General features: G+C 43.0%; 2 protein-coding genes and 1 long non-coding RNA gene across 6 annotated transcripts; 2 read left to right on the top strand and 1 right to left on the bottom strand.

Annotated features, from left to right (window-relative positions):
- Positions 1-27,848: 27,848 nt before the first annotated feature.
- On the top strand, positions 27,849-58,999 carry Poc5 (POC5 centriolar protein). 4 transcript variants are annotated; one of them, XM_059276285.1, is made up of 13 exons: positions 27,849-28,033; positions 30,281-30,443; positions 31,836-31,931; positions 33,758-33,854; positions 36,459-36,530; positions 37,794-37,999; positions 39,892-40,068; positions 42,037-42,141; positions 44,618-44,797; positions 46,621-46,774; positions 48,720-49,003; positions 55,736-55,912; positions 58,707-58,999. In XM_059276285.1, the coding sequence occupies exons 3-13, from the start codon at positions 31,848-31,850 to the stop codon at positions 58,848-58,850; spliced, it is 1,680 nt and encodes a 559-aa protein (XP_059132268.1). In that variant the 5' UTR covers positions 27,849-28,033; positions 30,281-30,443; positions 31,836-31,847; the 3' UTR covers positions 58,851-58,999. The 4 variants fall into 4 exon arrangements, with proteins under 4 accessions (XP_059132268.1, XP_059132269.1, XP_059132270.1 ...); XM_059276286.1 differs by having other exon boundaries at positions 27,849-28,113; XM_059276287.1 differs by having other exon boundaries at positions 27,850-28,033; positions 37,905-37,999.
- Positions 59,000-60,622: 1,623 nt separating this feature from the next.
- Ankdd1b (ankyrin repeat and death domain containing 1B) lies at positions 60,623-120,114 on the bottom strand. Its single transcript, XM_059276297.1, is given in 18 exon segments — positions 60,623-62,034; positions 62,036-62,063; positions 63,464-63,595; positions 64,915-65,116; positions 69,094-69,189; positions 73,378-73,476; positions 76,680-76,778; positions 79,595-79,693; positions 85,825-85,904; positions 85,907-85,919; positions 87,311-87,409; positions 88,635-88,733; positions 100,903-101,007; positions 101,169-101,262; positions 105,927-105,985; positions 109,458-109,556; positions 113,963-114,066; positions 119,952-120,114. Coding segments are annotated over 18 exon segments (1,701 nt in total). The 3' UTR covers positions 60,623-62,003.
- On the top strand, positions 94,710-98,081 carry LOC131921902 (uncharacterized). Its single transcript, XR_009382140.1, has 3 exons — positions 94,710-95,033; positions 95,428-95,595; positions 97,872-98,081. It is a non-coding gene; the product is annotated as an uncharacterized LOC131921902 (long non-coding RNA).
- Positions 120,115-124,413: the final 4,299 nt, after the last annotated feature.

The raw sequence follows: 124,413 nt of genomic DNA, 5'->3' as shown, positions 1-124,413 counted from the left end.
AATGGGCTGGGCCCTTCCACATCAATCACTAATCAAAAAAACGCCCCACAGGCTTGCCTGACATTACGTAGGCATTTTCTCAGTTGAGGCTCCCTCCTCTTGGATGCCCCTCGTTTGCACCAAGCTGACATACAACTAGCCAGTTCCGTGGGTGAACATGAGTTTGGGTGGACATGTGCACAGGTACACTGCAGGAGGGTGGCCAAAGCTGACACTGGGTGCCTTCCTTCACCTCTTCCCTCGGTATGTATTGTGGCAGGGACTGTCCCTGAACTTGGAGCTCACCAATTACAGTAAGTCTAGACAGCCAGCTTGTCCATGGGACCCCATCTCTGCCTCCTTCGTGCTGAGGTTACAGGGATCCACCATGCCCACCAAGCTTTTGCATGAGTTCTGGGTGTCCCAAGTCCTCACACCTCCCTGGCAGTGTTTTACCAGCTGAGCCATTTCCCCAACTCCTCATTTCCTAATTAAATATTTTAAAGGCACGTGATAAAGCACTTGTGTCTTGCCTACAATTAACATTGATTTAAGTGATGTTTGGTGAGTGCTATGTTAAATGAACAATTTATGGACAGAAGGCATTTGACTTGCAATTGCCCATAGATATTTAGCATAAATATAAAGATACAAGCAAAAGCCTACAAATAATCACAGACTTTAAATATATATACATATATAACAATTTACCCAAGAGCCCAAACAGTTCATGAAAATTTATTGCCAGAGAAGAACTGAAAGCCATAGGAACTATGTGTTCTTTTTCTTCTACTTCAATTATCTTTACCCAATTCCTAATTTTGTGATGAGATGTTTTAGAATATTGATTGCTTTTTTTTTTTTTAAATTAATGGATTGACTCAGTGAATGCCAGAGGCTCTGTCAGGTGCTGAAGAATTATGTGGAAAGAGAAGTCCCAATAAATTGGTTACAAATCTTCATTTGCAAATGGAACTGTTTGCTGCAGAGTATGTCACTGTGTCCTTTGGGGGGAATCTGACAGCCTTTAAAGCAATGGTACCTAGTGTGCTACTGTTCCCTCCGAACTGAAACAGTCCCTCCTGGAGGAGAGAGAGACTCCTGAGATTCAAGGAGCTAACCAGACCCAGGAAACTCAAATGAGGCAGGAAGCTGAGGAAGCTAAAGAAGTTAACAGACTTTCCAGGCCTCTCCCCAAAGCTATAAAATCAGAGAACCGTTGTAGGGAAGAGGAAACTCCTGTGGAGCTGACAAGTCGGAGGTTCTGATGATGCAGCTTTCATGAGTCACTGTGCTGGGACGGGCCCTGCTGGGACGGGCCCTGCTGGGATGCAGCAGCCTCCGTGTTACCCGTGCTCCTGTGAGTGACCCCAGTGAACCCACTGCCTCATTTCGTGACTCCACTGAGTGTCACTTCTTTGCTTCTGGTGGAGCCATCACATTAACAATTTCTTGACCCAATAAACAATGGTAAAGTGAACAATCCTGGGTACTCCGATGGAAGCATACACTGTAGGAAGAAAGGCGTGACAGCGGTATTGGTCCTCAATACTCCACCCTCTGCAGCAAGAGCAGGAGGAGCCTTGCCCTGTACCCTCTGCTTTGAGGATCTGTTCGTGCATTCTCTTGGCCTACCAGTTCTTGCTGTATTTTGGAAGTCATTTCATTGGTCTTGTCATTGGTGTCCCCTCTGGGGTACACAGACACTTGTTCACTTCTCTCCAGAAGCTACACAACAATATCTCAGAGATACTTCACACTTGGAAAAGAGGACACTTCATCCAGGCGTCTAGAGCTAGAATTCCAAGGGTCCAGGGAGGAGAGAGGTTGTGATCCTCTCTGGACCACCTTTATGGGTATTGACTTAGAAGTTATGCATCACAACAAAAAAGCCATCTTCCCTGCAGTAACACTTAATTTTTTACTCTTATTGTCTTAGTTAAGGTTTCTGTTGCTGTGAAGAGACACCATGGCCAGGGCAACTCTTACAAAGAAAACATTTAATTGGGGTGGCTCGCTTACAGTTTCAGAGGTTCAGTCCATTATCATCATGACTGGGAGCATGATGGCGTGCAGGCAGACACAGTACTAGAGCTGAGAGTGCTACATCTTGCAGGCAACAGGAAATCGACTGAAAGTCACACTGAGGGAAGCTTGAACAAAAGAGACCTCAAAGCCTGCCCCCACAGTGACACACTTTCTCCAACAAAGCCACATCTCCTAACAATGCCACTCCCCTTGGAGGCCATTTTCTTTCAAACTACTCCAGTTATCTTCCAGAATACAGCAAGAACTGGTAGGCCAAGAGAATGCACAAACAGACCCTCAAAGCAGAGGGTGCAGGGCAAGGCTCCTCCTGCTCTTGCTGCAGAGGGTGGAGTATTGAGGATCAATACCACTCTCACGCCTTTCTTCCTACAGTGTCTGCTTCCATCAGAGTACCCAGGATTGTTCACTTTACCATTGTTCATCGGATCAAGAAACTGTTAATGTGATGGCTCCACCAGAAGCTGAGGAGTCACAAGGTTAGTGTCCCCTTGGACTCTCAGCAAAGGGTTAATGCTTCCTTCTTTGAATGGTAGTTACAGTGATAACTTTTATCACTGGATAACTTTTAAGACGTTTTAGAATCAAACATACCACTATGCAAAACCAAAATAAATAATAGCAATGACTATCATCATAGGTATTTACCAAAGAGAATTAGAACACATGCACATGAAAGATTTGTACATTGAGCAGGGTGTGGTGTTGCTCAGTTGCAATCCTAGCACTCAGAAGGCTGAGACAGAAAAATTGAAAGTTAGAGGTAAAACTGGGTTACACAGTGAAACTTTGTCTCAAAAACTCAAAACAAGGGCTGGAGGGATGGCTCAGTGGTTAAGAGCACTACCGCTCTTCCAGAGGACCTGGGTTCGATTCCCAGCACCGCCATGGCAGCTCACAACAGTCTGTAACTCCAGTTTCAGGGGACTTGACACCCATGGCAAAACACCAATACACATAAAATATTTCTTAAAAAATCAAAAACAAAGAAAAAGAGTTGTATATAAATGTCAGTAACAACAGAAACTGGAAGCCTCTGCCTATCCACAGGTGAACAGACAGATTTTTTTAAATGTTTATCCAATGGAATACCACTCAGGATAAAAAGGGAATAAAGAAGAAATGTGCACAATAAGTAGACAGTATGCTGAGCAAACGTAGCTAGGCATAGAAATAGCACATACTTTATAATTCCATTTCTATGAAATGAAATGCTGACATCATTTAAACTTATACATAGGGACTCTAAAAGAACAGACCAATGTTTTTGTTGGGATGGGAGCAGGAATACTGACTGCAAAGCAATATAAGGAACTTAGATAATAATCTTGAAGTTTTGTGTTGTTGTTTGGTTGGTTGGTTGGTTGGTTGGTTAGTTGGTTGGTTGGTTGGCTTTGAGACAAATTCTCACAATATAGCCTAGCCTACATAGACTCAAACTCCTGATTCTCCTGCCTCTACCTCTCAAGTGCTAGGATTACAGGCAAGTACTACCATGCCCAGCCTCCTTTTAGTTGAATAAACAATAGCTTGGGTTAAATTGCCCTAGCTACCATTGCCTAATCTTCTAAATGTATTGTACAAGACCACCAAGCCAGGCTAACTGGGCTGATTTCATGTTCATGACCACTAGCCTCTGGTGGATCCTAAGGACACCATCACTGTCCTGTTAACCCCTGTCCCTCCTCTCTACAGTTATTCTGAATCTTCCATTCAAATATCTCCTTCCTCATTCTCAAATGATGATTTTGCTGCTGTTGCATTCAAAAGGAGAAGAAATTAAAGAAGTTTGGAGGATGTTATTAACGTAAAAATCTAATTACATTTCTACACTCACACTCAATGTTACAATCAACAAGCTGCCTATGTTCCTAGCAATTCCCAAACCCTCACTTACTCACTAAAGCATGTACCATCTCAACTATTAAGGACATGGCTATAGTTATCATTACTGTTCTTCAATATCAGCTGCACTGCCTCTTGTAGACATTTCTAACATTATATAAATACACTCTTATATCTTATATTGTTGTTGTTGTTGTTGTTTAAAAAAAAAAAAAAAGGAGCTCCCCTTGACCTGGAATCTCACCCCATTTCCTGCTTCCCTTCATGAAGGTATTTTTCCAAAACAATTTTCTGTAACTGCTCCTCCATTGCCTTTCAACCCTTTCTCCCACCACACTCCAATCAGTATTTCTTTTCTATCATTGCACTTAAATTGTTTTTGTCCTGGTCACAGAGCCCTCCATACATCAAAACCCATGGCTCCCTCTCTTAGCTTCCAGATTTTTTTTATCTCCTTGTTCTTCTCCTCAGAGACAGCACTTCCCAGTTTCCTTTGCTCCTTTTCAAAAACATCACTTCTCAATCTCCAGGTTTGAGAGTTGTTACCAGTTCAACTCCGCAGCTTTCATCTTCCTTTTCTTTAATAATTCACTGGAGATCTCCAGCCCTGTGACCTTATAGTCTGCCTGTGCCTCAGTGGCCCTAATATTCTTCTCTAGACCATAAATACCATATTCTGTAGACAGCTGCATGAACTTCTCCTGCTCTTGACTGTCTCACAGACACACTAACATGTCTAAAAGGATATCCTGAAATCCTCTCACAAACTCACTTCTCTTCCTGTGGTCCCTTCTTTAAGCAGGAAGAAGTCCGTGGCACGAGATTCTCAGTCAAGGGCCTTGATGTTAGTTGTGTCTTAGTAGGGAACTGAGTTCAGGAAACCTGAATTACTCAAACAATTGTTTTTCTTCAGAAACTAGAAGTCCAGAATGGAATAGTTCCCGGAGTCTCTGTTGGTAGCTCAAGAACATTAGGACCAGTGACTCCAGCTCCCTTGGCCTTTCCCTGGTAGCTTCTGGACAACTAACTAGCAGGAGATGACAGAGAAAAAAACAGAAGGAGTGCAGAGGAGAAATGAGAAGAAATGTATTGGTCCCCATAATCCTCTTCTAAGGGGCTGTCCCAATGGCTGCATCTTACACGGTTCTGTAGTAGCCAATCATACCTTCATGGGAACTGGGAAATGTAGTTCTAACTTGCCAGCCCAGCAATGCCAGGGTTCTAACAGAAAGGAACACACCATGCCTCTACAGGGAACTGCCATCTCCTTGACTCCTCATTTTTTTCATGCTTCTCACTTTCGAATTTAGAGCCAAGACCCTGTCTCAAGAACCAGCTGAACAAACAGCAAAGCACCCCTCTTTTCTATAAGAGCAAAAGAAACCTCTCCATATGTGCTCAGTCAATTCCCTTCTCCACCTTGCTCTGGATTCATGGCTACAACTCATCAGAGCCACTGAGAACTCCAAACTGTCAGCAATATCCTGCTCTTGGGGAAATATAACTTTTTCTCCAAATTCCCTGCACTCAGCCAAGGACCAAGTGGTCACAGCCTTGGAGCATGTGTGTGCAGAACAGAGATATGTTCAACCACTACTGACAGTAAGTCCTGGATTATGGTCTGCCAAAGAGTGTTGATCCAGAAGTAGTTGTCTTAGTTAAAGTTCCATTGCTATGAAGAGACACCATGACCACAGCAACTCTTATAAAGGAAAACATTTCGTTGGGGCTGGCTTATGTTTCAGAGGTTTAGTCCATTATCATCATGGCAGGAAGCATGGTGGCATGCAGGCAGGCATGGCGCTAGAGAGGTATCTGAGAGTCTACAATTGGGTTGGCAGGAAGAAGAACAAGAGAATGAGCCACTGGGCCTGGCTTGGGCTTCTGAAACCTCACAGCCCACCTCTAGTGACACACTTCCTCCAACAAGGCCACACCTACTCAAGGCCACATGTCCTAATTCTTTCAAATAATGCCACTCCCTATGAGCCTATGGGGACCATTTTCATTCAAACTACCACAATATCCTAGAACATTCAAAGTCTATATCCATTATATATTTGTTCAAATCTCATACCATGTACATGCATACATCTATACTACCTTTTAAAAAGTTAGTTTTCATTTCCCTGGTAGCTAAGGGTGTTGGAGATTTCTTTAAGTGATTCTTGACTATTTAAGATTCCAGGACCCAAAAGTAGGATAGCCCAGAGAGTTGGGATAGAACCAAACACAACTGGCAAAATAAAAGTCAATGAAATTATTCTTAATGATATTCTGCTACACTCATAGATTGGTGCCTAGTCCAGTGGTCATCAGAGAGGCTTCCCCCAGCAACTGATGGAAACAGATGCAGAGGCCCATAGGCAAACATTAGGCAGAGCTCAGGAAATACTGTGGAAGAGAGGCAGGAAGGATTGTAGGAGCCAGAAGAGTCAAGGACACCACACAAAAAAAAACCATAGAATCAACTAACCTGGCCTCATAGGAGCTCACGGAGTCTGAACCAACAACTAGGGAGCCTGCACGGGACTGACCTAGGCCCTCTGCATACATGTGACAGTTGTGTAGCTTGGTCTTCTTGTGGGACTCCTAACAGTGGGAGCAGGTACTGTCTCTGACTCTGTTGCCTGTTTCTGGGACACTATTCCTCATACTGTGTTGCCTTGTCCAGCTTTAATAGGAGAGGAGTCTCACTACAACTTGATATGCCATGGCTGGTTGATATCCATGGGAGGCCTGCCCTTTTCTGAAGAGAAATGAAGGAGGAGGAGTGGATGGGGTTGAGGGAAAGAGAGGAGGTCGGGGGTAGGAACTGGGAGGAGAGAAGGGAGAGGAAACTGTGGTTGGGATGTAAAAATGAAGTCATTCATTAATTAATACAAAAAAATTGGGGATCACTATGTTACTAGGCTGGACTTGAACTTCTACACTTAAGTGATCTTCCTGCCTTAGCCTCCAGTTCAGAGTTATCTGGCTCTGGTGAGTTATAGTCAAGAATCCAGAAGTTGAAAATGTGGGTTGATTCAGAACTCATGGTACTACAGATGAATGCAGCATCTAGCCTTAACCTTAGAGAGTATCATAGTTTGTCAACTTGACATAAACCTATACATACCTGGCAAGAAGGAATCTCTATGCAGAAATTGCCTCCATGAAATTGGCCTGTGGGCATGTCTAGGAAGCATTTTTTTATTGTTAATTTATGTAGCAGGGACCCATCCCTGTAGGCAGTACCATCTCTGGGCAGGGAGGCCTGGGCAGTATAAGAAAGACTGCTGAACATGAGCCTGAGAGAAGCCAGTATGCAACGTACCCCTGAGGTTTCCCCTTCAGTTCCTGCCTCAAAGTTCCTGCTTTGAGTTCCTGCCTTGGCTTCCCTGGATAATTAATTGTATCCTGTAAGTCAAATAAACACTCCCTTCTCCCGAGTTGCTTTTGGGTAGTGTTTATGACAGCAATAGAGAAGCAAACCTGGAGGACAGATGGACACTAAGGACAGGCAACAGTATCCTCACATGGCATATCAAGCTTTCTGTTTCCACAGAAGTCTTGGGAACACTGAACCCTTGTTTTCTATGCCACTGGTACCTAAACTTGCTTTCTATGCCCACCCCAGACTCACTGTATCATACATATCTGCTCCACCACATAAGGTCAGGGTGCTTCCTTGGTATCCTGGAATCAAGTTCATGGGAGCTTGGCACAACACTGTCTTCCAAACACATTTTTTTCAGTTGCAGAACATATTTAGTGAATTAGCATTGGTAATACTGAGTGATAGGAGTGATTTATGTAAATCTGTTTTTGCACCTCACTAGGAAACATGTCTACCACACACTATCCTGGCACTTGTCAATTAACCATTTTCAACATTACTGTTCAACATGGCTTAGCAACTTAATTATTCAATAGAAGAAGATTAATAGAATGTACAAAAATGTTCACAATATATTATTTAAAAAAGAGAGCGCATTATTACACCTTGTATGCTCACAACTGTCCAAACATGAAACTGACTATGGGATTAAATAATTTTTTTCTAGGAGGTAGGCTTATGGTTGACTTATTTAACATTTCTTAGACATGTTCATGTTTTTAATATTTTCCAGTTTTTCCATATTAGACATCTATTACTTTGAAATTCAAAGAAATACACATGTACGTTATTTTTTTTCTTCTTTTTACTGAATGCACAACACAGGCATGGTAGAGAGAAAAATAATACATAAGTACTAGGGTTTTACTAGAAATGTTTACAAAGACTCGTGATTACAAGTGCTGGGAGCCAAATCAGAAAACACAGTGGAATCAGAGCTTAACAACTCTCCGAGCTCTGTCTCTCATCCCCACTCCTTCTCTTTTTGTTTGTCTCCTCATCTCTCAGCATAAACAGCTTCCTGCAAATGGCTGGACAGAGCACTCATCCTTAGAGCTTGCCATCCTAGTGGGCACTCTCACTCCCAGAGTTCATGTCTCAGGTCTCAGAGGAGGCTGATTTGTCCTGCGGAGATCATGCCCCACATGTGAACAGGAGACAGATGGGGCAGCATTCTCATCAGCCAGGGACAGGCCACCTGCCTTCTCTGGGACGGTGGAGAAAGGCAGAGTGAAGTAGCCAGTGCTAGCCCAATGCTAAGGACTCCACACAGTAAAGAAGGACTCTGGAGCTAGAAGGGAGATAGGGAACCAACCGAACTGAACAACGGTCTGTTCTGCTTTTCAAAAATAGTTAAATTTTGAATTAAAAGGTAATGTTTCACTAAGAAGGTCCTCTTCAATATCTGCTGCTTCCAAGCACAGCTCTAGTTTGGGGATTGCAGAGAACACCCCACTGACAGGCGGAAATCATGAAACTTTACTTTTCCTTAGTTGCCAGGGCTTTAACTCATTTTTTGTATCATTGATCAACTCAAAATTGCAATGATCATATTCTCCTCCTGTCCTGTTTTCATATGACAATCTCCCCAGATTAATATCACAGTTATAATTTGACAAGTTACCCATAAGTCTGTGTTTCCTCCTGGTCCCCTGTTCACATATGGGCACCAAGCAGAGCAGAGTCTCCTCTGAAGATCAGGTTGTGGACTCCAGCACTGGGAGTCTTTCATCCACCAGAACTGTAAGCTCTGAGCATAATGCAGCCTTAGAAGCTGAATTCAGGAGAAGAGAACTAGACAACACTATTCCCAGTTCAATCGGGACTTCTAGTGGCAAACGTGGTGATACATTGTGTACCCTAATAAAATTTGTCTGAAGACCAGAGAACAGAACAAGCTACTAGATTAAACATAGAAGCCATGCAGTGGTGGCACACACCTTTAATCCTAGCACTCAGGAAGCAAAGATCCATCTGGATCTCTGTGAGTTCAAAGTCACCCTGGATTACATGAGATTGACTCGGTCTAGGAGAGAAAACAGAGCCAGGCAGTGGTGGCACACACCTTTAACCCCAGTACTGGGAAGCACACACACCCTTAATCCCAGGAAGTGATGGCTGGGTAGAGAAAGGTATATAAGACGTGAGGAGATAGGAACTAAAGGCTTTTGAGCAGAAACGTCCCTTTCAGCTAGAGGCTTTTTTGGCTGGAGTCTTTCGGGTGAGGACTCAGAGGATTTCAGTCAGAGGATTCGTGGAATTGGTGAGGTGAGACGTGGCAGTGACTTGTTCCTTTGTCTCTCTGATCTTCAGGTAAATTTTATTAGGGTACACAATGTATCACCACAGGCAAACAACAAAATTAACTTTGGCTGGCTTAAACAAACAAACAAACAAAATACTCACTAAAGTCTAGCAGGAGTTCACGGACATTTGAAGACTTGAGAGCCAGACATGGATCTTGAGCAGTCAGAAACAATCTCTAATTACTCTTTACTTCATTAAAGGACCCTGCTGATACACTCACCAGCTAAACCAGGACTTGCACAGTGCTACAACTCACACAGGGATGCTCGGGACCAGATGCCGAAGACTAGCTCTGATACTCCTACAGAGCCCAACATGCCAGATAACAAACTTTCTGTCCTCTTTTCTCCCATTGCCCATTCTGAATCAAAGGTGCATACGAATCCAGGAAAGCACGTTTCCTCCTGCAAGCTGGGGAAGCACAATGCATGAACCTCGGAGATTCTCTAAGCACTAGACTCTTAAAGAATGCTGGGCATCGGAAATGTCCACAATAAGCCCTACCGGAGAGATTTTGCTCTACTAATGCCTGCTCTGTCTTTCACTTCCAACAGACACTCAGAAGCCCAACTGCAGTACTGAAGTAATGGCTCCTCCTAAACACTGCAGCACATGCTACTGCGTGGAGAAATATGTCAATACCAGAGCAGTGCAATTCGTGAACTGCTCTTATTTCTTCCCATCTCTAGCTCAGTTAACACCTAAGCTAGAATTCTGATGATAGACAATAAGGGTATGTATGTGGAAAATCATATTACACAAAGCATTCTCCTGAACCAAAATCAAGCATTTTAAAATTCCAAAAACATTGTATCTTGAATATCAGATTAGTATCTTGATTTTTTTTTAGTGGCTGGGATAATCTGGTTGTTTTTATTTCAAGGAATAATTGTGTCTTTTGCAACTACTCCTATATACACAAATAAGTATAATCATAAGAACTTTGAATATGATCAGATCTATTCTTTTATATAAATGCCAAGATGTTCCTACAGTCTTCCGGGATATGCATGTATTTCCATGTGCATATATACCCTTTCTTCACTCCACCCTGTCAGAAGCAGCACTGCAAATCATACACATCTTTGAACCCTGATTTAAATGCACAAAGCTGCACTCATATGGCCCTTTTGTGTGAAATCATTTTCAAATATTTTCTTTGCAGAATTGCTGCATTGTTTTTCTTCACAGACCTGCTCGGTGTCCTTACAGGCTCAAGTCACACTGCCACCTGGTGTGGTTGAGGCAAACTTCCTTCTACTCTGAAGCCACCAGGGCAGTGACAGCTTACTGACCGCATGTTGCTGAGTCTTTGTAGGGGAATTCACGGGACTCCTTAAACAGAGGAGAGGGGTTCTGATCCCCTGCAAACACAAATCACTTTGTAAGGAAGGGAAAACCTTAAGCAGCTGACATTGTTAATCCAGCAAATGTTTAGGGCTCGCCCACCCGTGACGCTACAGGTGGTGGGGACAAGATGGGGGTTGAGGGGATCAAGTCATGAAGATTGTCAACTGAGCTAAGCTCACGAGGGCCCTAGGGGAAAGAAGACTCCAGAAATAATGAAAAAATGAAAATAGAGCTCTTAGAGAAAGTGTTATTTGACAAAGGCCTGAAAAAAAAGATTTTGGAAGTTAGGGGTACTAGGAGGAGAACTAAGGAGAAGGAGGGGAAATACATATTGTGGCAGCTAAGGAAAAGCCCATTTTGTGATAAGCACTCGTTGACCTAAATTCCCCAAATGATTAACCAGGCAACCCTGACTGCTCGCCCCCTCCCCAGAATTGTGTGACTGTTGTAGTGATTGACTGCTTGTTCCGGCTTCTGTAAACTTGTTCATCCCTGTGTACAGGGAAAGTGAGGCAGTTCCTCATTTAGCTGTAAACGTTGCAGAAATGAACTGTGACCTTTAAATGCCCTCTCCCCACCCCTTAAGCTAGGCCTCAGTTCCAAACCCCACCACAGGAACTGAGGACAGCTGCAGATTAAATAAAAAATTCAGCTAATTACAACTCAATAGAGTTCAGGTGGTCTCTCATTGTTTTCTAACTTCATAACAATATTAAAAATAATAAACAAAAACTGAAACATCTAGTTTGCAACTCCAAGTGGCTCAAAGGCCTCAACATAAATCCAGCTACACTGAACCTGATAGAAGAGAAAGTGGGGAACAGCCTTGAACGCATTGGCACAGGAGACAACTTCCTAAATAGAACACCAGTAGCACAGACACGAAGATCAACAATTAACAAGTGGGTCCTCATGAAACTGAAAAGCTTCTGTAAGGCAAAGGACACTGCCAATAGGACAAAGTGGCAGCCCACAGAATGGGAAAATATTTTCACCATCCCCACATCTGACAGAGGGCTGATTTCCAAAATATATAAAGAACTCAAGAAACTAGACATCAGCAAACCAAATAATCCAATTAAAAAATGGGGTACAGATCTAAACAGAATTCTCAACAGAGGAAGCTCAAATGGCCGAGAAACACTTAAAGAAATGTTCACCATCTTTAGCCATCAGGGAAATGCAAATCAAAATGACTGAGATTCTTACACCTATCAGAATGGCTAAGATAAAACACAAGTGACAGCTCATGCTGGAGAGAATGTGGAGGAAGGGGAACACTCCTCCATTGCCGGTGGGAGTGCAAACTTGTACAGCCACTTTGGAAATCACTATGGTGGGTTTTCAGAAAACTGGGAATCAATCTACCTCAAGACCCAGTGATACCACTCTTGGGCATATACCCAAAGGATGCTCAATCAAACCACAAGGACACTTGCTCAACTATATTCACAGCATCTTTATTTGTAATAGTCAGAACCTGGAAGAAACCTAGATGCTCCTCAGCCAAAGAATGAATAGACAAAATGTAGTATATTTATAATGGAGTATTACTCAGCTGTTAAAAATAATGACATAAGGAAATTTAAAGGCAAATGGATGGAACTAGAAAAAAAAAGCATCCTAAGTGAGGTAACCCAGACCCAGAAAGACAAACATGGTATGTACTCACTCATAAGTGGATATTAGTTGTAAAGTAAAGGGTAATCATGCTACAATCAACAGACCTAGTGAGGCTAGGTAACAAGGAGGACTCTGAGAGGGATGCATGGATCTCCCTGGAAAGCAGAGATAGAAGAGATCTCCTCGGTGGACTGGGGTGAGTGGGAATGGAAACTTGAGGTATCAGGCTGGGAGTGTATGGAGGGGGAGAGAACTGAAAGAGATGACTGGAAAGGGGGTCATTTTGAGGTCTGGTAGAAACCTGGTGCAAGGGAAACTCCCAGGAATCTACAAGGATGACCCCAGCTAGGACTCCTAGCAATAGGGGATATGGAGCCTGAACTGGCCATCTCTTGTGATCAGACTGGTAACTACCCCAGTTGTCATTAGAGAGCTTTTATCCAATAACTGATGCAAACAGATGCAGACCCACAGCCAAACATTAGGCCAATCTTGGGAAATCCTGCTGAAGAGAGGAAGGAAGGATTTTAGGAGCCATCAGGGTCAAGGAGATTACAAGAAAACCAACAGAAACAACTAACCTGGCTCATAGGAACTCACAGAGTGTGAACCAACAACCAGGGAGCCTGCATGGGACCAAACTAGAACCTCTACTTATATGTGACAGTTGTGTAGCTTGGTCTACTTGTGAGACTCCCAACACTGGGCACAGGAGCTGTACCTAATGCTTTGGCTGGCTCTTGGGAACCTATTCCTCATACTGGATTGCCTTGCTGAGCCTTAATACAAGGGGAGATGCTTAGTCTTACTGCAACTTGATATGTCATGCTTTGTTGATATGATACTCGTGGGAGGCCTGCCCTTTCTGAAAAGAAACAGAGGAAGAGTGGATGGGGGGGTGAAAAGAGAGGAGGAAGGAGAAACTACAGTCGGGATGTAAAATAAATAAATTTTTAAAAATATCTAGTTTTTTGTGTCTTTTTTTTAATTTTATAGTTGTCACAGTCACTTCTAATTAGGATTTTCTTACTAGAACAGGGTAAGACATTTAGTTAATACTAACAGATTTTTTTGCTTTCTTTACAAAATAACTCCAAATAGTGTTTGGTAAAAACTGCTCTTAAGTTTTCTTCAAATCTTTTTTGCCAAGAAAGAGATGGGGGAAGAGCAAGGGAGGAAGAAAAGAATGGATTTTCTATCACTTTTGTTAAAATAGAGTTATGAGTATTTAAATATCTTATATATTCTTATTATTAATTTATAGTTAGTATATGTTATATGGTCCCCTAGCCATAAGTAGAATAATTTACTTTTAAAAGATTTTTAAATACTCACGTAACTGCTAGCTCTTGAAATTCAGTAAAGCAAACTTGTCTTCTCTTATTTTCATGGTTAAGAGGAATGCCTTTCCCCTCTCCATTTTTCTGTCAGCAGCACCAGCTGCAATGACAATCACATCCTTGAATACTTGGTTTATACACCTGGTCCCCAGCTGGGGATGCTGTCTGGGAAGATTGTAAACCTTCTGGAAGTGGAACCTTTGCTAGAGGAAGTGCATCCCTGGGGGTGGGCCTTGACTGTTTATAGCCTGGCCCCACTTCCTGTTGGCTCTCTGCTTCCTGAATACAGGCCCAATGTGACCAACCAGTGTCCCGTCCTTGTCACTATGCTGTCCCCTGCCTGCTACCATGGACTGTGTCCCTCTGAAACCGTAAGACAAAGTAAACCCTGTGCCCCTTAAATTGCTTTGGTCAAGGTATGCTATCACAGCAACAGAAAAGTAGCTAAGACAGCAGCTTTAACTACTTTTCTGTATCTTCACAGAAACTAAGACAGCCTAGGCATAGAAAGACTTGCCAAGGACAAAGAGACAATAAAAAAAAGAAAATTGTTTTGGGGTGTTCTGTCATTCTCTGTGACTTGTATCAAGGCTCTGAGAGGTGAAGACCTACATAACAACAAATTTAGGGAGCTGAGGAGTGACTCAGGTAACACTATCGTCCTTCCAACAGCAGTGACTTTAGCAGCTGTTCGAGAGAGCAAAAGTACATTGGGGTCTGTGGAAGGTGACAGCACTTTGAAAAGGCACCAGCAGTGTTCTGAGAGTTATCTGGGTGTGGGGGGAGACTGACTGAGACAGGGGAAATGTCAGGCTTTCCACAGTACCTGAGAAGATGTCCTTTGTGGTCATGTGCAAGTTAGCCACTATGAGTTCCAGACACAAGTGAAGACTAGGCTGTGAGGATTGATTTTATGTTGTCAATTTGGCTGAGACACAACATGCCCAGATATTGGGCTACATGGTCTCAGAGTGTTTGTAAGTGTCCTTCTGGATGAAGCTGACATTTGAACTGGTGGCCAAGTAAAACATATTTCCTTCCCCAACATGTACTGCATCCCATTGATGGTGTCCTAAATAGAACAAAAGACAAAGAACTCATTCTCACAGCCTGTTCAAGCTGAGATAGCCATCCTTTCTGGCATCGACACCAGAACCACACCACTGACTTCCCATTGTCTATAACTTGTACATAAATGATTGTGAGACTTCTCCATCTCCATAATCAAGTGAACCAGTTCTTTGTAATAATGATACGTGTGCACACATGCATGTTCTCTTTCCCTGGAAGAAAAATGGCCTTGTTCTCAGACTGTTGGGAACCCAAGAAAAGAAACAGAAATTGTAGTGAGACATTGGCATTGGTACAGGGCTACCTTCAGCTTGAACCTGTAATCTACAGACCATTTTACTGGGAAAAAAAAAGTTTAATATTTGAATTATGAAATGGTGTGTGGGAGTTATCTGAGGTTACAGATCTGGGAGGCAAAGCTATGACATGGGGGCTCTAGAGGTGACCCACCTCCAAGTTGGAGTTGCAACTAACTAAAAAGACTTCAAAGGCTCAAACCCTAGAAATTTCCAAGGTGGCCAGAAATCAGCTCCTTGGTATGAAGTCTGGAAAAGTGCCTTTGGGGGATCTGCTATGAAACTTGAATGTCTAGGGGAATATTTCATTGTGACAAGGTGGGCAAGGCTGAAGCTCAGAGCCAGGAGCTTGGACCCGAACTGATCTAAAGCAAATGGTGAACACACAAACACAAGTATTATCTGAAAGTTGGTTTGAAATGCAGATTTTTCTTGAACTGTACCCTAACTCTACCTCATAAGAAACGCCAGCAGTAGAGCTCAGGAACCTGTGTTTAGTAAGCCATCCAGGTGATTTTCATGCATCCCAGGGGCCTAAGAGGCCAGAGGATGTCAGGGGCAGTAGAGAGTGCTGTGGGAGCAACATGAGTCACATGAAGGTCTTGAAGACCCATGCTCAGACAGCAGCTCCGGTTGCTGTTCTCAAACTATCACTAAGACCTATCCATAGAATAAACTACATCAATTCCAAGCTATGTTGTCTCAGACTAGTGTTGTCTCACATCCATACTAGCCTACTTTTCCATTGCTATGTTAGAATACCCGAGACTTAGAATTTCTTTAAAGAAAATAAGTTTAGGGCTGGAGAGATGACTCCATGGTTAAGAACACTTGTTCTTCGAGAGGACCTGGGTTCAGTTCCCAGGACCTAAATGGTGACTCACAACCATCTGTAACTCCAGTTCCAAGGCATCTGACTCCCTCTTCTGACCTCTGAAGGCACGTGGTATACATACATGCAGGCAAAACATTCATCCGTACATCAATAAATAAAATAGTTTATCTCACACGAAGCATGGCACCAGGTTCTGCTCAGCCTGGTGAGGACCACATTACAATAGTGGGAGCACATACAGAAGGGATCATACAGTAAGAAAGGAAGCCAGAGTGCCACTGCCTTAGTTAGAATTGTGGTGATGAACACCCTGACCAAAGCAACCAGAGAGGAAAGGGCTTGTTTCACTTACAATTTACAGTCCATCATGGAGGGAAGTCAGGGCAGGAACTCAAGGCAGGAAGTGAAGCAGAAGTCATGGAGGAATGCTGCTTGCTGGCTTGCTCCTCATGGCTTGCTCAGCCTGCTTGATTATACGACTAAGGACCACCACCATACACAACCATGGGCTAGACCCAACCACATTTATCATTAATTGAGAAAATACCCTACAGCCTTGCTTACAGGCAATCTGGATGGAGGCATGTTTATTGGTGAAACTATTAAGGCCACTCCAAGTAGTTAAAAGGGAGATGTATTTTGTGGGGTAACTTACAAGTGAATGGATAGTTTACAGACTCTGGGAAAGGTGTAGCGCAGTCTGGTAGTGTTCTCTGGAGAACTCTGCTCAGTCTACCTCCAGCGTCCAGGGTCCAGGAACCAACAGAGCCAGTGCATCTGGATCTCCGGTCTTCAGGGTCCTCTCTTGGCCCCGCCTTGTAGGCATGACAGTTATTAAAGCCTCAATGGGGGTTGGAACTTCCAGATCAAAGCTGGAATGGCTACCCACTACACATGTTTTCAGTTGAGACACCTATTCTCAGATATGTCTAGGTTTGTGTCAAGTTGACAAAAACCAACCTGCATTACCTCAAAGGTCAAGTTTAGTCATTTATAATCACTTGCTTTCTGGAGAACCAAGACAAGCATCAATCCCTTCCAGGGGAGGGCTCCCTCCAGGGGAGTGCTCCCATGACAGAATTACCTTGAACTCAGCCCCACCTCCCAACACTGCCATACTGAGGTTCATTCTAACATATGAACCTTTGGGGGAACGTGTTCAAATCAAATCCAAAGCATAGCAACACCTAAGCCAGACAAAACAAAACAGGCTAATCCTAAAAATAAGAACTGGAGTGAGTCAGTACTTGCTACCTCAGAGATTTCAGGAAGTTGAGTATAGTAATTACTTCCAGATTGTTAAGCATTTCAGAAGCTTTTGTTGTAATGTGCACGCATAGCTTAGTTTTTATACTTCAATCTATTTATAATTTTTTAAATGTCAAAATAAAAAGAAGACCTGCTGTTCTTTATGTGGGGCTGTGAGAGGGAGAAAAGCCTAGCATACAATAGACTTCGTGGAAAGGGACTTTCTCCTAAGCAACAGAGGTCTGTGGCCCTAGAACACAGCAGCATGTTTCTTTGTTAGAGCTGAACTTAGAAACTTACTTAATAAAAGTGATGACACTTTAATTTGACTCTATTAATTTCTAATTTCTACGTGACTAAAATTCAATGATAATTCTTGATCAAAACCCTTGTATCAGAATATACTTTGTCTAAACCTTAATACCTCAAAAATTAAAGTCCTGCATAACTTATCCACAGTGTCACTGGTGTCTCTTGTCTAATTGAGGAAATTGGGGGATTAAGATGTTGCCCTGATTGGACAAGATGGCCTGCACCAAAAGGCTTTTCAGCCAAGCTACGATCAAATGTATGGTCAGATATCTGTTACAGGGCCAGCATTTCTTCCCTACTTTGAAATATACTGTGAAAGTTTACTATCACTTCTTTTTCTTAAGATTTGTTTTACTCATATGAGTGCTTTGCCTGCACATACGTCTGTGTACCACATGCATGCCTGATGCCTGAGGAAGTGGTGAGCCTGCATGTGAGTGCTGGGAATCGAACCCGGGTCCTTCACAAGAACAACAAGTGTTCTTAACCACTGAGCCAACTCTCCAGCCCTTACTATCACTTCTTATAAATACATCAGTAAAAGTTACACTACAGGGGGCTGGAGAGACAGCTCAAAGGTTGAGAGCACTGACTGCTCTTCCAGAGGTCCTGGGTTCAACTCCGAGCATCCACACAGCAGCTCTCAACTGTCTATAACTCCAGGATCCAACACCCTCACACAGACACACATGCAGGCAAAACACCAATGCACATAAAATAAAAATGAATGTTTTTTTTTAAAGTTACACTACCATATCTTTAATCTAAAAGTGTTGGTAACTAAATTGAGGAGGTTTTTATATTGTTTTGTAAGCAATCATGTTTACATTATATAATAAAAATATTGTAGACCTCCTCCATCTGTTGTAGTTTTATTCCATGTGTAGTGAGTTGAAGATTACAATAATGAGTTAATCAGCTGTCCAAATGTGAGTATTTGTAGATGTGCAATGACTTGGGAGGATTATTTTAGCAGAAATAACTAAGTTGGTGAATTTGAGCACTAACTTGCTTTCCTATGCACCTCATATGTTGAGTGTTATGGTATAGGCTTATCTACATGGAGTTTTCCCTTTTTTGTGCTATGGGTGATAGAACCTAGGGATTCACACAGGCTAGGTACACTTTGTGTCACTGAGGTCTCTCACCAGCCCTCTTGTTACTTTTGATTTTGATACAGGGTCTCACTAAACTGGCCAATCTGGCCATGAATTCACTCTGTAGTTCATCCTTGAATCACTTCTGGGTTGTTGTTTTTTTTTTTTATCTCCGTATGTTTTCTTCTAAGGAAGGTCACTTGAAGATCTTGTTAATGAAGATTCATATTTTCATTGTTCAAAATTAAAATAGCACTCAGGAGCAAGCAACCTGATGGAGATGATGAGCTGGGATCCCCAGACAACATTTCTCTGTCTTTCCACAGATTCTGAAACAGGAAACACAGGAAGACACATCTGCAGACTATTTACAGTGAGACTATGTCTCAATTCACACAACGACTTGTATGGAGTTGATGGGTGCAGACGCTCAAACGGCCTGAAGGAATGGGCAGAAGCTCAGACAACCTGAAGGAATGTACCTTAGAACATGTCTCAGTCCTACAAACACTCATGTTTCACGCTCATCTTGCCAAGTCTGCTCCTCTTCTGCCATTTCCCATCCGGTCCCTGGTCTTCAGTACATTTTCATGCCACTTCCTGTACAAGGGTATCCCCACTCCCACCATGTCATGCTTTTCAATTTCCATCAGTACACAAGATAAATAACAATAGAATTTTTTTAACTCAGTGTGTGTCTTGTTAAATTTACTAGCCTTGTTACAGTATTGTTTTCTCCATTTCTTGTGAAAGTTTCAGCAGGGTCATGGACTCATAACTGAGCTGACCTTGGAATTACAACATTCCCATTCTTCTGTAAGAAAATGCATTTCAAGCTAGAAAGAACAGATCTACAATTGAACTGTATGGTGTGCTCCTGGCAGTGTGGCTATGAACTGGTTGTCATGATCCTGCACACACATGGAGTCGGGGTAGGGGGTTGGAAAATGGTATTCACATGATCAAGGAGATAAAACAAGTTCTGAACATTTTAAGTCTTTTTACAAATACTGGATATGGTGTTTTGGGTAAGAATGGCCCCCACAGGCTCATATATTTGCATGCTTCCAGGGAGTGGAACTATTTGAGAAGTATTAGGAGGTGTGGCCTTAGGGGAGGAAGTGTGTCTTTGGGAGAGGGCTTGAGGTTTCTGAAGCCTACACCAGAACCCAGCCTCAAGTTCTCTGCCTGCTGCCTGTGAGTCAGGATGTAAAACTCTCAGCTACTGCTCCAGCACCATGCCTGTGTGCTTTCTGCCATGATGGTCATGAACTGAAACTATAATCAAATGCCCAAGTAAATGCTTTGCATTATAAAAGTTTCCTTGGTCATAGTGTCTCTTCATAGCAATAGAATGGTGACTAAGAAACTGGGTATAGCCTTTCCTCTCTTTCCTTCACTTAAAAAAAAAAAAGTAAGAGGAGAGAAAGGAGGGAATGAAAGAAGAAGAAAAGAAGAAAGCAAGTCACACAATTTAGAATTGTAGAGATTCTTATTACCAAGTCAGATAACCCTGATCTGCAAACCCACTCTCAGGAAGTCTAAAGATCCCAAACCCAGCATGTGTGGAGGACTCAAAACCTCAGTGGGACTTGGCAATCGTGTCCCCTGAGGACTAATTAATCCCGATTCTCACAGGGAGTCCGACATAGTCTTTCAGGAGAAAGAAACAACATGAGAAAGGAAGTTTTTATAGTGCTGGAAGATGTTCTCAGAACAGCTCGAGGAAAAATCTTTACAATTAGGAAGAGCAGGAGGTTGATGAGGGCCAAGCAATGAACCCCCTCTTGCTATGAAAGGTCTGGGAGCGCTGTGCAGAAAGGGTGGGATCCGACAAGCCAAACTGTTCCGAATGAATTCTAACTGGCTGAAAAGCTGTGAGCTCCTTCACATGCAGACCACCGCCCTGATGGTGTCCGCCTCTTACCCTTACTGAAGAGGCTCTGTCTGCTGTCCCTCAGTTGACAATTCATTGAGTCCATCTATCACCACAATCTGTGCACACTTTCCTGCCTGAAGATGCGTTTTACGCTTTTCTGGTGTAGAAAGTCAAAAGCATTGTTTTCAAAAGCCAGTGTTCAAAAAAGCCTTGCCTCTCTCCTCTTCAGAGAGTATGCCCACCACATCTAACCTGGAATAACAAAGCCTGGGCTGATGGTCAGTGTAAAAGGTAAACATCTTAGTTAGTGTTTCTATTGCTGCAACAGAACACCATGACCAAAAAGCAAGTTGGAGAGGAAAGGCTTACACTTCAGCATTGCTGTTCATCACTGAAGGAAGGCAGGACTGTCACTCAAACAGGGCAGGATCCTGGAGGCAGAAGCTGATGCAGAGGCCATGGAGGGGAGCTGCTTACTGGCTTGCTTCCCATGCCTTGCTCAGCCCACCTTCCTAAAGAACCCAGGACCAGCAGCCCAGGGATGGCACAATCCACCATGGGCAGGGCTCTCCCCCACTGATCATTAAATAATAAAGTGCCTTACAGCTGGATCTCATGGAGGCGTTTCCTCCAATGAGGCTCCTTCCTCTGATGACTCTAGCTTGTGTCAAGTTAACACACAAAACCAACCAGTACAGTAAATAATCTTGAGCTGATAACAATGTGAGATTAAAAAGAAGAGGAAAAAATGTGCATCTACAGTCCAGAATAAAGCATCAAGTCTGTGCAGAATCATCATGGCAGCCATTCCCTAAAATCCCCCATTCTCCCTGATTCCGCTCCTCATGAACTTCTCTTTCCTCTTACCCCCCTCTCTCCCTCTGCCCTCCACCACATTTGCAACTTCAGGAAAGTAAACACAATTTTCTTTCAATCTCATTTCCTCCACCTTTATGAAATGGATACATGAGATGACAGCTGCTATCCTAGTCAAGAGTATTCCTTGTTGAAGATCCCCAGAGTAAGGAGGGTTCCCAAAGGGTCTTAGCCCAAAAATAACAAGGTGAAGTGATGGAGGCCTTTGAGGATGGGTCAGGGATGATTTGAAAACCGAGCAGGTTTCAAGTCAGATGCCTAATCCATATCTAGAAAAACAGGGCATGCATTTGCTCTTCCCACCAAAACTACATGTCACATAAAGATGTCCCCCAGCAAGTACATCATAGCTTTATGCCTGCATCTTAGAGAAATCTAGAAAGTAGATATTATGATTGAAAATTATATGTCTTCCTGTCTGATTTGGTTGCTTCATTTTTTAAACAATAAATTTATAAGATGCTTTCACACATACTATTTTCTAACAACTTTATATGCCTATCTCTGTAGATGTAGATGTGACACTAAAGCCTGAAACAGGGCTGCGTAGTTGGCTCAGTGGTTAAGGGGGCTTGCTGCTCTTCAAGGGACCTGAGTCTGGTCCCCAGCACTGTAGGTGGGCAGCTCACAGCTGTTGATGGCTCCAGAGGATCCTGTGCTTTCTTCTGATTTCTCATGAGCATACATACACAGACTCATATGCATAGCACATAAATAAAAATAAATCTTAAAAAAAAAGGTTGGCTCCAAAATAATAACTTAAAGGGACAAAGAGATTTGTTTGTTTTCTGGTTTCAGAACTGATATGGGAGCTCTGTTCCACATGGCCATTCAGCCCATCTTGGTGAGAAAAAGGGACTGTAGAAAGCATGCTCAGCGTATTGAGTCTCATTTCAGGAAGTAGAGGATGTGAGTCCACCCACAAGTAGGCCTCACTCAAATGGAAGGGCAGGTGGAGAATGCAGTATAGCTAGACAACCACATGCTTCCCTTCAATTATTTCAGTAGGACCAGATATTGAGAGAGGTAGATAGGTAGGCAAATAAGCAAGAGATACATAAGTGGAAGGACTTAGTTTCAATTTTAGATTTTTGTACGTTCCATTATTTTTCTCAACATAGAAGATCTTATAAAGATTATACAGCTTTCCCAAAGTTTCACATTTAGTGTCAAATCGGGAGACCCCAGCAGAGGCTTTTTGGTGGGGTTAGGTTTTGGAGAGCTTTGAGTACCATGAAATACAGAAAAGACATTAGAGGAGGAAGTGGTGCGGTCCAGTGACATCACAAGACAATAGTTTGCAAATGTGATGGTCAGTGTTGTGAACGTGACAAACTCTGGAATGTCTGGAGGGGATTGTGTTGACTGCACTGATTGAGGTGGGAAGGCTCGGCCACTGTGGGGGTACCATTTCCTGACTGGGATTCTGGACTGTATCAAGGGAGAATGGGAACTGAGTAGCCTCCATGCATTCTTTGCTCCCTTCTGACACATAAGGTAACCAGCTGCTCCAAGTGCCCGCAGCCATGGCTTTCCTGCCATTATAGACTATGTCTTAACTACGAGGTAGAAGAAGCCCTCTCTCCCTTAAGTTACATTTGTCAGAGTATTTTAATCACAGCAACAAGAAAATAAATTAAGACAATGGGGAATGTAAAGAATGGAGCCCAGGGAGAAAAGAAATGAAAACAGTCAATCAAGAGACAATTCAAGTGGAATTCAGCAATGGCTTATCCCCAAGAACAGAGGGGACAAAGAGAAGGGAGACACTGGGGCAGGTGTGTAACGGTCATTTTATTAGCATTTCCTTGAAGCTGATTCTGTTTTCCTCCATCTTCTCCGTCTCTTTTATAGGCTCCTCTGTTGCCACACAGTCTCTAAGCATTACAGAACATCAGGGTTCTGTTCCGCATCCTCTTCTTGACTCACTTCCCACTGTCCCATCGTGTTGTCTCATCCAGTTCTGTGATTTAAACTGTATTCTTCAGTCCTCTTTTGTCACAGAAGTCTATGTAAGAAACCACACTAAAGCATGATGACTTTTGGCAATTAACATTTATTTGCCATGTGACTCTGCAGATGGACTGAGTAGTCCTGCTGGCACTGCTACTTAGAAAAGACAAGACAAGACTAGGTCTGTTTTTATTAAGCAAGCTGGTTTCCTGGCAGACCTCTTTAGTATCTGGGATTGCAGGAATGGACCACCATACTCAAGTGTCCTGCCATGGCTATAGGCTGGCTGAGGATAGCATTGGCTGGAATGACTGGGTCATGTAGCACATGTACCTTTGTCTTCTTCAATCATGAATAAAACAGAAGCCATACCAAATACTTCAGCATTTAAGAGCCTCTGATCTCATGTTGTAGCATGCTGTGTCAGAAATGTAGGCAAACACACTGGTGTCCCTTCACAACGTCAGCCTGTGTTGAATAAGAACAGATTCATGAGGTATGGTGGCTGTGTTGCCCACAGTTTGCCAAGTAGTCCTAATTTCCTTACCAGCCAACCTAGCTAGACAAACAGTTTCATTTGCTCCCATCTTACTGATTAAAAGTAACACTCAGGTCACATGGTAAATATATCCTTATTTATATATAGATAAATGGATGGATGGATGGATGGATATGTACATTACAGAGGCCATAACCGAATTAAGAAGTTTCATAGAGGCCTAACAGAGGCAAAGGGGGAATCTGATAGGGTGCAGAAAGACTCTCTGTTGTAGGAGGGGTCAGATAATTAATCCCACTGGAAGTCTGCTGGGGGTGCTGCTGGAGAGTCAAGGGTTGAGCTACACCTCTGGGAGTAGATCTGCAGAAGTGAGGTACAGAGTATAGACAGAGGAGAAGGGCAGGATCACATCTAGAGAGATGAACTGGCAGATGGACAGACAACTAGCTGAAGCCCTTGGGACAACAGAGAGTTCTCTATTGGTCCCTTCACACACACACACACACACACACACACACACACACACACACACACACTCTGAGTAGTCAGATGACAGGTTGGTGGCCTTCTCAGCAATGTTAAGTGTCTTCCTCTATTTGAGGTACAAATGAGGAAGTTACACCCTTTTCTCAGTCTAAAGTATCTAACAAGTTCTCAGGCCTGGTTTACCTGGAATGTTTTAATATCCTGTTTGTTCTATTGTCCCAATTTACTTGGATGAATTTATAGAGTGGCTATCCTTTCTATTTACAGGAAAAGGTTATCAGACTGTGTATCATGGATGGTGCTGGACAAGGTGCACTGTCATCCTGCTTCTGAATCAAAATGGAGCCAAACGATGTTGGTAACATGGAGTCTCTCAAAACAAGGTGGAGCCTGAAAAACCACTGTCTTACACAAGACAGAGTAGCCTAAGGTACTGCACAGCCTGATCAACACTGCATGGTGTTTGTTAGCATCCTGTGAGTCATGGATGGGAAACCACTTCAGTGTTATCAGTCAAATGGCATGGATACAGGGAAAAATGAAAAACTGAAGCCATTTTCAAAACAATCCATATCCATATGCAAAAGCTCCCAATTTAGATATATAGATGTGAGCTCCTTTCTCTGCTCTAGACATATTGTCTATTCAGTTGTTTAGGAGAACAGCCCACTTGCAAACTCCAAGCATATTTAACACAGGATTTTTATTTTCTTTCAAAAATCTTGCGTCTAATGCTTTCTTTCTCAATACAATACAATGATGCCATCCACTGTTGCTCAAGTCAGACACCTGAAAATAGTCTTTGACATTTTTCTCCCAATCAAGATCTATTAGTTCTACCTCTAAAATATCTCCTTTTAATTTTCTCTTCATCTTCTTCCAGGTTGCTTTTATCTCTCTCCTGAACACCTAAAAATATATCACTTTTAACTTTGATATAAAATCTCAAACCCTCATCAAGATTTTCAATTAAGCCTCCACCACCATGCTTTTCTTGTGCAACTTTCTCCTCACTTTTGAAATTCCTGTACCACAGGCCTTTGTTCATTATCCATTTACAGGAGCTTTCTTACCTCAAGGCCTTTGCCATGCTCCCAATAGCACATCCTGTATGATAAGAATATAGACACCACAGCTACCCTTATAGCTATGTGATCCTAAGTGAAACACGGTATCTGTAAAACGGGAATAGAATTGGCACTTGTATCTTGCAGACATCCTATGTATCCTACTATACTACACCACCCAAAACACAATAAACAACATTTGAGTTTCTTAGCCAAAATAATTCAGTGGCTAGCTCCTACTCAAACAGATATTTCCTTATTTCTCCTAACTTCAAGACAATTTGTAATGATTTATTCCCTTTTGGTTTTGGTAGTGTTCTTTGATGTCTGTTTTTTTTTCCCCATAAGACACTAAATCACATGATTTTCTAGCATCTGCCGCCTACACACCACCCGATTCCTACTATCTACAAAATAATTACATGTACAGATGTTAAATATTTGTTGAATGAATAAATAGTTGTTGTAATGGGCTCAAGCTTCCAGTTAAATTATAATCAGCCAACTGGAGTTCAAATCTCTCTTTGCCTAGAAACCTTGACAACATAGTAATTTTTAAGTTCATAACATCCAGTTCAGGTTGGTCTCTTTCTACAGTTTTATGAAAGAATAGGTATGGCTTGCCCAATTGTCTTCTGTGAAGTCTTCCCTTCTCCCTAATAAGAAACAGAGCTGTAGGGAAGGGAGATGCCTCAGTCAGTAAAGTGCTTGTCTCACAAGTATGAGGACTTCAGCTTGGATCTCCAACACTCACATAAAGAGCAGGATGTGGTGTTGTGTGCCTACAAACCTAGAAATGGGAAGCCATAGACAGGAGGGTTGTGGAGTATAGTCAGCTGGTCAAGCCAAATCAATGAGCTCCAGGTTCAGTGAGAGACTGTGTCTCAAAAAATAAGTCCGCGAGTAACTGAAGAAGACACCTGACCTCAGCCTCTGGCCTCCACACACAGTGGCACATATATAAATACGAGGAAGAAAAATCTGGGTTATAGTGGCAGGAACACACAGAAAGGATTACAGTGTGTGGGGTCACCATATAGTATTCACCTGAACAGCAGTTATTAGAACAAAGTATGAATTTGTATCTAGTGATAGGAATTTGTCCTTTAAAACAAGCATGGAGAGTGGAAGTCAACAAACCTTATGCCAAAGGAAATTTCTGATGCTCTTCGTAGTTCATTATCATATAAACGTAAGAGCCAGCGAGGGGGCTCAGTGGGTAAAAGCACTTGCCACCAACCCTGGTGACCTGCGTTCAATCCCCAGGTCACACCTGGTGGAAACAGAGAATAAACTCCTCCCTTGTCCTCTGACTTCTTCATGGGCACCACGCCCCCTACCCCCATGCACAATATAACTCTTTTTTTTTTTTTTTTTTTTTTTTTTTTTTTTTTTTGGTTTTTCGAGACAGGGTTTCTCCGTGTAGCTTTGCGCCTTTCCTGGAACTCACTTGGTAGCCCAGGCTGGCCTCGAACTCACAGATCCACCTGGCTCTGCCTCCCGAGTGCTGGGATTAAAGGCGTGCGCCACCACCGCCCGGCTATATAACTCTTAAATTAAAAAGATAATAGAAATCTAGCTCTTGAGATATGGAAGTGGGCAAGGCTTGAGTCGTGCCATTTCTGTATACAGCAAAAAGAAAATAACATTGCCTAGGTAACAAAAGGGGAAATCAAACAAATACTATTTTCTAGATTGCGGCCCACATAGCTGAATCCTTTGCCACCTGGACACTTATGTACCTCTAGTCATATCTATTGCCAATTGTTATGAAAGAGCTAGAAACTTAATATTTTTATATGTCTATGTGATAGCTATTTTAACTCATTTAATCTCCCTAGGCCGTTTAATATGGGTAGCACGGCCCACGGTGATAATACTTGGCAAAACAGAACTATAAATTGTAATTATGATCTGAGGGCCAGTCTTGCAGTTTAAGGCATTTAAGTCATTAGCAAAACCTAAGCGGGCAGTTGTTTTAAACACTGGTGTTCAGAATTACTTATTTGTTAAAATTCAGGCTCCCTAGCCCAAACCCGAAGAAATCAATAGAGGTTGTACTTTTTTTTTACTTTTAAGAGAGAAGCTGTCGAGCCAGTGATTCTGTGGCGGGCTATCTGTGCATGGAAACTAAACCTCGACTAGACTGTACCCCTTGCTGAAAATAAGCCGCACTGCAGCGTTCACAGCTTCAACGAACTCTGTCCGCAGCGCCGCCCCGTAGTCCGCAGCCCCAGGGCAGCACTGAGCACGCGCGTTGTGCCGGGAACTCGGGGACGGCCTCCCCGAGACCCCGCCCCTCTCCGGCTGGTAAATCTCCTATTTCCGGCTTCTCCGGGCTGAAGTCCCGAGGCCCCGCCCACGGCCCGCGGACCAATCAAATGCAGGATTGCTGAGGCTGTGGGCCAATGGCCAGGGCTGTCTTTCATCACTGCCCGCGGTTTGAAACTGTCAAGTGGCTGCTAGGGTAGCAGCTGTGCTGGCTGAGGTTGCGGCGGCGACGCTGGGGTCGCCGCGAGTGACGAGTCCGGGTTTGGCGGAGAAGGTGGGTACCGGCGGCGGCGGCGGCCGGCCCGGCCGGTTCCTCCCACACAGGACTCGGGCGTCATCCCTGGAGATGCCCAGGTAGAGAGGACACAAGTGACGCGAGCGTTACCAGCGTGGTTACCAGCCCCGCAGGTTCTGTTCTTTAGGACGGAGCGGGAGATGGTCAAACGTGAGGTTGTGTTTTACTAAGAAAGAATTGGATTTAAATGGGGTTGGATTGGAGGGTGGTGGAAGAAAACTTGGAGGGACCGGCGCTCCCCCTCTCTTTGCAGGCAGTTGGGACGAGGGGATGTCACCTTCCTGCCAGTGGCCCGTTGATTCGCCCTCTGTCTCTTAGGGGTTGCAATTGAACTCCTGGAGCCCGCTTTTCAGCTAAGTTGTACCTGTGGGAAAGAGGAGCCTTCAGACTATCTTGCGGTTTCTAAGGTTAGAGAATACTGAGAGTGTGATGGGATAACGTGTGTCACCCACTAAAGCAGGCATCATTCTTCTGCTTCGTTTCCAAACCCAGAGACTGTGAGGAAATGCTACTGTTGTCCATTCTCAGTTAATTGTCATGCCTGCTTGCAAAGAGCAGGGTAAATGGCAGATAACGTATTTTTCCAAAAGCACAATCGTTTTGTGTCCGCAGTATATATTTAAGAAACAACTTTTGATGTCTGATCATACCAGCTCGTTTGTTACTAAAATAATCCGCAACTCCCATCTCTGGTTGCCTACCAGGTCTGCAAACAAATCATAAAGGACAATGTAATGAAGATTAAAACGGACCAAATTACCACCATGGTTGGTTTGAAATCCGTGAAGCATTCATTCCTAGATGCAGATCCATGCTTATTTTGTCTTCCCTAAATGGCTTAATGGAAGACAGTCACAGCTGAGATTTAGTTTATTTATCTTTTGTAAACATAGCAAATACTGAATAAAACAGCAGTTCCCCTTCCAGAATCTGGCTGCAACCTGGCCTTCTATTTTGTGGCTTCCCTGTATCCCTTCCTTCTACTTCAATGTCTTTATCTCTTGTTTATTTTCTTTTTTTTCTTTTTTTTTTTGGTTTTTCGAGACAGGGTTTCCCTGTGTAGCTTTGCGCCTTTCCTGGAACTCACTTGGTAGCCCGGGCTTGCCTGGCTCTGCCTCCCGTGTGCTGGGATTAAAGGCTTGCGCCACCACCGCCCGGCTTGTTTATTTTCTTAGCAAACCGTAATTGAGGCCTGTTCCAGTAGCAACTGAAACTGTCACAAATGGCTCAACAACTTCCTGATTGGCAAGTTGAGGGCCATCCTTACCCCTTTTTGGCCCATGACCCTCAGGATGTTGCCCACATGATTCCAGTGTGTGTTCTGGCTTTCTCTCCGGTCATATGACCAAGTCTTCTTTGTGTCTTAAGAGTCAGCAACAGGCCTTTAATCTCAGCCCTTGGGAGGCAGAGGCAGGCGGATCCCTGTGGGTTCAAGGCCAGCCTGGTCTACATGGCTAGTTCTAGGACAGCCAAGAGAACCCTGTCTCAAAACACATACACACACACACACACACACACACACACACACACACACACACACTCAAAACAAAACAAAAACTTAGCAGTTGTAGATTTAACTGTCTTCTCATGGTAGCGGTCCTTAACTTTATTAGGATTATTATATCCTCTGAAATTATATTAGAAGCTAAACATCTTTCCAGAAAATACACATGTATTTATATTCTAAAAATGTGTGCAATGTGTGTGTTTGGTCTGCAGGATAATAATTCTTTACCATACCACAATGGGTGGTCCCATTCATTCCCCTTTATTTAGTAAACCCCAATAAGTCAGTGCCTCCTCAATCTAAATCTTCAGCCTATACTTGTAAGGCAGGCCTCACCTTTAGGTTGAGTTTAGGAACTTGACTTTAGGAACCATTATTATGTTCTAGCCATTATGAATTGCAGTGCTTGGAGCTGTGCACTGAGTAGTCAGTGTACCACACAACAGCTATCCCTCTGTAACCACAGTCAGCTGATTGGTTCCCAGACAACTAAGTCTGCAGGTGCTCAAGAGACTTGTATAATATGGCATAGAATTTGCGTGTAGCCTATTACGCATATCATCCTTCACACTTAAGACCATCTCCAGTTTACTTATAACCCTGATACAGTATAAATGCTAGGTAAGTAGTTGTTGTGCAGTATTTTTCAGGGGATGATGATAAGAAAAGTCTGCATGTTCAGTGCAGATGCAACTTTAAGAAATATTTTTAACCCACAGTTGACTGGATCCATGGATGTGGAAACCCAGGGACACTGAAGGCTGACTGTACGGCATGCCCACAGCTTTACCCAGTACTTCCGGGGCCACTTCGTGCCAGTATACCCGGTACTGAGCTCATCGTCCATCCTCCAAGAGTCATCTTCCTGCATTCCTCGCTCTGGTGAGTAGTATCATGGGCCATCTAGTTACTCCAGACAGGAATCTGTGTCCTTTGAAGTGGCCGTTGATTTGACCCCTCGTTTCCATTACCTCAGCACAGCTGTCTCAGAGGCACACTTCCTTCCCTTACCAGTGCTGCATTCTAGTTCAGGACCTCGTTTGTCTCCTAGGTCAGCGATGAGAAGACCCTTTGCTGCTGGATTACTACAACGGGCTCTCAATTGGCTTCTCTGTTTTAGAATCCCAGTCCTCCCTAAAGCTGTCAAGAGCAATATTTCTTTAATAAAAAAAACAAGGCTATGTTTGGAGGTGTAGCTCTGCAGTAGAGCTCTTGCCCTGACATGCATAGTTGCATATGGGTTCAATCCTTAGCACTACAAAAATGAATAAAAAACAAGGCTGATCACATCAGTTGTTTTATAGTTAATATCTTCTGGAATGAGTCAAACTTTTTTTTTTTTTCTGAGACAGGGTTTCTCTGTGTGGTGCCTGTCCTGGATCTCACTCTGTAGACCAGGATGGCCCTGAACTCACAGAGATCCGCCTGGCTCTGCCTCCCGAGTGCTGGGATTAAAGGCGTGCACCACCACCGCCTGGCATGATTCAGCCTTTTAATATGAAAGGTCATGATTGTAACTGTTCCTTTTTGTTTCATCTTTACTCTCAGACTTTGCTTCAGCCTAACCGTATGCCTGGTTATTTTTAGCATCCACGCCATGCCTCTGTATCTTGCCCTGTGCTGCTCAGTTTCATCTTTGGTCTGTCTTTCAGGGTGGACCTGCTCATCTTTCAGGTCTCAATATCTGGGCCATCTTGTCTCTCTTAGAGAGTTTGAATAGTTACTATTTGTCTTTTCAATTTTTTTTTATATATAGTTTTCTTTAGTTAAGACCTTTAGTCATTTCAATGTGTATATTTAGTATGTTGTAATGTATAAACTTAATTTCCTTAATTTTTTTACAATAATATTCCCAACATGTAAATGCCTCAGGAAGGAAATTTACACCAATTGTTGGGCTGTCTTAGTTCAACATCTCACAGGAAAGTATACAGTCTTTGAGATGTCACATAAAGCTGAAGAATGGTAACCACAAGCTCTTATCTCTAACAGACCCTGCTGGAGATTGTCCTGAAGCATTTTTCTTTAACCGTTCATGTATTTTGCTCATCTCTTTCAGTATATTATAGATATACTAATGTTTGGTGTAAGTCTTTTTTTTTGGCCTGATGATTCTTGCCTGTAAGTACTCAGTATGTTGAGTGGGTGATTTCTTCTAAATGACGTGAGAAGCGCTTGCAAGTTAAAGCATTGCTGCAACCCCTTGTAACTACTTAAAAGCTTTGGCTGAAGTATTACAGGGAACAACTAGAGGTAACTTGTGTTGTTTTATAGTGTCTGTGCAGGATGTCATCTGATGAGGATAAATATTCAGTCCATGTTGCTCACAATAACTCTGATCCTGATAGTTCTGTCTCCACAGACCTTCAGGTAGGAAGACATCTAAATTTATTATGATTTCTTTTAAAAGCGTATAAAGCCCTGTGTAATGGTGTATGTCTTTAATCCCAGCACTCAGGAGGCAGAAGCAGGGGGATCTCTGTGAGTTTAAGGACAGCATGGTCCACATAGAGAGTTCCAGGACAGTCAGGGCTACAGAGAGAGACCACCACTCAAAACAATCAGGACAGTGGTAATTTGTGGCAAAACCAGAAATACATTTTTCATTTACTTATACCATTTACAATGAAATAGTGCATTTACAGTATTTCCAAACTTAAAGAACTCTCTACTAATTTGGGGAGTATATTGTTTTAAGTTTTCAGAAAATAGCCATGAACTGTTCAAACTAAAACTCAAAGTTTCAGAAACATTTTCTGAAATGTTCTCATTTAACTACCTCTGCTGGGTGCTCTCGTTCTTAATGTAAAGTAACAGAACGTCAGCCCATCTGAAGTTCTGGAGCCCGGGATACTCCAGTGTTCTCTGCAGTGAAGTTCTGGTTCCTGTTGCCACTTTGATTGGACACTGAAAGACAAGTTAGGAGAACTGAGTAGGTAAGGGTGTCTTATTTACATGAGAGATTCAACTCCCAAAGACCATATTTCCTAACTACCTTAGCTGCAAGGTCAAACCTTTGCCCAGATCAAAAACCCTGGGACTTATTTACAGGAGTAAAGGAGAAATGGGTGCTCGTGGTCCATGGGCAAGACTACTACAGGACTCACATTTAGGCCTATAGAAACCAATGAATACCTTGTGTCTTATCCAAACTTATCAAGGTAGGGTTGTCTTGAATAACTGAAAAACTTAGGATTTCCTTTTATTTTAACAATCAGATATAATTTGCAGGTTTTTTAAACTTAAGAATATTTAAATCTTTTTAAAGAATTATAATGAATTTTTTCACCTAATGTTTAATGCATATGTGTATTAAAATAGACTCCCAAGTTGAAAGTCAAACCAACTCACTCTTTCACATTGAAATTTCACAATTTTCAAACAGAATAGTACAAACTCCTTTTACAATTTTACTTAAAATTCCAATGCTAAAACAAAGCCATAATTATACAGATTTATTTTATGAACTCAAATCCATGGCATTTTCTTCTAACAACAATAGCAAAAATAAGCAAGCTTCCCCTGTGAGTATGGACTTCAAACTAGGTGAAACAAAATGTCTGTGTTGTAGTTCATAAGCTTGAGTATCCAGTCTGCTTCTTTTGAGTTACAGAATGTCAAGACAATTCTGGTACCTTATGTGGTGGTGCATGCCTGTATTGCAAGTACTCAGGAGGCCTAGGCAGGAAGAGTGCAGACTTGATAGCAACCTGGGTTACATGGCAAGTTCCAGCCTGGGGAATAGAGGGAAATCCTGTCTCAAAATAAGAAAGAGAGAAAGGAAGGAAGGAACGGAGAGAGGGAGGAAAGAAAAGTAAAAGGGAAGAACAGAGAGAGAGAAAATAGAAACTGAGTCTCAGTTTAAGTACTTGAAATTGAAAGTGATAGCTTTTCAATAGCATGTCTTGTCTCATCTTCAGTTAAATTGATCTGAAATGTAAGAAAGAAGAGATAGAAAAATAGTCTATTGAATCACCAACATCTGTTACCTCTTTAAACTTTTAATTGTAAATATAAAAGTCATACCAGAAGTACTCAAAGGACTCAAGCTTAGCATAAGAGCTCGACTTTTCTGTATTGTGGTAAAAATGTGACTATTATGTGATTTAGTAGATTTCTTAACACAACAGAAAATGGAGTGGTCGGATGCAGCATTACAGCTGTTATAATACATCACTGTTACTGGCTTCTCGTAGGAAGAGTATGAAGAACTGCTTCGCTATGCTATTGTGAATCCAAATGTTGACTCCAGTGCTTCCCAGCCGTCTCATCCGAAGGGAGAAGTGGCTCCAGGTAGATTTCCTGCGCTCACTGACATGCTTTGCTAACTAGGTTATGTACAGATACCACATAAGATCCTGAGTTTGTCAGTGATGCTGACGTGACTGGAAACGTTCCTTACCATCAGCGTTTTCTTCTCAATCCATGGTGTAAAGCAGTACCATGTGGGTCTGCCTTATATTTTACTGTGTTGTTCCTGGCTCCTTTTATTTAAACTTCAGTTGACTTTTAACTTTAGGAAAGTTACTAAAGTCAAAGCAACCCAGTAACTATTTTCTCTTAGTGGACTCTATTATGCCCCTGTTTTTGATCCAGAAGTTTTATGCCAGGATTACTTTGAAAACTAAATGCCCAAGCCCATCTTTAAAGATGTTCCTGACACTGCCCTCCAAATCCCTTAAGTTACTCTAGAACCACCTGCTGGTTCTTTGTCAGCAGTACTTACATGGGCATGGAGGGTGGTTTGCATTATAGCACAAAGGTGGACCTTCTTGTGGACTGTCAGCAATAGATCTGGTATCTGATACAAGCCAAGTTGTGCTTTGATAGAGGGGTTAAAGGTAGAAACAGAAAGGAAGCTCTTTTTACCTCTTCACGCCTTATTTAGTAAAGTACAAGCACAAACAACTCATTCTGAGTAAGCGCTCTGTTTTTCATATGTTTATTCGTGTATGTGTGTATGTACATGCCTACATGTGCATGCCAGCAGGGGTCTGTTCTGTCCTTCCACTGTATGGGTTCTAGGGATTGAACTCAGGTTGTCACGCTTGGAAGCAAGCATCCTTACCCACTGAGCCCCCTCATGGGCCCTTTGAGAGGGCCGAGATAGCCAACATGGGCAGTCTTCATACAGTTGGCTTGCCTGCAAGGATGAGTGTCCTTGAGGGTGCCTTTCACAACCCACACAGGGACAAAAGGCTCCTGGGTTTCTGCTGAGTCACAGCCCTAGTCTTGGTTCCCTAGTCCCTGTTTGTAGATTCCCGCCCCCACACCATGTTCCTATATTAGACTGCTGCACTGGAATGACGGATAGAACCACAGGACCATGACTTCAAATAAATAATTTACTATGGCAGATGTTTTCTACCTAAATTTCAATTCCTTTAAGAGATGTGAACCTTGGTTTTACTCATTATACATCAACAGTATCAGTCATATGCTTTGGTTTTTACTGAGTACCTTAACATACAGTTCCTACTGACCAAACTAATGTACTGCAGACTTATTAATATAATCAAGCAAGGGCTGGAAAGAGAACTCACAGGCCAAATGTTTGCCATGTAAGTTTGAGGATTTGAGTTTGAAATTCCCAGAACCCATGTAAAGCCAGTACAATAGTGTGAGTCTGTAATCATAGTGTTCCTAGAGGTGAGGTGGAAGGCAGAAACAGGAGAATCCCCAGAAGCTCACAGGCCTGGTAGCTGGCATGCACAGCAGTGAACAGCAAAGAGACCCTATCTCAAACAAGATGGAAGGGGAGCATCTCCACAAACATGCCGTGGCATATGCATGCTCCTCACATAGTCACACAGACTGTGTGTGTGCGCTTATATAATAGATATTATATCTATATATTAGATACATAGGTACATAGACAGTAAGCACAGTGTCCTCAAGTACAACTGGGCCATAAATACATGAAAAATATTTGACCTCTGAAACAGTCAGAGAAATGCAAATCAAAGCCATATTGAGATTCCTGTCTCCCCACAGAAAAGCTGTCATCCACAACACAAAAACAACCAATGCTGGTGCAGATATGGGTAAAAGATGAGACTCTTAGACACTGCTTGTGGGAATGTGACTTGTGCAGCCACTGAGAGAGTCATTGCGGAAATTCCTCTCTGAATGGACACGAGTTATGAAAAATGAGTTAAAATTCATTGTTTTTCTAGTTCTAATTCTGTTGTGCATTTGGGCTTTGATGGTAGGTAAGTGCATAAAATGTAATTGATACTAAAAGTATAAAACTTAATGTGGAGCTTCATAGCTTCCATTCTGAATGCCAACTCTAACTGTATTGTGTTGTGTAGTCTTTGGGCCTGGTTAATTTTGGTGTGTGATTTTATTTATTTGCAAAGTTTTTTTTAAAAATAATAATGATAGTAAGATTTAAAAAATAAACTGAAACTAGACCTACCATATGACCCAGCTATATTCCCCTGGATATACACTCAGGAAAATCCAAGCTAGTGTACAATGTTTGCACACCCATGTTTATTGCAACACTATTTACAATAGCCATGGCATATAACTAGAGAACAGTGGAATGTTGGTCAGCCATGAAAAACAAAATAATGTTTGCAGAAAAATTAATGGAACCTGAGAATCAAGTTAAGCAAAATAAGCCAGGCTTAGAAAGACAAATATTGCATGTTTTCCCACATATGGAGAATATGGATTTTTTTTTAATTTATTTAAGACATAAAAACAGAAGGAGTACTGTTTAAAAGGGAGAGGATCAGAGGAGCAGGGACACCAGAGGAAGGAAGGGGTGTGTATGTCATCTGCAGCCTGAGAATGCCACAGCAAAGCCATTGTCTTTACAGTGCATACACACGTTTTGATTTCAGTAGTTCAGTTTAATTTTAAAAACCTTTTTTTTTTTTTTTTCAGGAACTAACCCCATGAAAGAAACTGCAATGGAAGTTGGAAAAGGATGTGACATGTCCAGCCATTCAAAATCAGGTGAGATGACATTTCCTCAGTTTGTTTCAGTAATGACAGTGTGCTAACAGGAGTAATGTCAGCATAGTACTTAATAACCAGATCTTAAAATGTTCTTGTTGCTAGTTTACATGATAATATTTAAATCTTGGGCAGTATCTTTGCAGGTGGTCTTTCAAGCTCTTACGTTGTATGATTCTATTTTGTAAACAATGAATATATGTTTTCAACAATAAAAGCACAGAGCCTATTGGAATATGCTTACAATCTCACCACTTAGGACATTGAGATAAGTTTAAGGCCAACCTGGGCTACATAGGGTCTATCTCAGAAAAACAAACAAAAGGGGGAAAGCAGATATATATTACATAGCAGATATACAACTTAGGGAATAATTTCCCTTCTTGCAAGGAGTTCTGGAAAGATTTGCTTTTAAATAACAAGTTCTATAGTATTTCTGCCCTTGATTCATTCTGCAAGAAAGATAGAAAAGCCCTTCAGTCCTGGTTATTAGAATCTTTATAGTTAATGTAGAATACATGAGAAATGGTGATAGATAGTGTCTAATTCTAGTAAATGTGGAATAGATTAGATTGCCTTTTCCTTTTTATGCTTTGTAGAGGTAGAGGCCAGTTATCTGTCTGGCTCTAGCTCTCCTCCACTCCCTGGGTAATAGCAAGTGATGAGAGTTGTGTGTATATGTACGGGCATGAAGATTGGTGTCCATATTTCCTATCCATAGTATCTGATAAACTAAATAATCAGCCCCTTTAAATTATCAAATCTTAAGGATGTTAGGTTGGTACCAGCACTGAATATAAAGCAATAGTGATCTATATACAACCACCCTCACTTGGTCAATTAACTCTCCGAGCCTCGGTTTTCTCCTTAAGGTCGAGAAAATACCTTCCTTTTAGGATGGCATGTGTGTGCTAACCCTTAAACATTTTTATCACAGCAACATAAAAGACACTTTGTTAATGTTAATGTGATGGTGTGGTTTTCGGTTCAGACTGGTCTAGGATAGGACACATCCTTGTTTGTCCTGAGAGCTCTTTGTGAAGGGTGGGAGGGTATAGGAAGCATCTCATGCCAGTCAAACCTCCGTCACTGACAGCACTGATAGCGCAATCACCCACACTGAGTGTACCTCACGGGGAACTTCTCTGTGCTTTTCTCAGCCTCCAGAGTTGACAGACGTCTGGTAGCCTTTGATATGCCTTTGCTGGTGGAGGCTTTTCCATCTGACCTGGCTGCTGCTTGACTGCTTTGCCTTTCTTCCAGGGACATCCCCGGTCCTGTCACCCAGAAAGGTCTCTCATCCAGTCATGGATTTTTTCAGTTCACATGTTTTAGGTGACTCTTCCTCACCAGCCTCTGCTTCTACTCGTACAGATGCCCATGAAATGATTGTGGGCGACCGTCTTGTTTCTGAGGAAAATCTTCAGAAGGTGGAGAATGTACTTGACCTCTGGAGTTCAGGTCTGAAGGTATTGCGGCTGCTCTGCTCCAGCATGCTGTAGTCTGACACTTGAGCCTACTCTCTATTTGTTTCTTTTCTTTCTTTCTTTCCTAGAAAACAAAAACCTAAACCTTTAGGTTCCTGGGATGATCCATCCAGTGTCTTAGATTTATGCTTCTTGGTCTTTAATGCACATATGAACTGCCTTGGTTTCTTGTTGAGCTGTGAGTTGGTACTCAGTATGTTTTAGGTAGGGCCTAAGATTACATGTTTCTATTATGCTCCTAAGTAATATAACTGGTTTCTAAACCAGGCTTTGAGTTGCGAGGTTTTAAGGAGTTGCTAGGATACTGTATGTTCCACCACATTTCTTGTGTGTTTGAAAGGGCTTCTTGATGGCATACAGTGATGACTGACACTATTTCAGTCCCTTCAGACCCTAGTGCTGACAAATAGAGGGTTAGGAGGGCCATACACCTGGAGTCCCAGCTGCTTGGGAGGCTGAGATTGGAGGAACTTTTATGTTTAAAAAATATATACTACCAATGTATATTAATTTTATAGCAGCCACAATATATGTCTGAAGATTCTATGAAAATATTTTTGTTGGGTGATGTTAGTAGCCTGCCAATAAAACAGTATTACAGAAATGTCCCGATTTTTGCTATTTTTTTAATGGAGAGGGCTGGACAGATGGCCCAGTAGTTAAGAGCAAAAGTCTTACTCTTGCAGAGGATTGAAGTTCAGTTTCCAACACCCTGTCAGTGGGTCACAACCTGCTGGAACTCTAGCCATGGCATCTGAAACCTCTGGCCTCATGGACACCTATGCTGATGTTCACATACCCATACAGAGACTTACACAAAATTTAAAACAAATATCTTTTTAAGTAATATGATCTAACTATTCTAAAAATGGAGAAAATGAACTTTTCTGAAGCATATAATTATGTATTTACATACATAAAATTATGATCATGTGAATTCTGTGACTTCTGTATCTTCCTGTTATTTGAAACTCTAGCAATACTCTGGAGCAGTGTCTACCATCTTCCCCTTGGGATGGGTTTCCTGGGGTGGGGGTAGAGGAGATCTGTTGCCATATTGCACAGACAACCATTCAAACTATTTTCTGTCCACCAATACTATTTATTGAAGGCTTTTGTTGGTTTTAGATGAGCATTGATTACTTGGTGTTTTTACTCATGCCCGTCAGTAGGGTAAATGAGCTTAGCTCTTTGTTGTAAGGTGACTATTGTGGGAAATTCTTTTGGGGAAAACTTCAGCTCCATGGTTTCAACTACCACCACCACCGCTAATCAGCCCATCTTTGGGTCTCAGCTTAGCCCGTACTCCTACATTTCTTCACCTGATCCGTTTCTCGTTTACACGTTTTTGACATTTTATTTTTTTAATCCTATGTGTAGGGATGTTTTGCCTCCATGTATGTAAGTGCTTGCATGCCTGTGGAATGACAGAAGGTATCAGATTCCATAGGACTAGAGTTGCAGATGGCTAGCCACCACATGAGTGCTAGGAATTGAGCTCAGATCTTCTAGAAGAGCAGCCAGTGCTCATAAGTAACTGCTGAGCCCTCTCTCCAGCCCCACCTAATCTATTTTAGTATGGACATTTAAGTCTATGACTACACAAAGGAGTTTAGTGAATAAAACCTGATTTTTTTTTTTTAATGTCATAAGATTTCATACAAAGTAACATAAAATGGAAAACTAGTTCCCTTGGTGAATGAACTGTGAAGAGCCACAGCTGTTGAACTTGCAGACATCATTTATTAGTGTGTTGTGATTTTTTTTTAATAGCTCTTGTTTTGACCTGATCTTTTTTAATGTTTATGTTCAGTTTAATTTTAAGACTGATTTGAAAGAACAGGTAACTTATTTTCAGTATGTTTTCTTTTCAGACAAACATTATATCTGAACTAAGTAAGTGGAGACTTAATTTTATGGACTGGCACCGTCTGGAGATGAAAAAGGAGAAGGAGAAACATGCGGCACTTGTAAAGCAGCTCTCCAACCAGATCGCTGACTTGAAGGAGCTGCAGAAAGCTTTTGAAGTTTCCATCGGAAGAAAGGATGAGGTCCTCTTTTCTATGCCTCTCTTTAAGACTCAGCAGATTCTCAGTGGAAATCCAATTCTGAGAACTACTGATTATCCTGCTCCTGTAGGGCAGAAAGAGAAACTAAGCGCACAGCCCTGGGGTTTATTCTTAGTAGGCACAAGTGTATAGGGTTCCATCCTGAGCTCTGGCTTTGGAGTTTGCTGATGTTTAAAGAGCCTGCTCAGTGTAGACACAGACATACTAGGTTTTTCTACCTCATCGTTTTGTAGCTGTCATTAGCATTAAGGAGCCAGCATTTCCTACATTCTTCATCCTTGGAGATGATAGGTTAAGCATCTCAAATTCTATCAGGGAGATGTATTTGTTCACTGATGGAGATAAACACAGGAAATACTCTTTACCTCCTCTTGGCTTCTTAAAAACTCGAGGGTAGAGTTCAAACTGGTCCAAGTTTTTGGCCTCCTAATCACATCGTAAGCAAAATGAATCTGTGCCTCTGCTGATGCCCATCTGTTTATGGAGGAGAATGTGCTAGATGTCACAAAAGGATTCAGGGTAGACACCTCAGCAGCTTGCCTTGAGAAGTAGCACTCGGGTGTTTAATGAATCAAATAAAAGTGGCAGGTTCATTATTGCTTGGCTTTTTGAGACAGGGTCTCACTGTGTAGCCCAGGCTGGCCTCCAACTCAGTGTATAGCCCAGGCTGGCCTCTCAACTGGAAGTCGTCCTGGCTGTCTCCCAACTTCTGGGATTATAGACATAATCCACACAGCAAGCAAGAAGATGTTTTTCCAGATGTACATTGTTTTTGTTCTTTACGGGTATAGTATAAATCAAACATTTATGTAGTTTGCTTTGTTTGAAACATTGTCAGTCATTTTCTCTATTATCTTCAAACTTCTGATTTTTCTGACCTTGAAGTATCGTACGAAATGAGTATGTTTATGTTCTATTTATGAAAATGGATTAAATGAACAGCCATATATCACCATCCAGTTTAAGACACAGAATGCAGTGGACAACTTAGAATGCCCTTTTTATTAGAAAGGGAAAGCAAGGCTGGGCATGGTATGCGTGTAATCTCTGTATTGAAGAGGTGGAGGCAAGGAGAATCACAGGTTCAAGACCAGCTGTGAACACAGCAAGACTCTTGTCTGTAAGGGGAAAAAACATAAACTAGGACGCAGAGTCTTGTGGTAAGTGTTTGTGGTTTACTGAGGTCCTTCCAGTGTGTCTTATCTCAGATACATTTCTGTTACATGGTTCTCTGTAAAAGAGAGTTTATCTTCGGAGTTAAATGCTTTTTTTTTTAAGGATAATAATAATGTCATTCAAGAAAACCATTAAAACAGAACTATTGCTTTTATAAATCTGTTGAAACCACAAAGTAATTAAACACTGAGACACTCCTATATCCAAGGTCAAGGACTAGGAAGACATTTCAAAGCAGGCCCTTTTCATCAGTCACATAAGTAAAGACTTTATAGATATGTAACAAAACTTTCAAATGTACAGTTATCTTCATGAGGTAAATGGTAATAAGTATGTTATCCTCGTGCATGTAAACTCTTTTGGGGAGTAATATGATATACACAATGAAGATTTCTTTCCCTTTTTCCCATCATTCATTGATACTTACACATTCACATGGGAAATATGGCCTTAGTAACAATAGTCTATACTGAGCATGCTGGCAGATGCCTGCAATCCCAGCACTCAGGACTCTGAGTAGGAGGAGAATCACAAGTTTGAGTCCAGCCTAAGCTACATAGTGAGACTATTTCAAAAAACAGAAAGATGAGCTGATTGATGACTAGCATAGATACCCATATTATTCTCTATAGCATGAGAAAATGACTTTCTAAAAATGAATACGCTGAGCAGCCAGCCAGGCACCCTCCAGCTTAAGACAGAATCAAACACGTAAGGATGTGTGCCCTTCCCCAAAGTCAGAGCATCCCAGTAACTGGGTTATTACATTCACAGGTGATTTCCAGCTTGTCTCATGCCATCGGCAAGCAAAAGGAAAGGATAGAGTTAATGAAAACCTTCTTCCACTGGCGAATCGGCCATGTCAAATCAAGACAGGAAGTGAGTATAAACAGATGACCACTGTCAGTTATCAGCGAGACTTTAGGGGGGCTTCCTAGAACTCTTGGTAAAGTCAAAGATTTGTTTTCTAATGAGTCAATAGAAATTAGGTCAGAATGTTGCTCTGATTTCAAAGAAATTTGATTTTGATGCATTTAGAAAAATATCTCTCAGATTATATTGTAGTAGGACGTATATTTCGTGACAGATAAGCCATTTACTGCTTCATTGTAGTTTGACAAGGACTGTACCTAACTTACAAACACCTTGGTAATGAGACTCTTTTCCGAGACCTGACCTCGGAAGCAGTTATTTGGAAAAAGAATATATGGTCATTTGCTTCCTCTGTTGTTTCTGCTTCTGACGTGTCTATCCAAGAGGAGCAGCATGGCTGTGTATTCCCAGCTACTCAGGAGGCTGCAGCAGGGGATCACTTGAGCCCAGTGTATGAGCCCAGCCTGGGCACCATAGCAAGACGCTGGCTCTAAAAGAAATGCTGCTGATAATAAATAGCCAAACCCAACCTCTTCATAAACAGATACTCCTATATTCACACATCCAATGATACAAGTGGTGTTCGTCTGGACTTAACTTAGTGTGAGAATCAAAGGAGGTCATTTAAATAGGTTTTTACAAGTTATACCTGAATATCATTACTTTCATTAAGTAAATGCTGAAACAGTGTGTCAAAAATAGTGATATTTTTGTCATATTTGTTCTTTATTAAACTAATAAAGAACAATGTATTACTGAGGCCAGAAATGTTTGTGCGCACTGTGATCAGAGCAATCGAGAGGCTGAGGTAGGAGAATTGTGAATTGTCAGCTTAGTATGCACAACAAGACTGTCTTTTAAAGGACAAAACACTGTGTTAAAAGTGGAAAAGTGGGGCTGGAGAGAAGGCGCAGCAGTTCAGAGTGCCTGCTGCTCTTGCAGAGGACCTCAGTCCCCAGCAGCCACAGCAGGTGGGTTACAACCAACTGCAGCTCCAGCCCCAGGGGATCTACCGCCTCTGGCCTCCACAGGTGCCTGTGCGCATGCTCACAGACACACATGTATACAAAACTGAAAATAACTTTGTTCAAAACACAGAAAAGTATGAGTACGTATATGCCAGAAAAAAGATATAGATAAAGGAAATAAATATAGAGATAAAGGAAACGAATATAGATTGTATAGGCTATGTTCACATAGCCCTGGAGTAGTCCTAAGAGATCAATGCTTATGAAGAAAATTATCATGAATCTCCTTTAAGAGTACCTTGTATTAATCCAAGTGGATCAAATACACATGCATCACGTTGAAACAAGCTGTCCAGGGGTTGGGGACATGGCTCAGTCAGTAAAGTGACTGCTGGCCTGCTGCATAGGCGTGAGGGCCTGAGCTCACATCTCTAGCACCCAAATCAAAGCCAGGCATAGCAGCACTGAGGGTCTGGGAAGACCGGAGGATCCCTAGAACTTCTGACCACCTCAGCTGAGTCAGTCTCTAAAACTAAGGTGGAGAAATAGAGTAAGATAACCTACATGGACCTCTGACCTACACGTACATACATACGTGTACATGCCCATGTGAACATGCATACACCACACACAGGAGGAAGGTAGGTAGGTAGTAGGTAGATAGATTTGATAGATTTGATTGATTGGTTGGTAGATGAGACTGTCTAAAATGAGTGCCATAATTTAAAATTATGTATTAAGTGACACATGATGAGAATGTGTATTTTTAAAAGCTGGCTGGATTTGTCAAGTTGCCATCACTTTTGAATAGTATCTTAATTTTAAGAAAAGGAAGACGTGCAACTACTTGAAAAGCACGCACTGATCAAGGAAAAATAGTTTGTGCTGGGTGGTGGTGGCACACGCCTTTAATCCCAGCACTCGGGAGGCAGAGGCAGATGCATCTGTGAGTTTGAGACCAGCCTGGGCTACAGAGCGAGATCCAACACAGAGAAACCCTGTCTCAAAAAACAAAAAAAAAAAAGAAAAAGAAAAGAAAAATAGTTTATGTTCCCTGTTTTGTTCAGCTTGGTGTGGAGTGTGACAGTGTGAGTTGAGTGAATTAACTATTTCCACCAAAGGAAAGGGAAAGTAGTACGGCCTGAACCATAGCCACCACCTTGTTGCCTTCCACCTTTCTCTGACTCTCCAGCTCCTGCTTTCAGCAAAGGTCATGCAGATCCATGACTGAGATGACAAGTTTTGTTGTTTTTTCGTTGACTTGATAATCCATGTTGAACTGTGATCTCATGGATAAGAACACAAGCTCTAGAACCAGGCAACTCTGTCTTCTCCCTTCCCCCTGGGACCATGCTGGTTCCTGAACCTCTCTAAGCCAGTTTTCCATGTGCAGCAGAGTGATGGACAGGATTAGTGATAACACTCGTGCACTTCCCCCCGTCTATTTTTGGTTACACTGCCCGTGCATTTGCCAGTTCTCTGTGTTTCTGAGGTTGCGTGTTGCTTTTCTTCAGGTCTATGAAGGAAAACTGGCTGACCAATACTTCCAGAGAACTTTGCTGAAGAAAGTCTGGAAGGGCTGGCGGTCCGTGGTGCAGAGGCAGTGGAAAGAAGTGGTGGAGCGCGCGTGCCAGGCAAGGGCTGAAGAAGTCTGTGTGCAGCTCTCCAATGACTATGAAGCCAAACTTGCTATGGTAAGTGTTTTTAAACAAGAACACGGCCCACGGAATCACTAAGGGGTCCTAAGGCTCAGAAACTGAAGCAAGAATCACGGAGCCTGTATGGGTCTGAGCTAGCTCCTTTGCTATGTGTTATGATTGTGTAGCTTGGTGCTCTTGTGGGAATCCTAGCAGCGGGGGCATCTCTGACCCTTTCATCTGCTCCTGGGACCCTTTTCTTCCTACTGGGTTGCCTCGTCCAGCCTTGATAGGAGAGCTTGTGCCTCGTCTTGTTGTAACTTGTTAAGCCGTGTTCAGTGCACGTCCCTGAGAGACTTGCTCTTTTCTGAGGGAACGCGGAGGAGGAATGGATCTGAGGGAGAGAGAGGGGAGGTGCGGTGGGGGACTGAGAGGAGTGTGGGGGGGGATTGATCAAGATAGAATATATGAGAGAAGAATAAATAATAAAATTTCTACTTTGTATAGTAGAAGAAATGTATAGACTCACTATAAGTTAGGCTATGATTTTTTTTAGTGTTTATATAGCCAAGAGCAAAAATTTAAAGATGTTTATCTTTATTAATTTAAATAAACTATGCTCCTATGTAAATTTAATATAAAACAAATGTATATAAATTGAATTATTTTTCCTCTGGCTTTCAATAATAGAATTAACATTGTTTCCATAGGAAATCATTTGGATCATGAAAGGAGGAGAGGAAAACTAAACATTTAGAATGCAAAGGGCCTTTTGAAATCATATTAAAAGGAAAAAGAAAAAGTCTTTCTTATAACACCAAACAGTATTAAAATAAATTTTACAGAGCTAGAGAGATGTCACAGTCAGTAAGCTGCTTACCTTATGGGCAGGAGGAACCAAGTTCAATTCTTCTTTCTTTTATTTTTTTAAGATTTATTTATTTACTGTGTATATAACATGTATGACTGCAGGCCAGAAGAGGGCACCAGATCTCATTACAGATGGTTGTGAGCCACCATGTGGTTGCTGGGAATTGAACTCAGGACCTCTGGAAGAGTAGTCAGTGCTCTTAACCACTGAGCCATCTCTCCAGCCCCAATTCTTCTTTCTTAAAGAGCTGGGCTCAGTGTTGTGTTCTTGTAATCCCAGCACTGCAGAGCCAGAGACAGGAGGCTCCCTGGACCTCACTGCAGTCAGCTAACCAGATCAGTGAGTCCCATACCTGTGAGAGACCTGCCTCAGAAAACAAGGTAGACAGGAACCAAAGAAAACACCTGAGGTTATCTCTGACCTCCACATGCACACACAGATACACATGTGCATCCATACACATGCGTTTGCACAAACATGTACAAACTTACAGAAATAAATAATTTTTATAATAATATATAATGGCATACAGAAAAGATGTAGTCTTTTTAGGTTTGGTCTATGGGAAAGTAGGTTTTACCAAAATTTACTGTGTACTTTAAATTCTGTAAATAGCCTCTACTTTTCAAAAATTCTGTTAATATTCAAGAATTTTAGTTAGTTTTTATCCTCTCAAAGGAATATGGGTCATGTGTGGCTTGTATGAATATATTTTACTTAATATCCTGCATAAAAATTGTATAGTTTAAAAAAGAAATAAAAAGCCACATTTTTGCTGGACATGATAGCATATATCTGTAACCTGAGTACTTGGGAGGTAGAGATGGAAGGATGATTTCAAGGTCACCCTTGACGATATAGCAAGTTAGAGACAAGCCTGGGCTACATAGGACCTTGACTCAAAAAATTAAATAAGTAGATAAATAGCAAAGAATAACCTTAGTCTGCTTTTTGACAACAATATTCCTTCTTGTGTTTCAATCCCCTCCCCTTGTGTATAATTCTTTAGTTATCTGGAGCTTTGGAAAATGCAAAAGCCGAGATTCAAAGGATGCAACAAGAAAAAGAGCACTTTGAAGACTCCATGAAGAAAGCGTTCATGAGGGGAGTATGCGCGTTAAACCTTGAAGCCATGACCATATTTCAGAACAAAAGTGATGCAGGTGAGTAATTCATGGGTGGTTCTCTGCTCAGTTTCAAAAGGAACTTGAGGGGAATGTTCTGCAGTGAGTGTGCCTTGTCTCCCCATCACTGGTTTGTGTTTTCATGGGCTCATGCCCAGCTCCAAATCCACCGTAGTAGTCAGTCAGCTTATTCATTGTACCTCTCAATTCTTACTTAAGCTCAGTGTCCAAATGATTCCAGCATCTAGCTATAAAACCCAAGTTGGCCTCAAATTCATGTCCTGCTTCAGCCTTCTGTGGACTGGAATTTTAGGAATGCATCACCATGCACAGCCAAAGTAATGCTTAATTTTAACATTTAACATTTTAAGGTTCTCTTTAACTAATAATTTTAATGCCTCTAAACATTAAATTTCTATTTTCATTTTTGTATAAGTTGCCACATTTCATAGACAAGTTTGTTGATTAAATATTTCTAACCTAGTCATGGTTTCCTAAAACCTATTTTATCAGTAAAATAATTTTTTTAAGTCTATGTAATACCTGGAGTCTCTTTGTAATAATTTTGTCTGCATGGATTAGAACACATGACCACAACCATTTGCTACCAGTGAAGAGTGGGGCCAGTTCCCTCAATGGGCCTTAGACCCCTTCTCCAAGCGAAGCCTGTAGCACACCTGCTTCAGGGGACTCTCACAGAGAGACAGTGAAGGAGGAACAGGAGGCACTCTGTAAGTCAAGATGGTCGTGTAAGACCCTGCCTGCTTAGTGTCCAGTTGTCGTCTTCAGTCAGTCTCCCAGCCCACCTCTTCAGTGTTGCCTCAGATGACATCCAACTGGGGACTGCTGAGAAATCAGAGATGGTTTCATCTTGTTACACTGTGGTTTGATTGCACTCCTGTGAAAACTATTGATTGTTTAAGTCACAAATGGTGCTGGGTAGTGGTGTTTGGGCACATCTTTCTAGAATTAGCCATGGCCTGTGGTCTATGTACAGGTTAGACAGTAGCAACCTAGAATTACAAAATCTCAGGGATGACCAGTGTATCTCAATGATACCTAAGTAATTTGGTCACCACATTACCAGTTACTTTTTATTTATTTATTACTTTTTCATTGTATTTATCTGTTTGGGGGATGGAGGGCATACACAGGCCATGGCACACATGTGGAGGTCAGGGGACAGTCTGAAGGAGTCAGGTCTCTCTTTCCACTGTCCTACAATTGAACTCAGGCCATCAAGTTTGGGGACAAGCACCTTACTGGAGGAACCATCTCACCTGCTCCCCTAAATATTATTGGGGCTTTTTGTGAGAAAGGCAGAAGATGGCAATAACATGTAAGTCCTATTTGGGAGAAAGCTTATTTATGAGAGTTTCATTTCATTGATTAGCTGGGTTTTTGTGCCTTCATTTTAGAACATCCTTGAAATGATGAATGTAGAGTTTTCAAGCAGTTTTAGACACAGTAAGTGTGAAAAGTGAGAAAAATGTCTCCCCGTCAAAGAGAGATCTGTGAACAGAAACTTCATAAATGAGCCCACATCAGCAAGAGTTGGTCATCTGCCAGTTGCCATGAGGAGGGTGTTGATAGGGGAGATAGTTGCAAAGGTCTAATAGTCAGGATGGCTGTGTGAAGGGGGAAAGGCTGGAGACCCTCCCACCCTAGGTGACCACATACATTAGTTACCACATGTGTTTCGGTGGCGGTACACCCAGCCGGCTCCCACTGAGCACATACTTGATTCTTATCTTTTATATAAGAGCAGATCATTGGTTAGCTTTTACATGTTGACGCTTTCACCTCATCTGAAGTTGATATTAGCCAGTTAATACTGACACTGTATTAAGTGAACAGTAAACCCCCAAGATGACAAATAGGCATTTTCATTAGAACTATATTTTAACCATTAGTCTTTTCTCTACTTGGAGGGTAGTGATCTTAGTTTGGGCTACTGTTAATAGAATGGATTTGTGATTTGTAGGGATAGACTTCACGAGTAATAAAAAGGAAGAGAGTGGCCCTGGTGGTCCAGGAAGAGAACTTTCTGCTCATTTGGATACTTCTTCATCTACAATACCGTCAGCAATGCCGTCAGCAGTTCCGTCGCAGCTGCTGCCATCTGCAGCAGCAGGAGTGGCCAGCGCCACAGTCATTCCCTCCGCCGCCTCCATGACCTCTGCTGGAGCTACATCTGCCTCTTCTATTCACGTTCCTGTCTCTGTTCTGGGAGCAGGACCTGCAGCTGCTGCTGCCCCGGAAGAAATGGTTAGTACCCTCTGTGCAAGGCTTCGGAAGCATGGATGTCCTGTACAGCGTTTGTGGGGCTCTGGCTTTGTAAATGTAGTGCTAAGGGTCCAGCCCAGTCCAGCTGTCATCCCCAGCTGTACATGGGACATGGCGAACAGAGAGAAAAAAGTCAGTGTGATACTTGGCCAACTCACAGAAGTATGCAAGACAGGAAGTGGCTGAAACATTAGTTTGTAGTGAAAGTAATCCAAAAGTACTATTGCAGGAAAATAGGTTTCATTTGAGAAAGAGTTAATAACAGACTTTCTTTAAACAAACTAATGGGTATTTTCAAGGGCTTAGAAGACTCAGCGGTATTTTCTCTCCCTTTTTTTCTGGGTGATCTGTCACATACAACAAGTGACTGCCTCTGTTCATTTGTAACCCTGTTGAAATGAGGAAGGCCAGCCTTTCCTCCAGTCAACCTGCCTCTCCATAGGGGAGTGCTTAGAGAAGGGGACTGAACAGGGCGGAGAGTCGGTGTGAAAAGTCTGTGTTTGAGGACGTAATGAAATTGGTGACAGCCCACCGTGGCTGTGACTCAGGAGTGAACATCCACAACCTTGTCAGACTCAGCTCTGCTGCCCCTTCCCGTCCAGTGTCGCTCTCACACGAAGGCAGAGGGACTGTTTTCCCTCTCTCCTGGACTCTAGCCACTGACGTAACAGAGAGGATGGCGGAAAGGACTTTAGGTCTTTTTTCTCTTACTCTTTATTATGATGGGGGTCGGGGAGAGAGACAGAGAGATAGACAGACAGACAAACTCTCTCACCCCAGGTGGGCTTCAGATTTACAGCAAGTTCCTGCCTTGGCCTCCCTAGTACTGAGATTACATGAGATTACAGATGTGAGCAGGCACACTCAGCTTGGCAGTAGGTCGTAAACCGTTCCTGGCAGGCCGTGACCGGGCACTGTCGCTCTAGAGAGTTCTCTGTAAAGGAAGAAAGACAGATCTGGCCAGACAACTGGTCACATTTTCTCTTGTAGCTCACTTGAATTCCTTCCTTTCAGAGCTGCTAATTTTGGAGGCTAGCATCTGCTACTTGCCGTGTTTGCTCTGCCGGAAGTGAAAGTCCATGGCACATGTGTATACAGTACGAGAAATATGAACTGGGGAGGAGTTTGACTTAGAAATAAGACTAAAATTCAACCTGGACATATGTTCAGCTGTGTTTATTTTCCATGATTATACATCCTGGAGGGTAGTTCTATGTAGATTATCTCATTTAAATAAACACAGTAGGAGTTTATTTAAATTTCTGATTTGCCATTCATGTTGCATATGCAGATAACATACACAGAGCTAGATATTTCAAAATATCCTCCTTAAAATAGGGCTGCATCAGAGTCTGCATTTAGGGCTGACCCTGCGTACAAGTGTGCGTGTGAGTGAGTCTGCTCACAGTCCTCATGGTGCTTGCTTCCTCGAATAGTTCTGAAGTCTTTAAAACATGAAAAACAGTATTGTATAGACAGCCCTTCTTGTTTGTGGCACACATGCACACACACACGCACGCGCACACGCACACACGTACAACTCCAGTTGTTCTGGTGTTTGTGGGGATCTGGCTTTGTGTTCATTCACTTGCTCATATTTGTAAATGTAGTGCTAAGGATCAAATCCAGCGAAGCTCTCATCCCCACCGCTGGAAATGGAACATGACAAACATAGAGAAAAGTCAATGTGAACATGATCAAAGCTCCTATGAACTCACAGCACACACCAGGCTGCACCAGATTAGTGTTTGATGGGACTCCTGAGTGTGGATTGAGTGACTCTAGTTCTTGTGCCTTCTTTTGGGCTCTTTTCCTTCTGTTTGTTTTATCCAATTCTGATGTGTTGGGTTTTTTGGAGTTTTGTTTTGATTTGTTTGTTTCCTGGGTTTTTTTTTAGACAGGGTTTCTCTGTGTAGTTTTGATGCCTATCCTGGATCTCACTCTGTAGACCAGGCTGGCCTCGAACTCACAGAGATCCGCCTGCCTCTGCCTCCTGAGTGCTGGGATTAAAGGCGTGTGCCACCAAAGCCCGGCTGTTTGGGATTTTTTTAATCTTACTATATTTTATCATTATCCCTTAGAAGCCTGTTTGTTTTCTAATGAGAAACAGAAAGGGAGTGGATCCAGATGGGAGGGGAGGGGGGAGGAACTGGGAGCAGTGGTGGGAGGGAAAACCATAATAGAAATATATTATGTAAGGGAAAAACTCTATTTCCAATAAAAGGGAGCAAAGTGTAAAATGCATTTAAAAAAAAAGTCAGCATGCCACTTGGTTCAACCTACAGAAAGTACTCAAGACAAAAAGTGGCTAAAATATTAGTGTGTAGTGAAAAGTAATTCAAAAGTACTGTCACAGATGTGATAGTTACAGCACCTGAAGAACGTCTTCCGGGCCAGGGGAAAGACTCACGGGTAATCCTTCTGTAAGGACAGTGTAAAGTTTTCCCTTTGTGTCATCCAGATACTCAGACTCACCTCAGATGTGTCTTCTTGTTTTAAAAAGAAGCACAAGGCCAGCCTGTCTCAACTGCACCCAACCCTACCACACATCTCCACAAAAGCGCGATAGGCAGTTATCCCAGCAAATTGTTTCAACTCACAGAGCTGGGCAGTAGATGGCGCCACGCTCCCCTGGTTCTAGGAGTGTATTGGAGTCCCTGAGGAAATGCCCCTGGCTGGATTTCCAAACTGTTTACTGAAGTTTTTCATCTAACTTCTCCCTCCATCAGAATGGACGGAGTATTGTGAGGTAGTTGGTATTGTTTTCCCGTTTTATAAGTGAGGAGATTGAGGTTTATAGAGGGTAACCCCTATGGACATACTTAGCACTCAGAAGAGCCAGTTTTCAGCAGACAGACAGGTTAGGTGGTGGTTTTGGATTGTAAATAGACCACCTTTCTAGTAAAAGCCTTACCCGATGTGTTTACCATTTTCCAGTGTCAGTTTCTGTAAAGTATGTTATGAACTAGCAAAATGTTCAACACTGTTAGTATTTTTGTTTTCTCCCCACCACCTAATTTAACAGAAATCTTTTTAATAATTTTTCATACAAATTCTCTGTAAAACATCCTTATGCATTTTTAAAAACAGCTCTTTTTTTCACTAGTTTAAACTGTTTGTGTTGCATAAATATTATTTTGTAAATTTGTATGGTGTGAGGGAATGCCCACACTGGCCACAAGGGGGCGTCTGAGCCCCTGGAGCTGGAGTTATAGGTGGTTGTAAAGCAGCCGATGTGCTGAGAACAAACCCACGTCCTCAAAGAGCAGAAAGTGCTGTTGATAACCGAGCCATCTCCTTACCCTCTACTTCCTGTATATACAGTACAGTTAGCAAGTCAAACCACTGGGAACAACTCCAAGCATGCAGGTGACTTCTTTCAAACCGTGACTGTAGCTGGAGCTTCGACGTGTCCTCTCCATCTCATGAGGCAGTCTGACGCAGTTCTTAACTGGGTTGGGGCAGCTGATCATCTGTAGTTCCTGGCTACTCTGGGGTTCCTCATTCCAAACTTTTCTGGGTTTTCATGCATTCCGTCCCTCTTCAAGTGAGATGAGCTGCTATGGAGGGACATGTTTATCACCTTGGGGTGTTAGAGGTGCAGTTCCACCTCACTTTTCAGTACTTTGGTTACTGGTGGGTTCCCCCACTGCTAAGGATCACACCCAGGGCTCAGCACATATGAGTGCTCTGGTGCTGAGCTGATTCTCAGTTCCAGTGGATTTTCCTGTCAACTATTAATTTCATATTCTAAAATAGCATTTAGGAATCTTTATTTGGAGTTGGGGCCCAGCTTCTTGGTAGAATAAATTCCTGGCATGCATAGGTTCAATCCCAGTTGCCAGTCCCAAAAAATAATCTTCATTCATTCACAAAATATTCTGTACCTTATGTTTGCTGATCTGTATATTATATATATATGTAATATATATACTTTCCTGAAGATAGAAATGTGAATTTAGTTTGCAAAACATTTATGAACATCTTTTCTTAATTTGTTTTTAATGTGTGAGTTTGGGGGGGCGTGGGGGTTGTGCCCAGAAGTGTCAGATCCCCTGGAGCTAGATTATAGGTGGTTGTGTGCCATCTGATGTGGTTGATGGGATTTGAACTCAATCCCTCTGAAGAGCAATCCATGCACTTAACCACTGAGCCGTGTTTGCAGCCCTGTGAACATCTTAAAATCTGAGATTTGTTTGCACAAATACATAAGATCCATAAAGTTCACTAATTAAAAAAGCAGTCTTTACATTTTCAACAACAGTCCTCCAAATCCCCTTCCCCAAGCTGTTAGCTGTTTCTTTCTGGCCCCTTTCCTTGAACAGTATGTTCCTGTCTTTGGCATACATTTGTTAATCTGAATCCTTATCTATTGACTTCCTCCTGTGGAGGAAGGGCCTGGCCTGTGACACCATCGTAGCCTTCTGCCGGGCCCTTCCTGTGTGTCAGTGTTTAATAAGCTATTCCAGCTTGAACTTCAATCGGACTTGAGAGTCCTGTGTAAATATAACTAAGCCTTGAATGTATGTGATGACATTTCCTTCCAGCATATTTTTTGTTCCTAGAATTAATTGCTTCATTTTTGCCTTTGCTTGGGTTTTTATGGCACTATAATGAATTCTTTCCAGATTCTTTAAGGACTTGCACAACCCTATTAAATGTTGTTTTCCTCTGGGTTGTTTTAATTTCCCCAGAGCCAAGTCTCCTTGATTATCCTCTCCATGAGTCAGTAGACAGCTCTTAGCATCTGCAGCTGAATGCAGATAGAGAGAGAACCTTGGATGGGCCAAACCATGGGGGAAGGACCAATATTTAATAAATGCTTTTAGAAGAACTATTGAGGAAAAAACATGCATTTAGATTAATACTTCACACGGAATTTTCAGTTACACCACCATGAGTACATATAAGAGCATAGTTATTGCAGCTGTCCAAAGGAGATTATGTTCTCCTTCAAGTAAGAAGAGTTCATGATAAGATTGAAGACTATGGACACTGAAAAGTGAAGCATGGGGTGTGGGGGGTCTCAGCTGGAAAAAGTACTTGAGGACCTAATTCCAAATCCCAGCACTTATTTTCAAAAAAGCCAGGCATGGTTGCACATGACTATAGCCCCAGCATAGGGAGCTATGGTGGGCAGGGGAGACAGATAGGTGGATCCTGAGAGCTCGATGACCAGCCAGCCAGCAAGCCTAAACAGTGAGCTTCTGGTTCAGTGAGACCCTGTCTCTAGGCAGTAGGTCTGAGAACAATAGAGAGGCACCCAGCCTCTCTCTGTCTTCTGCATGGATATGTACAAGCGTTACCACCCACAGGTTGAACCCCCAAAGAAGGAAGGAAAGAGGCAGGGAAGGAAGGAAATACATAAGGAAAATGTTTATATTACTAGATGAGTGTTTTTAGTCCTTAAATGAAGTTAATACCCATCAGGAACTATTAAATTTTTTTGTTTGGGGAGCTAGGAATCAAACCTGTAAGTCCATTCATGGCATACCAAAACCACTCAGTAACACTCCCAGCCCAACTGATGCTAGTGTGTGTGTGTGTGTGTGTGTGTGTGTGTGTGTGTGTGTGTGTGAGAGAGAGAGAGAGACAGAGAGAGACAGAGAGAGACAGAGAGACAGAGACAGAGACAGACAAAGAATATCTTACTGTGTCTCTCAGGCTGGCCTCAAACTTGTGGTCCTCCTGCCTTAGCCTCCCAGGTGCTACACACATTCATACCACCCTGCCCATATTTTTGGAGCTATTATATTGTTTTAATAGCAACTGTCCTTTCCATTTCTGACCAAAGTTAAAGAACTGACAAGTTATAGTGTAAATATGAAATATTGATGAAGCATTACAAGTCAAATCAAAAAGCATTACCTTATACAGAGTTGAGCATTTATATAATAAATTGACAGTGAAAATAGGAAATTATACATCACTCTTGATATACATATAACCTTTCTTCAATATCATCTAGTGGTAACAAATAAAAGCTTTAAATGTTGAAGTTGCTTTTTGATGTGATCGTCCCATTTTTGCTGTATTTCTACAAAAATAACTTGTAGAAATGTTTTTACAAAAATTATTTACTGTAGGAAGAGAACGGAGGAAAAACTAGTCTGTTATATGAAATCATTCTTTACAAATTATTTTAAGTTTCTGTATTCATGAAACATTGTTAAAGTTTTTTAAAGCAGGACAAAAACATGTATGTAATGATGATAGTTCTACTTAAGGATTGAAGTCATAACCCAGACAGTGGCTGGTGTTATGGAGGATGAGTGGGAGAAGAGGAAATGGGCGAGAGGTGTGTGTGTGATGGAGTACCTACACTGTGGCTCAGTGCCAGCGGGAAGGAGTCTGCGTGTAGTAAAATGTCGCAGATATGTACACAGGCCTCGTGCGGCCCCAGTGTGCTGGTGTCGATGTGGTTTACTTCAGGTAAGACTTGATCCTTGCAGGAACCTAAGAGAACACACAAGGATACTTCCTGGGAATCTGTCACTTCAAAAGTAGGGTTTTAAATCTCAAAAACATTTTTAAATAGTTGACATGCCAAGATTAGAAGAATATTTTAGAGTTTGGGAACATTGCGGTTTTGTTTTGCCTTTTTGTCTGATTAGGTTTTAAGTGCTGTGTGTTTTCTTTGAAAATTACACAACAGAGTAATGCAGAGTGTGCAGTGGGTCTTCCAACGACTTGGTATTTGGTTTGGTTTTGCAGTACATGCCAAGAGTTGTGACTTCAGCACAGCAGAAGGCTGGGAAGACAATTACAGCTCGGATCACGGGACGATGTGATTTTGCTTCCAAAACTAGAATCAACAGCAGTTTGGCTATCATGGGAGTTTCTCCTCCCATGAGCTCGGTTGTCGTGGAGAAGCATCATCCAGTCACAGTGGTAAGTCCTGTCGGGAAGTCTTTTTCATGAGTTCGTCCCCTAGTCACCCCTGACATTCATGGTTGGTCATTGTTACCATGTACTCTTAGTCTATGTAAATCATACTTACCAATTCCTCCTGTTAACAAGTATGTCTATTCCAATGGCATAAAAATGGTCAACTAGAAAAGGTAATCCAGTAGGCCGACTGCTAAAACAGTAAACTGAAAGGTTCCATGCAAGAAGAAAAAAAGAAAAACCGTTTACTGGTAAAGCGACTCTTTGCGCTGCAGGTATTGAATATAAGAAAATGTTCCTGCCTTAGGCTGCTGACTCTTGCCCTTGTATTTTCCAGTCTCTTTCAGTAGCATGTCTAGCCTATCTCTACATTAAAAGATGGTGAGTTACAAGAAGTATATGTGCTGTAAGGGAAGATGTGTAGACTTGAAGCAGGAGGCAAGTGAAACCATCCTGGTTGTTACCTCCATTTGCTGCATCTGGATAGAGACAAGTCAAGTCAAATAGTTCAGCCTCCATTTTCTCTTCTGTGAAATGGGGTTGGTGAGAGTACTGAGCTTCTGGAACACTGTCAGAATTCAGGATTAAATGAGAAAATACATAAAGTGGCATATACAGAGGAACTTTGTAAACTACAGAACCTTTAGAAACCATGACTTAACTAGGAACGTGAGATTTTCTGTTTCTTTTTTCTTTTTTTTTCTTATTCTAATCTTTGAATGTTTGCTTGCATGTATGTCTGTGCACCACATGTATGCCTGGTCCAGAAGAGTGTATCGGATCCCCTAGAACTGGGGTTACAGATGATTGTGAGCTGCCGTGTGGATGCTAGGAATCGAACCTGAGTCCTCTGGAAGAGCAGCAAGTGCTCCTAACCTCTGGGCTGTCTCTCCAGCCCTTGCATTTTAGAGAGTAGAGAAATTGAGGAACTAAAATCTTTTTAAGTTTTTATTGAATTAAAATAAAAATCACATCATTTCTCAAATCCTTCCTACCCACCCCCCATATCTGACTCTCCTACTCCCTCCCAGATTAACTTCTTGTTGTGACGGAGTAGAATTTTATCTCCTTTCATCAATTCCTTTCCTCCCAGTATTATATCATCCTCTTCTGTTTTCCTTACTTTCCCTAACTGAGTTCAGGTTAAGCCTCCATCAAATAATGTACTCAAACCTAAACTTTGAGGAACTGGAACCTTAACTCTTTCTTTCCAGGCGCTCTGTTCTCTCCTGGGCTGCCTTCTGCTCTTCAGCATGCACACAGTGCTTGCCTGGTAGCAGGTGCCTGTGAGCCAGAGGTCCAGGAACCCTTCCGCTACTGCTGCTTCTTCGTCCTGTGACAGTTGTGGTCCTCTACGCTGTCTGAATTGTTTCCCAGGAATCTCAGTCTAAAACTAGCAGAAACCATTATGGCCAATAAAGCATGGATCTGTTTGTAGTGCCCTTGCCCATCTGCTGGGCATTCACTTGCTTCTGGGGCTGATTTCCTGTTCTGCCATATTTTGTAGATCATAATACCATGGGAACTCTGTCTTTCTACAGTCCCTCTTACCCATCCTCAAGGAGAAACCACTTGGATAAATCATGTCATATTTGATGTTTGCCAACTAAAATTTCATACCAGCTGCAAGAATCTCCCATTTGTAGTGGTTACCCAGGTGTTTATAGTTGGAGAAACATCTGTATAAGATACTTTAAGAAGGGAGGTTACTTTTCCATTTCTCCATAGAGGAATTCTCACTTTTAAGACAGAATTGGACATGAGGACCCTGTTTTATTATGTAGTCTTTGAAATACATGATAAATATATTGACTAAATGCATTTTTTATCAATTTTATGTCTGTGGATGTTTTGCCTACATATTTGTCTGTGCACCACATGAATGCCTGGTCCTCTACCTGCTGAGCCATCAGTCCTGCCCCTAATGCATAAAATTATACTTGAAATATTTTAAAGATAATTTTTCTAAATTGGAGATCCTTTAGTAGAAATTTGTGTGTACATGACTAAGAACTTAACTTGATACAAATCCCTCTGCCAGCTACTAAGACATTGTAGCAGATACAATAAAGTCTTAACTGTATCCCATCTGTATGTATATACACAATGTATATTTTTACATCTCACATATGTAGACTGAGTCTACTCTGCCCTGACTTTAAGTCTTTAGCACGTATGTCTCAGCGTTCCCTGAACTTTGAGCTGGTGTGCAGATCATCTTCTCCACAGTGTCTGTACTTGTTCCTCACATTCAGTTCTTCCCTTGTTTAGGAAATTGTGATTCAACTGAGTACGGTGGCATGTTCCTTATTCCCAACATTCCGGAGGCTGGGCAGGTAGATCACAAGTTTGATTCCAGCCTGGGCTACATAGCAAAACCCTCTTGAAGGAAAGAGACACTAAGGGAACCCCTTGTCTCTTGTGTGACTCTAAAATGTTGGGTCTGCTCCCAAGTGAGATCTGAGGTCTATTTTACCGTGACTTGAAGCAGGGCCTGGGCTGAATTGAATAAGGGGTGAATGTTTAGAGTTGACCCTCATCCAGACACTGTGAAGTCCTTTTCTGTACTTGGTCTCTGTGAACCTTTTCCTCTTAGACCTCTTAGAGCAATGATTCCCAAGGCTCAGGTATTAAATGTGGTTCCTTTTAGAGAAGGGCTTCACAGGTTGGTTGAATGGCAACTCCACCCAGTGCATTGCTGGTATCTGCAGGATGCCAAATGCCTGTTGGTTTGGGTTATAGGTGATGCTTCACATCTAAACTCTCGGATTATTAAAGCAACCTCTTATCTTTACAGCAAACCATTCCTCAGGCAGCTGCTGCCAAGTACCCACGGACCATCCATTCCGAAGGCGCCATGCCAGCTTCTAGGTCTCTCGGAGCCAGGCCAACACACACCCAGTCTCTCTCCAGTGTTCAGTCCATAAAAGTGGTTGACTGAGTGACTGTTCACACTCAGGCTTTTCAGTCCTCTGATAAGGACTTGACTGGGAGCAAGAAGATTTTGTTTTTGACTTTTCTGTACTCTTAGAACTCATGGACACATGTTCATCTTTTCAGAATTCTAAGAGACTTTCCCATCCTTTGTAACTGTGTGCAGAGATTATTTTAATGTTGTTATTTTTATTTAAACAATTAAGTAGAACTTTTTAATTAAAAAAAAAAAACTTTGTTCTAAACATGTCCAGCCTACCACTGATTGCATTGTTGAAGGGTACATTATTTCTAAAAGGAAATCATTTCCATTGTTACTGAGCCATAATTTACACAAAACTTTGAAAGAGACTTTTACTGCCATTACTAAAACATAAGAAGCTATTTTAGTTTCTAGATAAAGACCAAGAGTAACAGTGGTATTTCTAAACACAGCCTTTTCTGCCTTCAGTGTCGTAGTCTTCGTCTCTAGGACTGCAGTTAAACGCTGAGGGAGACAGGCTACATCTGTGAATGAGACTTTTGATTAGCACCCAGACAGAGAGAAGCTCCCTGCTGGGATGACTCTGCTTTCTTTGTTCTTTCTCACCTTACTGGAGCCTGCAGCATTGAGCCTGACTGTTCTTTCTACACATCCACGCATGTGCTGCAGAAGGGTGCCCCGCAAGACTACAGAGCTTTTAGCCTGAGTGTAAGCTTTTCAGTGGCTGGCCAGGGTGAATAAGCCATCTGGGCCAGGCATGATGGCACACGCCTTTAACCCCACCAATGGGGAGGCAGAGGTAGGTGGAGCTCTAGTTCAAGGCCAGCCTGGTCTACATAGTGAGTTCCAGGACAGACAGCCAGGGCTGTGTAAGAGAAACCCTGTCATAAATAAATAAATAAATAAATAAATAAATAAATAAATAAATAAATAAATGAATAAATTTTTTGAAAATTAAAAAAGAAGGGAGGAAGGAAACTATCTGGGCAGACCTGACGTTGAAGAAAAGCTGTTCAGCAGTTTGTTCATGACTCTGTTCTCTTGGGCCAAACATGTAATTAGATGGATTTTAGGATGCTCATCTGAGATATAAGTGGAATGGACTGCCCTTCCCTGTTTGATACTGTACTTACGGAGTATATGAGCGCGTGCTCAGGAGTCCATCTGGGCCTCCACCTGCAGACATGGGAGGGTTTGATCAGCAGAAGCCTCTACAGTTTGAGCATGATCCACTTCTGTGCTCTCTCGTTTCATCATAAAAAGTCACTGTTCCTGCTTCGGAGACTAAATGTGATGTAGGCAAACATGATTCCATTTTATAATAAGTGCTTAAGCTTTTCTGAGTTATGGACATATCAGGCAGTGGTCTAGCTACAACTGTAGCAAAAGCTAACTCTTTGGGCTTGTAAGCTTAGTGAACAGCAAGCCGAAGCACCTTCTCTCACACCTTCCCTGTGGGCATGCTCCCCAGAACTTCCTGTCTGCTCAGTAAAGCCAGGAGAAGCAGTAGGCTGCGCTAAGAGACTACTCATGTGACCCAGAATAAAAGCCCCACTGTGTGCAGCTCCAGCGATGACTCAACCACTGAGCACTTGCTAATCCTGCAGAGACCCTCGTTCAGTTCCCAGCACCCACTTGGCAACTTCGAACCATCCGTAACTCCAGTTCCAGAAAACTCAACACCTTCCTCTGGCCTGCGCAGGCACCAGGAATGCATGTGTACATACATACATGCAGTCAAAACACATATTTAAATCATTAAAACAGTGACAAGTGGATCAAGTCCTCCTCCTCCCTCTCCTGTATGAACTGCCATGAGATGCCCTCATCCCTCCTTGGAACAGAATGTTCTTAGGATCAGATAGCCAAGCTTGATACCAAGTGGAGCCAATTTGGTAGCATCCTCACCTGGCTCCTCCTTAGCATCATGTCCATTTTCTACAGAAACCTTGGTCTTACACTGGACCTTTGAGGAGCCCAGACAGCTAGGTTTTCAATGTGCACCCAAGTCCTATGGACATACTGATGAAGTTGATGTAGCTAGGACTATCATAGGCATCCTTTAACTCTAAAAGTGCTACAGATTGTCCAAGTCACCAAATAATTCATATTGGCCTAAGTTAAAGAACACACGTTTGATGGAAACACTCTGTAGTAAGTATGCATTTGTACTTATTTTACATACAGAGGTTAAGTTGTGGGACGTATGCTAGCAAGGTCATTGGTATGGCCAAACTGAAGAACAGACTGAGATGGGACTTTTTAAATTCTGGAATCTTGTGAATATATTACCTGTTTTAAACATTCCTAGTATTACGTAGGCCATTTACAATCAATGTAAGAAAAATATTTGAAACTGTAAATTAATGATAGAATTATTGATCGTGATTGTCTTACCAGCTTTCCCAGACTAAGTCAGAATTAGACTCTAGGTAGGTAAACAATGATGAGAACTGATACCTTTTGTAACTTTCTCAGGTTACAGAAGGTAGTGTTTGTTGTGAACAAAATTGAATGTACCAGAAAATACAAAGAATTAAAATTATCCATATTTAGATTATGAAGAGTTTAAAAATCGCTGTTGTATGTCTGGGTTGGTTTTTTTTTTTTTTCTGAATAATAGGTTGCACTTGTATGGTATAAAGCCAGCAGTGACTGAATTTCCAAATGCAGTTTTTTTACAAAAATAAGAGTTTATGACTTGCATCCCACTTGTATCCCACCTTGAGGTCAGGGATTCTTGGTGTTTTCCCTTCATCTTTACCCCAGTCTCTGGAGGAAACATTCTATCTACCAGAAAAGGAAGCCAAAGATCTGAGAATGTCACATGCACACCGCTCACAGCCAAGAATCCAATTCCAAAACCGGATCTCCACGCCCTTGCATTCCCATGTGCAGCGCCATGCTGCTCCCGACATGAGTCTGGGTTTTAAGCAGGTCCAGAACCCTTCCAGCTATACTGTGTTCCACATGTCCATCAAAAGACAGAACTGGGAAAGTCAGCAGTTTGTCTCAAGAAAAAGGCAAAGGCCAGTGTGAGGCTGGAGCCTGAGGAAGGGGGTGTGTTCACTCCATCCCTGGAGGAGCAGCTTCTGCCGGGAGCCAGCTGTGACCCTCAGGAACCAAAGTTAGCAAACTGCATGAGGAGTTGGCAAGCATTTGAGTCGATTCTTCAGCTTAGGAGACTGCACATTTCTTGGAGCTTGCATGTTTTACCTTTGAACTGACGAATCTTTTCTGGAAAAAAACATTACCTTAGTTAGGGTTTCTATTGCTATGACGAAACACCATAACTAAAAGCAACTTGAAGAGGAAAAGGTTTATTTGCTTTACATATCCTGAATCACGGTCTATTAGAGAGATGCCAAGGCAAGAATTCCAAATCCAGCAGGAACCTGGAGGCAGGAGCTGATGCAGAAGCCATGGAAGGGTGCTCACTGGCTTGCTTCCCATGGCTTGCTCAGCCTGCTTTCTTATAGAACCCAGGACCACCAGCCTTGGGGTGGCCCCACCCACAATGGGCTGAGCCCTCCTTTATCACTAATTAAGAAAATGCTCTACAGGCCTGCCTACGACCAGATCTTATGGAGGCATTTTCTCAGTTGAGGTTCCCTCCCCTCAGATGAGTCCAGCTTGTGTCAAGTTGACACAAAAATTAACCAGCACACACATTCAAGACGAACAGCTGATGTCCTTAAATGTGGTTGACTGTGTTCCCCACACCATTCATTTCATCCACAGCAGCTTTAGAAATGGCTGTTGTTTTCTTCCCTAGTTTAGAATGGGCACACTGGGGCAATGAGCTTCTAGAACCTGCTAAGACCACAGAGCTGGAGCCAAGGCGAGGCTCACAACAGCCCTAACCACTTCCTCACACTGCCTCCTTAGTCTTCCCTCGGACTTTGCATGTATACACTTTCACTGGAACGACCATGTCGAAAGTTGCAGGACCTTGTGTGAGGAGGCTAATGTCCTGCAACGTAGATGTCTTAAGTGCTCATCATTCCTACTCCTGCTTGAAACAATGCTGCTTCAGCTGCCGGAATGAGACAGTTATGTGCTCAGCCCCAGGTGGAATGGCCTCCGTGGGAACAATGGCAGATGCCTCTCCACTTTGTCCTTCAGTGGCTGTCGTTACAGGAGAGTTACAAAGCTGCTAACTTACCAGTGTTTTCAAAGAGTGTTCCCTGAACACAGTGGACAATTTGGGAGGGGGGGTGATTTTCTGTAATGGGCTCAGCTGGCCATCTCTACCCAGAGAGAACATTTTCACAACCACCAAGTTGATGGAGTTTGCCAATAGGAGCGAGTAGCTTTGGGAGGAAGAAAATCCTTGCTCAGTTGTGGAGAAGAGTTCTGAGCTGTAGAAGGTGGCTGAGCATTCATGCCCCATCCTACCTGTCCACAGCCACACAGAAACACCCCCGCTCTTCGTTCAAACGCTGAAACTGGTGAGTACTGACTGGTTGACTTCACAAGGCAGATGCTGCAGAGTACACACAAGCCCCTTCCACGGCTCCATGTTCTGTTTGGCCACAACCAACCCCCACCAGACTGCTGCTGAATTCAGGGAGTAACCCCCACCCCGCCATTGAAGGGAGAAGGGATTTCTGTGGGTTTGTGGCAAACTAATTCACTGGCTAATTCTGGGAATCCTGCATGCGCCTGTTCCTCGTAGAGCTGCTTGGCAGGGTCAGGCTGTGTCATCAGAGCCCCGTGCAGCCAGATGAGCAGAGCCCTGTAGCCGTGCTCACGGAAGCTCTTGTTACCTGTATAAGGAGAAGAGGCCCGGGGTGAAGCATTGTGCACTGGTACCTCTTTCTGACACTTTTCTAAGTGACTACTGCCGTCCATTCATTCCTCCTCTGAGTGATGGGAGGATGCTCTTGCCATTCCTCACTGTGTCGTGCTATTCCTCCCTTCGGAGATGGGACAGCCCGGCCTGCTCCTTCTGTTCTGAGACACTCCTAAGCGCACACAAGGTAGGGGTGGGGAGTTATAAGGCACTGAATGGCTTTGATGCCTGCCTGGGGGTAACAGATAATTCCCACAAGATATGAGGTCTTCTAGCAGGTCAGGCTCAAAGTACATGTTTTCGCCAGGCATCTTGTGCAAATGCAGATTTTTTTTTTCCCCCGTCGATAGGTAGGTTTGAATGACAGTACACAGTATGACAAGTTCCCTGGTGTTCTGTAATCACTGGGCCGCAAGCCTGTGCCATACAGCCACTCCAATTCAGCAGGTCTGTAACTCAGGTCAGGATTATTCATCCTGTAAATCCCTGAGACCTACCCCCTGAGGCATCAGAAGACAACCTGTTGTCACTTGGGACACACAATAGGCTCCCTGGGACAGATGCCATAGAAGGAGCCTAGGATCTTGGCAGGAACAATGTGCTCCTCAAAAAAACTAATTTTTTTTTTCGATACAAACAACATGTATTATTGTTGTATTGTCGAAGAATTGAAGAACAACATGTATTATTGTTTCTTCAATACCAACAACATGTACCAACATTCTTCATTCAAAATTCCACAAACTTCCCGGGGCCAGTTGCCTGGAGAATTAAAATATGACTGGTTGTGAATGTTAATGCCATGCTAGTGAGATCATACGTGTGCGTGGCTTACAGAGGATGTCCTCCCAGAACCCTTCCCCAACCTGGTAGAGGGAATCCTCCTGAGCAGAAAGCTTCAACAGGGAGCTTTTCTAGGGCAGCACTTTGTCTCTAAGGCCTTCCATCTAGGACAACCTGCAGAGTCTGGTGGAAAGCCAGACTGATGTTCCACGGGCATGCCAGGGATTGTATCCTTGCTTCTTTGGTTCCCACTCAATTGTGAAGCCTTCATTTCTTTTTCAGGCCAAAACAGTCAACCTTTGCAAGCACAGCTGACGGCAGGTTCTCGGGAGTCTAACTTTCTGCTAAATTCCCAACCGCTTTTGCAGACTTAGCCGAGATGACTTCCATTATTGCAGTGAGACCTGGACTCTGCCTACTGTGGGCTCTGGGCACTTACCTGAAGTGTTGAAGGGCTGCTGTTCCCAACTCTGAATGACTTCCTGTCCATGTCCTCTGGTCCGCATTCACCTGACCACTGTTCCTCGATGGCCCTGATCTGGTCCTCCGTAAAGCTCCAAAAGCAGGCCTGCCTCTGCCAGTCCTTAGCCTTCAGATGTCTGTAGGCCAGGTTCCAGCGGAGCGTGCGGATGCGCCTGCTCTCCAGACTGTGGTCCTGCTTGCAGGTCAGTGTCGAGCTTGCGGCTGAGTCCTGGATGTTCTCGTGGTACTCCTAAATGAAGATTCACTGTAACCAGGTATTTACAGCGTGCTCCCTTGCTACCCGACGTCATGAGTAATTGGTAAAGCAGTAGCCAAAACTTGTTCATCTGTCCTAGACCATCTTTTTTCATCCAAGTTGGACAGAAAGGTCTGAATAAAAAGCATGAGGACTGTATCTGAAGCAGCTAATGTGAGTGATTCCGCAGTGTTGTGTCTGGGTTGCTGACTGGTATTTGCCCACTTCCAAAAAGAACAGAGGGGACATGTTGGCAAGTGAAACATCACAACCAACAGCTTTAGTGGCCTGACTCTCAACACTGAGTTCTCTTTATTCTTTGGTGTATTGGATTTTCTCATTGACACCTCAGTGGAGTTCAGATTGGATACATCCTTAATAAAACCTCATAGCTTTTCTTTCTGCTCTCTCCTGAGCATGAGGGGACACTGGAGGCTTAACTCTAGGGTAGGGTAGGGTAGGGTAGGGTAGGGTAGGGTAGGGTAGGGCAGGGAAGGTCTGGGTAGGGTAGAGTTAGGTAGGGAGTAGAGGACAGGGTAGTGGACAGAACGAAGTGGCTGTGGTTTCATCTGAACCTACTGCCGCCATGCTAAGCCCGACAGCACTGTGCCTAGACTGCTCCCTTGGGTTTGTTTTGTTTTTGGTTTTTTGGTTTTTTGCCTTTCTAAGCTGCTTTCTGCCTCCTTGGTGGGATCTGCCACAGTCTTTCCTAATCAACCTCTCAAAAACATTAGAGGGAAGAGTCTCGGAGGAAAAAGCAAGTGTCGTGCTTCCTAGAACTACACCACACAGGCCATTAGGACTGCAGAAGATTACAGCTCTGTTGAGGGAACGGAAGACATGACTCACCAAAAGGTTTAGTTAAGACGTCCTATCTCCTCTCCTTTTTCATGTAGAATGACTTCTATTTTAGTCTTCCATTTAAATGAAAGTGAATCTTAATGAAAGATACTCTAAAAACAAGATGGGAGTTCATGCCAGGGAAGGAGATGGGCTAAGGGTATGGGACCCTGCCTTCCAAGAGTTTTGAGAACTTAGTAGGCCTGTACTCAGCCCTCACCACCTCCAAACAGCTCTGCACAGTCCTGGGGATCTCAGCCAAGGAGCAGGGCAAGGCTTTCTGCTGGTGTTGGGCCTTGGGTGCAGACACTGGGATAGCAATGGGAGGCACGTGTGAGCACTCACAACTGTTCACAAGACTGAACTGCAGTCTTCTCCAGTACACTCTGTCTCTACCGACATGGTGCCATGTTTCCAGGAATCCTAAGAGCTGAGATGGTAGCACCAACAAAGTGCACCTTTTCTCCTCATCCCTCCTCATCAAACGACCTACCCAGTGAGATCAAAACATCAGACAGCATGAGGAGAGAAGAGCATGAGCATCTGTCTTCGCTCTGTGCATTTTTATTTCTCAGAGAATCTTGCAGTCTTTGCATTCTAGCATTTGGGGCAGGGTGGACATTCAGGCTTCTATAGGCAGGGGCAGGGAACTCAGAATGGGCAGGGTGGACACTCAGGCTTCTATAGGCAAGAACAGGGGACTCAGAACACCCAGGTCTTTTCTAACAGGGAAAGCATTGGGACTGACCTAGTTGCTGGAGCACCACAAGTATGGAGAGTAAAAAGCATAAAACAGGCCTAGCAAGATGGTTGAGCTACTAAAACTGATCGTCAGCTACTAAAACTGATCCCCGGAACCTATTTTACAAAGCTGGGTGCTCTGGTGCTCATCTGTAACCCCAGGACTTCTACGGTGAGGTGAGAGGAAAAGAGAATCACTTAAGCTGTCAGTAGTCTACAGTACCCAAGCTCAACAGAAACAACAGCAGAAACCATGCCTCAAAGTGAACAGCCAGCACCGACTCTCAAAAGTCGTGCTCTCTCTCCCTCTTTCCACACACACACACACACACACACACACATGCATACACCACAATAATAATAAATACATACAATTGTAAATAGTGAAAGGCAGATTTAAGAAGCATCCTTTGCTTTTGAACCACTGAATTTAATGATGGATGATGGTTAAATATGTACGTGTATATATATATCGACACAATATATAGGTAATTGAAATAGGATGTGCATATGGTTAAATATGTATATATATAGACATATATATATAGACACAATATAGAGATAATTTAAATGGGATGTACATATGGTTAAATATGTATGTGTATATATAGACACAATATATAGGTAATTTAGATGTGATGTACATAAATATAACATATGTAAGTAGATATAAAAGAAAAGTTCAAATTATCTCTGAACTTTTTATTAGTAATTATTTTGTACTAAATCAGGATATAAACTTGTTTGATTAATGAGAAAAATTATTTAAAATAATAACTGCATTTGATAAACTTTAAAAAGAGAAAGAGAAATTAATGCTATTTATTTAAAAGCAAGTTTTCCCAGTACCACAGACCTCAGGACTCCAGTTACCAGGGTTCTCAATGGACTATTTCCGAGGTCGTCCTTCAGCTGTATTTGTGCGTTATACAAGGTTCTCAATGTTTAACGTCTACTTACCTCTCAATGGTTTGGTTTTTTTTTTTTAGAAAAGAAGGGTTCATTTGGTGCAAAAGGTATTTGTTCTCATCTAGCCAAAAGAATATAGACTGCTAACAGGCATTAAAAATAGACGGATTGAACAGCTTGATTTTCCAAAGCGAGTGTAGCAAAACCACTTAAGGAATAAGGGAAAGGCAATCTGAGTCTTCAGTAACATAAAGATGATTAAGAAAATGAACAGAAGGATAAAGAAGCAAGAAGACAAAAAAGGAACAATAAAAATAAGTCAGAGAAGGAGGAAGATTAAACAGACTTCTACTTGTATATGAGAAACTGTTCTTTTATAGGCAAAACAGACTTTCTTGTCCGATATGCAAGAGCAGTTGCGAGGAAGCTGTGTAGCCATTGACAGACTCCATACACAGTCTTGGGCTGCACAGCTATGTGGATCATCATGGATCACACATACGACAGTGGCTAAACTGGCCTAGGTGTGTGGCGTGTGTAAGAGTGCTCAGCAGTGTTGACACAACGATCACATTGCCTAATGGCACATGTCTCAAGTTTCCTTGTCATTGATTAATATATGACTGTATATCCAGACTACTAAGCTGGCTTCTGAGGGGGATGTAGACAGTAAACAGTCTTGCTTTATGGATTTAAAGAAGACTATCCCAGGATTGGCCAATGACAACAATCCACGTTTGTAACCTCTCTGCAACAGACACCCAAGCTGTGTGGACAGGTATGCTGGCACGACACATTGGCCCAGGAGAAGCCATGCACCCAGGAGGGAAACCGGGAAACAGCAGAGGTCTAGAAGTTGGGGCTGGTGTCTTGTGTCTGAGCATCTTGCCCGAGGGCACAGACCTGAATCTTGAAGGGAAGGACAGTCTACCAAGATGTGTGGCTGGCAGACCATCAGAGGAAAGAAAGATAAAGACTGGCCTAGAGATAAGATGTGTGTCTTCAAGAGATAAGATGTGTGTCTTCAAAGATAAATGTTTGTGATTGTCCCAGAATACTCGAGTGCCAGGAAGTCAGCACAGGACTATGGCAAAACCATCAGAGTCAGGAGAGCTCAGAGTACTTCCCGTGTGTACCACTCATTGGAGCTTCTGTGACAGGTCGTGACCAGAGACCATGAGACAGGTCACAGTGGAGTCCGTCGGCAGGGGCTGGCATGCTAGGCCAGCAACGCTGCCGTGGATGAGGCTGCCTGGTCCACGTTCTCAGGTCTGACTGCCAACGTCCACAAAGGAAGAGGGGGGGAAGAGGCGCTGTCCATCCCATGAATAGAGACAGCACTGGGAAAGTCATCATTGTACTGAGCAAGGTTCACTACAGCAGGGGGGTAAACAGAAGAATTATACAGACCCTCCATTCCCCATTCCGAAATAGTGATTGCCAAAAGAGCCCCTGATTTGGCTGGAACTGGCTTTTCTTACCTCTCTCCGGGCATAATACCTCTCGGCTTTAATGAGCATATCCACGATGAGGCTATGGTGGCTCCTGGCAGCCACGGCCAGGGAAGTCTTTCCTCACTAAATTAAAAAGAGGGGGTGGGAGTGATATTGCCTGTTAGATGGGAGCTCCAGCTTCTCAACAGAGACCTGCACCCAGATCCCCATTCTGCCAGACCTTAGTCACCGTGGGTCTCTGCAGTTACAGCCAGGTGTCCTGGTGAGCAGTGAACGTGATGGTGCATGTAAAGCCTTTAGGATGAGTGCCACCCTAACATTTCCTGGCCTCCCTCATGTTCAGGGATGAGACCTACATTCCACCCAATGGTGTGTAAGTGCAAAGGCACATTCTTTTCCTGGGAAAGATTTTCGAAGAGAGGAAAGAGGACATTCTCCTTTCTTTCCTCCATTTCCCAAGGGGAAGGCTGACAGGACATCGGGAATCTGGGCAGCCACTTCAGATCAGGAAGTAGAAGCCTCGTTTTGAGGAAGATGATTAATGAGACAGTAAAGGGCTGGATCTGAGAACAATGTCAATAATGACAAAACGATGCACAGTGTAGGATTCAGCTCACGGGCTCCCAGCTAGGAGTTTTGTCTTTTATAGCATACTGCCTCTAACCAAGGTTGAAGTATTCCAATTTTAACCAAATTGGATGAGTAAGAAAGGACCGATCTGGACGTAACTTGGGACAAATGCTACCTGAAGCCCATGTCTCATATATTACACAGATTCCAAAAGGTGACCCCTGCTCACGGTGGCTGTCTCACCAGCCAGACGGCATCTCTTGGCAAGCTGTGCCCCCTCGGTTTTGTGAAGCACACAATTTCTATTTCTGCAACTATACACGTTTTCCTGACAAAGGAGGATAGTTTATATTTGCTTTTCTCTTCAGTGCATGTGTGTGTGCCCATGCAGAAGCCTGAAGACAACCTTAGTGTTATCTTTAGAAACACGTAGCACCTCCTTTGAGACAGGGTCTCTTATTGGCCTGGGGTTTACGAATTAGACTAGGCTGGCTGGTCAGCAAGACCCGGGGATGTTCCTGTCTCTGTCTCACCACACTGGGCTTATAAATGGCGTGGCACCATGCCCGGCATTGGCATTTTTACATGGATGCTAGTGACGAGAGTCAGATCCTCAAGCGGTCAAGACAAGCACTCTATTTACCAAACTGTTGCCCCAGGCCCCTTATCTGCATTTCAAATGACCTATGACATATTCCCTCAGGGACTCCAAAGATGATTTAAAGTAATGGTCAGAAATAACTCCAGAAAAAAATTGCAATGTTAGAAAACTGTGTTTCTAACTCTAAAGATGCAGAAACTTCTCTCAATAGCTCTTACATGTCTGGATAGCGGCAACAAGTACAGTTCCCACCAACACAAATGATAGGATGTTTAGTGCAGGCGCTAAGACCCGGCTGAGCTGGGAAGTCGGGACTGAAAGTACCCAGCCTGTGAGCAGAAGAGTTGGTAATGAAATTAGGAAGAATTGCATTTTGCAGGCATTTAGCAAGTCTCTAATTGCATACTGTCTGCATTCTGCCTTGTAGAGCCATTTGAATCACCATAATTAGCCTATTTTGGGAAGGCAGTATTCTAAAAGTCAGAATTTTCAAGCTGGAGAAACTTCCTTAAGGAACAGCACACTGGAGTGGAGGTACCATCTGCTCTTGACCACGAGGCAGACAGAGGCCAAGAGCTTTGTGATCCCCAAGTCAGAGTTACATCAAGCCTCTCTCGTCTCCTTCAATCTCTCTCTCTCTCTCTCTCTCTCTCTCTCTCTCTCTCTCTCTCTCTCTCTCTCTCTCTCTTTCTCTCTCTCTCTCTCTCTCCAGCATCTCACTATGCAAGCCTGCCTCGCCTGGAACTCTGGCACTGGAATTTACTATGTAGACCAGGCTGACCACAAACTCCCAGACACCCATCTGCCTCTTACTCCAGAGTGCTGAGATCAAAGGCCTGTGTCACCATGCCCAGCTACCCACCCAGACTTTAACACAGCCAGAGAAAGACTTACTTTTGGGAGCAGGTAGAAAGGGTAGTGCTTATCCATCAGTTAAATGTATACCAGTGCCTGCCATGGGCCAGACCCTCAGAATGAAGGAGCAAAGGAGGGGGGGGGGGGATTGCATCCTCGGGCTAGCAACCCCAAGCTTTGGGTTACAAACAAAGGAAAGTGATGGTACTGACCTTGACAACTGGTCCAGCCAGTCCACTAGCACCAGGCGCCCCACAAGAATTCCTACAGAGCCTCTACCCAGCAAACTGCCTTGGAGGAATTAAGTGTGAAGAGAGACACAGAGCAAGTTACTCTGAAAAGAATGAATGGGAAAACACCAAGGCTGAATGTTAATGAAGTCAACCAGCCACATCTGGGGACTAAGTGGCATTCCACCCAAGTCTAGGCCCTAGGGTAGGTGGTCATGTTTCCTACACTTTTCTATGTTTACCACATTGTCCACCGCTTGTGTGACTTTTATGATTTTAAAAAAAAAAAAAAAGTAAAATAACACCATGACCTCAGATCACACATATGCAGAACTCATGACTCTGAGCTAGAGAACCAGTGAGGCACTGAACTGAGGGCCGAGAAGGTCAAAACCAGAAAAGACAATGGCAGGTTTGGGGTTGTTGATTTAGCTCAGTGGTGGAGCAAGGGTAAGGCCCTGGATTCCACCCCCGGGACTGAAAGGGGCATATTGTGTATCATAAAGACATTCTGGTGCTCTGTGCTATAAAAAGGAATTGGCGTGCACATGTTACTAGTTTAGCAAGCACACACTGTTAATAGTTTGTTTGTTCTGAACCAACTCTCTTCCAGGAGAAACCAACTTGATTCAGGTTTTGTATGTGTGTGTGCTTTAATATGTATATTTTGTGGTTTCTTCAAGACAGGGTTTCTCTGTAGTCCTTGGCCATTCTGGAACTCATTCTGTAGACCAGGCTGGCCTCAAACTCAGAGATCCGCCTGACCCTGCCTGCCAAGTGCTAGGATTAAAGGCATGCACCACCACTGCCCCACTATAATATATATTCTTAAATGCATATGTAGAACTTTTTACAAATAGAGGGACGAGTCCATTTCTTTAATGATGTGATCCTTTGTAGACTGAACACATACCAGGGCCGGTCCAAAACCCAACTAGCTGGATAACACAAACTGGACTCAATGGGGAAAGAAAAGGAGGAGGAGGAAGAGGAAGAGGAAGAAGAAGAAGAAGAAGAAGAAGAAGAAGAAGAAGAAGAAGAAGAAGAAGAAGAAGAAAGGAAGGAAGGAAAGAGGAGGAGGAAGAAGAAATAATCTAGAAATTGGGTGGGCAGGGATGGGAGGGCAGAGATGGTGACAAGGAGAGCATTTGGGAAAGTAAAAAATCTTCAAAAGACATTGTGTGGAATATTCCTTTACACAGTGTGAATATATACTGCTGTGATTGGTTTAATAAAGAAGCTGACTGGCCAATAGCTGGACAGGATAAGGTTAGGCAGGAGAACCAGGCTAAGGACACTGGGAAGAAGGGCAGAGTCAGAGGAGTTGCCAGCCAGACATGGACAGGAAACAGGAGATGCAAGATGAAAGAAAGCTAATGCTACATGGCAGAATGTAGATTAATATAAATGGATTAATTTAAAATGTAAGAGTGAGCCAGTAACAAGCCTGAGCTATTGGCTGAACATTTATAATTAACATTAAGCCTCTTTGTGGTTATTGGGGAATAGGCTGACAGGACAGAAAAGTCCACCTTCAACATTGCATGAAATTCTCAAAAAATTAATAAAATATTGCAAAAATAGCATTTAAATTTAAATAAAGGGATATCATAAAAAAAATTGAGATGTGGGGCTGGGGAGATGGCTCCATTAGTAAAGTGCTTGCCATTCAAGCACCAATGTAAAAAGGCTTGCCCATATAATCCCAGGGCTGGGGGGATGGGGACAGTGGATTCCTGGGGCTTTCTAGTCAACCAGTCTAGCTAAATTGCAAGCTCCAGTTTCAATGAGAGCTCTTGTCTTTAAAAAATAGGGTAGAGCACTGTCCTGACATTGACCACTGGCCTCCAGGCCTCCATGTGCTACAAACACACACACACACACACACACACACACACACACACACACACACACGATAATCTAGGTGTTTTCCTGCCTATGAAGATGCATCTCACGCCCATCTCTCAGAAGGAAGTCTGGTGTTCCTGTTTCCATGGCAGCCAATAGGGAGGTCTCCGCTGCCATCTCAGGAAACAGGGAGCACAGAGCAGTTACCATGTCAGTGATTTTTAGGTCACAGCCGGCCTTCAGCAGTGTCTCCACCAACTCCACATTTCCAAGATCAGCAGCCACGTGCAGAGGGGTCTGTTGCCTCTGCCATGAGAGATGTGCAATTGTCGTGGAAGCACAGTCAGGAGAGCACGCCATGCAGGCTTACAGGGGATGATGGGTACCCTCATGTGGACACAGGCGGCAGTTGTTGCAGCAGCAGAGGAAGTTACACTTAGGTCACAGGCCGCCCAAATACCCAGAAATGAGCTCAAACTGGACTACGGGCTGTCTAGAGGCTAGATAAAAGCCAGCATTCCTCAGGAACTGGTGAAACAGGTTCCATCGGTCAAAGGGAGTGACCTCCCTTATCTCTGGCAGCAGGGACACATGGCTACCTGTGAGGCTTATCAGCTTATGAAAGCCCATGCTGGCCTCCAGGATTCCTCAGGATCACAAGTACCTGTTATACCTGTCCTGGCCCTTCCCACCCCCACCCCCAGTTGTCCTTGTTCTAATCCACAAGGTTTGTGGCCCTCACTCTTGCTGTCTCTCTCCATTGCTGTCTCTCTCCACCTCCCTTGCTCTCCCTTGTTCTCTCCCTGTGCTCCGGTCTCTATCTCTTGCTCTTCTCTCTGGCTATCTCCACTATTCTCCCCCCACCATGCTCTCTCATGCTCTCTAATAGATAGCGCTTGCCAGGTCCAGTCTGCTTTCTTTCCTCTCTGCTCTGGACTCTTCCAGATGCCTCTGGATGTTCTCTCTCTCTTATTCACAATAAAACCCTTCCCCAAGTCATGGAGTGCTCACATCAGCAGTTTCTTTACTGTGCCCCCTCTCATAGAGTTACATGTCTGGTAATGAGACATTATGTAAACTATATAGAAATATATAGGAATATCTGGCAACTATTAAATCAACTTCAGAGCTAGGTGTGTGGTCATGGAACTGTAGTCCCAGCCTCATGGGAGGCTAGGGGAGGAGGACTCCTTAAGCCCAGGAGTTTGGGGCCCATCTGAGAAGCGTAATGAGACCTTGTCTCAAAATTTTTTTTTCAGCACATGGTGCATTGAGTTGACAAATTCATAATGACAGGAAGGATGGTGGTTTCCAGGGGCTGGGGAGTGGGAAAGGGGAAGTTCTGTATGTTACGGAACTGTACACTTAAAAATAATTCAAACAATAACGAATGTCGCGCATTTTATTGTAATAAATGGCTTCAAAGATTTATATAAAGGAAAAACTACTGATAACATATTAAAAGCTAAAGAGATGGCTCAGTAGTTAAGAACACTAGCTATTTTTCCGGAGGACCTGGGTTCAACTCCCAGCACCCACATGGCAGCTCATAGCAGTCATAACTCCAATTCCAGATGGTCCAACACCCTCACATAGACATACATGCAGGCAAAACACCAATGCACATAAAATAAAAACAAATAATAATTAAAAAAAGCTTTAGGAGACAAAGGCATTATATCTGGCTAAGCTTAATTTATAAACACATAGAAAAAGAGAGAGGAATTCATTGATAATGTTAAAATGGTGATGTCTAAAGGGGGCACCAAAGGTTATTTTATTGCCTTCTTGATGCTTTACCGCATTTTTTATATTATTGTGTATTAAGGAGTGAAAGACTTCTAACTTCTCAATGAAGTAATTGCTTCCTACCAAGAAGATAAAAGTGTACTCCATGTCAACAAAAGATCATCACCCTGACCTCCTACAGAAAGGAGCGACATGAAGACATCTAGACTGACAGGAACCTTGGGTGTGGTCTAGACCCACTCCACCAGGCTGAAGCACAGGTTCCCTTTCTACCAAAAAAGGCAAAGCCAAGTTGTTTAACTAGGAAAGGCCACCAGCAGGTGGCAGTGTGCCTCTCTGGGGGCTCATCACCCAACACAGGAACCGGTAAACCTATCTAAGGCTGTCTATACCAACACAGGACACAGGTACAAGTGTGTTATTTCAACAAAAGCATGTTTGGACAACACCGCTCGCAGTCCAGAACACAGGAAACACCAACACAAGTGGAGCTAAAGGAACAATTGCCTTTTTAGACCCTATCTATACATCCTGATTCTATATACATTATGTGAAAAACATAATTTTAATATTTTGTGTATATATATATATACAAATATAATATAATATATATTATATATATATTACTGATGTAACAAAAAATTTGAACTGATAAGGTCTAGTTGTGTAACTGGCGGGCAGGCATGATAAACACTCCTTCCCTGGAGTGGGATCAAGACAGTTCTGTAGAAGCCCAAATAGCACATGAACGCAAGACATTGTCTACTTAGCAAACGATTTTCACTTTAGGAAAGATTTGAACATTAGCAATTAACCATGTGGAATATGCAAATATATTTAATAAACAGGGAGTTCTGCCCTCCATGTGTGGGCTAATGCAACACAGAAGAGGGAGGCTGCCCAAAGGAGGGAGGGAGGGAGTGCGGGTAAGTCTCCCTTCTGCTCAGGTCAAAAATTAACCTAGAGGTTGGAGCTGGAGGGGACTTGAAGGGATCGAGTCATGCTGTTTCAAAGGAAAGGAAATGGGGACGGGGTAGCTTGGGACAGGTATACCCCACATGACAGCTTCCCCCTAACTTAGGAGGCACAGGAGGAGATTGTCTGGAAAAGGAGGCTGTATGTGACTCAGACCCCCAGAAAGGCTTCCCCCTGCCTGCCTCCCCTGGAAGGCAGCAGCTCCCAGAGGCCACAGGAGTCCCCATTGTTTGCTGCTCCGCCGGGTTCCATCTCCAGCTGGCGGAGATGGGTGGCTTTTATGGGTTATTTGATTCTGTCCCGGTTCGTTTCACTGAGTACCTGGTGATCGTTTTATTTGTTTGTTTTAATTCTAAGAGTCTCCTTTGCCTTCTGGCATAGAAGATATTTAACAGGGAAACAAAGCTTCCTTCTGACGGGGACCAGCATTCAGCCAAGGACAACATTTCACACTGTAGGAGCAGCTTTTGATTTACAGGGCTTCTGGCAATTTGCCTTGGCACTGTTTACCAAAAGCCCTGGCTACGCCTCTTAAAAATGGACGGCTTGATTACACACCCACAGAATCCGCGTTTTGCCTTTGCAGAAAACAGAAGTGTGGGGACAGGATACTGGTTACAGAAGAAACGTGATGAAAAAAGGATGCGGATGTTCCCCCCCTGGACATTTTTTTAGGCACCTTGAACCTAAGCAGAGCTCCCTGCTGTCACATGGTGTTGAAACTGGGAAATTCTGAGTTGAAACACAGGAGAACAGATATCCAGGCTCCTGCCGGCTTGGCTTACCTGATCTAAGATGTCGACATCATGCTGAGCACTTAATAGGCTGTTTACAACTGTAGGGTGGTTGCTGAGAACTGCTAAGTGAAGAGGTGACTCCTTGGGCTGCAGAAAGAAAGACAAAAATCTCAAATTCAAAAGCATCTAGCTTCAGCATTCAAACCCGGAAGCAATTCATTTCAACCATCACTCTCTGATGATTTCTGAGAATTAAAATAGTCCACCTCAGCGTGGGACCCGCAGGAAGACTTGAGCAATCATTACCGTCCCCAGGCTGCTGGTCATCCTGGGCATATACAACAAACACCTACTATGGGCCTGTTTCTTCAGGGTTAGAGATTTATCTTTTTAATAAAGTCACTGTTAGGTTTCAAACTTGGGACAAACAGCTGAGATGCCTATTTAACATATCAAAGCAGACACTGGCCACTAGGTTGTCCTGTATCCCTCAGTTACTAGGCCATCCTGGCTGGCAAACTCCACCCCCTACCCTGAACTCTCCAGCCAGAGGCTGGGCTGCTCTTTCCCTATCTAATCCAACCATTTTGGTTAGCTGTCTCTTTTGGACCTTTGGCCTCCTGGCTGCTGCCCCTGGTTCCCCTCTCTCCCCTCTTTCTTCCCCTCCCCCTCTCCTCACATGGCCCAGCTCAGGCTGGTCACATCCACTCTGGACTCTCCCAGATGTCCCTGCCTCTGGTTATGCTCTCCCACGTAACTATAATAAACTTACTCCTCCACCATACCTAGGAACAGTCCTTTCCTTTCTACTGATTTATTTATTTAATTCAGTCACACACCACAGCTACTTAGTTTCAAAGTTTAAGTGATTTAGGGGAAACGTCAAATGTGCTGAGGTGGCCTGAGGAACAGGGGAGGGTTGACCCTTCCGAAAGCTAGAAGAGGCTTCCTTGAAGAGCTGGACAAGGAAGTCTTAAGAGGGCTTAACGGAGGACTTCTCCAAGCCTTCAGAGAGCCAAAGGATGAAAGGAGTGGCCGCAAAGGAGGAAATGTATACGCAGTCAGCATTTCCTGAACAGATGCAAGCTACACTCAGTTCCCTTGATCCCTGGCTGGTGTTCCTGCCTACTTGGGGCTCAGCGTTCATCCGAAGAGGCCACCCATGGTGGGCTGCGGCCAGTCTCAGCAGCCTGTTCCTTCATCTCTTCCTTTGACTAAATAGCCTGCCTTTTTTACCTCACTCCACCTGGCTCTTCCGACCCCTCTCACCCCTTCCGTCCTTCCCCTCTCTTACTCAACCCACAAAGTCCATCGCCACACACTGTCTCAACTGCCCCTGCTACCTCCCTTCCTTCCATCCAGCCACACTGGCCTGCGGAGCTCTCTGGGAGGTGAGAAGGCAGCTAAGGAATGAGGAAGAAGGAACAAAGCGGAGCAGAAGCAGTGAGGGCATGGGGTAAGCAGGATGAGAGACAGGCCGAGTGGAGGGAGAACGGGAATGGAGAAGGAGTACCCAGAACAGTGAGAGCACTGGCCTGAAGTGTGGCGAGACTGCATGTCAGCAGGGGGAGCAGAGCTGCAAGGAACAGAGTGGAGAAGGGGACACCCATGTAAAGGAGGTGGGGTGGTTAGGATAACCTGTGGTGTCACTCAAATGTAGAGACAATGTTGGTGTCCTGGCACACTCAGCAGCACTTCCTCTCGTGGTACTTATTGCACGCTCACTACCCGCCACGTTCATCCCGGTTTGAAACACTAAATTAAGCAGGTGCCGCAATCTTAGCGCTCACGAGGCCGACAGGGACCGGAGGATCTCAAGTGTCTGGTCAGTCTAGGCTACATAGGGAGTTTCGGGCTAGCTCAGGCTACACAAGACCCTGGTTCAAAAACATGTGGAAAAACAAGACTGGGTTAAATAACTGATCTTAAAAGCTGTATCACTCACGCTAACCTCAGGAGTTGGACCTTACATCCCCTACCTTCCACACTGGCAGGTCGGTAACTACAATAACAAGGAAGAGGCAAAAGGCAGAACCTGAGCACAAACCTTCCAGAGTTCTCCATCCTCACCATGGGGATAGGTTGATTGACGGGAGATGAAGATCAGGGAGGGCTGTACGGCTGAGCGAGAGGCTGTCTGGGGTGAGCCAGGGGACAAGGGTCACCTGAGAGGGAGACTGAAGGTCCCCTCTGCTTGGAAAGAAGCTTCTCCCTCAAGGCATGAAGCAAAAACAAAAAGACAGCATCCTTCATCTCAAGAAAGTGGTCGGGCCAGGGCCACCCGGCTTCTCCTGAGAACAAGGAAGCCTCCTTGGCCTGAGCTGGGCAAACTGGAGACAATCCCTCTAACTCCACGCTCTAAAAATTATCGGACATGGTTCAGATCACATCCCTCCTTTCAAGTCAGCGCCATAAATAGGAATGGCTCAGCACAAGCAGAGGAAATAATATTCGCAGGAGAGACTGAAAATACAGTGGGAAATAGAGGAATGCTTCTTGTCAGATTCCAGCACAGAGGAGCTTTGTTTGTTCTGCCAAAGCCAATCCAAACTTCAGAAAAACCTCAATCAGTGACAAAGGATTGACTTTGAAAAACCACAAGATCATTCAGAGACGAGGAAACGATCCATTTTCTCCATATCCACAGCAGCAGCATTTTCCAGGCTAGTGAGATCCCTACAGGAGTCAAGGCACCTCTAGACACCCGAGACTTCCTGCAGCAAGTATATCTTAAACACAAAGATTTTGTTTTGTGCAGGAACTTCAATGACTTTCTAAAATCCACCCCTTGGATCTTATTCCCCATGGTTAAGATTCAAAAGCAAACAAACAACAACAACAAATAAAAAGCCAGTGTCCCCTAAAAAGAATCTCGCCCTTGTGAAACATCTCATCCAGGGACATTTGCACAGCTAGCTTCCCTGTGCCAGCACACAAGCCTGTGCTGATTGGCATGGACTTACTTCCTTCTGCTGCTGCCAATCAGCATTCTCACCGAGAAGAAAGTTGACAAGGGATGTGTGGCCATTCGGGGTGGCTGTCTGCAAAGCACTGACACTGAGCTTCAAGGAACAGATGGGGAGGGCAAGGGGGAACCCCATTACTATCCACATGCAGTCTGGTGCCCAGTACATGGTCATTAATTTACACAATGAAGTAGTACAGCTACTTAACAAAAGGAACTCCGATGTGTTCCTGATTATTTTAGAGTCTATCACTTTAAAGTGTCTCCTATTACCATATCATATAACTCCATGGCTGGGTCTCCAAAATTCATCATCCTAATGAGATGAGATATGGGAGAAGAGACATCAAAAAGTGGTAATGTTGTGGGAGTGGAGCCCTCATGATGGTGTCCCTGCTCTTGTAGGAAAGGTACTCTTTCAGCTGTGGAAGGACACAACAAATGGAGGCCAATGAAGCCCGAAGAACATCTTCACCAGAACCCATCCCTGTTAGTGCCCAGGTTCGGGTTTCCAATCTCCAACTATGAGAAATAATTGCTTGCTGCTTAAGGCACCCAGCTTTGTTATTACTACTAATTTTTTAAATTTCTTAATTTTTATTTTTAGCAGCCTAACCTAAGACCCTGAGACACTATGACTCAGGCACACGTGAGTTAAATCCCTGTTTCCAGAATCAAGCTTACCACTGTGGTCCCAGCAAATCCTTCCCTTGAGTTAAAATAGGTGACTGGCACTGGCCTCAAAAAACCACCTCAGTGATTTCTGGCTTCCTGACTCTGTTTATTCCCAGCTCCCCTCTTTGCCAGGAATGGCTTCAAAGCTTAGCAAGCTTTCCACCTATGTGAAGTGTCGCTTCTTGGTCCTTTTACCCATTTCCTTTCACAGCTCTCATTCACTCACTTCTACAGCCTCATGCCACTCTCCAGTGCCTAAGTATCTTTACTCAGTGCCTGAGCTGAACAGTACTCAACTCAAAATCGTGGTCTACTCTTGGTTAACCTTCAGTCAACCTCCAAACAGCCTAGCGTGAGAACTGGCAACAAGGCAAGCCAATGAATTAGTTATGGTTGATTATCAGATTGCCATAAAATACATTTGGGTCCTCCATATAAGAACATTGGAGAGAACCGGTTCCCCAAAGCGGCTGTGTTGATATCCCCTGACCTACTTGCGGCTTCTCTGTCAACAGCTAGGATTCATTTCTTTAATCCCTTGAATCTAGGTGGACCTGTAACTTCTTTAACCAATGGATAGAGCAGAAGTGATAGAAGAACCAGTTCCATGCAGGGTCCCTAACTAGCCTGGCAGCTTCCACCTCCTTCCTTTTGTACTGATGATTCTTGCAGCACTTCTTCTTGGGGCCAGCTGCCAAGCTAGCCAAGGGTAACCCCTACATAGAGGCCACTTGTTGGTCCTGCAGTTGACCTCCCAGCTGACAGCTGGCAACATCTCCCAGGTAAGTGAGTGAGCTGTCTTGGATATTTAGTCATGCATGACTAAAATCCCGGCCAACCTCTGACTATAATCGTGTAAACAGACTCAGAATAGGATTATCACAGATGGGTCCAGTCAACCCACTGTGAAAGTTTTCAGGATCAAAATACATTTCCTTCTATTCAGTCCAAATAAATGAATAAATAATACCAGGAGGTTATAAAAGAGGGATCTAGTATACATACACCTGCTGATAAGAGCAGTCCTGGTCACTTTTCTGTTCCTTTGACAAAATACTCTTACCAAGGTAACTCATAAAAGAAAGTGTTTGTTGGCTTCTAGTTTAGAAGCTGAGTCTATGACCTTATCACGAGACATGACAGCAGGTAGGCAGGCGCAGCACTGAGGCAACTGCTGAGAGCTTGCATATTGAGTCAACAACCGTGAGGCAGTCAACAACCGTGAGGCAGAGAGGGAGAGCGAAACTTGGAATAGTATGGGCTTTTGAAACTTCAAAGACCCCTGGGAAGATCTGAGGCCATCTAAATCCGAAACTAGTGTCTGAAGAACTCAAAGCCAGCATCCTATGGAGACTTGTACACAACCCTATCGGCACAACATATGTGGCCCATGGGTTTTATAAGAAACAAAGGAGCATGTGCAACTTATTTTATTTCGTGCATATGGATGTTTTGTCTGCGTGTATGTCTGTACACTACGTGTATGCCTGGTCCCCATGGAGACCAGAACAGAGTATCAGATCCCCTGGAACTGGAGTTACAGACAGCTATGAGCCACCATGTGGGCACTGAGGATCGAACCCCAGTCCTCTGGAAGAACAGCCAGTGCTTTTAACCACTGAGCCATTTCTCCAGCCCCAGAAATATGTGAAACTTAAGAAAAAAATAATAATTATTGGTTCCAAGATACCAAAAGAAAGCCACAAAATTGAAGTGAATAAATATTTAATCGACACATTCCTACTTCATTGATTGTTAAATGTAATATCATAAAATATTCATTATATTTGTAAATGACTTACAGTTTTCATTTTTTTAACCTCCTGAAAATTTCCAAGTATATACGCAATATTCTAAGAAATCAATCACTTATAAATTAGATGAAGTTCACTGAAGCCAAATAATTAAGTAAAAATAAAAGATCTGTTTAAAGTAACAATGGTAATACATATTAGAAATGTAGGGATATTTAAATACATTTGATAAGATATGACGTAAGGCTTATGGCAGCTGATACAATGCTGAAGAGAGTCTAGTACCCAAACTGGGCAGTCTCTCCATCTAGCACAAATGGAGGAAGTCTGCTAACAACCAAATCCATGCTCCTACTCCAATTGCTTCCTCGGAAATGACTCGATTGTGTACTTTTTCTCATTAGTGACAGAGAGGGGCAAGAGAACACAAAAGCCATCTCCTAGAGGCCAAGCGCAGTTGGTATCAGCAAGGTGAAGCGTTCCCATGACTGAACACATCCCTGCAGATGTAAAAGCAAAATGAAGTCTGAAACAATGTAGTCATGTGTGCTACTGCGGCTGGCTTCTTACTCCACATTGCTTATTTCCTAGGAGTCTTCTCTAGGACAATTGGGAACAGTTCTGGACTACAGTAGGTGCTGGGATTATTTATCCAGGAACTATGCTAATGAACAAAGGCAAAAACCTCTAGAAATAGTAGAAAGTTTTCATTCCTATCACAAAGTACTTGAGGTAGGCTAATTTATAAGGAAGTGAGGTTTATTTTGCTCAGAAAGGAAGTCCAAATGTCCTGGAGTGGGCTCTGGAATGGGACTCTCTAGGTTGCATCGTATCACAGTGCTGTGGTGTGTATCTCCATCCACATGGTCTTTCTCCCTCTCCTTATAAACTTACCAGGATACATCCACCCTAACGAACTAATCACTTTTGAAAGGATGCACCTCTAAATACCATGGTTGGATTACATTTCTGCCTTTGCCATTGTGAGGCTTTGGAGATTAAACTCCTTGGTGATGGGGAGACACAAATCTATTCAAGCAATGACTCTGGTAAAGCTGGCGTGGACTTTTGGCAACTCCCATCAGCTGAGGCTATTGCTGAAAGAATGTGGATGATGGGAGTGTGCTGTCCTAGAAGGGAAGAATGTGAGCTTGTGCGTGTGAAAATCACAGTAAAGCCAAATCCTGATGAAAGCAGAATAGCAAATATAGAAGCTATGGGGTTCGGATGAGGGAGCGAGCCTCAGAGCCCTGCTAAGCAGGGAGGCCATCCCAAGGACTTGGAATAGATGCCTCTGGGGACAAGACAGATTTCCACATCCTGAACTCTTTTATTTATTTTTAAAGATTTATTTTTATTATTTTTAATTGGGTATAGGTGTGTGTGTCTGTCTGTCTGTCTGTCTGCATATGGGTATGTGCACTTGACTGTAGGTGCCCGTGGAAGCCAGAGATAGTATACCCCTAAAACTGGAGCTACAGATAATTGTAAATTGCCTGATGTGGGTCCTGGGAACTGAACCCAGGTCCTCTGGAAGAGCAACCAGGTGCTCTTAACTCCTGAGCCATCTCTGCAGCAGACATATTCTGAATTCTTAGTCTATGCTTGTTGTATCAATAACCTTGCAATATCACTGAGAAGAAACTCACTATTTTTGATTTATATTCTCTCTTAAGATACCTGTCAATGTCTGTGTAACTCTATTAACATTTGTTATATTACTTTTAATTAGTGTTCCGTAATAAACATTTTATATAATGTAATATTTATAGTATGTTCATTATAGTTTCTCAAGATTTGTTTTATGAGTGTTTTGCCTACATGAAGGTCCATGCATTGCGATTTTTTTTTACATTATGATTTTTAAAAGCAACATGTTTTTCCAGTTGATAAATTCACCACACTCTTATCTAGCTGTGTCTTGCTATTCATTACACTTACAGGTTGTATGACTTCTCTGGCCATTGATAGCAACTTCATCATCTATTTCAGGGAAAGGTCTAGATTTCCCCCCCCCTTTAAATTCTCTAATAACTTCCCATATGTCATGAAGTAACACATTGTTTTTTTCAGAAGGATCTACTCATGACAGCAGTTTACTAGGGTAGAAGACATTGTTTGAGGCATTGAACCTTTTGTAAAGGAATTGTTGGGGTTTTATTTATTTTTATTTTATGTGCATTGGTCTTTTGCCACAGGTGTCAAGTCCCTTGAAACTGTAATTACAGACAGTTATGAGCTGCCATGTGGGTGCTGGGAATTGAACCGGGGTCCTCTGGAAGAGCAGTCAGTGCTCTTAACCACTGAGCCATCTCTCCAGCCCCTGTAAAGGAACGGTTTACACATTGTGCTAATACAAAGATTAAAATATAAGCAACAGCAAGGTGCAGAGAAGCATAAATTACATATTATGCTACTGTACAGATGAATGTCCAGTCCAGTCACCCTTTCCTTGTGAATGCATGGACACTTCCTGGGAGACTAAGTAAACTTCAGAGACATGAGTTCTGAGGAGCAGAACTGAAATGTAGAGTTGGAGAAAGCCACTTTAAATTATATACTCTTTTAGATACCATTTGAATTTTCTGTCAGGAGTTATTTTCATTGTAATTTAATATTAATCAAAAAATCACAGTAACCCGTCTGAAGACACAGCCACCAGCATGAGTTTCAGTCTTTGCACTGCCATTGAGGTATGATCCTGGATTGGTTTCTTGCTCATTCTCAGTTATAGTTTTGTTTTGTTTTGTTTTGTTTTAATATAAAAAAACTGAAGCCAGTAACATAGTTGTGGTGGTTTGAATAAGAATGGCCCCACGGGCCCATATATTAGAATGTTTGGTTCCCAATTGATGAACTGTTTAGGAAGGATTAGTAGGGTGTGGCCTTACTGGAGTAAGTGTGTCCTTATTGGAAGAGATGTGTCACTGGGGGTGGGTTCTGAAGTTTCAAAAGTCATGTGAAGCCCATTCTTACTCTTTGCCTGCTGCCTGTAGATCAGGATATAAGCTCTTAGCTACTGCTCCAGCGCCATGCCTGCCTAAGGCCATGCTCTCCACCGTGAGGCTCATGGACTCACCCTCTGAAACTGTAAGCAAGCCCCCAATTAAATGCTTTCTTTTATAAGCTGCCTGGTTCATGGTGTCTCTTCACGGCAGTAGGACCGTAACTAAAACACTAGTCTTGAAAGTTTCAAAGTCTGTTAGCGTCATAACTCAATAAAGTATTTTATATTTACAGGCAGACAGCAACCCGCACTCTTTGGGCCCAGGATGACCCATGGAGCTCTCACACAGCAAACTTTTCTCTTCTTTAGTATCTGCTGTCGATGAAGTGGAGTCCAGTGTCTGTCATCTCCCTGTGACAGGTCTTTTCTCCTTTTGTCTCCTTTTCAGTCATTCTCCAAATGAACTGGAGGAATGACGTTGCTTTCGAAGAGACATCAATGGAGACTATCTGTGGTAACTCATTCGAGTTTGTTTTGTTTTTGTTTTTTGTTTGTTTGTTTTTTTTTAAGACAGGGTTTCTCTGTGTGGTTTTGGTGCCTGTCCTAGATCTCGCTCTGTAGACCAGGCTGGCCTCGAACTCACAGAGATCTGCCTGGCTCTGCCTCCCAAGTGCTGGGATTAAAGGCATGTGCCACCACCACCCTGCGGTAACTCATTCTTATGCAAAACAGAGCATACTAAAATTTTCATTCTATAAAAATCTAGTAAACCATCAACTAAGGACCAGAGTTCCAAAGCATATTCTAAGCTTTCCTCCCACTGTAGGCCTGATCACAGCACAGATTGCATACTCTGTTTGGAATGTCGACATCACTTCCTCCTGCCAGGAGTACTCGGCTGCATTCTTCATAACCTCCTTCAACAGCCAACATGGAGTTTCTCCATTCTGACAAAAAGAAAAAGAAGTTAAAAATTAATTTCCCCTTGGCATATAATAAAAATACTTTGAAAAACAGCATGCTTCCAATATCTTTTATGCATGATTCTTTTGTTGTTGTTAGCATTACTTAGCATTTATATGCCAACATACACTGCCAAGACCATACACTTTGGAACAATCAAATCATATGATAATCCAGAAGGATTCATTTTATCCCCATTTTATAGGCAAGAAAACCAAATAGCTGGTGATCAGAGCTTTCATCATCTACCTGTTTTAGCTACTCAGCCCAACTATTGTCAATTTCTGTCCTCCTGACCTAGTCAGTCCCAGGACACACCATGGCTTTTATGCACATTCACATACATACCCCAGGAAAATAAAAAGCAACAGCAAAAGCCAATTCTCTCTGCCAAAGTCCACTGGAATGGTGAAACAGAGATAAGATATTGCCACCTATGTGAAGGCTGTGGTTTCTGAAATAGATTCTCATGGCATATTGAGTATACAGCTATAACCATATTTTTCCCCATGTCTTTCTTGTCCTGTAAGACTCCAGGATAAATACACATTCCAAAAACAAATGATGACTTCTTCTTCTTCTTCTTCTTCTTCTTCTTCTTCTTCTTCTTCTTCTTCTTCTTCTTCTTCTCCTTCTCCTCCTCCTCCTTCTTCTTCTTCCTTCTTCTTCTTCTTTTTCTTCCTCCTCCTCCTCCTCCTTCTCTTCTTTTTATTGGAAAGATTTTTTTTGTTCGTGCAATATATTCTGATCACGGCTTCTCTTCCCTCAACTCCTTCCAGGTCCCCCCCACCTCCCCACTCACCCACCTCCATGCCTTTTCTTTCTCTCTTTCTCTTTAGAAAACAATCAGGCAAACAAACAGCAGGATTTAAAAACACACACAAACAAGAAACACACACACACAAACAAAACCCATAAAACCACAAAATCCAAAACCATAACATTCAAGCAAAAACCAGTCAGACAAACAAATATCCAAGTAATATGAGACGAAAAGTCTACAAAAACACTATTGAGTTCTTTGGTGTTGGCATCTACCGCTGGGCACAGAGCCTCCCTTGAGTGCAGTTTGTATACCCAGTGAGACTCCACTGGAGAAAACTAATTTTTTCTTTGCAAGCTGTTGTCAACTGGGGACAGCTGCTTAGAGCTGGAAGCTTGTGTCTACTTCCCCTTCCCAATGCTGAGATCCCATCGGGCTTGAACCTGTGCAGGCTCTGTGCCTACAGCCACAGTCTCGGTTGTGTCTGGAAGACGGTGTTTCTCTGGTGTCATCCCTCCTCGCCCACTCTTACAAACGGCTTTTGAGTGAATGAGCAAACTCCCTGGTGGAGGATACTTGAAGAAAACAGCCGGGCTCTGCATGCCCACATACCTCATTGGTCGCATTTACTTCTGGCCACTGAGTTAGTAGTGCCTGCACGGCTGGATTGTGGCCTTGCATAGCAACCCGGCGCAAGGCAGTGCTCCCTTCCTGAAATGGAAACACACTCCAGGTGAGACTGCCTATGCCAAGGAACACACCCTCCAACACCAGGCCACAGCGTGGCTTCTGGAAGCTTTTTCTTTGGTGAAAGCAGAATATAGACATTATCCAGTTTTAAGTAAAGCTTTAAATCAATTTTTAAGTTTTAAATGAAAAGCCTTGGCTTTTTGAACCAGTAGGAAGAAAAAAAAAAGTCATTCTTGTTTGAATTTTTTAGAAAAAAAAAAAAGAGCAACAAAAATAACTGGACCTAGCCTGTGTTAGGGTACCCGGATAAAGGCAACCTGAGCAGTAATCCTAATGACACATATCAAAAGATAATACGGTGCAAAACTCGTAGACTTATAATTCCACATCTGGAAATTTACCCTAAGAAAGTCATCAAAGATGTCCATACGGATGGCTACCTTGTGAGTTTTCCCTTCACAGTTAATGTGGGACCAAGTCCAAAGCAGTCCTCAAGGAAGGATGGGAGAGGGTTGGGCCTTCCTAGAAGTGTGTCCTCTGTTTAGGAAACAACACATCACAGGCAGCTTTGAGGCCAAGTTCGTCAAGGTTCTGATTTAGAAGAGTCAAACCCAACACGAAGTAGAAAAATCCATGAAGTAAACTAATTTCAAAACATTTATGGCTGAGAAGCAGCAGCACACACCTTTAATTCCAGCACTTGGGAAGCAGAGGCAGGTGGATCTCTGTGAGTTCAAAGCCAGCCTGGTCTACAGAGTGAGTTCCAGGACAGCCAGGACTACATAGAGAAATTCTGTCTTGAAAAGATTTTTTTTTTTATTATTATGAAGCAAAAACTAGCAATCATAGCCAGGCCTGGTGGTGGACACTTTTAATCTCAGCACTCAGGAAGCAGAAGCCGGTGGATCTCTGTAAATTTCAGGCCATCCTGGTCTATATATCAAGCTCCAGGACAGCCAGGATTACATAGAGACCTTGTCTCAAAAGAACAAAACAAAACAAAAACAAAAAACTACCTACCAATCATGACAACCTACAGCAAAAATTGAAGGATTTTACCTGCACAGTCCATGCTCTGTAACAATTTAAGAACTCTACTGTGGACCAGAAAAAAAAAAAAAAAAAAAAAAAACCTGTCATGCAATCTGCATACTGATTGTTAATCCCTACACCAACTGTTTCTCCTCATTGTTCTCAGGGAAAAAAAAAAAAAAAAAAAAAAAAAAAAAACCTAATCCCAACTCACCTCATCCTTTTCTGAAGTATGCAGATTAAGGAAGATAAGTTTTTCAATCATTTCAACATGGCCCCTCTCAGCTGCCAAAAGAAATGGTTTTCTTCCTCTCTGAAATCAATCACAAACTCTCTGTTCATTTCACACTCAGCAAACAATCGGGATAACTGACAAGGAGTGGGTAGCCTTTTAAAGGGAATGAGGCAGCTAAGATGGTCCTTCTGGTCCTATCAACTCCAGCCCCCTTCTCATGGGAAGGGGATGATAATGTCTTTGAACCTAAGCTGATCCAGTTCTGGGTTGCCATCAGAACTGTGGGGAACCCCATGCCAACAGTGAATCAGTTTCATGGTGACAAGTGTTCAGAAGAGTTCCTCTGAAGCATCAAAGAAGCACTATATATATATATATATATATATATATATATATATATATATATATATATATATATATATATATATATATCACCGTCTAATGATCAGCTGCCGTTTCAAATGCAGCAAGAATTCCTGAATGGATCAAGACATCAGCTAGTGCCAGATCCTGTTTGAAGCGCCCGAGCGTCACCCTGAGTCTTACTGACAAAAACACACGAGACAGAAATTCTTTAGTGTTTAACCCACGTGAAGCTCATTCAGGTACAACACTGATCAACTGAATTTTACTTTATTCTTTTTTTTTTTTAGATTTATTTATTATGTATACAGTGTTCTGTTTGCATGTATCCCTGCAGGTCAGAAGAGGGCGCCAGATCTCATTACAGATGGTTGTGAGCCACCATGTGAGTGCTGGGAATTGAACTCAGGACCTCTGGAAGAACAGCCAGTGTTCTTAACCTCTGAGCCATCTCTCCAGCCCTGAATTTTACTTTATTCTTAAAGATGTATTTATTTTTATTTAATGTGTGTATGTAAACCTTGAGTGCATGTATGTGTATCATATGCATGCAAGGTACCCTCAGAGGCCAGAAGAGAACATTGGATCTGCAAAGGAGGACCACCCCCCCCCCCCCATCGAGTTGGTATAGGATACACCTAGATACCAAATTCTCAACACAAAGGAGATTTTTACTCAGGAGGGGTTGGGGAGAGGGTGGGTGGGTGGGGGCGGGGAAGCTGCAAAGACAGACGACAAGCAGTTGCAACAATAAGCAAGCAACAAGCAAGTGTTGTTTTATTTTTGTTTGTTTTGTTTTTTGTTTTTTTGTTTGTTTGTTTGTTTTTGCAGGAGTGGGCTTTTAAGGGGAAAGGGGGAGTCTATGCTAGGGTGAGTTGATAAATCCTGATTGGCCATGTTAGCCAAATAATGAATGTTGATTGTTGGACCTTGGTGTTTTTCTCAGGAATGAGTCAGTGGTCAAATAAGGGAATGGACCTTGGGGGATAGTTTTAGGAAATTAATCTAATGTGTTTTTTGTTTTGTTTTTTGTTTTGTTTTGTTTTGTTTTTCGAGACAGGGTTTCTCTATGTAGCTTTGCACCTTTCCTGGAACTCACTCTGTAGCCCAGGCTGGCCTCGAATTCACAGAGATCCTCCTGCCTCTGACTCCCCAGTGCTGGGATTAAAAGTGTGTGCCACCACTGCCCGGCCCAATCTAATGATTTTTAACAAGGGGAGAAGGGGAAAAGGCAATTCTTGTCGGTACCATATTTGCCATGGGCAGGCAGGCATGTGTTTGCCATGCTCGGGCTTGCTAGAGCCCTTCTGGATCACCTAGAACTAGGGTTGAAAACAATTGTGAGCCTCCATGTTGGGGCTAAGAACTGAACCCAGGTCCTCTGCAAGAGCAGCAAGTGCTCTTAACCACTGAGCCAGCTCTCCAGAATTCCTATAATCAAATTTGAGGTCATATTTGTGGGGTCCCTAAAACAGGTTGACCACACAGCTGCCATGACAGGCTTAGGGGCCCAGACACAGATGCCATGACAGGCTTACGGGTAGGTACCACCTGGTCCCCAGAAAAAGCCATAAGTTAATCCCACCCAGGGAGGGCCAGCATCTAAGGGGAAATACCCAATATGCCAAACATTCCCAGCACACACTTAGACCCCTAGACAAATGTCAGCCAATCAGGGTCCTGAACCCTGGAAATCCCCTCACCCCAACCTCTGCTATGATAAAAACCCTACCCAGCCCAGGCTCTGGGCTCTCTGCTCTCACCAATGTGTCGATGTGTTAATGCATCGGACAGACAGAGAGAGAGAGAGAGAGACCAAGCTCCAAGTTTGAAATAAAGGCTCTTTGCTTTTACATATGGGATTCGGTCTCTGTGGTGGTCTTTTGGAAGTCCCTGTGATTTGGGCATAACAGTATTCACTGGTTATATTTCTAAGAATCAACCAGAAAACTCTTGAGGGTGGGTGAAAGGATGATAAATGGCACCGGTTACCGTGTGGAAAGGTCACAGTCACGACAGAACCCAGTGTTATTTTTCAGAGCTTTATTAGGAGGGAAAGGGTGGGAGGGGAAAGAGGAGATCCAGGCCTGGAGAGAGAGAAAGATGGTGGGGCAGAAGGAAGGAGCAGAACAGAGAGAGAACAGAGAGCAGAGAGAGAGAGGGTGGGGTCTGCGTCCGGCTTTTAAGGCGAATACGTAGTCACCAATAAACACTGATGATGTGAGACGCAAGACCCCAAACTGCACATGTGCAGTCATGTAGTGGTGCATCTGGCGTGGCGCAGAATCCTAACAGTGGGTCTATTTGAAATGGAAAGGAAGAATGGAGCAGAGACATGCAGAAACTTCAGTGAAGAAAGGTGTGTTTATATATGGTTCTTCAAATATAGAATTTTTGAACAATGTTAATTTCTCCAAGTTTTCCTGTTGGTATTGGAGACTGCATTTTCAACAGCCAAAATGTCATCAGGAAAAGCAAAAGATGCACAGAAAACTTAATTTTTCAACTTCAGCTATTTTTAAAAAAGAAAAAGGAAACTGGATGAATTTTCTTCAGCTAAAAAGAAGGAAACTCAGCTTGGCTTAATGTGTTAACTGAGAGTTTACCAAGATGCCTTTAATGTAAAGAGGGTACAAGATTCTATAAATGGCGTTCTCAATCTGTCAGCTAATCGCTTGCTAATGATGTTTAACAAAAAGATCATGATCACTCTTTGCTTATAAGGGAGGGAAAAAGGCAGAGAAAGAGGCTAAAATAGTCCAGTGCCTACTGGACAAAATGAAAAACATCTGCTGAGATCAGCCCTATGGAGATCTCTGTCCATGAATGGGCAGAAGCCAGAGAAACGAACCAGCACCAAAAAGTTTGGGTAATCCATTGTTCTTAGACTACATACATTATCAATAAGACCTACATCTCCTGGTCTTCAAAGCTAGAAGGGTTCGCTGTCTTTATTATTCTCAGGAAATCACCACAGGGTCATGGGAAGGAACAGTTAGGGTGGAGCCACAGTTTCCCGCCTGCAAGTTGGGCTATGACTGAAGGACAAAACATAATGCATTTGAAAATGACAGGCTGATAGTTACTGTATGTGACTTACCACAAATATCCACAAATGGCAACAGCAGATGGAGTCATATAAAAAACCTTGGTGAGCAATCTTATTCATCAACTTGACCGGATTATGAGACGGCCAGGACATTAATAAAGCACACCTCTAGGAGTGTCTGTGAGGGCGTCTCCACGAAGGGTTTGAAGTTGCGGGCTTTGACCTAATGAATGGTTTAATCCACTGATGGATTTGAGTTTTGAATAGATTATTGGTGGTGACAGAAGGGTGGGAGATGGGCCTGGCTGGAGGATGCTGGTCACTGAGTACCTGTCCGTGGGGCCTGTCCTGTGCTGGCTCTGTCCTACTGTGCTCAGCTCTGCTTCCTGGCCACCATGGTAAAAGCTGCTGTGCTCTGCCACACACTTCCTGACATGATAAATAAAACCTCTGCAGTCATGAGCTACGATAAATCTTTCCTTGTTTTAAACTGTTCTCTTGGGTGTGTATGTGTGTCCTAGTGAGAACAAACCTAAGTAACACATAAATCATGAAAAGGGGAACAAGAGGCACTGATCATATAGTAGATGAAAATAATGTCGTCTTCGTCAGTGTTCTGTTGCTGCGGAGAGACAACATGACCTCGGCGACTCTTATAAAAGAAAGCATTTGATCAGGGCTTACATACAGCTTCAGAGGTTTTGTCATCATGGCGGGACAAAGGCAGACATGGTGCTGGGGAGGAGCTGAGAGTTCTACATCTGGATCTGGCTTGAGTATTTGAAACCCCAAATCCCACTGCCGATGGCCACGTCAAAGAAGCAGCAGGTGGCAATTGACTTCAGGGATCAACCCACCAGCATCCAAGGCACTGATGGCTGAATGTCAGATAGGCAAGGCCTGGAGAGCCTCGACCCCAGAATGTCTCTTGCTACTGCTGTGTCTTTATATGTTTGCTCCGGCCGCCATTTTTCTCTGATATCCGGCATGGTGTGAATGGGTGTGGGAAGAGCCCCACTGCCTCTAATGGAAACATCCCATTCTACTGGGCATTTTAACCTGTGGATTATTATAAAGATCAATTCCTCTTAAGCTGTACTGTTTAACTGAAGCAATGATTTTATACAATGATAGTGTTAGTTTAAATAGGGTTTTGATGATTGAGGGTCTTTAATAAACATAGTGAGAAATTGTGGTAGAGGTTAGCTTAGTGGAAAAACTAATATAGGCAAGACATGGTGTTGCCCCCACCCGCTGATAAATCAGGGGCTACAAAGGATAGAAAATAAGAACAAGGAAATGTCACACAGCTAGTTTCTCTTGAGAGGCCATAGAGACTGTGGCTTAGGGTAATGATTAAGAAAAACAGTTGTGTCCCAGAAACCTAGCTAGCTTTAATTCTTTTAATGTTGAGAGATGTCTTCACAGGTTTCAGTGTGCATCATAGCTAGAACAAAGCTTTACATATGACTTAAGGTTAGATTAAGATGTTCCTATTAATGGCTTTGAGGTAAAAAAACCTTGAGAAACAATCTAAAGTTTAGAAAGGCACATAGCTGAGTGAGGGACTCATTACGGTCAGGGAACAAGAACAAAGCAGCCCAATTATTATTAGCTGACATCAGCCTTTCTTGCTAGGATTGGTTGGTGATCAAAGATGATGTTTAATTCCTTGTACCTATTTCTGCCCTCGGCTTCCTGATATAAAAAACTGTTGATGGATGGGTACACACCCTGAGGATTTAAAGTCAAGATGACTGTTTTTCATGTATAGAAGTTTAGGTCTGTGATTCTTTTAAGATTCTTTATAAGATTACCTTTTGAGGGCTGGTGGTTGGTGGTGGTGTATGCCTTTAATCCCAGTACTTGGGAGGCAGAGGCAGGTGGATCTCTGTGAGTTCAAAGCCAGCCTGGTCTACAAAGCGAGTTCCAGGACAGCTTAGAACTGTTACACAGAGAAACCCTGTCTCAAGAAAATAAAAATTAATTAATTAATTAAAAAAGAAAGAAAGAAGAAAGAAAAAGAGAAAAAAGATTACCCTATAAGATAGGTAATAAAGTGATTGATCCTTTTATTGTAACCACAAAATGCAGCCTGACAGCAAAGAACCAGCTAAGAAAACACCTTGCTTGCTTATACTCTATTCATCTATAACAAGTTGCTTGGGTATGAACGTATGTGGGTTCTTGGGATAATTTGTTTTTCATCTAAAATACATAGGCTATTTAATCATGTAAGGGAAATGAAGAACATGTTTGTTTGTTTTTTTAACCTGTATTAATTGTAATCATTCACTTGAAAATAGAATGCAACCACATTATAATTTTTAACTGCTTGAAAGAGGTTGCTGGGATATGTAAGCTATAATGGAAAAAGTGAAGTTAGAAGAAAGACATCAGGAGAGATAGAAGGGATACATCTGGAGGTAAGAAAAGAAATAACAAGCGAGAAGGAGAGAGAACAGAGAAAGACCCTGAGAGAGGGAGAGAGGGAGAGAGAGAGAGAGAGAGAGAGAGAGAGAGAGAGAGAGAGAGAGAGAGAGGGAGGGAGGGAGGGAGGGAGGGGGAGAGAGAGAGAGAGAGAGAGAGAGAGAGAGAGAGAGAGAGAGAGAGAGAGAGAGAGAGAGTTTACCTTCTCATCAGCCCCAGAGAGTTAAGTTTAGCCCCCCTCGCTGGCCCAGAGAATTGTTTTACTCTCTCGGACAGAAAAGTCAAGTTGAGTAACAGTCGGCCGACTCCGCTGGGCCCCCTTGAACTCTGAGCTGCTGGAGGATGGTCCTCATGGCAGCAGTAGCCCACCCCCAGTGACATGCTTCCTCCAACAAGGCCGGACCTACTCCAACAAGGCAGCACCTCCTAATGGCCACTCCCTGATGACGAAGCGTTCCAATCCATGAGCCTACGCGGCCATTCTTACCCAAACCGCCACGATTCTACATCATTCGTGTGGTCCACAGTCCTCCTGAGTATGTATGTATGCAGGGGTCCTCCAGAGAAGAGAGGCACATACGCACATGATCATACAGTACTTTAGTAATTGAGTGCTGGTAACAGGGTGAGAGTACTAGTTAGTGTGACGGTGTGTGGACAGGGAAAAAAACAACAAGAGGAGACAGAAAGCTGCCTGTTAAGGCGGCTTATGTACTGTATCAGGAGATTAAAAACACCTACTACCCAATCTCTGCCCATAATCTTTTCCTCTGGAACACTGCCCTTAGCCCATTTTGATGCAACTCTTAACTCTGAGACTCCCACTACTTCCAAGGATTACTTGACTGAGTTGGCCACACATCACACCAGGCCAGTCGGAGACAGCCATGGATTTTTTTTTCTTCCTGACACATTCTATATTTATTCTAGAGTCATCAGCTAAGATGTCGTTAGCCCTCCTTGCCACTTGATAAGTAGACTGTGACTACGAGTGAGGCTCCAACAGTGAAAAGTGAAAAGAGATAAAGAGTGCTGAGGGCAGTACATGAACTCCTGGATTCAGACATAACTGAAGCCACTTGTACCTGCATGAGATAAGTAAAGCCCTCTCTTCAAAAAATATGGTGATAAATATTTGACAGAAATTTTGTTTTGTTTTGTTTTGTTTGTTTGTTTGTTTGTTTTGTTTTTCGAGACAGGGTTTCTCTGTGTAGCTTTGGCTCCTTTCCTGGAACTCACTCTGTAGCCCAGGCTGGCCTCGAACTCACAGAAATCTGCCTGCCTCTGCTGCCTGGCTTTGACAGAAGTGTTTAACAAGGAAGGGTTTGTTTTGGCCCATGGGTACACAAGTTTCTGTCCACTATTGGCTAGCTCTGTGGCCTCTGGGCTGTAACAAGATAGACACATCATAGACAAAGGGTATGAGACCGGCAAGACACGTACAGCAGTCAGGAAGCAAAGACCAAGAAGGAGCCAGGGCCAAGACACCCTTCAAAGGAACGTCCCAACTGACCTACTTCCCCTAACTGGTCTCCACTTCCCACAGTTCCACCATCTCCCAATGGTCTATTCAAATTCTGATCCATAATCAACAGATTAAACCACTGAACAAAGCCAGAGTCTTCACGGTCTAATCATCCGTAGACAAGCCGTCTCAGACTAGATGTGCATCTATCTGCCTGGCTGCCTAGGCATCTATCAGTCTAATCAGGTTGACAAGAAGACCACAACTTCCAGCGACTTTGGTTAGTGGCCTTTATTTGTCCAGTGCTGGAGACTGAACTGAGGGTCTTGTGCATGTTAGAAAAGTCTCTACCAAAAAAAAAAAACTTTATCCCCAGGCCCAGGGACTTCTTTGAAGCAACTGGCTATGTCACAGAATTATGCAATTGGCTTCAATGTCCATTAGGGGATCTTCTTAGGTTCCTGGCCTATAACATTATCATAGGTCACATTTGGCCCCAGTCAGCTTAGATGTGGGAACCACAGCTTGCTGATGGTCATGCCTTTTCATATGATGCCATTGACTGCATTCAGCACTGCTAGACTTTACCTGACTTCCTCCTGCCATGGGAAGTGATGGTATAACTCATGTTGGTCATGGTGATTGGTTCAGAATTGAGCACGTGATTCAAACCGGACCAAACAGAATTGCTTGTGACACTTATATATGAACTTTGATAGGAAAGTCTTTTGTCTTTGAGTCAAGATCCATAAGGCTGTAAACTAGAAGCTGTGCACAGGCACCCTCCCACCACACCAAGAGCACAGGGAGGACCAGAGGCAGCGAAGTGACAGCCAATGAAGGAAAAAACGCTGGACCCGCCATGTCTGAAATCAGCAAGACACTCCCTCAAAGACCTCATTTATAATAATTAATAGCAGATTATCTTTATTTCTCAGCACAGATTAAGATGAGTTTTGTTACTTAGAAAGAATTCTAATATATATTTATCAGTTTGGGGACTATAATTCTAATATATACATATATGTATATACTATATGAAATATACATATCAATCTGTGTTCTTTTTTCATTACTATGATACCAAAGGCAGGCTACTTTATAAAGTTAAAGAAGTTTATTTGGTTCATGGTTCTAAAAGGGGGGAGGTCTAGGCCCATATCTGGGAAAGGCCTTCTTGCTGGCTGACTCCTGAAACATCCGCAAGAGTTACAACGAAGCAAGAGACAGAAGGAGTGTGTCTCTCCCTCTCATTACAAAGCCATCAGGTTTCAATCACAGAGTTTCCATGCTGGTGATCTCATCTAATCCTGATCCTTTCCCAGAGGCCCCACCTCCTAACTCCAGAGTTGGCTTAGTATCATTAACATATGACTCTGGGGATTAAACTCCTTGTATGAGTTTGAAGCAGCTAATCACCTGTAAAGCACAGCTAGGACAAACATTTCTCTAGAAGGATTAGAGGTCTGTTCAATTTTAAAATAGGCTGTCTTTTTTTTTTTTTTTTTTTGCTCTGGGTTGCAGCAAAGCTTTACGTTTTTATATAGCTACACAAAGTGAGGATCCACACCCATAGAAAGCTTAAGAAAGACTGAGTTATCCTAGACAAAGCATCTTGCTTTCCAACAGAAGAGCTAAGTCTTCGAACTTTGGATGCCCTTTATAGATGTTACCAAGAAAAAAAAATGTAAAGGCCAAGTTACACAGAATAGCATGTTTAACATGATGTTTTAAATACTTCAAAAGTACCTTAAAGAAAGATGAAGCAATAATAAGATGTAAATAATAAGATATAGATCTTTTTTCTTGTCTAGGATCTGTATCATTGGGCAAAAATATCAATAGAAATTTCCAAGCCATATGCGTTTTTGAAAATAAAGTTTCTTATCGTGTCATTTCTTTTTTTTAGAAACAACACAACCCATCTGAATTATGTTCTAGTGGGCTTCTTTCCAGTGCAGTCTCAAGGAATTCCCTATATTTGGAAGGCAGGAAAACTTCCCAGCCAAGTCCAAGAAGAGTGTCTGAGCCTCAGGCTTCATGCCTGGAGCAGATCACCATGCCTCCTGGCCCAGGATCCTGTGCTTTTCTTTAACTAGAATAAACAGTGTCCAGGGTTCTTGTCTCTTTTTGTTTGTCCTTTGTTCGTTCATATTTCTTATGCATCTATGTTTTAATTTGATGCATTTAATTTTTTTACTTGTAAACAAGTCTGAGGAGTTGAAATGATCGATTATAAATTATTTTACATTTCAAGTTTAGTACGTCACCAAATGCAACAAAAAGATCAAGACCAGCCATTAAACATTAAACCCAAAGTCCCACCTGACCCATTCTTCATCACAGGGATCTTTGGGACACAGCTCCAGGGTCTTTTTGTGTGCCTCCACACCTCACAGCATTTCCCTTTATGGGAAGCAGAACCCAGCATAAGGAGAAAACCCAGAGTAACTAAAGCAGGACAGGAAGGTGTGCTGGAAGGTCAGGAGTGTTCAGAGCTGGAGATGCGGCCCAGGGGCAGGGAGGTGGGGCACAGACACCCAGGGAGTTCTCCTTTCACAGTGCGGTTGATAGCTCTGGCTAAATGCCACCTCAGCACATTTGGCCCATGCATCCATGGGTAAATAAAACTACTCAAAATACAAAATATTCAGGGCGGGGGGAACCCTGCATCTACTGACCATGTAGACATTTTCTTTGTCATTTACCCCACCGCATGCTTTAATAAACTACACAGCATTATCGCTGAAGCAGCTATTAACAGCAATCCAGGGATGTTTCAGAAAGCTCAGAGGGCTGTGTGTAGGTTATATAAAGTATTACACCATTTTACATAAGGTCTTGAACTTCTGCCCATTTTAGCATCCAAGAGGAGTCCTGGAACCAATCCCCTATGGATACTGAGGGATGCCTGAGTGAGAAAACAGATGTCTTCTCAATTCCCCTTACACTCTTTACTACCACCCCTCCCTGTCAAAGAAGCTGCATCTGACTTACAAGGACTTCCAGCTCAGATTCTGTTAGACCAGTAGATGTTCCCAACACACACGGCTGACAGAGGCATCACCAACCATGTGTACATTTTCAGCCATTACCCGAAAGGCCTTTGCAGCTTCCTTTCTACTGAGCCCTCTCCCAACATGGTTGTTTCTTTAGTTGTGATCACAGATGGAGGTTGACATACAGATTCCAAACATTCAGACTACTTAGCCTCAAACTCCTGGCTCTGATGTCTCTCCTCTGGTAATAACACAGGGAAGTGTAGGACTGCCCGGATTTCCCAGGGTCCGATGTGCTCTGAGCTCCGTCCAAATTCTCATAGGCTTAGTTAAATTCATGTTGTCTTAAAGGTCCCCTCCTAGTAAAAGCTTCTCTTGCCAGAGTCTAGAATTCTCTTCAAGCCACAGAAAAGGATTTTGCTAACCCTGGTAGATGAACAGCTCTTTCTGATGAGAAGGGTCTGGGCAGGAGGGTAAACCCAGAGTAATCCTTCTTGCACAATGTGAAATCCACGATACCTGTATACAGATGATACGTCAACAGTCATCACTTCCTGTCCTAGCTCCAAATAGGCTTCTTTCTCCACTTTTTAAAAGTCATGGTAAAATAGTCATAAAATTTACCCCACTAATCATTATTAAATGCATAGTTCAGTGGCATTAGGTTTGGTTGTTCATTATTTTGTGTGTGGGCGGATGCATGCCACCGAGTGTGCGTGGAGGTCAGAGGACTTGTGGGAGTTGGTCCTCTACTTTCATCATGTAGGTTCCAAGGATAAAATTCAAGCTATGAGGCTTGGCGGCAAGCGCCTCTTTACCCACAGCATCACCTCCAGCCCTGGACTAGATACATTCATATCGTTATGTAAGCATCACCACCATGCATCTCCATAGCCCTCGTCATCTTTCAAAACTGAAATTCTTTACCCAGTGAACAACAACTACCTGTCCCATCCCACCCCCACCCCAGCCCTTAGTAAGTTCTATTTCTACTGGATTTCTAAGACATTTCTTTCAAATATCTTAGAAAAACAGTATATTTTATTTGTCTGGTCCATCAATCCAGGTTTATTGTAGAAATAAAAATCAGCTTTGAGAGGCTTCCCCTACCACCCCAGTGAACGCCCTGGCTCATTCTCTTGTAGTCTCTGAACCTGCATTAACCTAAGGTCTCTCGGTGGATGTGTAGCTCTACATACCACTGAGCTCTTCAGCCTTTTCCTCAGCAGATTGCCAGAGGAGGAGGAACGAGTATACCACAGGTTGACGGACATGAAAAACAGGAACCTCAGGAAGTAGGGAAAGCTGGGTATGGTGATGCATGTCTCATCCCAGCACTCTGGAGGCTGAGGCAGGAGGATCACAGGCTCAGGGGCAGTCTGGGCTGTAGAGCAAGCTCCTATCTCAAAAAAAATGGGGGAAGGGAGGAGGTGGTTCTCATGAAACCTGCTTCTGTCCCTGAACCCATCAGCCTGCCTGCTCCTTCCTACACACCACTGTCTCCACAAAATGAGTCAAGAGTCCACTGTGGTGATGTATGTTCTAGGCCCTAGGCCTGTCCCTAAAAGAATGCACATAAGTTGCCTTCCTTCTGTGTCTTAATCAATCTCTTACTTTGGGTCAAATACCCTCTAAAAGGGTCAGGCACCGTACAATAAAGCTTGAGTGCACATTGTGAATACTAATGGAGGTGGATAGTGTCCGAACCAGGCCAGGATGAGGGAATGCAAAGGGAAGGTGGAGCCTGGCTTTCTCTATGCTTCCTGCTCTCCCCACATGCAGAAGCCTGGGCCACTGCCACCAGCAACACTTCCCTCCTGCTCTGCGGTCTACCAGAGAGGTGAGGAGCTGGCTACAGGGCCAAGCCTCCTTGTGCTTGCTGTTCTAGCAGTCCCGCCCAAGCAGGAAGAAGCAGAACTAAGAGAGAATGTACAGGCACACCTCGTTGGGCTGGTTCAGGTCCTGCAGGTGCAAGTCTTGAATGAGGTAATCCACAATGTGCAGATTATTGTTCTGAGCTGCGAAGTGGAGAGCATTCATTCCTTCCTGAAGAGAGGTGAAGTCAGGATGAAGGCGTAAGTGTTTACCGCAGAACCCCGGAATTCCCATCCCAGCACCAGTGACCTGACCACCAGTGGGATCCCAGAACTCCCACCCCGGCACTGGTGAGGTGAGAGCTCATGTCCCCATGAGACCTGCATACCTACCTGGCTCTTGGCTCTCTGGTCTGCTCCAGCTTTAACTAGCATGAGCATGATCTCGAAGTTTCCAAACCAGGCTGACAGATGAATTACTGTCAGACTGTGTTTCCCCAAAAAGAGAGAAGAGAAGGACTCATTACACAAATGAACTGCCTCAGCTAACAAAAGCCTAGGCAATACTACATTATTGGAAAAATAAGAAGTAAGTAATTTAATATGTAACAAAAGTGATATTGTAATTCTATAGAGGACGTATAAGTAATACAGGTACAAGTGGGTCTCCATCTGAAGGAAATAAAATGAAATGCACTACAGTATACTAAGAAATTTTAAATACATACAACAGCACAAGCACACAAACAATAACTATTTTTGAACTAGATGATAATGTGCACTTTCTTGATTTAGAGTTGTAAAAGGAAAAATGGAACATAAACCTTAGACAAATGACACTTTCAAAACTCTATCGTTAGTAAAGATAGATGGATCTCTAATACATGGAATGTTTTTTACAAAGCATCGCCAACAACAAAAGACAAACCGTAGAAAAGCATGCAGAAGAGCTCGGTCTCCTGGGATACTAGAAAAAAAGCAAAATGTTGCTGTCTAACAGGCAGTTCAATAAAAATCAAAATACGCACCAGGTGACGGTGGTACACCTGTGCCTTTAACCCCAGCACTCAGGAAGCAGAGACAGGCGGATCTCTGTGAGTTTGAGGCCAGCTTGGTTTACAGGGTGGTTACACTGAGAAACACTGTCTCCAAAAAACAAACAAACAAAACACAAGGAATGGGGCTCAAGACAGGTGAAAAGATGGTACAAGTTGTGCCTATCTGTGCATGAATAAAGTTGTCAGATTGAGAGATTCATTTCGGAACTTCCTGACCTGTGGGAAGCTGTATGCTGAGTTGTTAAATCATACACTGAACTAGCCAAGATGTTAACACTGGCTGTCGCAAGAAGGTGGCGTCAGGGGGAGGGGAACAGACCTAGGCACGCAGCCCTTGCTGTAAAAGTAGGGGAGAGCCGGTGCTCTGGGTGTGGTCTTTCGGGGCAGTCAAAGCCAACTCAGACTCTGTTCAGTCCACCGCTGCCAGGTCCTGTCATGCTGCTCAGCTTAGTTATGCTCAGCTGCAGCTTCACATTCCAGGCCATTTTGGTTTTGTTTTCTTTTGTTTCTGAGATAGAGTCTCACTATGAAGAGCAGGCTGGCTTCAAAGTTGGCCACACTCCTGCCTCAGCCTCCCAAATCCTAGGATTACAGATATCCTCCAACCATGCCCAGCTGTCTTTTTCCTTATTGTTAAGGTCACCTGTATTCTTTTCTGTTTCCTTTATCCTTGTCAAAAAGTAACCCATGTCTTTTGTGCATCATCTATGCCTCAAATAACGAAGGTTTTGATCCAGTACACAGGCTTGTACATGTGCATATCTGAGTAAATAACAAATACAGGTCTGTAGACTTCTCCTGTTTGTGACATGGATAAGCCCCTTGGTATTTCTTTGGCTGCTCCAGACGCTGTATTCAGGTGTTCTCTTATTCTGAAGAGAGTTTGGTTTGGGAGTGAACTAGCAAGTCCCAGTTTATTACTATGTAATTCTTAACCAGTGCCTCCTGACTAGGGGCAATTCATTTCCAGGGGACACCTAGAAACGTCTTGGGATATTTTTGACAGTCATGACTGTGGGAGGCCAATTTTTAAAGGTTCCTATGAGGAGAAAGGGATAAGAAACTTTTAGATAGAAAGATAGTGGAGAGGAGAAAGAAAGAAACACAGGATAGCCTTGGGAGGACCTGGATCAAAATCCACTGGCCCCTTCTGTCTCTTCAAAGGGGCTTTTTATAACAATGTCAAGGGGCGGGGCAAAAGACCTCCCTCTTGCTGGATCAAAGCATACAGCCAAGTGTAGACCCTTCCAAACACATGTAACTATGCCCGTGGCCAAATCATCCCCTTATGCCGTGCTGCTGGGTAAAGCAGTGCAGATTCTCAGACGCTGAGTAAGTTTTCACTAGGAAACCTCTGTGAGTCTCTACACATGACTCAGGGTGATATTGGTATTTAAAGGGCAGAGGGCAGGCATGTTGTTGAACGCACCACAACACACAAGGCTGCCCCACAGCAAGGAACTACACGGTCCCGAGTGTCACTGCGTCAACAAACATTTCTTTCTGCTGAGAAACCCTGCTGTAAATGTTCATGCTCCATCAGACTTGTAGCTCAGCTCTCACTCTGCATAGAGACTTGGTGCACTCCATAGTTAAAACATCGATAAACAGAAAGCTTAGCGGTTTCTGTACTCTTCCTTTTACAGGGAATACTGTGACCTACCATGTTGGTTGAGGTTCTCTTAGGTGCACTAACCATGATTCTCCCCTGTCATTTAAGCTCCCATCTATCACTGTTCCATAGTCAGTGGTCTTCTAAATCTGGCTTCACATATGGTCCTGTTTGGGACAGGTGATAAATCACGTAGTGATATGCCTTCTCTTTCCCCTAAGAGATCATTCCTAATTTTGAAGTGAACAGGCTTTAAAAATCCCTAGCACTGGTTGTAAAATCTAAACTCTGGGAATCCAAGCAACAAACAGCTTGAGTCTCTGAAACCACAAATTCCTACTGGAGGCAATGAATCACCATGTACAGGGTACAGACATACATTTCCCCAGAGCACCCTCCATGCCACAAAGTCTTGTCCTGGAGTGTAGGCAAGCTTGAGCCCATGACATGGGTGGCACTCGGCTCACATGCTCTTCAAAGTACAAAATGCTGGAAAGTCACTGATGAGCTCTCCCCATAACCAGCCTAGTCCTAGGTGAGGAGCAGTGCACCCAAGGACTTTCAGGAAAGCAGACGTTCACCCTGGATTAAGAACCTCCTTTTATTTAGCTTATCTTAAAGCTCATGGATGCCACCCACTTTAGTCCTTAGTGGCTGAGACATGCATCTGACCCTGAGCCTCAGTGCCTTGAATGGTACTAGTGTATTACAGGATTTATATTGCTCCTCAGTTTGACAGTGGGGTCCTTAAGACCAGGATTGTCTCATGTCATTATACCCATATCAAATATAATCATCTGAGGATTTTTTTTTGGGTTTTTTTTTTTTTTTTGGTTTTTCAAAACAGGGTTTCTCTGTGTAGCTTTGGAGCCTGTCCTGGAACTCACTCTGTAGCCCAGGATGGCCTCGAACTCACAGAGAGCCACCTGGCTCTGCCTCCCGAGTGCTGGGATTAAAGGTGTGCGCCACCACCACCCGGCATCTGAGATGTTTTTACATCATGGATTTTGTTTGTTTGTTTGTTTGTTTGGGGTGAGTGTGTGTGTGTGTGTGTGTGTGTGTGTGTGTGTGTATGTGTCTTACATGTAGAGACCAGAAGTCAATGCCAGATATCTTCCTCGGTTGCTCTTCACCTTGGTTTTGCTATTTATTTATTTATAGATAAGAGTCTCACCATGTAGTTCTGTTATGTAGAGTACGGCTCCAGCTAAGGTGGAGTAAGTATCCTCCCCTCTGTTCTTCCCACCAAAAGCAGCTAAACTCTCTGGATAAAACCCAGCTATCCGAGGACTCTGGAAAACTAATGGAAATAGGCAGATGGGGAAAGTAATTCAAACTCATGAATACTGACAATCCTGAGGAAGCTTCCTATTGTTTCCATTGTTTTCCTAGAGACTCAAGGTGGTTCCGACTCTGGAACTGGACATGGACAAAAGGGGACAGAAGGAAGCCCCTGAGGAATGGAAGGTGACAGAATTCATGGCTCATTGCTCTCTTCTGTCCCTGACAGCTTAGGGGACCTGGAACATGGTGTGTGTGCAGGAGGGGTTAATTGTGGACAAGAAGGAGCTTGTGTGTACACTCCTGGACTGCGCCCTGAGCTGCACCTGGACAGACTCTTAACCCTGTGACAAACAGTTTGGAGAACTGAACTGTGGTGAAGACTATTGTCCAGGATCAGAGTGGCTCTGGGGACAGATCTGAACCGCATTACAAAACTTCTGGAAACTGGAGTGACATTATAAAAAACTTGGTCATCACAACCCGTGTCTGCTCTGGACTAAAATCAACTCGATGGACCGCTGCCCTAATCTGTTTTAAGCTGCTGTAATGAGCTGTATAATAATAGCAGCCTGGTAATTAACAAGGAGAGGAAATAGGTTTGACTCATGGCTCTGGAGGATTAGCAGTTCAAGCTCAAGAGGCTTCCTTGGTGAGCTACATCATACCATGGGGTGGGGGCTCACCCGATCAGGAACCCTCCCCTGAGAAAACAGCATTGATCTATTTGTGAGGGCACAGTGCTATGAGCTAGTCATCTCTTAAAGGTCATTATTTCTGCCACATGAATTACGGGGGACATGCTGAAACCATAGAAACACCAGAACTAAAGGAAACATATGACCATAAAATGTTTAGAAGAAAAATATGAGAAATTTGCCATGGTTAGGAAAATTGTCCCTACATATATGCATATCAGTCTCAGGACTTATTTCTAAAAAGAGGAACATTAAGCCAGGCACAATGGCACATGCCTTTAATACCAGCCCTCAGGAAGCAGGGGTAGGAGGATCTCTGGGTTAAGGCTAGCCTGGTCTACATACTGAGTTCTAGTTCAGCCAGTGTCATATGATGAGACTGAGATCCTGTCTCAAAACAAAAGGAACATCAAATTTTCATTTCATTAAAATTAAAAACCTCTGCTCTGTGAACACTAAGAAGGCAGTCTGCAGATATGAGAAAATAATACAAAATACACACCTAAGGTTTGATCTGTTCTCAGGGCCTGTAATGAACTCCCAAAACTTTACAATTAAAGGCTAATTTAAAAGAAAGTAAAAGGATAATCAAACCCAGTTTTTAGAAACATTCAAAAGATCTGGGTGGGGATGCAGCTTGTGGTAGAAGGCTCAGTTGATATGTGGAAAGCCCCGATTCCCACCCCCAGTACACACAAAAAATCTGAGCAGATGTCACTAAGGATGACACATACATGGTAAGTAAGAGGTAAAAAGATACTTAACGTCATCCCCTAGTGGAGAAGCACAAATCAAACCACAGTGAGATGCCTTCATTCTGAACAGAATGGCTAGAACCGAATGAGAAACACCCATCAACACCAGGCGGCCACGTGGGTGCAAAGCAAAACTGGCCTCTTGCATTGTTGGTGAGGGTGAAAACAGCCTAGTCTCCTGGCAGGTCTGCAATTCATGTCCAGTTATACACACACACACACACACACACACACACACACACACACACACGCCCTATGGGCCCAGCAGTCTCATATACCAAAGAGAGGGAAATTTGTGCCTGAAAAAACATACAAGAATGTCTACAGTGCCTTTACTTTGTGTGTGTGCACAAACACATATATGTGGAGGTCCAGGGGGATTGCTGATATTTTCCTTTATTGATCTCTACATTATTTTTTTTAAACAGGGTCTCTCAGGCACCTGGAGCTCACCATTTTGACTATGTTGGAGGAGAGGGAGGCACCAGGATGTACCCATCTTTGTGACTCCTGTGCCCGGCACTGCTGTTATAGGTGTGTGCAGCCATGCCTGGCTTCTTGCGTGGGTGCTAGGCATTAAAATTCAGGTTCCCATGATTGTGCAGCAGATATCTGACCCACTAGGCCGTCTCTCCAGCATCAGTAACTTTACTTATAATAATCAACCAGAAGCCATCCTCACGTCCTTCAAGTGGTAAACAGATAAACTAGGCTACATCCATAAACAAAAATACTGTCCAGTTAAAAAGGGGAAGGGGGGCATTTAGAAAAGATGTGGGTGAACATCAGCAGTGTTCTGCTGAGTTGAAGAAATCAGCCTCAAAGATTATATGACAGGTGTTATCACATAGGTGATAGTCTCAAGAAGGTAAAGCCACAGAGATCAGTGGCTGCTGTGGGGAGACAGCTTAGAATGCACTGACAACATGACAGAAATTTGGGGTGATACATGTTCTTGTTCAGTTTTGTTAGTTTTTTGTTTGTTTGTTTGTTTGGTTGGTTTTTTTCTCTGTTTTTGAAGCTGGATTGAACACAGAGCCTTGTGCATCCTAAACACACTACCACTAAGCTACACCCCAAGGCCCTGCTCTACATTTTTTTTTTTTTGTTTTGTTTTGTTTTTCGAGACAGGGTTTCTCTGTGTAGCTTTGTGTCTTTCCTGGAACTCACTTGGTAGCCCAGGCTGGCCTTGAACTCACAAAGATCCATCTGCCTCTGCCTCCCGAGTGCTGGGATTAAAGGCGTGCGCCACCACCGCCCAGCCTGCTCTACATTTTTAAAGTAGTGGTGGTTACATAAACCTGCATGCCTGTCAAGAATCAGCACTATACTTTAAAAAGGAAGTTAATCAGGCAATATGCTGGGATTAAAGTAAAATTAAAACACAAAGATATTGTAAGAAGTCTCTGGCCAATGTATCTTTTATGGGCTAACTAATAGTCAAAATAACCAAGCCGGTAATTAAGGGGCATACCTAAAGCACATGCCCCTTAATTACCACAGCCATGATAAGGATGTAGCAGGCTAGTAAAACCATCTATTTGGACGTCTGAGTTTGTAAATTCAAGGCCTGCCTGGATTACATAGTGAGTTTGAGGCCAGTCTGAGCAACTTAATGAGACCTTGTCTCAAAATAAAGTTGTTTGGTTTTTTGTTGTTGTTGTTTTTGTTTGTTTGTTTTGTTCATTTGTTTTGTTTTGTTATTTAGGTTGGAATAGCTCAGTGATGGCATGCTTACCTAACATACGCAGAGTCCTGGGTTTAGCCAGTAGCCATGTCCCTTCCCCCCAAACCATGGCTGTTATACAATTAATTATATTCAGAGAAGGAGTGGGCAGTCGGTGGTAATTTTTATTTCTGGATTACTACATAACAATCTGCTTGCTCACCAGCGCCATGGCAATAATCAAGAGAGATCTGTGCCTCCCTGGTGACACAAAGGAAAATCCCAGCACTATCCAATCTGCACTTTCTCTGTGACTGCCAACGGAGCCAGTCCTGTGACTAACAGGGAAGAACAGGAGCCTCTTACCACCCAAATATTCACTCCCAGGCCCTGGGCGAGGCGAAGAGAAAACAGTGGTGAACCTTCCCTCCCAGGGTGTCCAGACCAGAGAGAACACAAGGGCTCTGTGAGCGTCTCTAAATGGTGTAAAGCTGAGAACCATGGACTAGGTAGGGTCCCATGGCGGAAGACGTGACTAGTTCCTCTGACTTCCACACATATGCTGTGGCACACACATGCCTGCACTCACACACCACACGTGCACACTGATTATAAATTAAAGTAATAAAAAAAGAGCTATGATCTATATAACTAATTAAGAGCTCAGAGTTTTTTGTTTTTGTTTTTGGTTTTTTTTCGAGACAGAGTTTCTCTGTGTAGCTTTGCGCCTTTTCCTGGATCTCGCTCTGTAGCCCAGGCTGGCCTCAAACTCACAAAGATCCGCCTGGCTCTGCCTCCCGAGTGCTGGGATTAAAGGCGTGCACCACCACCACCACCGCCCGGCGAGCTCAGAGTTTTATAATGAGTAGAGCTATCACTGTCTTCAGCGACAAGAGATGATAAGCACGATTTGGGGTCTTTTTGGCTAGCTTCCTTGTGCCACGAAGCACTAAATGGAGGTGGGAGGGTAAGTGGAAAAGCCCTCAGGGGTGGGTTTTGCGATCTTGGCAGACAGACAGAAGCTGGTTTGTAGCTCAGTCTCTGGAACCAGAAACCTTCGGTTCAAAGCTGCCTCCCGTCCTTCCTAAATGTGACTTTGAGGGACAGGATCTTTAATCTCTGTGTCTGAGTCTCCTTATCTATAATTGGGCATTCTACTAATGCTTTTTTTCATAGGATTAGATGGGGGATGGCATTAAATACCCATCCTGATACCTGTGCCTGGCACAAAACATGTATCTGATAAGTTTTATTTGGAATCAGAGTCCACGGGACAAAGTCACAACGTAAAGTCCCTGGAGCTGATGAGTGTGTGTCTTTCATGAATCTGACCATAATGTGGACAATCACACTGCTTTGGTAAGTGAGGCCAGGGCCGTAAGGTCAATATGGGAAAATACGTGAAAATCCAAGTCTTAATGAGTGACCAATTCAGTTACCAAGTACAAAGAGCACACAACGTGTGTGTCTTCTCTCAAGAGACCTGTCCAGCGATGCGCACTGCCGACGGAAGTGTGCCCACGAGAGGAAGACATCTGTAGAGATAAATTCTCCTGTATGCCGGTTATGCACCAATTCAGTCTACTGAAGTCGCCACGGAAGGTGAGCTTACCTTGTCGGCAACATCCACCCAGGCTTTGTGACTCAGTAAGAAATCCACCGCAGATAAATGACTCCTCACCACTGCAAAGTGCAGGGCTGTGTGGTTCATCTGAGGAAACAGGATTCGTATCTTTGGATGTCTGACCATTACTTAACCCTCTTAACACCCTGTCTCCTTTGTTTGTTTTGTTTTTTGTTTTGTTTAATGAGACTGAGGATCGCAGTGTAGCCCAGGCTGGCGTCTAACTTGTGGTCCTGTGCCTGCCTCCTGAATGATGGGATTACAGGCTTGAGCCTCCATGTTCAGCTGGGTCTCCTGTCTCTCACATGGTCGGTACTTTCCTATAGACTATTTGCATTCTGATTATTTGGTTGAACTTTTTGCTTTTTCCTTTGAAAGGGGTAAGAACTATGTGCAGCAGAATTCTACCTTTCCTGTTGTCAAAAGACCCCTGAGAATCTGGCAATCCACTGAAGGCTTTGCCCACACTGATGCCCTGTATAACTTGGCACACAGTGATGTCATAAAAGTCATTCACAAAGCAAAGTTGTATTTTCTTATATGCAATCATTAATAATGGTAATTTTTTTCACAATATATGTTAGTCGATGTCCTGTTTCTGGGACAAAATAACTGAGACAAGCCATTCATAAGGAGGAAACCTTATTTGGGCTCACAGTGTCGGAGTCTCAGTTATAACTGGCAGGAAGGGTGTGAGACAGCAAAGCTGCCCACATCCCATTCGACAGAAGGAGAGAGAGGGAGAGGCTGGGGGACCAGAGACCCCTCCAAGAGTAGACTCTCAGGGATCTGTCCTCATCTACTAGGCCCCATCTCTTAAACATTTCATCAGCTTCCGCTGTGCAGAAACCAAGCCTTCAAGATGGCTTTTGGAGATACTTAGCATTTAAATTGTAACAGAATATATTGATAATTCATGACAAAATTTCCTAAATGTCTCAGTTTGTTCTTTTTCTTTCTTCTATATATTTTCTGAAGAGTTTAAATTTTATGTGTGTGAGTGTTTTGCTTGTATGTGTGTGTGTGTGTATATATATATATATATATATATATATATATATATATATATATATATATCATGTGTGCCCGAAGAGGCCAGAAGGGGAGATCAGATCCCCTGGCACTGGAGTCACAGTGATTATGAACCACCACGTCGGGGCCGGGAAATGAACTGAGTCCTTTGTAAGGGCGACAAGTGCCCTGCATCATTGCCTCGACTCTCTAGCATCCCTCTTCTACAATTAAAAAAGAACGTAATTTGCATAGAAACAAATAAATCAGTTTGGAAGGGAGTGAAGAAGGAAGGAAAGAGGAAGAGAAGGAAGGAAGAGAGGGAAGGAAAACAGAAAAGGAAGAAGGAAGGGAAGGAAAGAACAGGAGAAGCAAGGCTGGAGGAAGGAGGGAAGCAGAGAAGGGGAAAGTTAGAGAATGGGGGAGCAGGGGAGAAAGCAGGCTACTGAAATCTTCTCCTTTGAAGAAAAAGGCACAGTTTGCTCCCAGGATGCCCACAGAGAGTTTACCTCATTTCCCACAATGTATGTTTTGCTTATCAGAAGTATTCGTGCCACGTTTTTTTCATAAGTTCCCCCCAAAGACGCCTGGGCATGGACAGACTACTCTTGTTTCACACAGGGAATTACAGAAAAAAGAAAATGGTTTCAGATATTTTCTTTTCTTGCTTGCTAAACTGGCGGTGTTTACAAAACACAAGTCATCTTGACATCGTCTGCGGGGTAGTTTATTCTATTGTGTCAGCCTCCCCACACACTCTATTTGTGTAAGAATGTAATCATACCACTTACACTTAAATATACATCATCACAGGTTCTTAAGGAACCCTGCGACTAACCATGACAACAAGTTGCTATAAACAAGATTAAATAGCTGTCATTAGAAAGAATATTAATTTAAAAAAAAAAAAGGGTAGCTCAGTGGTAGGGCATCTGCCTAGTCTGTGTGAGGCCCTGAGCTTGGTCCCCAGGCCATAATCTAGGACCAAGTCCAGGCCCATCACCATGATGGTGGGCTTTCCAGCCCACCCACAGGCTTTGAGATGTGCTAAAGACCCTGCGCACTTCCTTCTGTAGAATGAAGGAAAGAGAGAGGGAGCGGGAAGACGGGAGGGTGGGGGGTGACACCCAAGGATGTCCTCTGGCTTTCATACGCATGCCCACCCACGTGAACACCTACTCACAAACAGATGTGAGTGCGTATTCATGAACACACACACACACACACACACACACACGAATATCTGGGGAAATAGATCAGCGCTAGGTTGCCGAGCCTGTGTGAGGCTGTAGGTTAAAAACCAGTATCACAGCTGTTTTGTGCAGAAAATTTGAAATTGTTTTAAACATGTATCAGAGGCTATACTTCCTGATAGTTAAGAAAATGACTGCTGCTTTACTTACTCAAAAGTGAATCTCCATGCTCAGAATAATTTTAAAAGATAAAATTATTTTATGTGTTTTAGCAAATAACTATTTTCAAAGGTTTTTTGTTGTTGTTGTTGTTTGATTTTTTTGTTTTTGTTTTTGTTTTTTTAACCTGCTTGCTTCTTTTCTTTAGTTTTCTTCTCTTTTCAAAGCCATGGCTGGCCTGGAACTCACTATGTAGACCAGATTGGCCTCAAGCTCACAGAGATTCCTTTGCCTCTGCCTCCATGCATGTTTACAGAAGCCAGAAGAGGGAGTTGAATCTCCCGGAACTGGAGTTAAAGATGGTCGGGAGCTGACATGTGGGTGCTGGGAATCGAACCCTCATCCTCTGCAAAAAATAGCCAGTACTCTAAACAGCTGAGCCATCTCTACAACCCCAACCAACTACTGTCTTTTCTTTCCTCCTCCTATCCTCTCTTATTTCCTTTCCCTTCCCTATTTTTTGTTCCAAGAATTGTTATGCTATAAATTTTTTCTGGTTTTATATGTGTGTGTGTGTGTGTGTGTGTGTGTGTGCACATACACAGAATAAATATATATGTGTGTGTATGGATAATATAAACATACATGTTTAACATACATGTATAGTATATATGTTATACATATATGTGGATGTATGTACAGATATATGTATACACACATATAATATATATGATGTACATATATATGTACACATATCCCATAATACATAAAAAATGTACAATGCACATGTATACAAGTTGTGTGTGTAGGTATATACATTTCCATAAATGCATGCATGAGCACATACCCCATCACATGCACTCATGCACACATATGCAACTGCTAAAGATCATTCTGCTGCACGTGCTGCATGACTTAGACGGTGCAGTTTTGTTTCTATGACTTCCCTGCCTGGAATAGCTACATATTTTGTGAAGCCCGAGTTTAGACTATTTAGGGAACCCTTTCGTGGGTGGAGTAGGGCTATAGGGGTGAGAGCATGTGTGGAAGACAGAAGTCAACCCAGATGTTTCTCAGGAACCTTCCACCTTGATTTTTGAGACATTCTCTCAGTGGGACCTGAGGCTTGCCAATCAGGCTACACTGGCTAGCCAGGGAGCTTCAGTCTCCATCTCCTCGGCACTGGGATACAAGCATGTGCCATCATGCCTGGCTTTTCTCAGGGTGCTAGGGCTGTAACTCAGGCCTTCATGCTGTGTGACCAACACTTTACTGACAGAGCTATCTCCCCAGACTTAGGAACCTCTTTTTAAAGCCAAAATCAGAGGTGTATAATTTGTTGCAGCTACAGTGTCCTCATTATGTCTTATGAAGATCACATAATCATGGGCAACATTGCCAGAGCCCCCCAGTGCCTTGGAAGGGGCCTGAGCAAGCAGGGCCCCCGAGGCTTAGGCTTTATTTAGCATTAACCCACCTCTGTGTTCTGACTACAAAGCACTCTACAGTTCACCCTAAGCAAGTCTTACCTACCAACCCATTCATGCTGATAAACCCTGTCTTGAAGGAACCCCCCACCAAGCCAAGCAATAGGAAATCCATGTTTCTGGCAATGGACTTTTCCTGCAAAGCCTAGGTACTTGATGACCAAAAGCCAGATTTCATCACCTAACGTGTAGATGCTTTCTCTTTCAAAAGCAGTAAAGTGATAATCCACATACTTCTTTGGATTTTAAATCTGGAAAAACCCAACCATAGAGGGCATCACAGAGAGAAAAAGAGCCCAGGTGTTATAGCAAATCATACCCTGGCTTTCCAGAATGAGAAAGACTGAACCAATCCACAGGATACAATCTAGGACCAAGTCCAAGCCCACAATCCCAGTGGTGGGCTTGCTTGTCTACCCACAGACAGATGTGCATAAGACCTTGCCCACTTCCCTTCCCTAAGTGAAAACACCCCAAGCCTGCTCTGCCACATAATTCCATCTTTAGCTTTAACACCCACATTAGAGCCCCCACATCTCAGCCAGCCTAGTGTCTTCAATTATTGCTATTATTTCAGTTGACCTATGTACTCCCAAGCCACCACGTGGAATAGTCACTTGTCATGTCTGTGACTTCTACTCACATTGTTCACAGCATTAATGTTAACCTTCCTTTCAAACGGCTTCTCCATAAGAGCCAAATTATTGCTTTTAGCAGCATTCTGAAAGCTTCTCTCAACCAGCAGTACTGAAAGAAGGAAAGGGAGCATGACCCAGAGGAGTGAAGGAGGCCACAGTTCTCTGTCACGTTTCTGTGACAGCCTCGCACTCTGAAAGCTGGAATGGCAACCCCGAGACTCTCCTGCTCTGCTGTTGAGGACACAGTGTATTTGCTTAAGTATTTCCAAAGCCAGAATACCACGATTCCATCTTCTCCCCACATTGCAAGTGTTTTCGCACCCTCAAAATGTCCCGGACAGACCTGAAACAAAGCATTTCTCAAGAAGGCCACCCTGAAGTTCCACCACCTGCTATCAGCTTAGCAGGTCAGAGGGCCACAGCAGACTGACCTCCCAGGGGACCCTGTTTGTGAGAAGTTAGTACAGGATGAGGCCGGGAAGAATGTACATCTTACAAAGATAAAACTTCTATCTGCAGAACTCAGATTCAGTGCCAAACCTGTAGGAACAAAACCTTTTAATGAGCCCACTGTAGAAACTCAGTTAAAGGCTAAGAGGAATGAATATGGTTTATTCTCATTTATAAGAAAGGACATAAAATTGGATTCACACCTACTGTGACCATGACATCCCCCAACCCCTCTCATATACACCTACATGTGACAGGCTTTATTTACTAGTATAGAGAAGGTTCAAGAGAGCTAGAGAGTTCTCAAGAGACAGTCCCAATCATGGGAAATAAAATTGAGGTTAAGAATTAAAAGCAGATGTTTGACAAAATATTTTGAACTGAATGAAAAGGAAAAAAGCAGGATTGGAGAGATGGCTCAGCAGTTAAGAGCACTGACTGTTCTTGTAGAGGACCTGGGTTTGGTTGCCAGTACTCACATGGTGGCTCACAACCATCTGCAACTCCATTTCTCGGGAATTGGATACCCTCTTCTGACCTCCACAGGCTCCAGGTGCACATGAACAAATACACACACACACACACACACACACACACACACACATGCACACGTAGGAAAATATGCATACACATGAAATAAAAACAATATTTTTTAAAAGAAGAAGAGCAAAAGAAAAAATAAGCAGACAGAAGAAAATAGCAAGGTAAAAGTGGTGGTCAATGGAATTTCAAACGGAAAAAAACATAAACTAGAGTCAATGAAAACAATAGCTGGAAATCTGAAAATATCAACTGTGGGAGCCCATTCTCGGGTTCCTCGTGGCTTTACCCAGCAGGTCCGAATAGAGGATGATTAGACCACGGGCCTAAGTGCAGGTGTCTGGGATGGTCTGCACTTGGCTGTGCTGGGAGAGGAGGCCTTTTGCTCCACTCCTTGGCGTCTCTATAAAAACCCTGGGGCAGAGACAGTCGGGGCCGTTGGAATAGGTTCCAGGCCCTCTCGAGGCTATCCTTTATTTTCTATCTGTTTATCTCCACGATATTCTCCGCAATAAATCCTTCTATCTAATATTTCCTGCTGCTCGCACTCAAGAAAACTCTGGGGAACTGTGGGGGTGGTTGGGTAAACGCCCCACAATCAATGAACTAAAAAATGCCCAGCCAGATGACATAAAAAGATCAAGATCACAAATGACAGAAAGCATATTTTTACACACCCCACCAGGCATTAAAAGGGTGATATGGCTCAGGGAGTAGAGGCAGAAGGATTGAGAGTTCAAGACCATTCTGGGATACTGGGTAAGACTCTTTCAAAAACAACAACAAGAAGAAATGAAAAAAGAAAAAAAAAAGGAATATCATGAACAGCTCCATCCACATAAATTTAGCAGTAAAGATAAAACAGTATATTTTCTAGAAAACCATAGGCTAACAAATTTCATGCAAGATTATATAGTTAACATGGATAACCCTGACTAGTAAAGAAATTAGATTTGTAGTTATAACTCTTCCAAAAAAGAAATCTCCATGCTCAAAAAGAATTTTGGTGAACTTTACCAAGTATTTAAAAAACAACAGTCAAAAAAAAAACCTCTTTTAGGGACCAGCAAGATGGCTGAGTGGGGAAAGGCAAGCCTGGCGACCCCAGCTCTAACCCCAGAAAGGATGTAAGGGTCAGAGAAGAGACCTGACTCCACAGAGCCATCCTCTGACCTCCACATGCATACTGTAGCATGCATGCACCACCCTCATATCATACATATCACACACACACACACACACACACACACACACTTATAAAATAAATGAAAACAAAGAACAAACTGCCTTCTTCTCCTTTCTCAAAAGAAAAAAGTACCACTCTTGGGTAACTGGAAGTAGAAAAGAATTTCCCCATTTTGAAAGGACATCTACAAAAAATTGACAACCAACATCATACTTAATTTTTAAAATCCGAGCTTTTGTTCCTAAGATCAAGAATAAAAAGAGATTTCCACTCTTACCTCTCTGTTTACATATTGTGCTGACAGTTATAGCTAGAACAATGAATTGGTACACTAAGTGAAGAGACATACGGATAGAAGGAAAAGCTGTCCAGTCTGCTTTTACGTATAAAATCTCAAGGAATGTACAAGCAGCTGTAGAACCAGCAAGTGAGTTTAGCAAGCTTGCTGAATACAAGATTAATGTGTAATTGTCAATCATATTTTTGCATATTGGCAATGAACAAATGAAAACTGAAAATTTCAAAGCACGATAATTGATCAAAAACCAAAATACTTACATATAAAGGTAATACAACATATACAGTTTTTCTGTACCAAAGAAATATTGGGGCTGGAGAGTTGGTTCAGTGGTTAAGAGCACTTGTTGCTTTTGCAGAGGACCCAGGTTCAATTCCCAGCACCTACATGGCAGTTTGTAACAGTCTGTAACTCCAGTCAAAGAGGATCCAAAGCCCTCTTCTGACCTTCAAGGGCTGGGGTACATACATGGCACACATATACATACATTCAGGTAAAACACTCATGCATAAAATAATAAACTAAATCCTAAAAAAAGACTTGTGGGTGAAAGAGTTCAAATGCTAAATGATGGGAAGATATATTGAATCTCTCGGGTTGGAAGAGTGAACATCATAAGCTGTTAATGTCCCAAAATTTGTCTATTGATTTAATGCAGTTTCAATAAAATATCACACAAAAATATTGTAGCTACTAACAGGTTCATTATAAAACCTATCTAGAAAGGCAAAGAACAATTTTGAAAGACCAAATCTGTTTTGAAAATGAAAAGTAATGTTGGAAGAGTCACATTACTTAATTTAGTGTACAACAATTGTACAATAATAGGCAAGAATAGTTTAATATAGGGTATTTGACATAGGGATACATACACCAATAGAATAAAACATACAATAAATAAATAAAACATAAAAATAAAGTCACACAAATATGATCAGTTATTTTTTTGTCAAAGGTTAACAAGTTTTGACGAGAGAGTGGAGAATCATTTCAACAAATGATATTAAATATTTGGAAAGCATATTAAATCTTGATATGAACTTATGTTATACAGAAATGAACTCCAAATGGATTGTTTATGTAAATGAAAACACAAAACTATAAACTTTTAGAAGAAAATGCACAAGAAAAACTTCATAGTCTGTGGTTCAGCAAGATCTTACATGTAACAGCAACAGTATGACCATGAATGAAAAAAATTTATAAACTGTACTTCATCAAAATGTAAACCTTTCACTCTTATGAGAAGTACCATTAAAGAATAGCCGGGTGGTGGTGGCGCACGCCTTTAATCCCAGCACTCGGGAGGCAGAGGCAGGCGGATCTCTGTGAGTTCGAGGCCAGCCTGGGCTACCAAGTGAGTCCCAGGAAAGGCGCAAAGCTATGCAGAGAAACCCTGTCTCGAAAAACCAAAAAAAAAAAAAAAAAAAAAAAAAGAATAAAATACATGAGCCAGGCGGTGGTGGCTCACACCTTTAATCTCAACACTAAGGAGGCAGAGGCAGGTGGATTTCTGTGAGTTCCAGGACAGCCAGAGCTACACAGAAAAACCCTGTCTTGAAAAAAACCCAAAAAACCAAAAAAAAAAACAACAGAGAGAGAGAGAGAGAGAGAGAGAGAGAGAGAGAGAGAGAGAGAGAGAGAGAGAGATTAAGACACTACAGCACAGGTTATTATATAAATGAAATATACCAGAATATTTAGCTCTCAATGTTCAACAACCCAATTTAAATACAGAGAAAAGACTTCAGAAGAACAGAGAGAAACCAAGGTGATAAACTGTTACCTCTATATTGAGGGGAGACACTAATTAAGACACCAGTGTGCATCTATTTAAGTGTCTGAAATTGAGGAAAAATACATTACCAAGTTTGTTTTGTTCTCAAGTAAATGGATTTGTTCTACCTACTGTCCTGTGTTAGCAAAATGCCAGAGGAGACAATCGACGTGGGGTGAGACAAGGTTCATTTTGACTCATAGTTTCAGAGGTTTCATTCCATGGCCACTTGGGGGTTGTATTGAACTGAGCTGAACAGAGCTCAGTGGAGAAAGCAGTACTCGTTTTTGTTTTTGTTTTTGTTTTTTGAGACAGGGTTTGTCTGTGTAGTTTTGGTGCCTGTCTGGGAGCTCGCTCTGTAGCCCAGGATGGCCTTGAACTCACAGAGATCCACCTGGCTCTGCCTCCGGAGTGCTGGGATTAAAGGGTGCACTACCACCGCCCGGCAGCAGTATTCTTCAGAAGGATAGCATGTGTCCTGGTATTCTCTTTGGGGTTGCCCCTCAGGAACATGGAAACTTCCTTCCACTAAGGCCTGCCTACTAAAGGTTCACTAGTTTTAACTGATAGGGAGCTTTCAACCCTGAGGAGATGTTCACCATCCAAAGTCTAACCCTCCCCAGTCTCAGTGGCTCTCAGCTTCATTCACGGTGCTCCAGACAGGCTGGGCATCTTCCTCATTTTAAACAGGGATTCCACGTCTGCTTCACTCTTGCTTGCCATGGTTTCTACCTGAACTTCCCGTGCTGCCTGGTCTTTGCCTCCCGTTTGGGTATCCGACCTAAAGTCCTCCTGTGCCCTGGTCCCACCCATGTCATGTTGTTTCGTGGCCTCCACTGTGCTCTCAGACCTTCCCTTAAATTGTCACACTGTTGACTTCCTGTGGTCGGTCACCTCCACCACGGCCCAGTGAGAGCTCCACCTGACCAGGAGCTGCCTTGTTCTCTGCATCCCCACGTCTGAATCATAGCTAGCAAGTACTAAGTAAGCCCTGGAAAATATTTCTGGAATTAGCTAACCAAGTAACTGCACATTATATTATGGAAGTGGTGTACAGTCGCCAAGGCTGGTCTTCAGGAAGGAGTCTATCCACGTGAGTCCATGGTGCTGTTAAAAGACTTGAGTCCTTTCGTCTCCTGAAGACCTCTTCAGTGTGACCTCGGTTTATGCTATCATTCCCAAGTGCTTTAGAAACCTAACAACGACGTTAAGTGACTTAAAGTCACGCAATAAATCTGCACGGAAATCATGATTTAAGACAACAGCACAAGGAATTCTATTTGCAAAAGGGCTTACTCATTTCTTTAAACAGTCTCCTCCCCAGCTTAGAAAAGTGATCTCCATCCACAGTAGATGGTGCAGGTATTTCAAAGCTGAAAACCAGCCAAGGGGGGGGGGGGTGATGGGGGGGTAGAGAAAAGGCAGTGTCAGAGGACATCCCGAGGGTCGCCAGGGCAGACCCAGGCTGCAGTGAGTATGCCCACTGCATGCCAGTACGCAGTGAGCCCTGAAGCTGGAATTGCAGCAGGTTGTGAATCACCCAGAGCTGGTGCTAGAACTCAAACTCTAGTCCTCTGAAGAGCAGTGGGTGCTCTTAACCACTGAACCATCTTTCCAGCCCTAATATTATATATTTTATATTAAAATGAAATGTCTTATAACTTCAAATAGAAAACTAAAGTCTCTCGTTCCTCGGCCTGAGCCCACCTTCTACCCACCAGGAGACCTAGTCTCAGGACTCACAGCATTCATGTCCTGCAGTTGCAGCCTCTGGGTCCATCCCCTCAGACTTCGGCATCCTGGCCAGAATCCTCCAGGGCCCGGTGGCTGTGCCCCTCAGGTCAGCCTTCAGCCCCCTGGCCGCCTGGAGCATCATCGCCCTTGCTCGGTGGCTCTCGGGGTTCATGACCACCTGCGCTATGAAGACCTCACCAGGTGTGGGGCTGGCCTGCAAATGCACCCTCCGGAGCACAGAGTCGAGCTTGCTCTCCTGGGGCGGGTGGCTAGGAACAGGCCTTGGTTCTCCAGCCCTGCCCTGGCTTGGACTGGAGTCTGCCTTTAGGTGTGGCATGCCAGATACTAGGGTTTGGCTCCACACAAAAGGAAACTTTTCTAGAAATCTACAAGCCCTCAGAAATTCCTAGTTTGTGCTCCATCCATCAGTTCTTTGTATGATTTAAAAATGTCTGGGTTTGATTTATAGACAATATTCACTACTGGAAATTCAATATTAAGTACTTCTTAACTGGGATTCCAGAATTTCTTACTGAAAAAAAAAAGACTCCATTTTTCATTTGATGATCATGAAATTATTCACTTTCCTGGCTGACTCTGTTCAAAACTAAAATAATACAGAAATAAGTCCAATAAATCCCAACTCACCAAATAAACTTCAAATAAAAGGGATAATAGGACTTTAGTTTTCTATCTGAAGTTATGAGACATTTCATTTTAATATAAAATATATAATATTAGGGCTGGAAAGACGGTTCGGTGGTTAAGAGCACCCACTGCTCTTCAGAGGACTAGAGTTTGGGTTCTAGCACCAGCTCTGGGTAGCTCACAACCTGCTGCAATTCCAGCTTCCAGGCATCCAAAGCCCTCTTCCGGCCTCAGTGGCACACCTTGCATGTACACGTGCATACACACATAAATGTTAACAAAAAAATTTAAAATTATGTATCAATGTGCATTTTAAGCTCGCTTTCCTCTCTAATTTGTAGCTGGAGTTTTCCTGCCTGGCCCACAGTCAGGACAAATCTCTTTCACCTGCCAGTCCCACAGCCTCTCAGACCCGACCAAGTAAACACAGAGACTTATATTGCTTACAAACTGTATGGCCGTGGCAGGCTTCTTGTTATCTACTTCTTCTATCACGAATTAACCCATTTCTATTAATCTATACCTTGCCACATAGCTCATGGCTTACCAGCATCTTCATATGCTGTTTGTCATCATGGCGGCTGGCAGTGTCTCTCTGACTCAGCCTTCTACTTCCCAGCTTTATTCTCCTCCTTGCCCCGCCTATACTTCCTGCCTAGCCAACGGCCAATCAGTGTTTTATTGATTAATTAGCAACACATTTGCCATACATCCCACAGCACTTCCCTTTTTTTTTTTTTTTTCAAAAAGGAAGGTTTTAACCTTGACAAAGTAAAATTACATATAATTTGGGAATTTGGGCGTAGCTTCTCTTACTGCTTCCTGCTGGAAGGGGGCGCTGTATCTTATGGGGAAACAAAGAAAATTTTAGAATTATGGAATAGTCCATGAGGCTGTATCGTCTGAGCCAGATGCCTTCAAACCATTCTGGATGTTGGATCATCTGGGCCATGGTGTCATTGGAGACCTTCAGGGGGTCTTGGCTGGTCAAACCTGATGTATCTTAATCTTGAACAAATCCATAGCCTCTGGCTTTCTGTGGAAACAAAAGAGACTCTTTTCCAAAGCAACATATCCTTATATCCAAATTTTGAAGTCAAAGTATCTTTAAAATATACATTTTGGTTTAACTCAACATCTTTTACGATCAAATGTTTTTCTGCAGTTAAAAATCCCAAAGACAACACAATCCAGATTCTCTGTGTAATATCCATTTTTACGTGGCTTATTTTTTATACTACCTTTACTGTCTCGTTAAAGACTTTATTTTTAAAAACTATTTATTTCTTTATATAACTGTATATATCACCTTTTTTGTCTCTTTCAAGCCTACGTATATTTTACACACATTGTAAACTATTACATCTGAATCTGTCTTATTGTGAATCTCTTGCCTTAAACTGCAGCAGCTGTGGCTGCTGGCTCTGCCCACCTCAGCTTCCCAACATGGCTACGTTTACCACCAGCTCTGGGAGCTATCGTGGGTCTATGCTTTTATCCAAGCAGCGTGTAGCCCAGAAACCTCTTTTTTTATTTTGTACTAGCAAAGGCTAAATCCACCATGCAGCTTAATGTGCCACTTGCAGAGGCCTCATTCCCGTTATACAGCGGTGGAGCGCACACGATAGGAACCCGCCAGTAGCTCAAACCAGCAGCTGCCGCTCATTTGAGAGAGACAATTAGGAAGCTGTTTTTAGCTCCGTTTTAAAATCTTTTTTCTCAGTTTTTAGGTGGAAACTCTTGCCACCACGTTGGACGCCATTTGTAGCTGGAGTTTTCCTGCCTGGCCCACAGTCAGGACAAATCTCTTTCACCTGCCAGTCCCACAGCCGCTCAAACCCGACCAAGTAAACACAGAGACTTATATTGCTTACAAACTGTATGGCCGTGGCAGGCTTCTTGTTATCTACTTCTTCTATCATGAATTAACCCATTTCTATTAATCTATACCTTGCCACATAGCTCATGGCTTACTGGCATCTTCATATGCTGTTTGTCATCATTACTGGGCACCAAATTTTAAGTATTTGTTTTTTGTTTGTTTTAAGTATCAGTGTTTCTCAATTTATCAGGAAAAAAAACAAACATGTCAAAATGTCCCTATTCAGAGCACCATCCAGAACTCTTTTTTAAAAAGTAAATGGGCCTAGTATTCATAGTAGAGTATTATGGTTAAAAGAATAGCAAGTACACTACAGTGAATGCTAATAGAAATTTAAGGCAGGACTAACATGAAAAGTATAATATGTAAGTGAATAGCAGCATTCAGAATATGTACCTGTTTACAAATAAAATTCCAAAAACCAGATGCAAATGCACAGTAAAACAGTGACAGAATGTTAACAGTGGAAATCAGACCAACTACACAGAGTTCTGAATCATGTTGTCCTAATAAATGATGGCACACAAATCGCTTTCACACTCCAAACCAGGCTCTCTCATTCTGTTAACTCTCTCAGCAAGAAAAAAAAAAAAGCAGCTGAGAGGCCTTTAATCCCGGCCCCAGGAGGCAGAGGCAGGTGGATCTCTGCTAGTTCTAGGCCAGCCTAGTCCTAGAGTGAGTTCCAGGACAACCAGGGCTACACACACACACACACACACACACACACACACACACACACACAAAGGAAAAGAAAAAAAAACCTATCTTGAAAAACAAATAACAAAAAACACCGTGATTTTATGCTCTGTACCCTTCTAGAAATGTAGTGAGGCTAGCCCTCCTTTTAGCACACAACAAAAGATCCCAAGCAGTACATGGTGGCAACTTTACTTCTTGATTCTCCTGAGAGCTTGGACAAGAGGGAAGTTTTGGAGCATGGTGTGATGTTTTCTTTTACAAACAGCAAATGAATTATCTCAGTGTGCTAATGTGTAGGCTACTGTAGTTGGTTTTTGTTTTTACTTTTTGGCTCTTTTTGGGGGCCTGCCACCCAGCTCCCAGTTAAATCACAGGTAGTCTTATTCTTACTTATAAATGTCTGGCCTTAGCTTGGCTTGTTGCTAGCCAGCTTTTCTTAAATTATCCTGTCAATCTTTTGCCTTTGGTCTTTTATCTTTCTCTATTCTATATACCTTTCTTTACTTCTTACTCCATGGCTGGTTGTGTAGTGAGGTGGCTAGCCCCTGGAGTCCTCTCCTCCTCCTTTCTTTTTTTCCTCTATCTTCTCTTCCCAGATTTCTCCTCATATTTATTCTCTCTGCCTGGCAGCCCCACTTATCCTTTCTCCTGCCTAGCTACTGGCCATTCAGCTCCTTACTAGACTAATCAGGTGTTTTAGGCAGGCAAAGTAACACAGCTTTACAGAGTTAAACAAATGGAACACATCTTTGCATCACTAAATATTCTGAAGCATAAACAAATGTAACACATCTTCAATTAATAGTCCACAACAGGGGAACTTGCCAGGGGAACTCTTCCCATTCTTGTTGCTCTGGTATCTTCTGCTGCAGGGTATTCTATTTACAATTCTCTCTCTCCAGAACCCTCTCTTCCCCATTCCCATTTTCAATGATTTCTTTCATAATTAAAGCTCAGGCTGTCGCTTCCTCAAGGAATCTTCTCTGATCACTCTATCCTAAAATCTTATGAACACTCTCTTCCACTCTCTCATTTCCTGTTGCTGTTCTTTCCTCTATGGTAGTTGTTGGATATAACAGGTATTGTGTAGTGTGTGTCTAACATTAAACATCACAAAAACAGGAGGTTTCTGGTCCTGCTATATCTCCAATGCCTTACCGTAGTACCAGGCTTGAGACCAATTTGTCAAATAAATATGGAACATAGTTCAGCCAGGGAACAGTTGCCAGTGTTCAGTCCTAA

This window comes from Peromyscus eremicus, chromosome 11 (genome assembly GCF_949786415.1).
Source record: "Peromyscus eremicus chromosome 11, PerEre_H2_v1, whole genome shotgun sequence".
Classification (NCBI taxonomy): domain Eukaryota; kingdom Metazoa; phylum Chordata; class Mammalia; order Rodentia; family Cricetidae; genus Peromyscus; species Peromyscus eremicus.
Note: the sequence above shows the minus strand (reverse complement) of the source record. Positions and strands in the feature narration are given on the sequence as shown.

Bases quoted from the DNA above. Each gene is read 5' to 3' on its own strand.
- Poc5 (XM_059276285.1), top strand. From the start codon at position 31,848: ATGTCATCTGATGAGGATAAATATTCAGTCCATGTTGCTCACAATAAC. The intron at 38,000-39,891 runs GTATTGCGGCTG...TTTTCTTTTCAG, and splicing joins TCTGGAGTTCAGGTCTGAAG to ACAAACATTATATCTGAACT. The intron at 49,004-55,735 runs GTTAGTACCCTC...TTGGTTTTGCAG, and splicing joins CTGCTGCCCCGGAAGAAATG to TACATGCCAAGAGTTGTGAC.